The following is a 144179-nucleotide window of genomic DNA, read 5'->3' on the forward strand; positions in this document are numbered from 1 at the left end:
CTGAAAAGGGAAATCATTAAAGAGGAAATCGAGAAGATGCTAAAGGATAACATCATTGAACCATCCACTTCAGCCTGGGCATCGCCAGTGGTTTTGGTCAAGAAACCAGATGGCTCGTATCGCTTCTGCGTGGACTATCGGAGACTAAATGCTAAGACTCACCAGGACGCATATCCTATGCCTCTCATTCATGGAATCCTTGAGTCTCTACATGGAGCTGCATGCTTTAGCACTTTGGATCTCAAGTCGGGCTACTGGCAAGTGGCCATGACAGAAAGCGCCAAAGAAAAAACGGCAGTGACGACACCAGTGGGGTTATTCCAGTTCCGTAAAATGCCCTTTGGTCTGGTAAACGCAGGAGCTACTTTCCAAAGGCTGATGGAACGGGTACTGAGAGACCTCCAGGGGAAGAACTGTTTCGTCTACATCGACGATATCATTATTTACTCCCCAACCCCAGAACAACACGTCAAGGATTTAAGGGAGGTGTTTGCCAAGCTCCACTCTGCAAATCTCACCTTGAACATCAATAAGTGTCACTTCCTTAAAGACCAGCTGAAGTTCCTGGGGCACATAGTGTCTGGACAAGGCGTGGAAATTGATCCAGGCAAAACGGCAGCCATCGCCAACTACCCCACTCCGCATAACCTACAGACCCTGCAGCGGTTTCTAGGACTTACTGGCTGGTATCATAAGTTCATACCCCGTTTTGCTGACATCGCCTCACCTTTGAATCAGCTGAAGAAAAAGGGAGTCCCATGGGAATGGACTGAGGCCTGTCAGAGCAGTATGGAGCTACTGAAAGAGGCGTTACAACGGTTTCCCATTCTTAACCAACCAGACCCGTCTCTACCTTTTCAAGTCCATACTGATGCCAGCAACGTGGGCCTGGGGGCCGTTTTGATACAAAGCGCCTCAGAGGGTGACCAGGTGATTGCCTATGCATCCCGTGCCCTCAGGGGGGCAGAACTGAACTATTCGACATCGGAGAAAGAGTGCCTAGCGGTGGTCTGGGCGGTCGAGAAATGGAAACATTACTTGGAAGGGGTGGAATTTGAGGTCTACACCGATCATGCCGCCCTTACCTGGGTTTTTAATTGTCCGAAGACCTCATCCAGATTGACCCGCTGGACTATCCGACTCCAGGAGTTCAGGTTCAGGGTCAAGTACCGCAAGGGCTGTGTGAACTTGGTGCCTGACGCACTCTCTCGAGCCGTCTCTCCTGCTCAGGCGGTGGTGGCAACCTATGTGGCTGCAAAAGCATCAGATGGTCCGCCCTGTCTTCCTTCATCCCTTGATGAAATTGCTCTGGCCCAACACCACGATGCTGGTGTGAGTGACATACTCAAGGAAATGAAAACCTCCGTCACAAGGCCAGACAGAATTTCGTTTGAAGAAATCAATGGCGTGGTGTACCGCATAGTTCCACTCAAGGACCAAGGAACTAAGGTACAGTTGGTAGTCCCAAACAAGACCACAGAGAGCTTTCTACAATACTACCACGACAATCCACTGGGAGGACACATGGGACGTCTCAAAACCCTCCTCCGTATCCTGGAGGTGGCATGGTGGCCATCCATCCGCCAAGATGTCTGGAGTCACGTCAAGGCATGTCTCGTGTGTCAAAAGTATAAGCCGGAGAATACAAAGCCTGCAGGCTTACTTCAGTCCACCCAAGTGGACCGTCCGGGAGAGATGCTAGGAGTGGATTTCATGGGCCCACTGCCCAGGAGCAAGAAAGGGAACATCTTTCTGCTGGTGGTGGTGGACTACTACACTAAGTGGGTTGAACTTTTCCCTCTAAGAGACAGCAAAACCAACCGGCTGTGTAAAGTCTTGACAGAGGAGATCTTCACCAGATGGGGGGTCCCAAAATATCTAGTATCTGATAGAGGCCCCCAATTCACCAGCCAGCTGGTTAAAGATCTTTGCAAAAGGTGGGGGGTCATTCAGAAACTCACTACAAGCTATCACCCACAGACTAATCTCACTGAAAGGGTGAACCGAACCCTCAAAACGATGATGGCCTCATTCGTTGGAGAGAACCACAAGGACTGGGACAGGTGGCTGCCGGAATTCCGCTATGCAATTAACACCGCAAGGCATGAGTCCACCGGCAGAACTCCAGCAGAACTGGCAATGGGGAGGACTCTACAAGGGCCACTGGAAAGGCTCATTGAGGGAGCTCCTAAGCCCCAGGATCCAGGCTACTCTCTTTTCGAAAGACAACACAAAATGGCACAGGAAGTGGCCAGGAGAGTGGGAGTTGCAAAAGCCAGGCAAGCCAAATACTACAATGCCCACAGGAGAAGTGCACATTTCCTGGTGGGTGATTTGGTCTGGGTCAGAGCGCATCCACTTTCCAGGGCCATAGACAGCTACTCATCCAAGCTAGCACCCAAGTGGTCAGGGCCAGCAAGAGTGATGAGAAAGTTAGGTCCGATTAACTACAAGGTTAAATGGGAAGATTCAACCGACAAAGAAGATAATGTAAATGTGGTAAATCTCAAACCTTTCTTTGGCTCTCAGCCCCAGGTACCTAGGGCTGGGGGCGGGGATCTATGTGACACTGCCACATAAAATGTGAAATGTGAAACAATGTATTTCCTGGCCTGGTATGAGGATGAAAGAAAATTAAACATACTGGGGGAATAACAGGGGAATATGTTGGTTAAACCAAGGTTGAATATTTAACACTGAAATGTAGTGTACGGATATACAAGATAATGTGTTGTGTGTAATTGAACCATGGTCATCAATGTTCTGTTATGACAAGGGTTGATCACAAGGGGAGCTGTGGGGAAAGGTGTGTGAGAAATATTGCCAGGAAACTATAAAAGACCAGGAAGTGAGGCGCCGAGCCTGGGTTCCATCTTGGGCAGTAAGGAGAGAGTTTGGTGTTGCTAGTTTTCTTTGCCAAACAGACTCTTTTAAAGGCCAATACTATGCCAATTCAGAGGTAAAACGCAAGAAATGCCGGTCTGACCGAAGAACTTTGCCAAGGGAAGGAAATAAAGTTTGGTAGGCCAGCTTCTGAGGCTTGGAGCTCTGTCAAACAAACAGAGCTGGTGAACAAAGGACCCAGCGGACCACGCCCGACTTAAAGGTTGGGTGAGCAGCATATATTTTTTCATCTTTCCGGTAAGCAAGGCATTGCCTTTTTGTTTTGTACATTTTTTGGACTGTACTCTGATACTCTGATTACTTTTTTCGGGATTACTTTTGGAACACTGACTTTGGGGGCACCTTTAAAGGGACATTGCAGGGGATAATTTGAAGGGACTGGAACATTTAATTTACATTTTGAAGGGATTGATTGCCCAGTTTGTATGATTTTGGTTTGATTCGATCTGTAAATATTATAAAGACCAGCCATTTCACCTAAAGGGAAATAGTTTTGCGTTTTCCTTGTGCTCTATACTACTGTTCATTTCCAGTATCTAGATTTACTGTCGCAGGTACAGGACCTTTATTTATTTATTTTATTTTATATAACTCAGACTTATACGCCAATAGGCCTGATTGTTATAACTGGATGCAGGTATAGTGCAGGAATATACACAATGATTAGTCTTTAGGGTGGTTGTGTTCCGTTTGATATCCTTCTCCTATCACAGCAACTCACAAATCTTGCTGCTGTGTTTGCACATTGTTGTACTTCGCCCAGCAGATATGGGAGTTTTTTGTCATTGGTCATGTTTTCAAAATCTCCGTGTGTGGTTGTAATCTGTGGGAAGTATGTGTCTCTGATGTCTTGGTACAATGGACAGATGGTTAGTGTAGCTCGGTTTCCACTTCATTTTGTGTGCAGTGGGTGCATAGTCTGTCTTCTCTCGGGATACAGGTTTGCCTATGACGGCCTTTCTCGATCGCAAGACTGTGCTCACTGAGTCTGTTTAGGGCCAGTATACAAAGGGTGTGACACAGCTTGCCCCAATGCATTTCCAATGCTCTATTAGTAATCTCAGCAAGGCAAATGGCTTCTTGGTTAGAGTGGGTGACAATGTTATCACACGTAAAGATGAAATTACCTACCTAGGTTCCATCCTGGAGGCTAATCTTTCCGGTGATAAAATGGCCACCAACGTAATCAAAAAAGTCAACCATAGAACAAGATTCCTCTACAGGATCTCCTCACTGGTCAACAAAAACACCTTGAAGACCTTAACAGGAGCCCTTGTACAGGGTTTCTTTGACTATGCATGCACCTCCTGGTACCACAGCACCTCAAAGGCCCTTAAAACCAGGCTCCAGACTTCCCAAAACAAACTGGTCAGGCTCCTACTTGATCTAGCCCCCCGAACCCACCTCACCCCTGCCCACTTCGACAGGCTGGAATGGCTTAGGGTCGACGACAGAGTACAGCATCTTGCAATGGGTCTGGTCCACAAGATTCGATACACCACCAAGATACCCATGTACCTGTCTAGATACTTCCTTAATGTTAACGAAGTCCACACCCACAACACCAGAGGGAGTGCAACGAACCATGTACAACCCAGATTCGGCACAAACAAGGGACTAAATTCTTTTCGCTCCTATGCCACCAAAATGTGGAACGCCCTACCAACTGTCATTAAGACATGCGAATCCCTTGACTCCTTCAAAACCGCTCTCAAAGGGCACCTACGGATGGCTGCAATTCGAAACTGGCCCCCGTAAAATCTGAATCCCCCCCCCCCGCCCCCCCCTTTTTTCCCCTCACTGTATATATTTCTTTTCCCTTTTTACCTCCTTTTTGATGAATTCTTTTTTGATGAATTCCTGTTCTGTCTATAGAAGTGTCTATTTGTACGTCTCTAAATGTTTTGATGATTTGAACATGGTGGACCCTGTTGGAAACAAGTGTAATGCTTAATTGGGTCGTCCACTCACAGTTAACAGCCTTTGTATTGAGTTTGTGCTTGAAATGTACTGTAATTCTGCAAACTGTTAATAAATTCTTCAATCAATCAATCAAACACAACATTTGTGTTGTATGAGGGGGAGGGGCGCAGTCGAAACACAGCCGAAAGCCATACAACAGCTTGTAGTCCAAAATGTGGACTACAAACCATGTGACTTCCTTTGGAAATGCATTGGGGCGGCCATGACACTCACAACATTCATACAACAAGCATGCATCAATGTTTTAAAGGTCTGAGTGAGGCCACACACTGATTTTAAAGTAAAAGTATAGCAATACCACAATATAAATTTACTCTGTATTCAGAAATTGACTTGAGTTAAGGTATAAAAGTATTGGCATCAAATATACTTACATCGTCGTAAAGTAGCCTACAAATTAAAGTACATTTTAATTTGAGATGTAGTGTAGTAGAAGTATAAAGTATTGAAAAATAGACATAGGACTAGTCAAGAAAAGGAAAAGTACTTCAAAAGTGTATTAAAGTACTAGCTACCACTGCACGCACACAGCCACACACACACACACACACACACACACACACACACACACACACACACACACACACACACACACACACACACACACACTCTGACACTGGGAAATAAGCCGAGTGTACAGGTTTCCTCGCCTTGTACATGTTATTTTAAGTGCGGGTTACATATCATCTGATATCCATCCTAAATGGCTTTTCCAGCCTTGCCGCTCAGAGAGGTTTCAGAGGTAGTGAAGAGACCGCGGTAAAAAGAGAGGTTTCAGAGGTAGTGGTAAAAAGGGGCCAACAGGTTTACTGGCTTTGGAGGGAAAAAAAGGACAGAAGCAAACATGCAGAAAGGAAAAGAAAAGCCCTGTCTAAGTTCCACTTAGGGGTTCTTAAACTGTGGCCCGGGGCCCACTGGTGGTTCTTAAACTGTGGCCCGGGGCCCACTGGTGCGCCGCAAGGGTGGGATTATAGCATATTAGGATTAGTAATAATATCATATTTTACAACAATAGTGTCAAAAACTAATGTCATGGGTATTTCTTCTTTAACCCTGTAACCCCCATGTGTTTCATTGACCGGAGTCCCTCATGCATGGCTTTAGTGACTTTTCTGTTTTCTGTTATTGTGGGGAAAGCTTTCGCTGAAAATAGCCGATCGACAAGCCTGTTTCATTGATGCAAGCCGGAACACCATCTACTGATTGATCATAACGTGCTCGGAAAATGCTTGTTGGCCCACCCATCTGACTATGGGTGGGCCACGAACAACACAAGGGGACCGGTGCCAACTCCCCATGTCCCTGAGAATCTCAATGTGTTCTCCAGATATATATCAATAATAGTGAAAATAGCATGCACGGTACATCCGTATCAGACCTACATTTACCCTAAAATGTATTGATTATGTATTGTAGCAAATTGTAGCAATTGTAGAAATATTAGGCCTTATACAGTATGTCAAGAATCAAATATTTTACCAATTTAAAGTTCAAGTGCCTACTCTTCCAGTTACGACACACACACACACACACACACACACACGCACGCACGCACGCACGCACGCACGCACGCACACACTCCTATCCAAGTGAATGCTAGTCTTGAAACAAAACATGATGAAAGCAGTGAGCTGCAATTTGTCCACCTGTGCTCCAAGGCTGTCGCCACAGTCACCCTAATGAATCCTGGGTTTTGTGCGAGGATCGAGCTGGGGCTGAGGTGAATGGGAGTGGGCTTTGATTTGTTTTTTTACCTGAAAGCAAGACGCCACGGCTCTGAGGGCATGAAAGAGAGTTAATTATAAATACACACCATGAATGATTTCCAGTTAGGGTTAGAGAACTAAGTTCCCTTGAGCAGTGGTTCTCAAAGAGGGGTCCGGGGACCCCCAAGAGGTCCTTCAAGAGGTTCCAAGGGGTCCCAGAAAAATGTTCTGAAAGTCTATTTAACCACCGTATCTTCATAAAAGAATGTGAAGAAATGTGGATTATTATATAATGTTTTTTTTGTGGCTTTTGCCTTTATTTTATATATTTTATGGAGGGACAGACAGTAGGCTGACAGGAAATGGGGGAGAGAGGGGAAGACATGCAGTAAAGGCCGTCGGGATCGGGAGTCGAACCCGCGGCACACTGCCAGACTGGATTACCAGCCACAGTGCCTGGACCACTGAGCCATGGCCCAGGCCGAAATGTGGATTATTTATGAAACATTAGTATATGGGCGTCAAAATACATTAATTTGGGGGTCGTTGACATTAAAATGTTTGAGAACCACAGCCCTTTTTTGTGTGTGTGTGTGTGTGTGTGTGTGTGTGTGTGTGTGTGTGTGTGTGTGTGTGTGTGTGTGTGTGTGTGTGTGTGTGTGTGTGTGTGTGTGTGTGTGTGTGTGTGTGTGTGTGTGTGTGTGTGTGTGTGTGTGTGTGTGTGTGTGTGTGTGTGTGTGTGTGAGTGAGATAGAATGATGGAAGGGGAGGTGTGTTTGTTTAGGCTAACAAGCCGAAGGAAGGACCGCTAATACAATACACAAACTAAGTATCTTAAGGGAAGTTAATGGAAGTCATTAGGTTGACAAATAGACTCACCAACTTAACAAAGCTGCATGCGTTTTATAGATAGTTGATTTCTTAACCACTCGAACCCTATGGCGCCCCTATTCTTCTGGGGGTGAATATTCAGCAAAAATCGCAGATCTAGAAGCTCACATTGCGACGCATTGTGAGCAGCTATTCTCTGCAAAGAGAAGAGATTTGTATTGAATCTAATTCAATAGTTGATTCTAATAATCAACTAAGGATAGGGTTTAACCACTTAAACCTGAGCTTTGTACTTGAATCGCTTTTTTCTGTCAACATACAACAAATTACTTCTTCAAAAATTGCCAATCTACAAGTTCACAATGCCTTGCGTTTCGATGAATTGTGAGCTTGTAACATCTGCTCCCCACAGAATACCAATGCTGGGGTTCAAGTAGTTATTGGCTGACAAAATGTAACACTTAGATCCTTCTATCTTACTGACGCACACACGCACGCACGCACGCACGCACGCACACACACTCCTGATGAAAGATGAAACTACTCAAAACCTTAAAACACAGTGCAAGCAGTGAGCACACACACACACACACACAGTCACACACCCTAAATTGGATACAACGTGGCTGCCAGGAAACAAACTCTTTCTATATTCATACCCTCATATTGATTATTTCTCTGGCTTGGTGACTGCTTGAGCGTCCCTCAGAGACCCAGCATGGCGTCATAAAGACGCCGTCCAAACTTAAGTAAAAGTAAACATCTTCAGAAGAGAGGAGAGCTGGGGGGGCTCTCCTCTCCGTCTTATCTTGATGTCACATTATCTGATCTCATTATGCTCGGGCCTCTCCTCTAATACACATATGAGGTTTCAAATCAAATAAATTAACCGCCTTTTACTCCAGGAACCACAGGGACACTTTGTTTTCTTTTTGTCAGACGTAGGAAAAAGATAAGTTTAGCCTAGTCGCCAGTTTGATTGAAAACGTGTCTGGTCGGCTGTTCACACATCCTGAAGGCAAATGTGGAAGGAGGTTTTGGGTGAATTGACCATTGTTTTTATTGCATTCAGAGAAATCATGATTTCATGGAAAGTTGTGCTCTTATGTAATTAAAAGAACAAGCCAATATGGCACCAAGGGCTCTTTTTTCGTCCATGCTAAACCCCTTATCCCTAAACTTCTTTACCGTTAAAATAACCAATCTACAAGCTCACAACATGTCGATGTAGATCACTAATTGAACTATTCAAAAACATTTTTCTAAATATTTAGAAAGTTTAGGGATAAGGGGTTTAGCATGGACGAAAATAGAGCCCCAAGTCTTTGATTACGTTTTTATGATAATCAGAAACTTTGCACACATTATATAACATTACTCCCATTGAAACATTAAAACAACAAGAGAATTAAACAACAACCTTTTCATGAATAGTTTGAAACTGTATATTTTGATATTTTATAGGCCTATCTTATATCGATGTTTGTCCAGTTTGACTGTTGAATGTTTAATAGAACACAATGTAAACGCTTTTGGCTTCTTTGTGTCATCTATTTGGCGTTTTTACTGCTGTAGGCTTCTTTTAAACTGTCAATAAAACATTCAAGTCAAGCAAACAACAACATAGCAATACATTTATATTTCACAGAAGAAATCAAAACATTAAGAAGAAGCTGTGAGAGCCGTAGAGAGTCTTGGGATCCTCAGGCTATACGGTTCACATTTCTGACTAGTATAAATAAATATAAGTAATACACAGGGACACTTTCCCAGGCGTTTATAGGCTCACACAGGCTGTTACATTAGTATTAGTTTGTGTTGGTTGTTTTCATAAACTGTCCAACTGAACATAATCATTGAATGGTCTTGATTAAAACAGTTCAACCAAGAGAACCAAAAGGATGTTTATAATTTTACATTAGACATTCACAGTTCAACTGAAAATGGACGGACACTATGTGTTAAGTTAACTCTTTTTGAGCAGTGCCTCCACTCCATTACGCAGCTATGTGTGTCCCTATGTGTACGTGTCTGTCCAAGCACGGAAAGCTGCAACACGGTACTGTAACTGTCATTTCCCGACCGTTTCGGAAGCGGGAAGGCTCGCCGGAACCAGGCCGGCCCCCTGGGTGTGTTCCTGGGGGTCTGGATGTTCCGGGGACCCCCACATTTCTCGAAGATTTTTTCCAAAAATAATCAAAGTAAATACAGACTACAGAGCACAGTACACTACATGACTACAATACAGTACAGAGCACAGTACACTATAACAATAAATGTATAGTTGCACCGCTCTGTTGTGATTTTTAAATACTTTAAGAGTATAAAAATGGACCCAAATGGACCACTTAAAGGGACACTTCACCCTTTTTGCAAAAATATATATGTTAATGATGTTTAGAAGATTTAGAACACTTTCCTGGGGGTCTTTATGTGTGTAATATGTGGTTTTAGATATTTTAGATTTTAGCAGTGAGCCTAGTGTCTCTGATGTCATCGAAAGTGGGCTCACTTCCTTCCTGGACTAGAATTCCCATAATGCTTCGGTGCACTGCTCCTCCTTGTGGATAGGGGGAGGGCTGTCTTACTGAGACAACATGTAGTCCAGGAAGTAAGTGAGCCCAGTGTCCATGACATCAGAGACACTGGGTTCACTGCTAACATCTAAAATATCTAAAACCACATATTACACACAAAAAGACACCCAGGAAAGTGTTCTAAATCTTCTAAACGTCTTTAACATATATATTTTTGCAAAAAGGGTGAAGTTTCCCTTTAATAATTAATAAGACTTAATCATTACACTTAATAATTATCACCACAACAATCAATCAAACACAAACATATACAGAACGGAGAGTACAAGGACTGCCCCCGAAACTTCCCACGAGGAGCAGAATAAAAAGACAAACATCTCAGAGTTCACAGCACGCCCCAGTAACTCTGAGAAGTCCCCCCCCCCCCCCCCCCCCCCCCCAACACAACCACTTTGTCTCTCTCTCTCTCTCTCTCTCTCTCTCTGCCTGGCGTCATGAACTTTGAGAGCCCTGGGAGAATGGGTGGAGAGACGCTCAGAGAGAGAAGAATGAGGTGGTGGAGGGGGCTGCGGGGGGTTAGACCGTTAGAGAATGCTGAAATTGACTTCTAAACAGATGCAGTAATTCCATTTCCATCCCTTTTAGATTTGGTATGCGGAGGAGTAGAGTGTGTATGTACAGTATGTGTGTGTGTGTTGGGGGGTAACCCAAAACCTGGCTATCGCAGTTGCAGTGCGGAGGAGCTCGGTGATGTCCGTGTAGCAAACAGTTGGTTGCTGGCTGGAGGCTGGGGCTGTGGGGTAATGGAGGCTGGGGCTGTGGGGTAGTGGAGGCTGGGGGGGTGCATGTGGGTGGCTGTGTCTCTATCTGGCTTGTTAATCAATACGGGCTCTGCTGCGATAGACAGCCACAGTTGTAACCGATGCTGATTCTCTGAGTTCTCTGCTATTCTGCTCTGCCTCTGCCGCGCATTGAGAGAGAGCGAGACAGACGGGTGGGGTGCGGTGGGGGGCACCTGTTGCCAGAGACTTTTTTAAGCTTTATTTAATCGGGGGGAAAGTCGATTGAGCATGCCCAAGTTCACGCTAATACAGTTAGTTACACACATACACACACCTGGGAGCAATCTGGACTGGTATACAATATTCACCTGACCTCTGTTCAGGACTGCTAAACAACTCAATTTGTGACAGCTTGGGGCCTTGTTCAACTTCAAGGGCACCTCGACAATTACTTGTTGAGGCGGGATATTTACTTTTGCTTTTTATATACTTTATTGAAATATATTCAGGATTCAGGATTTACAATATATTGCCGTTATATTGACATTAACATTAAATGGTAATACAAAAAATACGGAGCATATAAATACATAAATATACTTCTCACAAGGTCAGTGAAGTGCCATGCTGGTCTCAACTTGTTTTGTTTGGAGTCCAGAGTTGTTGTTTACTATATGAATATAAGACGACTCTGATTATAAAACGACCCCCATTTTTCAAGACTCATCAATAGTCTAGTCCCTGATTATAATATGACCCCGTTTTTTTGGGAAAGAAATGTAGTCTTATATTCAGGCCAATAGGGTATTTTGTTTTTTAGTTCAGTTTGTTTATGTTTGAAGACCACCTCTCTAGTAATGAACTCCTGCAGGGGGTTGCACCACCTCACTAACTTAGCCTAGTTATAGTTTAAATGGCTTTTAGTAGGCTAATGTATAAGTCTTGACTTAAAAGCCATTTAAGCTATAACTATATGCTAAGTTTGAACTTAGTGTGAGGTTGTGCAACTGGCTCCTGGTGTATAACAAGGAGCCAGTAACCATGGCACATCTAGTGTTCCATAGTTGACTGACCCCAGTGCACACAACAGACCAAAGAAAATCCTGCCCCATTACTGACATATTTTTCCTCAAACACACCATACATTACAACAAAGTGACATTTACGTTAAAACCAATTTGTGACATCTTTCCCCCAAATATATTGAGACCTCTGACAGTCTATGGTTTCATCCTCATTGCAGGGCATTTGACTATACTTACTGCCCGGACTGCCATGTTTTTACTCCATAACATTTGTTATGCACATCTGCTTTTCAGAGTCATCCAACCGTTTAAAAGGGGAAACACCACCATACATTTCTTCACATGCTTTTAACCTGTGTGCTGTGATTCACCTTTGTGAGCAGATTGAAGCTTTCTCTGTCCGCACAATCTGCCTGCTTGGGTTTGAGATGAACGGGGGAGAGGCTGTTCAGATAGGATCTCTCAAATCAACATAATGATATTGACCACGTATATTTGAGGCATAATTTAAAATGACATGGGGAAAATTAATACTAGCAAGCATTTAAAAATTCCAAATAAGTATTATTGAAGTTATGTCTTATGTTATGAAACGTTTAAAATTAGTTCAATTGTATTAGTAGGCTATACTGTATATAAATAATAAATTACTTTGTTATGTGGTTTGTTTGAACATTATATTTGTTGAATATTAGGCCACAGGTGGATGGAGTTTGCCATGGTACATGAAAGTGAATCCTAGATTTTTTTTGTTTTTGTAAAATGCCAATTTACCTGTCCGGAATCTGGCGGAATCTGAACTAACTTGATTCGGCAAACACAAATCAGTTTTTCTTCCTAGCCCCCCCCCCCCCCCCCCCCCCCCTCTTTTTTGAGTGGTGTAAACCACTCCTACGACTGGCTTTGTTAGTTTACGTGTCTGTCTGTCTGTCTGTCTGTCTGTTCGTATCATAAAATGAGCATGGTTGCTACGGTCACCCAGTTCACCCGGGTGTGATTTCATTGCGTCAGACATTACGTCAGACCACAGCTGATCAGTCTATATAAGACCTTACACCACTCGGTTCACACGGGTGTGATTTTTTTTTTTTCCCCCTGAAAACCACAAAAACGATGGAGCTTGCACAGAAACAAATTTCCCCCACTTATGAGTGATGTGACAATAAACATTATTCTGATTCTGATTCAAGAACAATTAAGAATGTAAACAGTGACGGAGCTAAAACCAACTCTTCAATCTTTTAAAAATACTGACCAAACAAACCCCTACAAGAAGTGTGAATTGGTTTAATTTGGTGCTATCTGTGCTGTGGTATGTTTGTTAACTCAATTTTATAGGTTCGTTGGGAGTGTTGTTTGCACACATGTCATGTTTGTGAAGGCGTAGTGCTGCATTACAGTAATCACCCTCCCAGCATGAGGCCATAGTAGGCGCTAAGTGAAACATTGGCACCAGCGTTAAGACAAACAGCACTCTCTTTAGACTCAGACAACCCCCCACGGTGGGCTAACAAGACCACATTAAATCCCCATCCACTTCACATTGAGAGACACACACACGCGCACACTCACGCACACGCACGTGCGCGTGCATGCACGCGCATGCACACGCACGCCCTTAATCCCTCCTTCACACATGTCACTTTTAAATTCATATACACACACATTCTTGCAGTTTACATTAACTGAAATTATTTGCATATTGTATAGCCTACAGCCCTACATTATTTAGTTGGTATGCATTTTGAAAATGGTCTGTTCTGAGAGAATAAAGCTATCATATCTGTGGACACATTGTCGCTTGTAGTGTTGAACCAGCTATCTCTCCGATACATATACAAGACACCTGCTATAGTCCTAGTGATATTATTTTGCACAAACCAAACATCTGGATCATATTAACCTACATTTGGCACCACCTTTCTATTAGTATTATGTGGTGTACTGTTTATTGGGAATTTTCATATTTATGATCCATGTAAATAAATAATAATAACAAACTTTGAACTAAACTAATAGATTATATTGTTTTGAGCAGGGTACTTGAGGGAGTTCCAGGCAGTCCCCAGCAAAATGAGTTAATATAGCATCAACATTTTAACCACTTTAACAATATAGGCTACACATCACTGGCATTTGAAAATGACAGTATTTTTTTTTTAAACATTTTATCAACACAAATCTAGTATGGGGGAGGGTCCCTGGCAGGCTGGCACAAAATATTTTGAGATGGGGGTCAAATACATATGGGTCCTTAGCATTAAATAGTTTGAGAACCACTGATTTAGCTGGGGAATATGGGCAGTCCCGATTTGGCTAGCCTATATACAAACACACGCAGTAAACTAATCTAATACATTATATTGTTTAGATTGTGGGTGCCACTGCCTACATTGGGCGACATAGTATTAAACAAACACCTTAAAGTTGAATACAAAACAACACTTGATTAACTATTTAACTTATTCCACCTCAGCCTCCACCCGCCTGGGTCAAGCAGAAAGGGGAGTGACTTCACCATCTGCTATATAAGCCCAACGCGAACTCCAGCGCACATACACATTCATTCACTGAGTTTCACTCACACACAGCCGCTGAGCTGTTAGCACAAAGACACAGACAGAGAGGAACGCACTGATTCAATACGCGCAGCAACAACAACAACAAACTAGAGCAATAGGACGTCAATCATCCACAAGGTTGAAGTCAGAACTAAAGCACAACTTGTTTTGTTTTTCGGATACTTTTTCATTCTGCCTCGCCAGCGATTATATCTACAGAGGACCGAAGCAAGGACACTCTCATCAACGCTGTATGCGTCTACGATGAATTCACCGGCATCTCTGGATTATTAGCCGCTCCGGCGCCTGCAGCCCAAGTTTCGCTGGCACTTGGGGGGAACAGACGACACTGCACGCGGGACACGGACGATGGAAGGACGGGACTTATTAGCGGCTCGGCGAGTGCTTTTCTTCGCCCTCGTCGCGGTGCTCGCACACGGGCCAGCGTGCTGTCTGGCGGCAAAGGAGCTCCAGTGTCAGGAGATCACGGTGCCTCTGTGCCGGGGCATCGGCTACAACCACACGTACATGCCCAACCAGTTCAACCACGACACGCAGGACGAAGCCGGGCTGGAGGCGCACCAGTTCTGGCCGCTGGTGGAGATCAAGTGTTCCCCGGACCTGCGCTTCTTCCTGTGCAGCATGTACACCCCCATCTGCCTGGAGGACTACAAGAAGCCGCTGCCGCCGTGCAGGAGCGTGTGTGAGCGCGCCAAGGCGGGCTGCGCGCCGCTCATGCGGCAGTACGGCTTCCCGTGGCCGGACAGGATGCGCTGCGACCTGCTGCCGGTGCAGGGCGACCAGGACATGCTGTGCATGGACTACAACCACAGCGAGGCCACCACCCCCGCCGCCCCGGTGCTGGCAAAGCCCACCAGCCGGCCCCTGAAGCCCTACAACCCGCGGAAGAAGCCCGGCTATGGCGGCAGCCGGGTCTCCTCCGGTAAGCACAAGCCCGGCGCCGCGTCCTCGTGCGAAGCCGGCTGCCACTGCCGCGCGCCCATGGTGCAGCTGACCGGCGACGGCCACCCGCTCTACAACCGCATCAAGACGGGGCAGATCCTGAACTGCGCCATGCCGTGCCACAACCCCTACTTCTCCGCGGAGGAGAGGACCTTCACCGCCTTCTGGATAGGACTGTGGTCCGTGCTGTGCTTCATCTCCACCTTCGCCACCGTGGCCACCTTCCTCATCGACATGGAGCGCTTCAAGTACCCGGAGCGGCCCATCATCTTCCTCTCCGCCTGCTACATGTTCGTGTCGGTGGGCTACGTGGTGCGGCTGATCGCTGGCCACGAGCAGGTGGCGTGCAGCCGCGAGCACGGCGTGGAGCACGTCCACTACGAGACCACGGGCCCGGCGCTCTGCACCGTCGTCTTCCTGCTCGTGTACTTCTTCGGCATGGCGAGCTCCATCTGGTGGGTCATCCTGTCGCTCACCTGGTTCCTCGCCGCCGGCATGAAGTGGGGCAACGAGGCCATCGCAAGCTTCTCGCAGTACTTCCACCTGGCGGCGTGGCTCATCCCCAGCATGAAGTCCATCGCCGTGCTGGCGCTCAGCTCCGTGGACGGCGACCCGGTGGCCGGCATCTGCTACGTGGGCAACCAGAACCTGGACAACCTGCGGGGCTTCGTGCTGGCGCCGCTGGTCATCTACCTGTTCGTCGGCACCATGTTCCTGTTGGCCGGCTTCGTGTCGCTGTTCCGGATCCGGAGCGTCATCAAGCAGCAGGGCGGCACCAAGACGGACAAGCTGGAGAGGCTCATGGTGCGCATCGGCGTGTTCACGGTGCTCTACACGGTGCCCGCCACGGTCATCGTCGCCTGCTACTTCTACGAGCAGCACAACAGACAGACGTGGGAGGTCACCCACAGCTGCACGTGTCCGTCGTCGGGGTCGTCGCTTGACGGCGGCGACCAGCACCGCGTGGAGCAGAGCCTGAAGAGGCCGGACTTCGCCGTGTTCATGCTCAAGTACTTCATGTGCCTGCTGGCGGGCATCACGTCGGGCGCGTGGGTCTGGTCGGGCAAGACGCTGGAGTCGTGGCGGACGTTCTGCACGCGCTGCTGCTGGGGCAGCAAGGCCACGGGCGGCTCCACGTACAGCGACGTGAGCACGGGACTGACGTGGCGCTCCGGCACGGCCAGCTCCGTGTCCTGTCCCAAACAGATGCCCCTGTCGAGGGTTTGAAATACTTTGGGCAAGGTTTGGGTTCCAGGTGGTCTCTAGCATCAAAATCAGTTTTAACCACATCTACTTTTGGCTGTCTGGAAATAGCAGATCTACAAGCTCACACAATTGTGATGTGAGTTGAGCTTGTAGATCTGCTATTTTCGAAAGCAAAAATCTCACAAAAAATGTGGAATAAAATGGATCACTGGCACAAAACATTTTCAAATCCGCGGCCAAATACATTTGGGGGGCCCTTGACATGAAGAAGTTTGAGAACCAATGGAACAGGCTATAGGGAGAATGGGACTGCACTAATTGTCCATCAGCTTGTTCTAATTAGCACATTAATGAGCGTCCTAATGGGTTTCTCTTAAATAATGGAGATGCTGTCAGCCACAGAACAATGTACCTGGCAATGAGGAATGCCAAGTCTTTATCTAGGCCTAATTAAATACTATATAGCCTACAGCAGGCGAGACCCCCCTTATCCGATACAACATGGACATGGTATGGATGAGGCTATTCTTTTTCTTTAATTACTGTACTGCCGTTTTGTCTTAAACGCAAGATTCACAATGAGACTACGTTGCTTAAATGGGGCCATCACACTGGCCCTTTTTTATTCTGTGGAGATGAATTGAAGTACATTTATGAATGCCTTAACTGACGTCTCATACGGGTTGCGTAACGTGTATTTATATAATTATTGTGTACATAGCTACATATGTAAATTTGTAAATTAAATTCTACGAGATTTGTAAATATGTATAATGTCCACTTTGATAGAAGATCTTTATTTTGAGAATAAAAAAAGCTTTTTATTGAATTTTACTACTTGCATTCGAGTCATTCACACCAATTCTTGGAAAATGTACTTGCTTGAGTGATTGTTCTAATGGTTGTAGAAGTGGCATAGCTAATGGAAGGTTGTATACCCATGGAAATAAGTTCATTTGTTCTAGAGTTCATTTGTTTAGTCCTTTACACCCTTCACAATTGTATCTGGTAAATTTCCAAAACATTATATATTTTTGACAATTAAGAAGTCTGTTGCCCGGTCTATTATAATGTTATTACAGTAGCCACATAATAATTTGTGTAACTCAAATCAAGAGTGTAGCCTGTAAGTCTGTAACCAAATGGAACCTTACCGTCCAAATGGGTTACATTTGTATGTGAAATGAACAGAGGCATTACTGTGTAGATCAGTAACCTTTCTTTGGGGACTGGACCAAACTTGTCTAAATGCCGCAGATGCGACACCCAGCTGTTAGGTCTGGGCGGGTGACATTGGCATCAATGCACACTCCACAGGTGGTCTCTGTCCCTAATCCCACTCCCACTGAGTCTCATTTGTGTTATAAACTCCACTCTCCACAGCTAAATGCGCTGCTATGGAAATGTGCCTCCGTGTTGTAGGCTACATTATATCTGTTATTTTGGTCCTGATGTGTGTGACATTTAATGAGGGCTATAATTGAGGTGCTGGGGTCAAAGTTGAGGTTATATTCATTGGTGGATAATTGGATGGGTGCTCTATGCCCTACGGGGGTATCATGATGACGTCTGCCGTGCATGCACTTCCCCGTGCGTAAAGGTAGTTAATTACCCCAATGCAGGTCAACGTGCGCTCGGCTCTATATTCACCCTGAGGTAAGCAGCTGTCTGTCTCCCATGGCATACACGGTAAAGTCATCAGTGTTCGTTAAATGAACACTAACGGTTTTACTTTGCAAGGGACGGAAAGGCACGCGTCTGTGAAATAGCTTAATCAATGTCACTGCATGTCCTATAGGAGTTTATGGTCCGTGCCTAATCGCTGTTGTTATTTATAAAATTGTGTAGGCCTATATATAGCTGTCATTTTTGGAGCAGAAAATGGTGTCTGTTTATAACCCACGCATTGTTTTGCATGTTTGAAGTGTTATTCTGTGCTGTGTGCTCTGTGAACTTTGGAACGTTCTGTCAATGTATGGCAGCCAAGGGACACTATAGAAGCCACCTTTAATTTATGTTATGCTGCCACCTAGTGGTTAGCCCACATTATGGGCTCTACAGACGCCATATCTAGGCCTATTATGTATTTGACAATTCATGCAGAATATTATGCCAGTGGTTCTCAAAGTGGTTCCGTGAGGTCAGGTGGTTTAAAATGGACCCTTAGTTCCATTTATACATTCTCAGAGTTACGGGGATCCAAACAAAAGTTTGAAAACCACTGGAGTATATAAGCTATAGTTATACCACAGTTAAAGTGTCACATATGACAAATGTAGCTGGGTCCAAATAAACCATTTATCTACCCAATCACAAATTGAGACATAATATGATAAAGAGTTCCATTCATCAAGGCAAAGAAACAGATGGTTCGATTTTCAACAAATTGGTCAACAAATTGGCGTACTGCCACTAATTCAGGGTAGATGATGTTAGGTTCCTGTTTAGTTCCTCTTCGGAGAGGACCATCATGGCAGCAGGAGGGTCAACCGGCGAGGTCGCCCTCAGCAAACATCAACAGAGGAAACCGGGTTCAGAGGTCATGCGTGATCCATCTCCCGTTAACATAAACAAGAAAGGAAGCGCTCATCACCGCAGAACGGCCTGTCTATCCCCCAAATTACATCCATGAATGAGTAATTCATTATCTAACTTGATCATCTTAACCAAGAACAAATGATAAATTAACCACATGAACCCTGCATGCATCCCATGTTCTGGAGGTGAACATTCTAGCTCACAACATGTCACACAGAACGATGACATGTTGTGAGTTTACAGATTGGCTTGATAATCTAAATCTAGCCATTATTATATAAAAAAATATCGCTTTTTCCCCTTTTTATATTAATTGGCAGCTACAATGATTATGCATTTATCATCTTGATTCTCCATATTTTAAAGACAATTTGGTAACACTTTACTTAAAGGTCGGGTCTATAATGCATTATCGCATTTACAAAGTGCTTATAAGATATAACACTCGTTATAAATGTTTATAATCATGAAAGACAATATATATATGTTTTTAACGCGTTATAAGTGCTGGTCATAATGCATTGTAAGCTCAGTGGAACTGCACATTATAACTACCATAACTTACTTATTTATAAAGTGGCTTTATTTTAAGTTATGCAAAATGTGTGTTTAGCATTATAGTGCATTATAGACAATTTCAATTATATTTTTACACTAGCAGGGCAGGGCAGTGAAGTGACGGTAAAGTGAGAGAACAGAGACGCAACATTGGTCCTGAGAAAGAAAAATGAAAACAATACAAAAACAATGACATGTTTGTCATGTTATGTGGGGTGAGGGGCAAAGGTCACATTCTGTCATTTTCTTTGTGTGTGTGTGCGTGTGCGTGTGAGTGTGAGTGCGCGTGCGAGAGAGAGAGAGATATTTCAGTATTACAGCCTGGTTACTAGTGGAAGCATTGGCATTTAAGGCTATGGGATTTGCCATTTATGTCATTGGTTTAAGTTAATTATAAAACAAGGGGTCTTATTACCACATGATGAATTTAAGCCAAGGGCACCATATGGTGAGACATGTGGTTGTTTTCCCTGAGAGACCGACCTGTTGTAGAAGCTGTTCTTCAATTTACATTTTACAATTTACAATTTAGGCATTTAGCAGACGCTCTTAATCCAGAGCGACTTGCATTAAGCAAGAACAAAAAGCATGGCAATACATAAAAGTAGTTATCATGAAACATAGCGTAAGCTAAGAACGTAACAGTGGAATATCTATATAATGAAACTATACATATAAACTATACATATATACTATACTATGCTATACATTTATGTACTATGAAGTGATATGACTACATACAATGCAATTCTAGTGCTGTCTACATAACATGCTATAAGTCTGTATCAAATGCTATCTAAGTCTACAAAAAGTGCTATCTAAGGGGGTAGGGTTTTTTAATCATGCAATTTTGTATGATGTTGTATGGGTTGGATATTGATGTTATGATTTTATAAATTATAACGTCTCTCTTGTAAAATAGTTTTTTATTTTTTAATCTCAATTGGAAATCAAAAAACAAAAGAACAAAATAAAGACAATTTTTTATACAGTATATGTGTGTGTCAGCATATAGCAGGAAAACACGATTCCAGTGTGTGGGTTTTAGTTACTTCAGTAAATTCTATAGCACCACTTCATTCACTGGTGCTTCTGACCTTGAACCAATGGTTCAATACACATTACCTGACCTCAAAGCCCCAAAACAAGTCAGATAACTCATTGGATGTGTATGCCTTTACACACTGTCAGCCTTCAAGGCCTGGCTCATGTCTTTTTTCCTCCATTAACATCAAAGAATGAGAAAATGGATCCCCCCCCCCCCCCCCCCCCCCCTCTGCTGCTCACCGGAGACGGCGTAACCACAATTCCCCGCGCTCCTGTCTCGGAGGTGAAAAGGATGCAGACGGATCAATATTTTTGATGCCTCTGACATCTCTTCTGATGTGCTGTTGAGCTCAATGTTGATTCCTCGTGTCACCCTGACATTGGGTTGTGTGTGCTGTAGTGGTTTTGAATGGTGTGCTCACTGTGCTGTATTGGTGTGTTAACTTTGGACTAGAAGTGGATGGTGAGAGGTGCACAATTGTAACCAAAATTCATTGCTGGACAAAGTATAAGTGCAAATTACAAAGTACATTTTCTTTCTAATATGATATCAATGCCTTTACATTTTTTATTATATTCATCTTTTTACCTCCTGTGAGCAGCTGGTTATTCTTGTTTTTTCCAATACATTGCTTTGTATTGAAATTTAGCAAACAAACAGGAGAAGGGCGAGTATTGGTGAGGTGTTGCTGACCGTGGTAAATAATGATATAAAAGTGAAGAAAAGGCGGCACACTCGATAGTAACCACGATGCAGGATTTATTTAAATGAAAACCAACATTTCAACCTGGGAAGGTCTTCTTCAGGGAACGTATTGAAATTTAGAACATTTCCAAAAACATATTTCTTGCTCATGTAGTGAAAATAGCAGAAGTATCATGGTCAGTATCATGATCAGTATCATGTCCTTGGGAAGGTCTTCTTCAGGGAACGTATTGAAATTTAGAACATTTCCAAAAACATATTTCTTGCGCATGTAGTGAAAATAGCAGAAGTATCATGGTCAGTATCATGATCAGTATCATGTCACTATAGTATCAGGTATCATGTCAGTATCATGTCATTGATTGATTGATTGAAGTATTTATTAACAGTTTGCAGAATTACAGTACATTTCAAGCACAATCAGTCTACACAGTATCTTCTAGAAATATGGAATTATTAAATTATTATTGATGTATTCATTTGTTTATTTACTCATTTGTTTTTATTTATAGTAGACCTATAGTGGACCTCTTCAGTTGTGGTAGAATACACGTGCATATCTGGTACATATTTGCGCTTGTCCAAATATTGGACACAGCTGATTTGTGTGTTTTGTGTGGTATTCTGTGTACATGTGTAAATGTCATGTGAAGAACTGTAAAAATAAAGTTTACAAAAAAAGGAAAAAAACTTCACAGCAACTTATATCCGTTTTGGTCAAATATGTAAAGTAAAATAAGTTTTAATTACAGGTCTCTATCAGCTACACTACACACATTTCACCACCAGAGGTCAGTAAAAGCAACAGTACTTAAAAACTGTAGCCTACTACTCAATTATTGATTTGAAAAATGTATTTGTGATTGGTGTAGGGACACTTCCAATGCTTCCTTTAATCAATAGCAAAGGTCTAGTTCTAGTAAGCCTATTTACTTCCGGTTTTACTGCACTGAGCCTGTTAAATAGCATTGAAAGGATGCCATTAAAGCACAATAATGTAAGGTTTATGCACATGTCCAAGACTGCCAGAACACCATTATTCTATAAACATAACCTTACCGCAGCCTGTGATGATATGTGATTTTCATTTTATTTTATTTAAGAATTGGCTACTCTAAAGAAAGCAATAAAAAAAAAATCTATTCACCTAATGATATTGTCAGCCCTGACTGTCATTCTCTGTTCTTTACTTTAAAATAGAGAGTATGCAGATGGTCTTGATGGCTGCAATCTGAACACCGTGACCATCCTCCAGGGAGCACACTGGGAGGCAGCGTACAGCGTCCCATTAGGGGTTCTCCACGCAGCATCTTCAGCAGAGATTCCACCACCATCTCATCCTTCAAAACCATCATCATCAACGCCCACCTCTAGCCAGCTATGCGCCCAGTGCTGTTTTGACTGTGAGTGCTTTTAGAGACAATTTCTTTAAGTATTTTTGCCTATACTATAGTCTTATTTTCCCCCATGTAAAGTGACTTTGAGCATTCAGAAAGGCACTATATAAGTCTGAGGTTGTTATGATTATTGTTATTATTATCATTGTTGTTACAGCTCATAATACATTCAGATGACACTTTTATCCAAATCATGTCACAGTGCCATACGTACATTTATTTTGAGTGTCGGAATCAACCACTAGATGTCACTTCTGCTTAGTTTTCAAACCTGATTTCACTGTTAGCTGATTGCCTATGTATGGGCTCATTGGAAAACACCACTGCATTATCAAAATAGAAACATAAATACCTGATAATATTTTACATGATTTAATCTTGTAATTCAACAGGGATACATGTATGGCAAGGCTGCAGTCACATTTGTGTACTTAACAAGCTTTAAGACATTAAAAGGCATATCAAACAAAAAAAGAATACAGATGAAAAACAAAACGGGCTGCTGCTATGCAACCCTCACATCTAGACTAGAGCATCAGGGCATTTCTCATGTTGGATTTGCAAGGTCTCTTCTTCTTCTCTGGTGCCATCACCTGTGGGTGCTTGTGTCTGCGGTGGCCGCGAGGCTTTCACTCTGAACACGTCCCACTTCTCAGGAATTGCGCCTTTGTTGAAGAGCAGCGAAGACAGGTGAGAGAACAACAAGATGCTGGCCAGGGCGGAGAACATGCAGATGGTCTTGACGGGGGCAATCTGGACATGAACTCCATCCTCTAATTTGCACACTGGGAGGCAGAGCGCAGTTGGAAGCCATAACAGGGGTTCTCCGCACAGCACTCTCAGCACAAACCCGACCAGGAAGCCCATAATAGCCCCGTAACCATTGGAGATGCTGAAGAAAAGGACAGCGACCAGTTGAGGGAGCACAATGATGTAGCTCACCTCCGACCCCAGGAACCAGAACACCATGATGCTGTTGTCCAGCACTGTGAGGGAAGTGCCAGCCAAACCCACCAACACCACAGAGACACGGACTACCCACTGGAACTCCCTCTGTGAGGCCTATGGGAAGAAGTGAGTCAAATGAGGATTCACACACAGTAAATCAGAGAAGTTGCCCTTGAAGTCAGAACTTCTGCACTACACTCACTTGAGAGCAAGGAGGGCCAGTTAGTGATGCACAATTAATTGGTAGCATAATCAGAATAGGCCATATCGGCCATAAAAATGCCATATTGGTATTATTTATTTAAGCGATTATTTAATCGGTTTTCACCAGCAAAAATGTTTTCAAATGAAAAATGTAAAAAATCATCAATGAGTTCAAATGTGTCTAATACCTCTAGTCTAGAACAAAAGCCAAATCAAATATGATGTAAAATCTTAAGTAAAAATAAACATTTTTTTCTGCATTTAATTTGTGTACTCATCTCATTCAGTATAGTCATTCAGTTGGTGAAAACAGACACTTGGAAAATAGGCTATTTATTTATTGATTGATTGAATACTTTATTAACAGGCTTTGGGCCAAGCCTAGGGCCTAGGATTGTTTCCATTGTGGTCCTCTGTATAATATCGGAATCGGTCAGAATCGGTATCGGCAGATATGACCCTGCAAATAATCGAGGATCGGATATCGGTCATAATTTCATAATCGTACACCCCTAGGGCCAGTTGAAGTCTAGGTCTGGTCTTGTCTTCTAGGTCTAAGTGACTTTGAGAGTTGGCCAGGGTGTCATAGGAACAGAAGGGGCAGATGTGCATCCTTCTCACCTGGGGCCTCAGGATGACCTTATAGATATTGGAGGTGAAGATGGTGGCTGCCGACAGCATGAAGGAGTCCACAGAAGACATCACCGCAGCAGCCACCGCTCCGATTCCAATGAAGGAGATGAAGGATGGGGTGAGATGCAGAAGGATGACGGGCATGACCAAACTCGCCTCCCCACGCTCAAACGGGGATGGAGAACCATATGAGGTCAGGTTCCAGTCTGACGAACAACAGGTTCAGAGAGAACAGTTTAATCGAATGTGTATTGACTTATGATCAACAGTTATTATGCAACAAAACAGTGTAATTAAGGTCACATTCCCACCTAATACTTCGGTAGACTCGATGCAAATGGGCGGAGAAGTTGGGATTCTTGCATATTTAATTTGCTGCGGTTTGCCTTCACACTGTCATCCGCAGCAATTGGAAACGCAGCAGGGGGGGCCTTTATCAATATGTTCCATTCATAAACTAGCCTACACAGTGAAATCTATGGTGATAAAATTATACTCATAACGTGCATGTGTCTTGCCGTCTGGGACTGGGCCAACCCCCCTCCCCCTCTCTCTCACTATACGCACGCAGCCACGCACTGTTCTTTTGGGCATGCGGGGGCACAGCACTGAGCGCACTGATATAACAGACAGCAGCGCAAAATGTTTACAAGTTTATCGAGATTGAATTGGAGTCAGAGGAACTGAGCACCACTGAGGTGCTTCAGTTGCCAGGAATATGGGCACGTTGCTGCTGTGTGCAGAGGAGTTAGTAAGTGTGGGAGGTGTGGAAAGGCAGAATGCACTGAAAATAAATGTGAGGAAGAGCAAGTACCAGCTAAGTGTATTCACTGTGAAGGAAACCATCTGGCAGGAGCAGCGATCTGCCCTAGAAAAGTTAAAGAAGCTAATGTGAATAAGATCAGGAAAGAAAAGAGAATGTCCTACGCTGAGGCTGTGAAGAGGTTGGATGAGAATCATGAGAGTGAAACAGTGCAACATGCACCAGAGGAAAAAGTGGACATTTCAGATTAATCAAATATCTACAGTGACAAAAAACGATTCCTAGCGTTCATAGCAATGGTCATAAACTGTGCTGTGGAAATACCACGAAAATCTGAGAGGATAAAGATGGTGCTTGAGGCAGCCAGGAGACTAGTGGAGGATATTACTGGAGAAGAGTTGAATGAAACATTGAGGGATGAATTTGCACCACCGGCTCAGGCCCCAGGGCCTGGTCTATAGGAATGGACAGAAGATATGGAAGGGGATCACTTTGGGTGGACTTTTGTTTCATTTTTGTAAATAGTAGTAAGAGTAAGAGTATAGTAACTCCAAGAATACAGTAGGTGGCGGTAATGCACAGATATGTTTGCCAACCGCCAATAAACCCAATAAGAAGAAGAAGAAGAAGGAAGTGTGTGGCTCGCTCTGGTGGCGCAAAGCGTAGCTACTTTTGTGAATTTAATAGTTTTATGAGGTTAATATTGCTATATGTTTGTAACCGTTTTAGAAAAGCAATAAGCCACTCGAGGCCCCAGTTTACCAGGTATTTTACAATGGCTGAGAGGGTAGAAGACTAACTACGCCTCCCAGCCATTGTAAAATACCTGGTAACCTGAGACCTTGTGGCCTATTGCTTTAATTAACCTTGGTGTATTTACAAGAGCACACAACGTTTTGTTGGCACTCAGAATGCAGTGCAACATCATCTGACAACACTTGACTCTAACCCAACTATATATTTTTTTAATATAAATATATAGCCATAAACAGTGTTTGTATAAACCTGCTTGCTTATCTGTTTGCTTTGGTCTTTGAGATTTTGATATTATCTTCTCAACAAGCCTTTGATACCTGTTGATGCAGCCACTGCCCCCATCAGTATAGGAGGGATCGCAAATATGAGAATAATACCGGCTGCGGCAAGACACATGATCCGGGCGTTTGCCTTAGAAGAGGCAGCCAGGGTCCTTTGGTGGAAGTTTTGAAAAGCCAGGTTCCCAAAAGCCTTGGAAAGGGAGGAAATCACAGTAAGTAGAGCAGGTGATTATGGCAAATTGACAGTTCAACTTTTCAACAAAATATAGCATTATATTGACGACACCACATGAATGTCAGTGTTTCAAATTATTTAAGGGCCACTTATGATGGAAGATATTCTGGAAAATGCAAATTAATTCTTTCTCTGCGAAGTACGAACATATTTGTACCCCCCAGCTATGGGACGCTATCTGCTAGGTACAACATATTCATACACTAACGCCTCCATCACCCCCAGCTATGGTATCTTTGCACACGGCCCCATAGACTTCTGTTCAAAGTAGGATTTTCAATGCCTTATAACTCTTGAAATATGAGCACTGTCCATGGTGATCGCCATCCATCCTTCCGATGGTTACAGCGGTGTTCTGGGGGCTGCTCAACAGCCTGTGAACATGATGGAAAATCACTGGATAGCCTGGCAAAGGTTAGTGTCACTTTGCTGCCACCTAGCGTAGCAAATAAAAGAGCATTGATCAAGGCACTTAATTACTTCATTCACTTTCCTTGTCCAGATTGATCCCAACTGAACTGGAGGATTCGGCCCAGTAACCTTCTAGATACAATCCTGTGACTCATGGCTTGATGAGTAGGCCTATTTCTCTTGTGAGTCTAGTGATAAGGTTATATCGTACTGTATAAGAAAAGTAAAACCACCAGCTTACAAAAAGCAGAAAGTTGTCCATCCACCTCCCTGCTCTGTCTGCATCCACTGTCCCGACCCAGGAGGCACGAACGGTGTGGTTGAAGGCTGTCTTTGTCAGAATAGGAGGGACTCATCAGAGCAAAGGGGGCACACAGCCACTGTGGAAACATGCATGGTACTTTATAAACACTACAGTATGTGCTGATGTTTTTGACACTTTTGGCTGTTCATCCTGCTCATCCAGGGGAAGAACAGCCAACAGAACTGTATAGCTTACATAGACTGCCCACAGAGAAGAACCTTCTCCAGTCCATCCATACCCCTAAATGTTTCTGTTTTACTGGTGACATCAGTGCTGCTCATCATTTGCAATTAGTGTGGAGTGCCTACCAGGCTGACAAAAATGAGAGTGAGCTGGACGACATCAGTGTAGGCCACAGAGTATAAACCTCCAAGTAGAGTGTAGAGAATGGCCACCGCAGCGGAGATCCATGATACTCATAGTGTATGGCACATCCAGGACCACACTCATGGTTGCACCTATCACACAGACGGACGCACGCGCGCGCGCACACACACACACACACACACACACACACACACACACACACACACACACACACACACACACACACACACACACCATTGAAAAATACAGCATCCAATTGTACTGTGTCTTATGGCCATCTGCTTATCAGAGTATAATGTGGGGTCTGACCAGGAACATATAATCTGGGGATCGAGAAATGTGTTGATGTGTATGATATATAATTATCTATCTACAAACCCTGGGCCATATCTGAAAGCAGAGGGTGGGATACACATACTAAAATCTTAAGAAATGTATACAATTCTGCATATATATTGAATGATTTCAGTCCCTGAACTAGTATAGCAACTCCTACAGTTTGGTCAGGTTGCCTGTTCAGTGGGGTGCGGAACTGAAGGAATAGTGTGTTCATCCGCATGTGTTATGCGCCCACCCAGGGAAACTCCTCACTGTCAGTCGAAAAGAAGAAACCAGCTATAAGATATGGGGACATGATCGAAGAAATCCTTTAAGGTCTTCTTACTGTAATGTATTAGAACACAAGAACATACATTTATTAGTGTCTGCGTGCACACTGTACCTAAGCCAATCAATGTCCCAGTCAACCAGATGATTTCCGCTACAAGTGAGGCCAGGGACAGAAACACACTCAATACTTTTCCATACTTGATCTGAAATGGGTCGATCATGGTCACATATTTTCTTTCCCTCATTGGCTGGGCAAAGAACAGGCCACCTTAGCAACAAAACATAATAGAGAGTCAGATGCAGCAAACTCGGGTTGTTATAGGACCACTGCAGGAATGGTCTGTAGTACCATATATGCATAGGGTATTTTGGCACAAATAAATAACTGATAATCTGTCATTTTTGGCAAGCGTTACCATTGTAGGACTTAGTCTTACCAATTATGAAGGACGTTGAATAGGCCTATCTCACAGCCCGCTTTTCACGCCCACTTCCGGTAAATAGTGGTGTCTTTAACATTAGCATTTACACGTTTTTTTCTCTGGAGAATCTAAGTACATTTTCTAATATAAAAATGTGACAGACCAATATTATTATGAAGCAAACAAGATGGTAAATCAGCTCGAACAGATAGAACAAACCTTACCTTGAGAAAACAAAAGTTGTAGACTTCTTAAATTACCTCTGTTAACATGTAGCATCTATGGAGTGACGTCACGCTATCACCACTAACCCCAAAAGGGGGCGTATTAAGGGGGGCGGTGAAATTCTGTGAGATAGGCTTATAGCCATCAGGGATGACCAGAGCCCAGACCAGGCCCAGGTTTGGGGTGTATACTAGCTCTGTCATTCCAACAATGAAACCTCCTCCAAGCAATGTGCTATAGGGGATTAATAAACAATTGACTCATGGATAACAGTGATTATGCAATAAAAACAAAGAAGTGATGAGAAGTACACATGACTAAAAGGTTGCTGGTTTGAATCTCAACATGTCTTTTCTCTCATTCAAGATAGTCATGGGTTGAGGGTTTTCTTTCTCTTTTGTCTTTTTGTATTTTTTCTTTCCTTTTTTGTTTTGTTTTTTGTTTTCTATAAAAGAAAAAAGTATTTCATATCATAATGTTTGTGTAACGATTTATAATCTGTTATCAATAAAAACCTATTTGACAAAAAAAAGATAGTCATAACAAAAATAAAATGTCAAATAATTTGTGATACTATAGCCTAGTTTACTGTACATCCTGTACCTAACTCCAGGGTAGTCAATGTTATCTCTATTGGAGATAACCCCAATTCACAAGGCATTCACCACATTTGGACATTCTAAACCGTTCCTCTTCTACTAATTCTTACTGACTTCATTCATGCTTCCTTTCTAATCTTTTCACAACAAACTTTGAAGATGCCGTCAACTTGTTTCTCCGCTGTCATCCCAATAACACTTTATTTTTTATCATCAGTTCCTTGCGTATCTTCATCCTCATTCTAATGTCATTTTACAATTGTGTTTCCTTTGCTTGATGTTTTGTGTAAACTAAAGCACATGAATTACCATGTTGTTTTGCTACTTTTGTGTGACACTGTAGTATGACAAACTATAGAACATTAATTTATTAATATACATACAAATTAAAATGATGGAAATAAGAGATTTTGAAACTGATATTTAGAAGAATATAAGACATATAACCAAATATTGAAGATGTTTCTTTTTACGAATCAACAGAAAAAATTCAAATAGATTTTTCACAATCGACTAAATGAATTAATCTGTTATACTTTGTTCAACAATGGTGGTGTATGGAAATAGTGAAAATAGCCAATCTACAAGCTTACAACGATGTGACGTGTTGTGAGCTTGTAGATCTGTTATTTTCACCATTTAAAAAATAATAATCAAAATAATTGATTTAAATATTGATTTAAAGTCACTTCGCCCCGGCCTACATACCAGTCATGGTGAATATCCCCACTAGGAGACTGATGTTCCTGTTGGCCAGGAGGATGGTCTCTGTGCCGCTAATCCCCCCGCCTCTCTTCGCCGTCTTCCTGGCCTTGAGCGAGGCCCAGATACCTGTCCCTAGAACCAGCAGGTAGAATATCACCATGGCAACGACTCCCGGGATGTTGATGGCCATCTGAAACAGACGTGTCCAGTAGTAGACTATAATGATTGATTCAAATGTACTAAGGGTCCACTTAGACTAGAGAATAAAATCCGCACTCTCAGTAGTAGTAAGAGTCTTGTTTAATAATGTTGAAGGTCCGCAGCAGCAGTCAAACCAGACAAGCGTGTTTTGGCACGCAGGCCTTCGTCAGTGACAGAATTTGCATACCAACGGAAATGACGTGGTTATATAGAATTTCTAATCAATTAAAAGTACCATACAGCCGTGTCTCATTATTAAAAAGGCATACATAATAATAATAAACAACATACATATTATTATAAGAAATCATTATTGTCTCATTTCAACTCACGAAATCCACATTACAAAAAGATAATCATAGAAAACAGTTTAACACCAATTCTTCATTTAGACCTTTAGGAAATTCAGTATAAGAAATAGATCCAAAATGCTTCCCTTTTCAATAATAACCGGTCTCTGTCCCCAGTCCCCACCTCTCTTTAAGTAGTTAATATATTCTGTACCTTGAAACCTCAGGGTGCATATACTGTATAATGTCCAGTACTGTTAAAGTGTCTGGCTATGGGGGACTTTTCATCTTTTGTTCTGATATTACTTTTATGTTTGTTCGCACCACTCTACCCCTGAGCCACCCCACCCTCTCTCTCTTTCTCTCTCTCTCTCTCTCACACACACACACGCACACGCACAAGCACTAACTCTCTCACACACACACACACACACACACACACACACACACACACACACACACACACACACACACACAGATATCACAGAGGCTGACCACTCACAGTTTTAATAACATGAAGTAAAACGAAAATAAGATCCTTTTAAAAAAACACACCACAGTGGTATTTCAGCTCCTGTGCTATATGGCATCGCCACCACTCAACTTTAGCCAATAGTTTGCCATCCTTTACAGAGCACATTCATATTGTAGTCTGTTGCTCGGTCCCGTAGGTTTACACTATAACATACGTCGAATTAGACCGTTCCTCCCCCAGGCCAGGAGTCAGCCAAGCTCCTAATCCAGACAACAGTCTTGTCAAAACTTGACTATTGTAACTACCTCCTTACTGGCCTACCAGCATGTGCACTTAAAGGAGAATTCCATGCTAGAAGGCTTTCTTACCTTTCTTTGTAGTTGTTACGTCCCCACCAAAGAGGTACAGGTGTTATTTTGTGCAAAAACTCCTTATTTGCTATTTCCCCTGCCATAAGCCCTCAATGAATTGCATTGAATTGAATGGGAATTGAATGGGGCTATGGGGTGTTGTGCTAATTCGCTTATTTCCATCGAAATAAGTAGTAAAGTGTGCGGCTTGGGATATTATTTACATTATGAAGAGAGGATATATACAAAAAATAATAATTTTGAGTGATGGAAATAAGCGAATTAGCACAACACCCGATAGCCCCATTCAATTCCCATTCAATTCAATGCAATTCATTGAGGGCTTATGGTAGGGGAAATAGCCAATAAGGAGCTTTTGCACAAGATAACACCTGGACCTCTTTGGTGGGGACGTAACAACTACAAAGAAAGGTAAGAAAGCCTTTTAGTATGGAATTCTCTTTATGTAGACTTAGATAGCATTTTATACAGACTTATAACATTTTATGTAGACAGCACTAGAATAGCATTTTATGTAGACATAGCACTTTATAGCATGTATAGTTTCATTATATATAGATATTCCACTGTTACGTTCTTAGATTACGCATGTTTCATGATAACTACTTTTTTATGTATGTGATTTTACATGCTTTTTTGTTCTTGCTTAATGTAAATCGCTCTGGGTTAAGAGCGTCTGCTAAATGCCTAAATTGTAAGTTGTAATTGTAAATTGTTCAGGTTCATTGTCATTACCTGTCTTAGGTTAGATGCAGGGGATATTCTATCACAAAATATGCAGGCCAGAAAATCATGACTATGGCCCATCTATTTCGCTATACTTTGAGTAACTGACTGTCGCTTCCTAACACATCTAATTTGGTGCTGGTGAACATTCGTTGAATTGTGTGATACTTGACCTGGTTTCTTCTCAAAGTAGCGGGAGGTCGGAACAATGTCATGTTACCGTCCTATACTGCAGTAGCACTCATGTTGAAGAACATGATGGGTTGGTGGTGATACTACTGTAGGTCATCATTATTTTTGTCTTGGGAATTCAATAATTGGGTCTTATCAGTACAGTTTCCTTCGCACGTTACATGAGCAAAGGGTCAGGTGATAGTTGGTGACATCTTGATGGGAAATCTGAGAAAGTCTTAGACCTTGCATAGTTGTGATGTCAGGCATGACAATGGAACAAAATAATTAAAGATAAGAGTCAAAATGATCATGTACCTGCATGATACGTGATTAAATAATGTTAAAGGGCATGACAGGATTTAAAGGAATTAATGCAGTGTCACAACTAGTTTTATGCTAGGGCTTATAACTTTGATCAGAGGTGAACACACTTCTAAGTGGAGATTGTGGACCCCCAGGCTGTGGACCAATGATTTCCACAGATTATGATTGTGGAGTGTTATTACAGTTATATGTTGTTACACTTTGAAACACTTTCTCTCAACGGTGAAAACCTTTTTCAGGAAGCTTTACTTGACCACTTCTGCTCTCATTTGCTTTTGTAGCAAATGGATCCTTCTGAACAGCACCACCTTTTTGCTGCACCATTTTCCACTTTAAATAATAAATAAAATGGGCCACAGACATAGACAAGTCTTGGACTTTTGAGTGGCCGTTTTCCATAAGAGTGGCCCTTAGATTGTACTTTGTGCCAAATGTCATGCTTGCAACATAAAGTGAACGATTCTTATGAAATGTTGCCATTAATCTGCTTCGCTAGACCAGAAGAATAGGAAAGGCAGGTGACATCATGGCAGGCCAGAGCAGGACCCACAAGCTGCACCTCAGTCACTTTAAGCCAAATTCCAATACCCAAAATCTCGGCCACTTGCTCACTCACTTACACATCCACATCCCCTCATTACTTACACATGATCACAGTGGTGATGTGACATTGAAATTGGCTAGCAATATTAGTGGGAGGGGCCTATATAAGCGATGGATTATTATTACGTATATTTTTTCTTTGACGAAAGGATACGTGTCAGAGTTGAACGTAATCGACGCAGAAAGCACTAAGCAACGGAGGGTGAGAGAAATTTCTCGCCTCCAGTCCATCCCTTACATCGTCCGTCAATCTGGGAACAACCCCCAATCCAACGCAAGCAGCGTTCTTCGACGCAAGCAGAGAAATGTACCCCTGGCGACCTTTGGCAGCAGAGAGCAATGCTTTTCCTCCTCTGCTCCTAGACCCCCTCTTTCTGAAAGAGGAAGCCACTTCCGCCAGCTCCTTGAATTGTAAATGTAAACACGGAACGGCATGGATAGATCACATAAAACATGAGAAACATGACAATATCGTTCGAAGCACAGCTTTGCATCAGTGATCAGGCCCAAACGGAATCCTCAGTGTTCTGACGAGAACAGAGTGTGTACAAGCTCTGATAGTGTATAATTTTGCTTAATTCCAAACGCCGATAGGGTTGCAGCAAGACCCGCTCTGCAGAACGAGCGGGTCTTGCCGCAATCCTATCAGGGTTTGGAATGAAGCTATAAATTATCGTCTCCTATGCTTCCATTTGGTGACAATTTGGCCGTTTACAGACGCGACCTACAAACCGTGGTTTCCCCTGCAGAGATCTTTATGGTTCCTTTTCTCAGCCTCTTCAGTTGTGTATATTTACATGATCTTTAAATCCCAGGCAGTGGTTTTGTTGACAGCCTGATAACTATAGCTTCATAGTGTCACAGCTGCCATCTAGTGGATGAATAGTTGATTGCACATTATAGACCCACACAAGTCAACAATAGCAACGCAACTCTACAATAGCTACGCAGGGGACTCTGTAACGCCACTAATAAGCCCAACACAAGCCAAAACGGACTCTGTCGAGGCCTTTAAGGTAAAAAACACGGCTTGTGCAGAATTCACCTTTAAGGGAGACAGGCCACTTCCCAGAATAATTGCATAATCTCTCAACCAACAGGTGATTGTATCTTTGGGTTCATATTTCGGTTACAGCCTATAGAAACACCAACATTGTAAAGGCTATTGTTCATTGGCATCGTTGATCTGATCTCCTGGATCAGGAGGATGATTAGCTGGTCAACATTCTTGTGTCCTTGTCAACTTGTTTCTCTTGTGAGTGACATGTCCTGAGCCATCTATTTTGTGGCTGGGGGAGGTGGGATACAACTTTTCTTCCTAGTTTTCCTTAGCTTCTAGGACCAAGGGACTGTGGTTACAAACTTGTATGCAGATCGGTGCAGAAGATGCGACTGGGCCTCTTATAGCGCCACTGAGTTTGAATTCTGAACCCTGGGTCGGGTGGGTATATAGGACAAAAGTTTTGGATTGCAGCTTTAACAGCATTCTCATTTGGGTTACATTGAACTTTCAAAAAATGCTAAATACTAAATGCAAATTACTAAATTTTTGAGAAAACGGTGACTCATAGCACTCAGCATACAGCAGAAATGTATTCAGCACATACAATATGGAATATAGAAACAACAAATGAAGTACAATTTATCAGAATTATAGCCATTTCCAGTTTTTATAGTGATTAATTATGGTAATTACTCAATTTCTGACAAAACGGTGACTCATATCACTCGGCATACGGCAGAAATGGATTCAGCACATAAAAATAATATAGAAACAACACATTACATCTAGAGTTTGTGCCACTATGCGGAACCCCCCCCGCCTGTATATTAAGTGCAGTGACAATTATCTCCCTCCCTGCCCGCCTTCACTCCCCAAACACAGACCAGTTGTGTTCGTATATAGATTACACACTTGACAAAGCCGCTTGCACCACGGTGGATTCAAACCCCAGACTCCGTGGTGGTACGCAGCTTGTAGTAGCTACTTTGCCACTGCACCACTCGAGCACCTCCCTTTTGAACAATTTAGGACAATCACCCAGTCACCCTGTACCTATCTGAAAATATTTTTAAATCTGGTGTTCAACACTCTGTGTCCTTCATTGCCAGAGGAGCATCTCATGTTGGATTTGCAAGGTCTCTTCTTCTTCTCTGGTGCCATCACCTGTGGTTGCTTGTGTCTGCGGTGGCCGCGAGGCTTTCACTTTGAACACGTCCCACTTCTCAGGAATTGCGCCTTTGTTGAAGAGCAGCGAAGACAGGTGAGAGAACAACAAGATGCTGGCCAGGGCGGAGAACATGCAGATGGTCTTGACGGGGGCAATCTGGACATGAACTCCATCCTCTAATTTGCACACTGGGAGGCAGAGCGCAGTTGGAAGCCATAACAGGGGTTCTCCACACAGCACTCTCAGCACAAACCCGACCAGGAAGCCCATAATAGCCCCGTAACCATTGGAGATGCTGAAGAAAAGGACAGCGACCAGTTGAGGGAGCACAATGATGTAGCTCACCTCCGACCCCAGGAACCAGAACACCATGATGCTGTTGTCCAGCACTGTGAGGGAAGTGCCAGCCAAACCCACCAACACCACAGAGACACGGACTACCCACTGGAACTCCCTCTGTGATGCCTATGGGAAGAAATGAGTCAAATGAGGCTGGAGATATTCATGAGGTGTGTCAACAAATACCTAATGGATTGGTCAGGAACAAAAGTCTGGAGAGAGTGACTGATGGATTTCATTTTGTAATTTGTACCATTTTTGTTAGACAGTTGAACCTATTTCTTACCCTTGAGGTAACACGGTTTTGTTGTTATAAACATAAATGTCACAATAAAAGGAAACGATACAAGAGCTGGCGGCTGACGTGATGACGAGGCGTGAACCAACGCTTTGTGTATAAAAACGATGTATCTCTGTTTTATCTTCAGAAGAATATATCTGGAACCACGCTTTTCCAATGCTTGTAAGATCTCTTCTCTGGAATAAACCCAAACATTATTGTGATAAGAAGGTTCCTCCATTTATTGATGTATTAACAAATTCATATACTGTCCGATAGATATGGACCAATAGAAAAATATAAAAATCTAACAGTGACAAAGGACATCTCTCACTTCTGGAAAATCTCCACCAGCCTGCATAAAATCATGTTATTCAATGTGTTTTACGTAGACTGTTGGTGACTTACCAGTGGTGACACAGAGAGCCCTTGCCACACATCCTTAAATTAGAGAAGTTGCCCATTAAGATGAAGTCAGAACTTCTGCCTTTGTGTGTGCAGACATCATACAAAGTTGAGGCAAGTTAGCACATGTGGACTAGGAAATAATTTTTTTAAGTAGGCCTACATAGGCCTGCATCTGTGAACAAGTAAACAATATACATTTTGATAACCTAACTAGCATCTATAGGCAATTAGGCACCAAGCAACAAGCGAAATAATTATGGAATGCTATTGAATTGAGGTAGAGTCTGAGGAGCTGGGCTTTCAGAGAATGGCAGAAGATAGGAAGTGTAGCCCACCTGGGACTACACTCACTGTCACTGTCATTTCACAGCTTGAGAGCAAGGAGGGCCAGTTGAAGTCTAGGGCAGTATTATGCGTGTCTTAAGTACCAGGTCTTATTACTTAACTTAAGACCTGGAGGCGTGGTCAATGCTGTTTGGCCACTCAGTACAAGTAATAAGACCTGGTACTTAAGACACGCATAATACTGCCTAGGTCTGGTCTTGTCTTCTAGGTCTAAGGGCTGTATTTTGCGTGTCTTAAGTACCAGGTCTTATTACTTAACTTAAGACCTGGAGGCGTGGTCAATGCTCTTTGGCCACTCAGAATAGCCAAATGGCATTGATCACGCCTCCAGGTCTTAAGTTAAGTAATAAGACCTGGTACTTAAGACACGCAAAATACAGCCCTAAGTGACTTTGAGAGTTGGCCAGGGTGTCATAGGAACAGAAGGGGCAGATGTTCATCCAAAAATGCATCCGGTTCTTCTCACCTGGGGCCTCAGGATGGCCTTATAGATATTGGAGGTGAAGATGGTGGCTGCTGACAGCATGAAGGAGTCCACGGAAGACATCACCGCAGCAGCCACCGCTCCGATTCCAATGAAGGAGATGAAGGGTGGGGTGAGATGCATAAGGATGACGGGCATGACCAAACTCGCCTCCCCACGCTCAAACGGGGATGGAGAACCATATGAGGTCAGGTTCCAGTCTGACGAACATACAGTGATAGGTTCAAAGAGAACAAGTTGTGTATTAAGAGTAAGACTTATGATCAACAATGATTATGCAACAAAACAGCATAAAGTCTTATTAAATTATTACCATTGTTGTACATAGTGTTTTGTTGGCACTCAGAAGACATCAAGTGCAACATCATGTGACAACACTTGACTCTCACCCAACTATATATTTATTTTTATATAATATATATATATAACAGTGTTAACACCTGTATAATATATAGCCATAAACACCTGCTATGCCTGCCTATCTGTTTGCAATGGTCTTTGACATGTTTATTTTTTATTTTATTTTTCTCAACAAGCCTTTGATACCTGTTGATGCAGCCACTGCCCCCATCAGTATAGGAGGGATCGCAAATATGAGAATAATACCGGCTGCGGCAAGACACATGATCCGGGCGTTTGCCTTAGAAGAGGCAGCCAGGGTCCTTTGGTGGAAGTTTTGAAAAGCCAGGTTCCCAAAAGCCTTGGAAAGGGAGGAAATCACAGTAAGTAGAGCAGGTGATTATGGCAAATTGACAGTTCAACTTGTTGATGTTGCCACAAAATATAGCATTATATTGACGACACCACATGAATGTCAGTGTTTCAAATTATTGAAGGGCCACTTATGATGGAAGATATTCTGGAAAATGCAAATTAATGCATTCTTTGAAGGAATTAAATGTGACACGCCAATACAATTCCTATCTTCTACTGCCACAGATTTGGTTGTTAATTATTTCTCTGCGAAGTACGAACATATTTGTACCCCCCAGCTATGGGACGTTATCGGCTAGGTACGAACATATTCATAGTACTGAAGATTAAAAAGAAAAGTAAAACCACCAGCTTACAAAAAGCAGAAAGTTGTCCATCCACCTCCCTGCTCTGTCTGCATCCACTGTCCCGACCCAGGAGGCATGCACAGTGTGGTTGAAGGCTGTCTTTGTGATGTCAGAATAGGAGGGACTCATCAGAGCAAAGGGGGCACACAGCCACTGTGGACACATGCATGGTACTTTATAAACACTACAGTATGTGCTGAATGCTGATGTTTGAGTTTTTGACACTTTTGGCTGTTCATCCTGCTCATCCAGGGGAAGAACAGCCAACAGAACTGTATAGCTTACATAGACTGCCCACAGAGAAGAACCTTCTCCAGTCCATCCATACCCCTAAATGTTTCTGTTTTACTGGTGACATCAGTGCTGCTCATCATTTGCAATTAGTGTGGAGTGCCTACCAGGCTGACAAAAATGAGAGTGAGCTGGACGACATCAGTGTAGGCCACAGAGTATAAACCTCCAAGTAGAGTGTAGAGAATGGCCACCGCAGCGGAGATCCAGATACTCATAGTGTATGGCACATCCAGGACCACACTCATGGTTGCACCTACGTATCACACATGTAGACGCAGGCACGCACGCGTCAGTGACGACACACACACGCACGCACGCACGCACACACACACACACACACACACACACACACACACACACACACACCTATTCCAGGTCACTGAAAAATACAGCATCCAATTGTATTGTGCCTTATGGCCATCTGCTAATCAGAGTATAGTGTGGGGTCTGACCACCAGGAACATAGAATCTGGGGATCGAGAAATGTGTGTGATATAGGATTATCTATCTACAAACCCTGGGCAGAGAGGTAAACTCTTAAGAAATGTATAACATTCTTCATATATTGAATCCTTTTCCGTCCCTGAACTAGCAGCAGTTTGGTCAGGTTGCCTGTTCAGTGGGGTGCGGAACTGAAGGAATAGTGTGTTCATCCGCATGTGTTATGCGCCCACCCAGGGAAACTCCTCACTGTCAGTCGAAAAGAAGTGGACCAGCTAAAGATATGGGGAGATGGTCTAAAAAAATAATTTCATGGATTAAAGGATTTAAGGATATCTCCCCATATCTTTAGATGGTCCATTCTTTTCGACTGACAGTGAGGATGTAGTGTATTACAACACAAGAATATACATTTATTAGTGTCTGTGTGCACACTGTACCTAAGCCAATCAATGTCCCAGTCAACCAGATGATTTCCGCTACAAGTGAGGCCAGGGACAGAAACACACTCAATACTTTTCCATACTTGATCTGAAATGGGTCGATCATGGTCACATATTTTCTTTCCCTCATTGGCTGGGCAAAGAACAGGCCACCTTAGCAACAAAACATAATAGAGAGTCAGATGCAGCAAACTCGGGTTGTTATAGGACCACTGCAGGAATGGTCTGTAGTACCATATATGCATAGGGTATTTTGTCATTTTGACACAAATAAATAACTGATCTGTCATTTTTGCCCTGGGCAGTGGGCACCATATATGGGAGAAGTTTCTGCATCCCGGTTCAGTTCTGATCGGACACCACTACAGCGGGCTCTAACTTGCCTGGGGTGACCAGGGGGATGATGTCACGTGATGTCACGATGACCTGGGGGATTGCCTGGGGTGTGTGACGGGAATTGCGACTTCATGACAGAGTGACGGGAATTGTAGGTTATGTGACAAAAATGCAAGATTTCATAGTTATCGACCTTCGGTCGCAGCAAAACATGTCACTGAAGATGCCGTCAACTTGTTTCTCCGCTGTCATCCCAATAACCTTTTCTTTTTATTATCAGTTCTTTGCGTATCGTATATGGATGATCTGTCGAAATAGTTGAATGCTTGTAACACTGGTTGTATGCTGGGTAATGATCTTATCAATCATTTGATGTATGCAAATGATTTAGTCATATTGAGCCCAAGTAGTGCTGGACTACAGCAGCTGCTCGACATATGTACTGAGTATGGCATTGAAAATGATATCAAGTATAATGCCAGTAAGAGTGTTGTTCTTATTTGTAGAACAAAAGAGGACAAAAGTCAAAAGATTCCTGATTTTAAACTATCTTTTAACACTCTGTCTGTAGTAAAGTCAAATATCTTGGACATTTTATTAGAGAACAGTTGACAGATGATGATGATATATATATCATCATCATCTGTCAACTGTTCCAGACAGTTCCAGACAGAGAGCCCTTGGCTCTGTCTATATATAGACAGAGCCGTAGGATGTATGCACAGGCGAACACCCTCGCAAGTTCAGTATGTGTTCAGAAGCAGTTAAGATTACTCTATTTAGAGCTTACTGTACACCACTCTACACTGCCCACTTGTGGTCAAGCTACAGTATTCAGAAACTTCAAGTAGCATATAATGATGCCATGAGAATTTTACTCAAAAAGCCTAGATGGTGCATTACAAGTGAAATGTTTGTGGCTGCAAGAGTCAATACTTTTCAAGCTGTTCTCTGGAATGTAATGCATAGATTCAGATGAATGTGTCGCTTGGATGACCAGGATGAGTCTGTGAATAGCATCATCATCAGTATAAATAATAAGTCAAAGGTTGCACCAGATACTGCTCTAGCCTTAGAAGACATTGGCTTAAAGCCTTTATTTATAACTGTCACAAATGCCTGTCTAACATGTACATTTGGACTGTTTTTTATTGGATGTATATTGTATTTTGTGTTTTGTGTGTTTTTCTATGGACCTTGAGTCCAAGGTGCAATAAAGGCCTTCATTCATTCATTCATTCATTCATTCATTCATTCTAATGTAATTTTACAATTGTGTTTCCTTTGCTTGATGTTTTGTGTAAAGCACATGTTGAAATGTGCTATACAAATAAAATTGCCTTGCCTTGCATAGCAAAAATTTGAATTGTAGAAAAAAACATCAAAAAATCAAATGAATGGCAACTTTTCAGAGTAATCCACTATTTGACAAATTAATATATAGCCATATTGTCTGTTTTGACAACCAAAAAGTAACCAAAAATATATTGTTGCTGTCGGGTAGAAAGCGCCAAAGGTTTTACTTTTCAGGACTCAAATTAAAAAAAGCAGAAATAGCAGATATACAAGCTCAAAACACATCGTGGTTGCATTTATAGCTTGTACATCTGTTATTTTTGCTATACTTTTGTGGGACACTGTATGAACTATAGAGGATTAATTTATTAAGAGATAAGAGGTTATTGAACGACAGCAATGATATTGAAACGGATAATTAGAAGAATATAAGACATATAACAGAATAATCAAGATGGTTATTTTTTACATAATTATATCAACAAATCAACAGAAAAAAATCTAATCGATTTTTCACAATCGACTAAATTGATTAATCTGTGTTATACTTCATTCAACAATGGTGGTTTATGGAAATAGTGAAAATAGCCAAACTACAAGCTTACAACGATGTGACATGTTGTGAGCTTGCATGTAGATCTGTTATTTTCACCATTTAAAAAATAATAATCGTAGTATATTAGTAGTAGTAATAGTATAATAATAGTAATCAAGGCAAAAGTTTGAAATAATCATTTTGATTATTCACTTCGCCCCAGCCGGCCCTACATGTATATACCAGTCATGGTGAATATCCCCACTAGGAGACTGATGTTCCTGTTGGCCAGGAGGATGGTCTCTGTGCTGTTAATCCCCCCGCATCTCTTCGCCGTCTTCCTGGCCTTGAGCGAGGCCCAGATACCTGTCCCTAGAACCAGCAGGTAGCATATCACCATGGCAACGACTCCCGGGATGTTGATGGCCATCTGAAACAGACGTGTCCAGTAGTAGACTATAATGTTAAGATTGATTCAAATGTACTAAGGGTCCACTTAGACTACACACTGCAACTCAGTGACCAACTGACGCACAAGAGAATTAGAAGCCTGAGTATAATGGGGGTGGGGTGCCTCAAGGCTGTGTTTACACACTTTTAAAATATTTTGACTACACGGTACACACTCCAAGTGACCAACTGACAACCAAGGGTGTTGGGTGTGTTTAGCTGGTGTCTCAAGGCTGTGCTCACACAAGGCTCCTTATACTTTCTTTTTTCCCCCCTATCCTTCATAAAAGGCAACTAATTTGAACATATCCTAATATAAGGCAAGATCAAGATGAGGCTATGGGGGAGAGGAAGCGAGTGCGATGGGGAGTGAGGGAGAAGAAGAGAGGGAGTAGAGTGGGATACTTTTCACCTGGACAAGCTGAAAAGCATTCCAGGTGACTACCTCATGAATCGATAGAATACCAAGAGAATGCAAAGTTGTCACTCGGTTGTGACGGTGTGTTCTACATGGTCTAGTAGCAGTAGTGGCTCAGAGTTTCTGCCTGATGACTAAAAGTCTAATATCTCCCCCTGCCAAGGTTGGGAATCCTCCTTTAGGCTAGCGGTTAAGATGTTGACTTTCCACACAGGAGATCTGGGTTCATGAGCTCATGCAGTTGAAGACGATGGGATTCTTCTCATTATGCTGCATTGGTGGGGTATATGTCAGCCGGCAGACATTATTATTATTATTATTATGTCCTCCTTTAATCCTGATTCCTAACCGTTACCGTTTCGTTATAATATTTGTTATGATTTACTTTTACCTATTCTTGTTTTGCTGTGAAACCTTTCCTTCTGTTGTGATCTTTATACTTACCTGCATGTTATGTTGTTCTGAGTTGTTGTGCTGTTTGATTTGTGTTGTGTTTCCTAATGTTTTGCCACTGCGTCCACCAGTCACACACAAAACCACACAAATAGTAATCAGAAATGCATACAGCTGAGCATGAGTCTGTGACGCAAGAGAGACGTTCACCAACCAACATGCACGTACACAAGGGACAGAGCCAATCAACACGCAAGGTCATGTACGAACAAACAGAGGGAACATTCAAAACTGACAGCAGAATGAGAGAAGCACCCGAGAGAGAAGGACACCCAGAGAGCAGCGGCGAGAGGAGCCGACCGAGTAGTAATACCCAGCGGAGGGTGGGAGCAGGCAGCAAACCTAAAGAAGGAAGAAGTGACGACCCGATCAACCCTCGAACCCGTGAACCAGAAGTGGCAGTGTGTCATCACCCGCAGCGGCAGAGCCCGAACTTTGTTCGACTCTGCCTGGCATGTGAGTGTGAGTACTGAACCACACTGTTGAAGAAATCTATGCCTCGGCTAAGCCATTGAAATAGTAATCTGAGTTATTACGTATACCTCGATTCGAGTGATCTGCCAAATCCTCTCCAACCTTTCCAGGAGCGCTTGTGAAGAGGGTCAGGATCGAGCAGTGTGACGTAAGGAGAACAGATGAGTACCAGCCCCCCCGGGACATTGAAGTTGACAGTGCATCGCGCATCAACTGCAGCGGCAGAGCCCGAGCTTTGTCGACTCTGCCTGGCGTGTGAGTATTGAACCGCACTGTTGAAGAATCCCTATGGCTTTTCCATACTACTAGAAAACTAAGATATTATATATTTCGATTCGAGTGATCTGCCAGTATTCTGCCCATAGGCACTGCTGGCCAGCCTGCTGAATCCTCCCCTCCTACTGCACATCCACTTACCTTGTTCCCTCTATTCCATATGGTTATTTGTTTTATTATTCCAGTGATTGACATGATGATTATGATGATTGATGATTTTAGAAACATTGTAAAGGGATTTTGATATTAAAGTAAAAGGTACCTTTTAAACCGTTAGCCTTGCCTTGCGTCACACTAATTCATTTTATTGTCATAACGAACCTGTGTTGCATTGCATGTAGTCTAGACTCTAGTCTAGTCTATAGCTGTTTTACCCAACTAAAAAGAGGACCTTCAGAAAGGTGGCGTAGTCGGTGATTACACTGTTTTAGTATCTTTATTCATATTCCAGGCACCCACTTTGCCTGGGGTGAGCGTGCGACCCGCCACATATAAACCATGATTCCCCCTGGTCGGCCATCTCTGGAATGGACAGCTTTGAAGCATTTTGATCTTGCCTCATAGGCCGCGGCCTTATAAGGATCCTTCACTGCTTCTGGAGAAGCTTAGAAGTGAGGCACAGGTGATTCCTTCTGAGCAGGGGTGTGGCGTAACGGTAGACACCATCAACCTCGACACGTACCGTCTTGCATTCTAGGAGAGCGATGATCCTCCTTCGGCCGCGTCACCAGCTTCTCATTGTGTATAGGTGGCGTATCTACCTGCCAGAGGCGCTCAACGTTGCGGAGACGTTCTGCTGTAACAGGGTTGGTGGAAGTCAAGAGGCAGCTCTGGGGCGGGCAGTACTGTGGCAGACCCCTACCTGGGGCTACTATCGAACGACAACCTACCTCAAACCCTACCAACCCATAACCGCAAGCACGGAGCGCATCCCTCACCAACCTTAATCTGGTCGTTTTAACTGACCCCTCAACAACCTTAACCCGGTCGTTGTAACGGACCCCTCACTCCGGTCGTTTTAACGGACCCCTCACCAAACCTAATCCGGTTGCCTGTAAAACAAGCGCCCCCTCAGTGACCATCGACTCCCAGGCTCTGCGTAAAAGGTCATCCCCCCTACCTGGGCCCTGCAGGGTCCATTCTTGGTCTTGATGGCTGCAGGTGTCTGCTTCGCACTGGCTCAATAGGCACACTACTGGCTCTGATTGCTGCCGATGAGCAGTAGAGGGCTGACTCCTTCGAAGGACTCAAGGGGAAAACCCCTCAGGTGCTTGAATAGGGCAGACACTGGGTAGGAATGGAATGGTCCACAAGACCAAAGTGTTTGAATGTGAAGGCACACACAATTGTGGTATAGCTGATGAGGGTGAGCAGCTGTAGAGATCTTGAAGGAGACCGTGGCTCGGTCGACAGAGGCATCAATCAATGACACAACTTTACACGAGGATACTATCAGAACACATAATAAAAACACATAATAAACATGAAACATAACTTACTGCTGGTCAATGATGCACACAGGAACGAAAAGGAATGGTAGAAAAAGAATGATAAAATAGTGTACAGTCTGTCCCGGTAATACAAACTTCTCTCACACAGTCACTTTGATCACTGATTAATGACAGGTTAAGTGTCTGCAGGCAGAGTGCATGTCCCATAACTTCTGGGTATGATGATGGCACGCGCATACCCTCTATGGAGCGTGCATGAGGATGTCTCTTGGACTTTGTTACACAGCTGGTACCGTTTGGGAACCACTGGTCTACACAACACACTGCTCCCCAGGAAAACTGCAGACTTCATCTGCAGCATGGCGAGGCCAGCAGCAACTGCTGTTAATGTTAATCTATTTGATAAAGTATGTAATTTAGGCTATGGGTATGTGATAAAAAAAATGTATCGCAAGACTGACAGTATAGGCTACAGCTATATTCACAGTGAAAAGTGAAAAGGTATAAGTATTCACATTTAAAATATTAAAGACAGACCTGAATATTGAGTTACAGCATTTTCTATGTAGTGGTTTTCTAAAAGAAAACTTTAAAATTCAAACTACATTACAACATGGAAAAACAAACAAACATATAGCGATATCAATTTAATAAATTAATCTTAGGCATTCACACATATCAAACACCAAACAAATGTTTGGTCTTTTTTTTTTTTGGCCACCACGATGCTTTTCCAATGGGAGTCACATTTGTGTTGTGCTCTCACATCACATAGAACATGATGGTGGAGGCCCTGTGCTCTCACATCACATAGAACATGATGGTGGAGGCCCTGTGCTCTCACATCACATAGAACATGTTGGTGGAGGCCCTGTGCTCTCACATCACATAGAACATGATGGTGGAGGCCCTGTGCTCTCACATCACATAGAACATGATGGTGGAGGCCCTGTGCTCTCACATAACATAGAACATGTTGGTGGAGGCCCTGTGCTCTCACATCACATAGAACATGTTGGTGGAGGCCCTGTGCTCTCACATCACATAGAACATGGTGGAGGCCCTGTGCTCTCACATCACATAGAACATGATGGTGGAGGCCCTGTGCTCTCACATCACATAGAACATGGTGGAGGCCCTGTGCTCTCACATCACATAGAACATGGTGGAGGCCCTGTGCTCTCACATCACATAGAACATGTTTACATGTGCTATGGTGGAGGCCCTGTGCTCTCACATCACATAGAACATGATGGTGGAGGCCCTGTGCTCTCACATCACATAGAACATGATGGTGGAGGCCCTGTGCTCTCACATCACATAGAACATGATGGTGGAGGCCCTGTGCTCTCACATCACATAGAACATGGTGGAGGCCCTGTGCTCTCACATCACATAGAACATGTTGGTGGAGGCCCTGTGCTCTCACATCACATAGAACATGATGGAGGCCCTGTGCTCTCACATCACATAGAACATGATGGTGGAGGCCCTGTGCTCTCACATCACATAGAACATGATGGTGGAGGCCCTGTGCTCTCACATCACATAGAACATGTTGGTGGAGGCCCTGTGCTCTCACATCACATAGAACATGATGGAGGCCCTGTGCTCTCACATCACATAGAACATGGTGGAGGCCCTGTGCTCTCACATCACATAGAACATGGTGGAGGCCCTGTGCTCTCACATCACATAGAACATGTTGGTGGAGGCCCTGTGCTCTCACATCACATAGAACATGATGGAGGCCCTGTGCTCTCACATCACATAGAACATGATGGTGGAGGCCCTGTGCTCTCACATCACATAGAACATGATGGTGGAGGCCCTGTGCTCTCACATCACATAGAACATGTTGGTGGAGGCCCTGTGCTCTCACATCACATAGAACATGATGGAGGCCCTGTGCTCTCACATCACATAGAACATGGTGGAGGCCCTGTGCTCTCACATCACATAGAACATGGTGGAGGCCCTGTGCTCTCACATCACATAGAACATGGTGGAGGCCCTGTGCTCTCACATCACATAGAACATGGTGGAGGCCCTGTGCTCTCACATCACATAGAACATGATGGTGGAGGCCCTGTGCTCTCACATCACATAGAACATGGTGGAGGCCCTGTGCTCTCACATCACATAGAACATGTTTACATGTGATGGTGGAGGCCCTGTGCTCTCACATCACATAGAACATGATGGTGGAGGCCCTGTGCTCTCACATCACATAGAACTCACACGTCACCCCCCTTCTCCGCTCCCTCCATTGGCTCCCGGTTGCTGCCCGCACAGAATACAAAACTCTGATGCTGGCATTCAAAGCAACCAAAAGTATGGCTCCCCCATATCTTGCAAGTATGATCGAACTCTACAAACCCTCCCGCGCACTCAGTTCAGCCAATGCAGGGAAGCTGGAAGTACCTTCACTAAAAACGCCAGGACAACGCTCCACACCTCCCAAACTCTTCTCCCTTCTGGCTCCAAAACTATGAAATGCAATTCCCATCACAATCAGAACCGCAGCCTCACTCCCAATCTTCCGTCGTAGTCTGAAACCCACCTCTTCAGACTCCATCATGGCCCATATAGCACCTGCCCTAGCCCCGACAACCTTACAGGCATATGCAAAGCCTCAACCTATGTAACTTAGATAGCGCTTTATGTAGACTTAGATAGCATTTTATACAGACTTATAACATTTTATGTAGACAGCACTAGAATAGCATTTTATGTAGACATAGCACTTTATAGCATGTATAGTTTCATTATATATAGATATTCCACTGTTACGTTCTTAGCTTACGCATGTTTCATGATAACTACTTTTTTATGTATGTGATTTTACATGCTTTTTTGTTCTTGCTTAATGTAAATCACTCTGGGTTAAGAGCGTCTGCTAAATGCCTAAATTGTAAGTTGTAATTGTAAATTGTTCAGGTTCATTCATTGTCATTACCTGTCTTAGGTTAGATGCAGGGGATATTTTATCACAAAATATGCAGGCCAGAAAATCATGACTATGGCCCATCTATTTCGCTATACTTTGAGTATCTGACTGTCGCTTCCTAACACATCTAATTTGGTGCTGGTGAACATCTGTTGAATTGTGTGATACTTGACCTGGTTTCTTCTCAAAGTAGCGGGAGGTCGGAACAATGTCATGTTACCGTCCTATACTGCAGTAGCACTCATGTTGAAGAACATGATGGGTTGGTGGTGATACTACTGTAGGTCATCATTATTTTTGTCTTGGGAATTCAATTATTGGGTCTTATCAGTACAGTTTCCTTCGTATGTTACATGAGCAAAGGGTCAGGTGATAGTTGGTGACATCTTGATGGGAAATCTGAGAAAGTCTTAGACCTTGCATAGTTGTGATGTCAGGCATGACAATGGAACAAAAGAATTAAAGATAAGAGTCAAAATCATCATGTACCTGCATGATACGTGATTAAATAATGTTAAAGGGCATGACAGGATTTAAAGGAATTAATGCAGTGTCACAACTAGTTTTATGCTAGGTGTAAAATAGCTCGAACCAGTGCTGGTTATTTAGTTAGGACCCACGACAGTGGTGTTCGATACGAACTTAACCGGGATGTGGAAACCTCCAATGAAAAGCTCTATAATTTGCTTGGCCAGATATTCCATCCTATCCAACTGACTCAGGCCAAAGATATTAGAAGATATTCTGCCCCCTTAAGTCTCTGACTGTAATCCTTTTATACTTTTTAGTTATATGTGTGTCATAATGACAATGCTATCCAATCGCATATGACGATGACACACGTGTACATCCCTATATGGGGTTCCCACATCAATCCGATGTCAGCATTGGATATTTCCATTATCTCCACATATGGGCCATAAATCATCATCATATGTGGAGATCCAAGTGACAGCCTTTTATCCCCATATATGGAGATCCATTTGAGAGCCTTCGCAACAGCCACCCCCAGATTTCCCATGGAAATATGTAAAATATCAAGAAGGCTTGAACAGTTCGCCCATTGCAAGCGTACCTGGCCCTTGGGCCACCCCATCGAAAGCGTACCTGGCCCTTGGGCCACCCCATCGAAGGCGTACCTGGCTCTTCGAGCCACCGCATCAAGAGCGTACCTGGCCCTTGGGCCACCCCATCGAAGGCGTACCTGACTCTTCGAGCCACCGCATCAAGATCGTACCTGGCCCTTGGGCCACCCCATCGAAGGCGTACCTGGCTCTTCGAGCCACTGCATCAAGAGCGTACCTGGCCCTTGGGGTGCTACTACCGTACCATGCATGATGACTGTTCGTCTCCGGTTATGCTCATGGTCATTTCTGCAAGAGTGACCGTCCAGCCTCCTTGCTGGACTACTTCGGTCCCTATGAACCTGGACTTCTGGTCTGTCAGCTTGCACTTTCATCTCGATATCCTATTGGTGAACAAACCTCTGCCGTCCTCCGACTGCTCCAACATCTATGGGAAGGTTGATATAGCTCCGATGCCCTTGCATCATCATGCTGTCCAGACAATGCTCTCATGATATCCACCAGAGCGTTCCGCTTCCGTCCTCCGACTGCTCCAACATCTATGGGAGGGTTGATATCTCTCCGATGTCCTTGCATCATCATGCTGTTCAGACAATGCTCTCATGATATCGCCACATTGGATGCTGTGTCTTCCTGGTGAGCTGGACCCTCGTCGGATGCTGTGTCTTCCTGGTGAGCTGGACCCTCGTCGGATGCTGTGTCTTCCTGGTGAGCTGGACCCTCTTCGGATGTTGTGTCTTGCTGGTGAGCGGGACCCTCGTCGGCTGCTGCATCTTCCTGCTCCTCGTCGGCTGTTGCTTCTTCCTGCTCCTCGTCGGCTGCTGTATCTTCCTGCTCCTCGTCGGCTGCTGCATCTTCCTGCTCCTCGTCGGCTGCTGTATCTTCCTGCTCCTCGTCGGCTGCTGCATCTTCCTGCTCCTCGTCGGCTGCTGTATCTTCCTGCTCCTCGTCGGCTGCTGTATCTTCCTGCTCCTCGTCGGCTGCTGTATCTTCCTGCTCCTCTTCGACTGCTGTATCTTCTGCTCCTCGGTAGATTCCGCCATCGGTGGTATATCCATCGTAGTCTTGATGTCCGAGCCTGCTCTGCTGTCCCAAGAATCGATTCCCATGCCGTTTTGAAGATGAACTCTCCTGTCCTACGCCGGGTCCTTCAATCTCTGCTGGACATGGAAATCCCACAACGTCGGGTCCCTGGCATCCAACCAACTGATGCCCAGAACCTCCGGAGCCCACCTGCTCCGAAGGCGAAGTGTGTCCCACCACTTCGGATCCCTGGCATCTAACCAACTGATGTCCAGAACCTCCGGAGCCCACCTGCTCCGAAGGCGAAGTGTGTCCCACCACTTCGGGTCCCTGGCATCTAACCAACTGATGTCCAGAACCTCCGGAGCCCACCTGCTCCGAAGGCGAAGTGTGTCCCACCACTTCGGATTCCTGGCATCTAACCAACTGATGTCCAGAACCTCGAAGTGTGTCCCACCACTTCGGGTAACTGGCATCTAACCAACCGATGTCTAGAACCTCGAAGTGTGTCCCACCACTTCGGGTCCCTGGCATCTAACCAACCGATGTCCAGAACCTCGAAGTGTGTCCCACCACTTCGGGTCCCCGGCATCTCTAAAAGATATCCAAGGTATATGGGTTGTAAGGCCAGACACCTTGGCTAGCATGCCAAAGGTAATAAAAGCTATCCAAGGTATATGGGTTGTAAGGCCAGACACCTTGGCTAGCATGCCAAAGGTAATAAAAGCTATCCAAGGTATATGGGTTGTAAGGCCAGACACCTTGGCTAGCATGCCAAAGGTAATAAAAGCTATCCAAGGTATATGGGTTGTAAGGCCAGACACCTTGGCTAGCATGCCAAAGGTAATAAAAGCTATCCAAGGTATATGGGTTGTAAGGCCAGACACCTTGGCTAGCATGCGTTGACAACGTCCAGAGCCCGTAGGCCCTGGGCCCAAATGATGATTGTTGAAGCGCACCTGCTCCACAAGCTATACCACCTGGTATTGTAGCCTCCTGGCTCCTGGGGAATCCGTCCCACCACCATCCTCTAAGGCCTCCGACATCCTGTTACTGCCGTACGCCCTAATCCGTTCTCGAATGGACCATGTAAAATAGCTCGAACCAGTGCTGGTTATTTAGTTAGGACCCACGACAGTGGTGTTCGATACGAACTTAACCGGGATGTGGAAACCTCCAATGAAAAGCTCTATAATTTGCTTGGCCAGATATTCCATCCTATCCAACTGACTCAGGCCAAAGATATTAGAAGATATTCTGCCCCCTTAAGTCTCTGACTGTAATCCTTTTATACTTTTTAGTTATATGTGTGTCATAATGACAATGCTATCCAATCGCATATGACGATGACACACGTGTACATCCCTATATGGGGTTCCCACATCAATCCGATGTCAGCATTGGATAGTTCCATTATCTCCACATATGGGCCATAAATCATCATCATATGTGGAGATCCAAGTGACAGCCTTTTATCCCCATATATGGAGATCCATTTGAGAGCCTTCGCAACACTAGGGCTTCTTTTTTTTTTAAGATATTTTTTTTTGCGGCTTACGCCTTTTATTGGTTTTTGAAGGGACAGACAGTAGGCTGACAGGAAACGGGAGAGAGATGGGGGAAGACATGCAGTAAAGGCCGTGTCGGGCTCGGGAGTCGAACCCGCGGCACACTGCGACTGGATTACCAGTCGGGTGCCCAGACGGTTACGCCACCGCCTGGGCCTATGCTAGGGCTTCTAACTTTGATCAGAGGTGAACACACTTCTAAGTGGAGATTGTGGACCCCCAGGCTGTGGACCAATAATTTCCACAGATTATGATTGTGGAGTGTTATTATAGTTATATGTTGTTACACTTTGAAACACTTTCTCTCAACGGTGAAAACCTTTTTCAGGAAGCTTTACTTGACCACTTCTGCCCTCATTTGCTTTTGTAGCAAATGGATCCTTCTGAACAGCACCACCTTTTTGCTGCACCATTTTCCACTTTAAATAATTAAAAAAATGGGCCACAGACATAGACAAGTCTTGGACTTTTGAGTGGCCGTTTTCCATAAGAGTGGCCCTTAGATTGTACTTTGTGCCAAATGTCATGCTTGCAACATAAAGTGAACGATTCTTATGAAATGTTGCCATTAATCTGCTTCGCTAGACCAGAAGAATAGGAAAGGCAGGTGACATTATGACAGGCCAGAGCAGGACCCACAAGCTGCACCTCAGTCACTTTAAGCCAAATTCCAATACCCAAAATCTCGGCCACTTGCTCACTCACTTACACATCCACATCCCCTCATTACTTACACATGATCACAGTGGTGAAGTGACATTGAAATTGGCTAGCAATATTAGTGGGAGGGGCCTATATAAGCGATGGATTTTACGTATATTTTTGAGTGGTGTAAACCACTCCTACAACTGGCTTTGTTTGTGCAGAAAACATGACCATGGTTGCTATGTTCACCCTGTTCACCCGGGTGTGATTTTTGAGTGGTGTAAACCACTCCTACAACTGGCTTTGTTTGGGCAGAAAAAATGAGCATGGTTGCTATGTTCACCCTGTTCACCCGGGTGTGATTTCATTACGTCAGACATGATTTCATTACGTCAGACAGGCCTTACACCACTCAGTTCACACGGGTGTGATTTTTTATTTCTTTGACGAAAGGATACGTGTCAGAGTTGAACGTAATCGACGCAGAAAGCACTAAGCAACGGAGGGTGAGAGAAATTTCTCGCCTCCAGTCCATCCCTTACATCGTCCGTCAATCTGGGAACAACCCCCAATCCAACGCAAGCAGCGTTCCTCGACGCAAGCAGAGAAATGTACCCCTGGCGACCTTTGGCAGCAGAGAGCAATGCTTTTCCTCCTCTGCTCCTAGACCCCCTCTTTCTGAAAGAGGAAGCCACTTCCGCCAGCTCCTTGAATTGTAAATGTAAACACGGAACGGCATGGATAGATCACATAAAACATGAGAAACATGACCATATCGTTCGAAGCACAGCTTTGCATCAGTGATCAGGCCCAAACGGAATCCGCGGCCTCAGTCTTCTGACGAGAACAGAGTGTGTACAAGCTCTGATAGTTGTGTATAATTTAGCTTAATTCCAAACGCCGATAGGGTTGCAGCATGACCCGCTCTGCAGAACGAGCGGGTCTTGCCGCAATCCTATCAGGGTTTGGAATTAAGCTATAAATTATCGTCTCCTATGCTTCCATTTGGTGACAATTTGGCCGTTTACAGACGCGACCTACAAACCGTGGTTTCCCCTGCAGAGATCTTTATGGTTCCTTTTCTCAGCCTCTTCAGTTGTGTATATTTACATGATCTTTAAATCCCAGGCAGTGGTTTTGTTGACAGCCTGATAACTATAGCTTCATAGTGTCACAGCTGCCATCTAGTGGATGAATAGTTGATTGCACATTATAGACCCACACAAGTCAACAATAGCAACGCAACTCTACAATAGCTACGCAGGGGACTCTGTAACGCCACTAATAAGCCCAACACAAGCCAAAACGGACTCTGTCGAGGCCTTTAAGGTAAAAAACACGGCTTGTGCAGAATTCACCTTTAAGGGAGACAGGCCACTTCCCAGAATAATTGCATAATCTCTCAACCAACAGGTGATTGTATTGTATTTGGGTTCATATTTCGGTTACAGCCTATAGAAACACCAACATTGTAAAGGCTATTGTTCATTGGCATCGTTGATCTGATCTCCTGGATCAGGAGGATGATTAGCTGGTCAACATTCTTGTGTCCTTGTCAAACTTGTTTCTCTTGTGAGTGACATGTCCTGAGCCATCTATTTTGTGGCTGGGGGAGGTGGGATACAACTTTTCTTCCTAGTTTTCCTTAGCTTCTAGGCCCTAGGGACTGTGGTTACAAACTTGTATGCAGATCGGTGCAGAAGATGCGACTGGGCCTCTTATAGCGCCACTGAGTTTGAATTCTGAACCCTGGGTCGGGTGGGTATATAGGACAAAGGTTTTGGATTGCAGCTTTAACAGCATTCTCATTTGGGTTACATTGAACTTTAAAAAAAATGCTAAATACTAAATGCAAATTACTAAATTTTTGAGAAAACGGTGACTCATAGCACTCAGCATACAGCAGAAATTTATTCAGCACATTAAATATGGAATATAGAAACAACAAATGAAGTACAATTTATCAGAATTATAGCCATTTCCAGTTTTTATAGTGATTAATTATGGTAATTACTCAATTTCTGACAAAACGGTGACTCATATCACTCGGCATACGGCAGAAATGGATTCAGCAAATAATATAGAAACAACACATTACATCTAGAGTTTGTGCCACTATGCGGACACCCCCGCCTGTATATTAAGTGCAGTGACAATTATCTCCCTCCCTGCCCGCCTTCACTCCCCAAACACAGACCAGTTGTGTTCGTATATAGATTACACACTTGACAAAGCCGCTTGCACCACGGTGGATTCAAACCCCAGACTCCGTGGTGGTACGCAGCTTGTAGTAGCTACTTTGCCACTGCACCACTCGAGCACCTCCCTTTTGAACAATTTAGGACAATCACCCAGTCACCCTGTACCTATCTGTAAAATATTTTTAAATCTGGTGTTCAACACTCTGTGTCCTTCATTGCCAGAGGACCATCTCATGTTGGATTTGCAAGGTCTCTTCTTCTTCTTTGGTGCCATCACCTGTGGGTGCTTGTGTCTGCGGTGGCCGCGAGGCTTTCACTCTGAACACGTCCCACTTCTCAGGAATTGCGCCTTTGTTGAAGAGCAGCGAAGACAGGTGAGAGAACAACAAGATGCTGGCCAGGGCGGAGAACATGCAGATGGTCTTGACGGGGGCAATCTGGACATGAACTCCATCCTCTAATTTGCACACTGGGAGGCAGAGCACAGTTGGAAGCCATAACAGGGGTTCTCCGCACAGCACTCTCAGCACAAACCCGACCAGGAAGCCCATAATAGCCCCGTAACCATTGGAGATGCTGAAGAAAAGGACAGCGACCAGTTGAGGGAGCACAATGATGTAGCTCACCTCCGACCCCAGGAACCAGAACACCATGATGCTGTTGTCCAGCACTGTGAGGGAAGTGCCAGCCAAACCCACCAACACCACAGAGACACGGACTACCCACTGGAACTCCCTCTGTGATGCCTATGGGAAGAAATGAGTCAAATGAGGCTGGAGATATTCATGAGGTGTCAACAAATACCTAATGGTCAGGAACAAATGTCTGGAGAGAGCGACTGATGGATTTCATTTTGTAATTTGTACCATTTTTGTTAGACAGTTGAACCTATTTCTTACCATTGAGGTAACACGGTTTTGTTGTTATAAACATTGTGCATAAATGTCACAACAAAAGGAAACGATACAAGAGCTGGCGGCTGACGTGATGACGAGGCGTGAACCAACGCTTTGTGTATAAAAACGATGTATCTCTGTTTTATCTTCAGAAGAATATATCTGGAACCACGCTTTTCCAATGCTTGTAAGATCTCTTCTCTGGAATAAACCCAAACATTATTGTGATAAGAAGGTTCCTCCATTTATTGATGTATTAACAAATTCATATACTGTCCAATAGATATGGACCAATAGAAAAATATAAAAATCTAACAGTAACAAAGGACATCTCTCACTTCTGGAAAATCTCCACCAGCCTGCATAAAATCATGTTATTCAATGTGTTTTACGTAGACTGGTGGTGACTTACCAGTGGTGACACAGAGAGCCCTTGCCACACATCCTTAAATTAGAGAAGTTGCCCATTAAGATGAAGTCAGAACTTCTGCCTTTGTGTGTGCAGACATCATACAAAGTTGAGGCAAGTTAGCACATGTGGACTAGGAAATATTTTTTTTAAGTAGGCCTACATAGGCCTGCATCTGTGAACAAGTAAACAATATACATTTTGATAACCTAACTAGCATCTATAGGCAATTAGGCACCAATAAGCAACAAGCGAAATAATTATGGAATGCTATTGAATTGAGGTAGAGTCTGAGGAGCTGGGCTTTCAGAGAATGGCAGAAGATAGGAAGTGTAGCCCACCTGGGACTACACTCACTGTCACTGTCATTTCACAGCTTGAGAGCAAGGAGGGCCAGTTGAAGTCTAGGGCAGTCTTATGCGTGTCTTAAGTACCAGGTCTTATTACTTAACTTAAGACCTGGAGGCGTGGTCAATGCTGTTTGGCCACTCAGAATAGCCAAATGGCATTGATCACGCCTCCAGGTCTTAAGTTAAGTAATAAGACCTGGTACTTAAGACACGCATAATACTGCCTAGCTCTGGTCTTGTCTTCTAGGTCTAAGTGACTTTGAGAGTTGGCCAGGGTGTCATAGGAACAGAAGGGGCAGATGTTCATCCAAAAATGCATCCGGTTCTTCTCACCTGGGGCCTCAGGATGGCCTTATAGATATTGGAGGTGAAGATGGTGGCTGCCGACAGCATGAAGGAGTCCACGGAAGACATCACCGCAGCAGCCACCGCTCCGATTCCAATGAAGGAGATGAAGGGTGGGGTGAGATGCATAAGGATGACGGGCATGACCAAACTCGCCTCCCCACGCTCAAACGGGGATGGAGAACCATATGAGGTCAGGTTCCAGTCTGACGAACATACAGTGATAGGTTCAGAGAGAACAAGTTGTGTATTAAGACTAGTAAGACTTATGATCAACAATGATTATGCAACAAAACAGCATAAAGTCTTATTAAATTATTACCATTGTTGTACATAGTGTTTTGAAGACATCATGTGACAACACTTGACTCTCACCCAACTATATATTTATTTTTATATAATATATATATATAACAGTGTTAACACCTGTATAATATATAGCCATAAACACCTGCTATGCCTGCCTATCTGTTTGCAATGGTCTTTGACATGTTTATTTATTTTTTATTTTTTATCAACAAGCCTTTGATACCTGTTGATGCAGCCACTGCCCCCATCAGTATAGGAGGGATCGCAAATATGAGAATAATACCGGCTGCGGCAAGACACATGATCCGGGCGTTTGCCTTAGAAGAGGCAGCCAGGGTCCTTTGGTGGAAGTTTTGAAAAGCCAGGTTCCCAAAAGCCTTGGAAAGGGAGGAAATCACAGTAAGTAGAGCAGGTGGTGATGGCAAATTGACAGTTCAACATGTTGATGTTGCCACAAAATATAGCATTATATTGACGACACCACATGAATGTCAGTGTTTCAAATTATTGAAGGGCCACTTATGATGGAAGATATTCTGGAAAATGCAAATGAATGCATTCTTTGAAGGAATGAAATGTGACACGCCAATACAATCCCTATCTTCTACTGCCACAGATTTGGTTGTTAATTCTTTCTCTGCGAAGTACGAACATATTTGTACCCCCCAGCTATGGGACGTTATCTGCTAGGTACGAACATATTCATAGCCAACCTTGTCCAGATTGATCCCAACTGAACTGGAGGATTCGGCCCAGTAACCTTCTAGATACAATCCTGTGACTCATGGCTTGATGAGTAGGCCTATTTCTCTTGTGAGTCTAGTGATAAGGTTATACCGTACTGTATATAAAAAGAAAAGTAAAACCACCAGCTTACAAAAAGCAGAAAGTTGTCCATCCACCTCCCTGCTCTGTCTGCATCCACTGTCCCGACCCAGGAGGCATGAACGGTGTGGTTGAAGGCTGTCTTTGTGATGTCAGAATAGGAGGGACTCATCAGAGCAAAGGGGGCACACAGCCACTGTGGAAACATGCATGGTACTTTATAAACACTACAGTATGTGCTGATGTTTGAGTTTTTGACACTTTTGGCTGTTCATCCTGCTCATCCAGGGAAAGAACAGCCAACAGAACTGTATAGCTTACATAGACTGCCCACAGAGAAGAACCTTCTCCAGTCCATCCATACCCCTAAATGTTTCTGTTTTACTGGTGACATCAGTGCTGCTCATCATTTGCAATTAGTGTGGAGTGCCTACCAGGCTGACAAAAATGAGAGTGAGCTGGACGACATCAGTGTAGGCCACAGAGTATAAACCTCCAAGTAGAGTGTAGAGAATGGCCACCGCAGCGGAGATCCAGATACTCATAGTGTATGGCACATCCAGGACCACACTCATGGTTGCACCTATCACACATGTAGACGCAGGCACGCACGCGTCAGTGACGACACACACACACACACACACACACACACACACACACACACACACACACACACACACACACACACACACACACACACACACACACACACACACCTATTCCAGGTCACTGAAAAATACAGCATCCAATTGTATTGTGCCTTATGGCCATCTGCTAATCAGAGTATAGTGTGGGGTCTGACCACCAGGAACATAGAATCTGGGGATCGAGAAATGTGTGTGATATAGGATTATCTATCTACAAACCCTGGGCAGAGAGGTAAAATCTTAAGCAATGTATAAAATTCTTCATATATTGAATGCTTTCCGTCCCTGAACTAGCAGCAGTTTGGTCAGGTTGCCTGTTCAGTGGGGTGCGGAACTGAAGGAATAGTGTGTTCATCCGCATGTGTTATGCGCCCACCCAGGGAAACTCCTCACTGTCAGTCGAAAAGAAGTGGACCAGCTAAAGATATGGGGAGATCAAAAAATCATTTAATGGTAGCTGGTCCACTTATTTTCGACTGACAGTGAGGATGTAGTGTATTACAACACAAGAATATACATTTATTAGTGTCTGCGTGCACACTGTACCTAAGCCAATCAATGTCCCAGTCAACCAGATGATTTCCGCTACAAGTGAGGCCAGGGACAGAAACACACTCAATACTTTCCCATACTTGATCTGAAATGGGTCGATCATGGTCACATATTTTCTTTCCCTCATTGGCTGGGCAAAGAACAGGCCACCTTAGCAACAGAACATAATAGAGATAGTCAGATGCAGCAAACCCGGGTTGTTATAGGATACATAGGGTATTTTGTCATTTTGACACAAATAAATAACTGATTATCTGTCATTTTTGGCAAGCGCTACCATTGTATGATTTTGTCTTACCAATTATGAAGGATGTTGAATGGCCAACAGGGATGACCAGAGCCCAGACCAGGCCCAGGTTTGGGGTGTATACTAGCTCTGTCATTCCAACAATGAAACCTCCTCCAAGCAATGTGGCTATAGGGGATTAATAAACAATTGACTCAAGGATAACAGTGATTATGCAATAAAAACAAAGAAGTGATGAGAAGTAGACATGAGGGTTGGTGATGAGAAGTACACATGAGGGTTGCTGATGAGAAGTACACATGAGGGTTGCTGATGAGAAGTACACATGAGGGTTGCTGGTTGCTGGTTTGAGGCCGCGTGCGGATGTTACGAGACCTGGGCACGAGACCTGGGCAGTGGGCACCATATATGGGAGAAATTTCTGCATCCCGGTTAAGTTCTGATCGTACACCACTACAGCGGGCTCTAACTTGCCTGGGGTGACCAGGGGGATGATGTCACGTGATGTCACGATGACCTGGGGGATTGCCTGGGGTGTGTGACGGGAATTGTAGGTTATGTGACAAAAATGCAAGATTTCATAGTTATCGCCATTCGGTCGCAACAAAACATGTCACTGAAGATGCCGTCAACTTGTTTCTCCGCTGTCATCCCAATAACCTTTTCTTTTTATTATCAGTTCTTTGCGTATCTTCATGCGTATCGTATATGGATGATCTGTCGAAATCGTTGAATGCTTGTAACACTGGGTAATGGTCTTATCAATCATTTGATGTATGCAGATGATTTAGTCATATTGAGCCCAAGTAGTGCTGGACTACAGCAGCTGCTCGACATATGTACTGAGTATGGCATTGAAAATGATATCAAGTATAATGCCAGTAAGAGTGTTGTTCTTATTTGTAGAACAAAAGAGGACAAAAGTCAAAAGATTCCTGATTTTAAACTATCTTTTAACACTCTGTCTGTAGTAAAGTCAAATATCTTGGACATTTTATTAGAGAACAGTTGACAGATGATGATGATATATATATCATCATCATCTGTCAACTGTTCCAGACAGAGAGCCCTTGGCTCTGTCTATAGACAGAGCCATAGGACAGAGGACAGAGCAGGACAGAGGAGAGGACAGAGCCGTAGGATGTATGCACAGGCGAACACCCTCGCAAGTTCAGTATGTGTTCAGAAGCAGTTAAGATTACTCTATTTAGAGCTTACTGTACACCACTCTACACTGCCCACTTGTGGTCAAGCTACAGTATTCAGAAACTTCAAGTAGCATATACACCGTCTCCACACCTGAGCGCAAAAAGGTTTTAAGCTGCGCACTTCTTAAGCTGCGCGCAGCTTAAAGCTTGAGTTTTTAGACAGCTGGTGGATGGAAAAGAAGCTCCACCTCCGCTGAAGACTTGAGCGGAGGAGAGCGTTTCCGGGAATCTGGCCGTCGCGCAAGAATTCAGCGGAGGTGGAGCTTAATTTCCATCCACCAGCTGTCTAAAAACTCAAGCTTTAAGCTACGCGCAGCCGAGAACGCGCGCAGCTCTTTTGACCGTCTGGCAGCACCTATAATGATGCCATGAGAATTTTACTCAAAAAGCCTAGATGGTGCAGTACAAGTGAAATGTTTGTGGCTGCAAGAGTCAATACTTTTCAAGCTGTTCTCTGGAATGTAATGCATAGATTCAGATGAATGTGTCGCTTGGATGACCAGGATGAGTCTGTGAATAGCATCATCATCAGTATAAGTAATAAGTCAAAGGTTGCACCAGATACTGCTCTAGCCTTAGAAGACATTGGCTTAAAAGCCTTTATTTATAACTGTCACAAATGCCTGTCTAACATGTACATTTGGACTGTTTTTTATTGGATGTATATTGTATTTTGTGTTTTGTGTGTTTTTCTATGGACCTTGAGTCCAAGGTGCAATAAAGGCCTTCATTCATTCATTCATTCATTCATTCATTCATTCATTCATTCTAATGTAATTTTACAATTGTGTTTCCTTTGCTTGATGTTTTGTGTAAAGCACATGTTGAAATGTGCTATACAAATAAAATTGCCTTGCCTTGCATAGCAAAAATTTGAATTGTAGAAAAAAACATCAAAAAATCAAATGAATGGCAAAACTTTTCAGAGATATACAAGCTCAAAACACATCGTGGTTGCATTTATAGCTTGTACATCTGTTATTTTTGCTATACTTTTGTGGGACACTGTATGAACTATAGAGGATTAATTTATTAAGAGATAAGAGGTTATTGCCCGACAGCAATGATATTGAAACGGATAATTAGAAGAATATAAGACATATAACAGAATAATCAAGATGGTTATTTTTTACATAATTATATCAACAAATCAACAGAAAAAAATCAAATCGATTTTTCACAATCGACTAAATTGATTCATCTGTGTTATACTTCAACAATGGTGGTTTATGGAAATAGTGAAAATAGCCAAACTACAAGCTTACAACGATGTGACGTGTTGTGAAATTGCATGTAGATCTGTTATTTTCACCATTTAAAAAATAACAATCGTAGTATATTAGTAGTAGTAATAGTATAATAATAGTAATCAAGGCAAAAGTTTGAAATAATCATTTTGATTTACAGTCACTTCGCCCCAGCCGGCCCTACATGTATATACCAGTCATGGTGAATATCCCCACTAGGAGACTGATGTTCCTGTTGGCCAGGAGGATGGTCTCTGTGCTGTTAATCCCCCCGCATCTCTTCGCCGTCTTCCTGGCCTTGAGCGAGGCCCAGATACCTGTCCCTAGAACCAGCAGGTAGCATATCACCATGGCAACGACTCCCGGGATGTTGATGGCCATCTGAAACAGACGTGTCCAGTAGTAGACTATAATGTTAAGATTGATTCAAATGTACTAAGGGTCCACTTAGACTACACACTGCAACTCAGTGACCAACTGACGCACAAGAGAATTAGAAGCCTGAGTATAATGGGGGGGGGGGGCTCAAGGCTGTGTTTACACACTTTTAAAATGTTTTGACTACACAGTACACACTCCAAGTGACCAACTGACAACCAAGGGTGTTGGGTGTGTTTAGCTGGTGCCTCAAGGCTGTGGTCACACAAGGCTCCTTATACTTTCTTTTCCCCCCCCTATCCTTCATAAAAGGCAACTAATTTGAACATATCCTAAGGCAAGATCAAGATGAGGTTATGGGGGAGAGGAAGCGAGTGCAATGGGGAGTGAGGGAGAAGAAGAGAGGGAGTAGAGAGGGATACATAGCATTCCAGGTGACTACCTCATGAATCGATAGAATACCAAGAGAATGCAAAGTTGTCACTCGGTTGTGACGGTGTGTTCTACATGGTCTAGTAGCAGTAGTGGCTCAGAGCTTCTGCCTGATGACTAAAAGTCTAATATATCCCCCTGCCAAGGTTGGGAATCCTCCTTTAGGCTAGTGGTTAAGAGGTTAAGATGTTGACTTTCCACACAGGAGATCTGGGTTCATGAGCTCATGCAGTTGAAGACGATGGGATTCTTCTCATTATGCTGCATTGGTGGGGTATATGTCAGCTGGCAGACATTATTATTATTATTATTATTATTATTATTATTATTATTATTATTATTATTATTATTATTATTATTATTATTATTATTATGTCCTCCTTTAATTCTGATTCCTAACCGTTACCGTTTTGTTATATTTGTTATGATTTACTTTTACCTATTCTTGTTTTGCTGTGAAACCTATTATGTTTACCTTCTGTTGTGATCTTTATACTTACCTGCATGTTATGTTGTTCTGAGTTGTTGTGCTGTTTGATTTGTGTTGCGTTTCCTAATGTTTTGCCACTGCGTCCACCAGTCACACACAAAACCACATAGTAACACCACCATAGTAATCAGAAATACATACAGCTGAGCATGAGTCTGTGACGCAAGAGAGACGTTCACCAACCAACATGCACGTACACAAGGGACAGAGCCAATCAACACGCAAGGTCATGTACGAACAAACAGAGGGAACATTCAAAACTGACAGCAGAATGAGAGAAGCACCCGAGAGAGAAGGACGCCCAGAGAGCAGCGGCGAGAGGAGCCGACCGAGTAGCAGCAAACCTAAAGAAGGAAGAAGTGACGACCTGATCAACCCTCGAACCCGTGAACCAGAAGTGGCAGTGTGTCATCAACCGCAGCGGCAGAGCCCGAACTTTGTTCGACTCTGCCTGGCATGTGAGTGTGAGTATTGAACCACACTGTTGAAGAAATCTATGCCTCGGCTAAGCCATTGAAATAGTAATCTGAGTTATTACGTATACCTCGATTCGAGTGATCTGCCAAATCCTCTCCAACCTTTCCAGGAGCGCTTGTGAAGAGGGTCAGGATCGAGCAGTGTGACGTAAGGAGAACAGATGAGTACCAGCCCCCCCGGGACATTGAAGTTGACTGCAGCGGCAGAGCCCGAGCTTTGTCGACTCTGCCTGGCGTGTGAGTATTGAACCGCACTGTTGAAGAACCCCTATGGCTTTTCCATACTACTAGAAAACTAAGATATTATATATTTCGATTGGAGTGATCTGCCAGTATTCTGCCCATATAGGCACTGCTGGCCAGCCTGCTGAATCCTCCCCTCCTACTGCACATCCACTTACCTTGTTCCCTCTATTCCATATGGTTATTTGTTTTATTATTCCAGTGATGCATTGACATGATGATTATGATGATTGATGATTTTAGAAACATTGTAAAGGGATTTTGATATTAAAGTAAAAGGTACCAACCTTTTAAACCGTTAGCCTTGCCTTGCGTCACACTAATTCTTTGACACGCTCATAACGAACCTGTGTTGCATTGCATGTAGTCTAGACTCTAGTCTAGTCTATAGCTGTTTTACCCAACTAAAAAGAGGACCTTCAGAAAGGTGGCGTAGTCGGTGATTACACTGTTTTAGTATCTTTATTCATATTCCAGGCACCCACTTTGCCTGGGGTGAGCGTGCGACCCGCCACATATAAACCATGATTCCCCCTGGTCGGCCATCTCTGGAATGGACAGCTTTGAAGCTTTTTGATCTTGCCTCATAGGCCGCGCCCTTATAAGGATCCTTCACTGCTTCTGGAGAAGCTTAGAAGTGAGGCACAGGTGACTCTTCCTTCTGAGCAGGTGTGTGGCGTAACGGTAGACACCATCAACCTCGACACGTACCGTCTTGCATTCTAGGAGAGCGATGATCCTCCTTCGGCCGCGTCACCAGCTTCTCATTGCGTATAGGTGGCGTATCTACCTGCCAGAGACGCTCAACGTTGCGGAGACGTTCTGCTGTAACAGGGTTGGTGGAAGTCAAGAGGCAGCTCTGGGGCGGGCAGTACTGTGGCAGACCCCTACCTGGGGCTACTACCGAATGACAACCTACCTCAAACCCTACCTAACCATAACCGCAAGCACGGAGCGCATCCCTCACCAACCTTAATCTGGTAGTTTTAACTGACCCCTCACTAAACCTAATCCGGTTGCCTGTAAAACAAGCGCCCCCTCAGTGACCATCGACTCCCAGGCTCTACGTAAAAGGTCATCCCCCCTACCTGGGCCCTGCAGTGTCCATTCTTGGTCTTGATGGCTGCAGGTGTCTGCTTCGCACTGGCTCAATAGGCACACTACTACTACAGATACTGGGTAGGAATGGTCCACAAGGCCAAAGTGTTTGAATGTGAAGGCACACACAATTGTGGTATAGCTGATGAGGGTGAGCAGCTGTAGAGATCTTGAAGGAGACCGTGGCTCGGTCGACAGAGGCATCAATCAATGACACAACTTTACACGAGGATACTATCAGAACACATAATAAAAACACATAATAAACATGAAACATAACTTACTGCTGGTCAATGATGCACACAGGAACGAAAAGGAATGGTAGAAAAAGAATGATAAAATAGTGTACAGTCTGTCCCGGTAATACAAACTTCTCTCACACAGTCACTTTGATCACTGATTAATGACAGGTTAAGTTTCTGCAGGCAGAGTGCATGTCCCATAACTTCTGGGTATGATGATGGCACGCGCATACCCTCTATGGAGCGTGCATGAGGATGTCTCTTGGACTTTGTTACACAGCTGGTACCGTTTGGGAACCACTGGTCTACACAACACACTGCTCCCCAGGAAAACTGCAGACTTCATCTGCTGCATGGCGAGGCCAGCAGCAACTGCTGTTAATGTTAATCTATTTGATAAAGTATGTAATTTAGGCTATGGGTATGTGATTAAAAAAAGGTATTGCAAGACTGACAGTATAGGCTACAGCTATATTCACAGTGAAAAGTGAAAAGGTATTCACAAGTATTCACATTTAAAATATTAAAGACAGACCTGAGTATTGAGTTACAGCATTTTCTATGTAGTGGTTTTCTAAAAGCAAACTTTTAAATTCAAACTACATTACAACATGGAAAAACAAACAAACATATAGCGATATCAATTTAATAAATTCATCTTAGGCCTCATTCACACATATCAAACACCATCAAACAAATTCACACATATCAAACACCATCAAACAAATGTTTGGTATTTTTTTTGTTTTTTTTAGGCCACCACAATGCTTTTCCAATGGGAGTCACATTTGTGTTTGATTGCTGATTGCTGGTGGTGTTCTCCCCCCCCCCCCCCCCCCCCCCCCCCAATTATGGCCTCTCATTAGTGTTGTAGTTTTGTTCTTTACCACTAGATGGTAGTGAGAAATCGCGAAACCTATTATGTAAACAAAGCATAAACAACACTATAGTGATAGGCCTATACTTTGAAAAAGGGAGGAATGCTTTGGTTAATAAAATCTAATATATTTTACTCGGACTGGATTCACTGCCTACAGTGTAAAGACAGTAGGTGTTTTACAGTATTGACTATTGAGCATAAAAAACACAAAACAATGACAAAGAGCAGCTTCAATGCTCAGCTTCAACAGCGTGTGTGTGTGTGTGTGTGTGTGTGTGTGTGTGTGTGTGTGTGTGTGTGTGTGTGTGTGAGAGAGAGAGAGTAGCTTACAAGTTACAAGTAGCTTACCTTCTTTTCTATTGTCAAAGATGATAGCAGGAAAATGGAAATTATGGAATAGGCTACATACTTCTTTCTCTCCCTCTTCTTTTTCTTTTTTTTTTTTACATTTTTCTTTTTGTAAAAAAAAATAATCACTTGAACCGTATAAAACAAATGTCTTTCTTTATTGTCAACTTAAACCACAGTCTTGAGACAAACACATTCCAAGTATTGTAATAAAAGTTAAACACCTGTTCTCTCTATATCTTGTCTGAGAGGAAATCTAGTGCTCAACAAAACAGCAGCCTTGCAAGTTGTTTGTTTGTGTTTGTGTTTCTTTCTTTCTTTCTTTCTTTCTTTCTTTCTTTCTAATATAGTTAAAAAACAATAGACTATTCCTTGCTTGCTTGCTTGATTGATTTAAATTGATTGATTGATTGATTGATTGATTGAAAATGTTATTAACAGTTTGCAGAATTACAGTACATTTCAAGCACAAACTCAATACAAAGGCTGTTAACTGTGAGTGGACGACCCAATTAAGCATTACACTTGTTTACAACAGGGTCCACCATGTTCAATTCATCAAAACATTTAGAGACGTACAGATAGACACTTCTATATAGACAAAGAAGTCGGCTCGCTTCCTTCCTTCCTTTTCTTCCTTCCTCTCTCTTAAAAACTTACACACAGTTTAGTGTGCTCGTTACAGTTTGTGTCCCAGCCTCTGGGGACATACAATCCCCTTGTTTTGTCGTGTGCGTCGCCTTCAGTTGCGTCACAGGAGTTAAAAATACACCTTGCTCACTCAATTTGCCCCGCCCCCTCCCCTCCCGGGGGCCGGGCCGGACCAGCTTGCATTGTGCACGACCATAGTGTGCACGACCCGTTTGTAGAGAAGGAGGAGGGAGGGTTTGGGACGAGAGAAAAAAACAGAAACCCAGTCTGATGATGTCACTGTGATGTCAACGTCCCTAATTGTAATCTTGTGCCAAGTTCATGGGTGACCAGCACTTCTCCTCTCGGTGTTGAAGTTGTAGTTGTAGGCATACGAGAGGAGAGACGCAGATAAAGAGGGAAAGCGAAAGGGAGATAGGTTTATGGTTTACAGAGAAACTGGGAAAGAAGGACAGAAGTAGACTGCCTGTGGTGCCGAGGAGTGTTACTACCGTTGTTCTGGATTATTGGACAGAGGACATGGCTGTGACCGGAGATGAGACAGAGTCAGGTAGGGGGAGGTGCATGCGTTTTATTTGATTAATATCAATGTTATTATTTTTATTGTATATTATTTTATGTATGAAAAGTCAAGTTCATATGTCACTGTCTGTCTGGGAAGTAGTTATCTTCTGTTGCTGTTTTTATTCAGATAGTTAATTTGTATTATCCAGCAGGCTACTTTAATCATAACCTGGCAAAAAATATAACTTTGTGTATATGTGTTTGAATTGAATGCATACATTGCCACTTGGAATATTAGTGGGCTCCTGGAATATTAGTGGGCTGAGCTCCTAAACATTGTGGGCACTTCACTTGAAAGAAAGAAAGAAAGAAAGAAAGAAAGAAAGAAAGAAAGAAAGAAAGAAAGAAAGAAAGAAATAATTCAGTGTAGGTCTATATGCTTTGGAATAATGTAAATTAGGCCTACATGATTTGAACATGCACGGTACATCATGATTATCATCAGACCTATTGGGGCTAGCCTTAAACTATGCCTGTAGGCTAAAATGTTGGCTCTCCACAGGTGTAGCAACTGTAGAAATATTAGACTGTAAATGTCATGTATTTCATTTGGCCCCCCCATTTATACAATAAATGTAGATAAATATAACGTCAAATATATATATATATTTTTAAATGATTCCCTGAGTTTTCTATGACCCACGATTCTGATTACCTATAGTTCAAGTAACATAAAAACAACAGCTAGTAAAAATGGCTCAAGTTGAGCAGAAATGTTTCAGCATACTTTCACTGACAGGTTAACCAAACAAGGCATTGGCAATGAGTGTTTGGTTAGCTTGCTCTCTGTCCCTGACACACACACACACACACACACACACACACACACACACACACACACACACACACACACACACACACACACACACACACACATACAGTTCAAATCAAATGAGCTTTATTGGCATGACAAAAAATAGTTTGCATTGCCAAATCAAGTGTCAATGAAAAAATCACACCCGTGTGAACTGAGTGGTGTAAGGTCTTATATAGCCTGTCTGACGTAATGAAATCATGTCTGACGTAATTAAATCACACCCGGGTGAACAGGGTGACCATAGCAACCGTGCTCATTTTTTGGCACAGACAGACAGACAGACAGACAGACAGACAGACAGACAGACACGTAAACTAACAAAGCCAGTTGTAGGAGTGGTTTACACCACTCAGAAAGTGGTATGGTGTAGACAGAGCTATGTCACATTGCAAGGGAAAGATAGCTTACAAAACCACAACATTGTTCATTTGTTGTTAGAAACAGTTACAGTATGTATGTACTAGTAGCCTACATGTGTATAACACACACAGCGTTCCTCTCTCTCACAGCCACACTTCCAGGCAGGCAGCATGCAGGGAGGCGGGGTGAGAGGAAAGGAAGGGAGGGGCCAGGAGATGAGAGGGTGGGGGTTGGTGGTGCTGTGGGGGGGATAGTCAGCCGGCGGTTTGACGTCATGCCGGTTTCCTGGAACACGAGGGGGAGAGAGAGATCCGCGCAACTCAGACGCACTCGCTGACGTCAGCATATCGCCTGGCTATACTCCGCCCAGTCAGAGAGAGAGAGGGAAAGGAAGGGAGGGAGGGATGGGGGGGGGGGGGGGGGGGGTGGTAGACAACTGTGTGTCTGCCTGCTCTGAATGACTGGTTATGAATGAGTGAGAGCTTTTTCAAGAGCAAGAGTTACAGAATGGTTCCAATCCGGTCATTCATGTCACTGCCTGCCTGCTCCAGAAATAGCTCCTTAATTCAATAGGTGCGATAAATATAGGACAGGCTGTTTTGTTGAGCACTCCCACACAAAGTTGAATCAAAGAGCCTCTAATCACTCAGCGCTGTGTGTGTGTGTGTGTGTGTGTGTGTGTGTGTGTGTGTGTGTGTGTGTGTGTGTGTGTGTGTGTGTGTGTGTGTGTGTGTGTGTGTGTGTGTGTGTGTGTGCGTGCATGTGCACGCTGCTGACAAATGTGTCAGTGTCGGACTGTCGGTACTTGGAGGCCATGACGTCTATGACACCAGTATGACGTCAGCACCCTCTGCCCTGCATTGTGAAATAGGCACAACATACTTCGGAGGTCAATCAGTAGGCTACTAGTACTATCACATGAATTCTGTGATGTCAGCACTGTGATTTCCCATTTATGTCGTTGCCTAGCGTCCAGGTTATTGCACAATAGCTATGGCCAGTGACAAGGACTATGACGTCTATTTCTATCTAAATTCTGGAAGAGGGCATTGTAGCAGACTAGAATTTCTGATCGAGTTAAATCCAGTTTGAAGAGGTCTCCATATATGGGCATGTTAAGTTTGTGTCACCCACCATCCACCGCAAACAAGTCTAATATACAGTATATGGATTCATTCAGAAAAAGTCATAGCTCTAATAACTTTGCGCTCTACCCTATTTCAGCCGCCACAGGAGACATGCCAACCTACCAGCTGTGTTCGCCTAGCACAGGCCTTACTCAGAGCATCGTGATCGCTGCGTCCCCAGGCACCATGCACTGCCCCTCTGGACAGATCCCTGAGGAGGTCACTCGCAAGAGGGAGGTCCGTCTCATGAAGAACAGGTGAGAAACGGATTGATTGATTGTATACTTTATTAGTGAAAAAACTTAAACAGCACTGAGACTTTTATTGAACTGTATTATGCTCAAATATAGACATGCCCCAATTTATGGGTATGACTGACATCACAACAGTACTGACTTATGACTTCATAGTACAGAGTACAGACATCACAGTACCGCCTTCACAGTTATGAGTTATGACATCATAGTACTGACATGACATCACAGTTATGACATCATAGACTATGGGTCAATGTGTAAATGTCATCTTGTTCCCCGCTCGTCTCGTTCTCCAGGGAGGCAGCACGCGAGTGCCGCAGGAAAAAGAAGGAGTATGTCAAATGTCTAGAGAACCGCGTGGCTGTGCTGGAAAACCAAAACAAGACACTGATCGAGGAACTCAAGGCACTCAAGGACATTTATTGCCATAAAGCAGAGTAGAGACATCTCTTATTTTGTCACAAGCTCTACTACTGAAGATAAACACACTGAGCTGTTTACAGACATAGCCTATATTTTGCTTATATTGACGGAACAAAAGCTACGTCTTTGTGTTCTAGCTTGCTGTTGTATGGTCGGGGAGGGAGGTTGTGGGGCTTCCAGAACTGAATGGGCAAGTACAGCACTTGCCTAAAACCCGGCCAGACACACGTGACAGGCCAATGGACAAGGAGTATGGAGATTGGAGAAGGAAGAGGAGCAAAGTGGCATCCCACGTAAAGAGTCCTGCTTAACCACATGAACCCTAGCGTCCCTATTTTAACTGAAGAGGTTTGGTGGCGGGGGGGGGGGGGGGGGACACCGGAGGGACACCGGTCCAGAAAGTATAGCCTATATACGGTTGAAGTGGTTACGTTTGTTCGGGTTGCGGCAGATGTTCACTAGCCAGCGAGTTTCACTCAGGTCTGCATACAAATGGAGCACGCAAAGCTAAAGCTACACAGAACCAGCTAGCACCAGCAAACACAGCCCACCCAACATAGATCTATACCTACGTTTCTGAGAGTTGTTGTAAATAATTCCGTTTTACTCTCATCAGTGATTGGTTCCGTTTTTTTGTATTTCTCAAATGTATTGATGCATCATTGTTATTAGGATATTTATACTTTATATTTTTCTACCCATTAGAATGTTTAACCTAATAACCTATACAAAACAGTCTTTATTTTTCATGTTGGAGTTACTATTGAAAGCACAGAAAGTACCTGATATCTGAGTGTGGTTATTATTATTTTTTACCTTCCAAAATGTGCCATTGGTGATACTGTACCTGAAAACATTGCAGATAAGAAAGAAAGAAAGAAAGAAAGAAAGAAAGAAAGAAAGAAAGAAAGCTCAAATACATAACTTACTTGGAATTCAATATAAAGAATAACTGCCTGACAATAGGTCTCAAAAATGATGTCCCATTCATGTAGTAGACATGTTCAGGTTAAATTGTTCAATCACTGTATTTTTCAATACAAATTCCTATTTCCTATAATGAAGTGAACAAGCAATTGTTATATGACTATAATAGAAACCCCTTCCTAGAATAAATTGCTTGTACATCGTTTTTTTAACCATAGTGACATCTGTGGTGTTACAGGTCAAAATTTACAGATCTACGCTTTTTAAAGTCCATTAAAATGTCCCTTGTCCAAACAATATTTTGTTCAAATTAGCAGATGCAAATCGAACATGAATGTGAACAAGATTGTTTATTTTCTGTGTTCAAAATAACAGATTAAACACGTTAATGTTCAAGTACAATGTCTGTGTCCATATTCTGTGAAAAGATTTGAGCTCCCATTAGCAAAACGGAGCCAGTTTAAGTCCAATTGTTGCCAGGGAGGAAGGGGTGAGGTGAAAATATGAATCTCGCTTGAGCCACAGTCTGAGGCTCAACTACCCACAAGAGATTTAGAGATCTTCAGAATTGACAAAATGGTGACTTTGTTGCCTTTTCTGGTTTCTTTGAGGATATAATTTTTCAGCCCAATAAACAACTAGATGCTCTTTATTACTTATTTTAACACAATAGAAGGTTGATCAAATGGTGCATTTCTCAATTGAGTACCACAGACGAAAAACAGTCTTAAGTCCAAATTTCAGACTGACCCCTCCACGAAAAGGCCTCGTTGTCCTGAACCCTTATCTATCATTTATATATTATGGATCAATAGTGTGGACTTAGACTGTTATTCGTCTGTGGTACTCAATTCTGAATGAAAGAATTTAGAGCTCGACGTCAACTAAACACTCTGTATAAGTGTGATGCCAGTGACTGTTTTTTCTTGATGTAAAGAACGTTTTATTTATATGATTAAGCAAGTGATGTTTCCAGTAATTGGTGGACTGGAGGGTGGCTTGCTCCATTAGCCACTTAAACCCTACTTAGTTGACCGGAATCCCCCAGGGCTCTATACTAGGCCTGGTTTCGCTTCTGCTATATTTTTGCCAAATCTTCACACCAAAATAGGGATGCTAGGGGAATGCTTGGAATGCCCTTTTCCTTGTGTCTTTCTGTTTACATAGCCAAGCAGTAGTCTGTTCCACTGAATATATTGTATTATTTTTCTAAGTTTTCTGCTGAATCTGTCTTGAGAATCGTAGTAGGCTGGCATTTGAAAGACTACTCTGATACAAACCAATAATTGGTTTCCAGAGCAATTATGTCAAGGTCTCAATACGAAGGACTTTGGATTCGAACTGCAATGCAGGTTTTTGTTTTGTTTTTTGTTTCCATACAGTTAGATAGAAAGGGGGTCCTGACAGTATATCAAGTAATTTCATTCATCTAAATTATATTACAATGATACAGGACCAAGTTGACCAATACTAATTTATTTACACAATAGATTCCTCAGTTTTGATTCAACTGAAATGTAACCAAATGGACCTGTATGAGTTGGTTTCAACTATATACATTTAAATGAAAAAGGATTTGTATCAAAGTCAACATGTGTACCATTTAAATGACTAAGGAAGCCCATTCTATTCTTTCTATCAGAAGTGGTATAGGCCTAATGAGTCATTGAATCTCCCCACACATTTCTTTTCATCTGGATTTTTATAACTGATCTCCCATCTTTGTCTTAGATTTAAACACAGTTCTACAGTACATGCAGGCCAAAAAAATAATTTTGTTTATATAATAAAATATGAAAATGTTTTTGAAAGTAATTAGGTTTCATGTTTTCTTTCTCTTTTCCAGAGTTTAGCGTTGTGAGCTTGTAAATCGGGTGGTAGAGTGGTTAAACAGATTCTGATGCTATAGCAACACATGTTTCTGGGGTTCCCCAGAAAAACCCCTGGGGGTCCCCGGACCCCACTTTGAGAACTACTGATTTAGATGGTCCCAGACATTAACACATCTGCACACCTGAAGGTTCCAATGTTTGTAACTAACTAACTGACCGTAAAATATTACATGAGATATTTGTGTTATCAGTGTGCTTTGAGAAAACCCTTTACTGTTCTCGACAGACAGCTGACAGGATGCTGACAAGGGTTTTCACACGTCCCCCAGCAACAACAGACTGTTGAACTTGTCTTTTGAAAAATCACACCTGTGTGAAGTGAGTGGCGCTCTTATCATCGTACATCATCATGACGTAACATAATTAAACCATAATTAAATCTACACTAATAGCTGAATATAAGCTGAATATAGGAGGGGCTAGTGCCCCTCAAAAAGAACGATAAGAGCATCCTCCAATCTTGGACCATGAGATCACTAATAAAAAGACAAAAATATCATAACACACTCCAACTGTGTGTGTGTGTGTGTGTGTGTGTGTGTGTGTGTGTGTGTGTGTGTGTGTGTGTGTGTGTGTGTGTGTGTGTGTGTGTGTGTGTGTGTGTGTGTGTGTGTGTGTGTGTGTGTGTGTGTGTGCGCGCGCGCACACGCTTGCATGCATGTGTGTTGAATAGGATGGAGGAGGCATCCAAGGACAACCTTGAAACAACTCTTCATGTGAACAACAACAAAAACATTCCTTTCTCCTTCCACAACACTATTGCATAAACAATCATTTCCACACTCTGAATTGAAAGTGTCCCATGTAATTATTTGTTCATCTCCCTTGCATTCCTCCAAGACCACACTGGTGCCTGTAGAATGGTTATTATAACAACTGTTCAGTTGTTATAATATCAGTGTAATAAAATATAGTGTTTCCTAATCTGGGGTTCTGGCCCCTCTTGTGTAGGTGCCAAAGATCACAGGGGGGGACGTGAATCCTTGTCTGTTTGTAAGTAGTCCAACATTTTAAATATGTTGCACAAAATCATGAATTGCTTTCATCCACTTTCAAGTTTCAACCTGCATCCCTATTTGGGGCAGTGATTGCATTGTCACAACATTTTTTTCAAAGATATAGCAGAAATAGCAAGTCTACAAATTCTGTGAAAGGATGCTTGATCAATAGTAGTGACTGAAAAGATTTTGTTTGTAGATGGTCTGAACTCAAGAGAATTGTCTTGAAGAGCTTAATGTTTGAGTATTTGTCACACTTTAAGCCAAATGGAGAAGTTGTGGGTGTGTTAATAGATCACGCCTTAGCTTGCTACATCTTCCTGAGGTTTCATCCACTGCTGCTTGAGTGGAATTTTCCACTGTGACATAGAATATATGTTGGGAGATTGAAGACATATACCCCTTTCTCAAATAAGTACTTAATAAGTAATATTTGACAGGAGGTATCTACAATTTGACTCAAGTACTAGGGTTACTTCAGTCAAATTGTAGATAGCCTACTCCTGGTCAAATATTACTCAAGTACAAGTGAAAGTTGTACCAAAATTAAAAGTATTAGAGTACCTTTTTTGATTGTTTGTTATACTGTATAATTCCTACTGTAAGTGAATTGAGGTTGGAAAACAATGTGTAAACAGTTGCAAGCAATAGTCAGAGTGGGACCTCTACTGTCCCACATATGGTACTGCAGCAAAAACATCTTTTCACTGGCTTTTTTAACCGGTTTAGAGTGGGTGACAATATTATCACACGAAAAGATGAAATTACCTACCTAGGTTCCATCCTGGAGGCTAATCTTTCCGGTGATAAAATGGCCACCAACGTAATCAAAAACGTCAACCAAAGAACAAGATTCCTTTACAGGATCTCCTCACTGGTCAACAAAAACACCCTAAGAGGAGCCCTCGTACAAGGTTTCTTCGACTATGCATGCACCTCTTGGTACCACAGTACCTCAAAGGCCCTTAAAACAAGGCTCCAGACTTCCCAAAACAAACTTGTCAGGCTCCTACTTGGCCTCACCCCCCGAACCCACCTCACCCTTGCCCACTTTGACAGGCTGGAATGGCTTAGGGTCGAAGACAGAGTACAGCATCTTGCAATGGGTCTGGTCCACAAGATTGAACAGCCACATTTGGAACCAATGAAAAGTATTAAAAAGTGCTTCAGACAAAACTACCTAATGGATTTGAATACTCAAACTGCCTGCTAAAGCAGCTAACTCCACAACCTCTCCCCCTCTCATGCAAGTAATTGACATATATAAAGTCACAATACCAACTTTTTTTTGTATATATATTTGGGACTTTTTTGACAGGAAAGGGGGAGAGAGATGTGGGGTGAGACACACAGCAAAGGTCGTCAGGCTCAGGACTCTAACCCGTGACACGCTGTCAGGCTGGATTACCAGCCTAGGTGCCTGGACCGCTCAGCCGGCCCAGGCCCACAATAGCAGTATAGCAGTATAGCATTGTTTTAATATAAGGTTTTCTTCATTTCCTGAATAATTAATATTTTTCATTTCCTGAAAAATGAACATTTTGGAGTTAGGTGGTTTCTCCCCGACAACAGCAGAGATATTTTCAAAGTACATGCATGCACGTGATGCACAAACAGGGTGCAAACAGTGGTTTCCAACCTTTTTCTTTCCTTGAAGACCTCCCCACCTTATTTTTGAGTGGTGTAAACCACTCCTACAACTGGCTTTGTTAGTTTTTGAGTGGTGTAAACCACTCCTACAACTGGCTTTGTTAGTTTACGTGTCTGTCCGTACCAAAAACAATGAGCATGGTTGCTATGGTCACCCAGTTCACACGGGTGTGATTTCATTACGTCAGACATTACGTCAGACCACAGCTGATCAGTCTATATAAGACCTTACACCACTCAGTTCACACGGGTGTGATTTTTTTTTAAAGAAAAGCTGAGGCCCCCGCCCCCCACACGCACGCACGCACACACACACACACACACACACACACACACACACACACACACACACACACACGCCTGGAACAGGTCAGTAAGTCTGAGTGTACATCCTGTAGGTTATTGTACACTGGGGCCTATTGTACTGTACATCTGGAGCAGTGGTTCTCCAACGTTTACATTTCAAGGACCCGCATAACTCTGAGAGTTTACAAATGGAACCAAATGGACCCTTGGACAGTGCAGTACACAAATAACCTACACTCACAGGATCAAGTGATCATTGCAATGTGTGTGCCTTGTGAAGACAACACTGTCCAGGACCAATCCCTCCCAGGTTCTCTCCACAGTTGCAACAGAGCCTCCAGGGTGTTGTCTATGGAAAATGGAAAGATCCGGCAGGGGGCAGGAATTCTCAAGGAAGAAAAGAAGCTCAGTCTTTTTTTGTAACTTAATTTTTATTTGCAGAAAAACATAGAATTGCAGTCACACTGTAAGGGTTCTTGTTCATCATTAGCAACTTTAACAAGTAACCTAGATATTCCAGTCCATTCATGAATGTCCATTATTATTATCATCAGTGTCGACCTGTTGATTTCTATACTCAGTCCATTTCTCCCATCTTCTGTGAATATATCCTCTTGCAATCTCAATGTATGTTAATTTCTTCATTACAAATCTTTTAATTAGACTATTCAACCCATTAATATTTAACGACATCTCCCTTAAATCGTTACGTTGCATCTTGTGTTTTCTTTCCCCTCATTTGTATCCCCCTCACACTGCAAATACAACAATCACAACTTTACAAAACAAGACATACAAAAAAACAAATAAAGGAAAAAAAAGACTCCCAAAACAAAAGGGGCTCCTTCCCCTTGCCCCAAACCCCTGTTGGTGGGAGAGGGGTATAGCCTCCACTAGTTGGAGGGCCCCTCTCTAAAGAAGCTCTTGTCTGACTTTCTAACAGAGCCAATGGATCTGGTGTAGAGGAGGGGGGGGGGGGGGGGGGAATCAGGCGGTCAAGAACAGACACCTGATGCTGCCTGATGGGCCCGGTTAAAAGGGTACAGGAAATGGAAAAGCAAACATTTCCATAAAGAATCACTGTGTGTGTGTGTGTGTGTGTGTGTGTGTGTGTGTGTGTGTGTGTGTGTGTGTGTGTGTGTGTGTGTGTGTGTGTGTGTGTGTGCGCTGTTCCTCTGGTTATTCTGTGAGTAAATAAAAACGTCTGGGTTTCCAAGACTATATTCTGTGAGAGATGATTAGAAATAGAAACATCTCATTCAACATTCAAGAGTTTTGGAAAGAAAGGAAAGGAGTGATACTGGTCACACACACACACACACACACACACACACACACACACACACACACACACACACACACACACACACACACACACACACACACACACACACACACACACACACACACACACACACACACACACACACACACACACACACACACACACAGGCTTTTTTACATTAAAATAAAACAAATAATCTCTAAGGATGCTGCTGCCCCACTGCGGCCTGATGGAGATACACGCTCTAAAAATGTCTCACTATAAATTATGCAAAGAGCAGATTGTAAGATTTATGACATTATAAATATGGCTAGTCAGTTCTAGATAGACAGATGCACGCTCACACACACACACACACACACACACACACACACACACACACACACACACACACACACACACACACACACACACACACACACACACAGGTCAGGCCCCTATGTATCCTGGCCATAGGATCCTGGCTTAAAAAAGGATACATTTGAAAACAAAAAAAGGAAAAACACACAAATCTTCTCCTGTTTGAGAAATGATAACCACTGATCTCTCCTCACACAGTCTATGCCCTTAGACTAATAAAGTATATGCCCCACAGTGCTCTACTATAGTTTGTTACCTCCCACTTGAACCGGAACCTTTTCTGGTGTGGCTACAGTGACCCTGTGTGCGGCGTTGTGACAGCAGCACGCTCACAGCCAGTAGCCACAACTGTGTTGTTCATCACGTATTGACGTCAAGCGGATCACCGAAACTGTCAGCTTCAGACAGACATGCATCCTATTTCACCCATGTTGTCTCGGGTAGTCGTCGTGGACGGTGGACGAGTCGGTCCGATATTTTAGCACATAACGGATGTGAACTACACATTTTCCGCCGCTCTCCGTCTTGCATGTTATGGGCAGCAACCAGAGGATCCACGAATGACAGGAGCCGTGTACCACGGCCACGGACGCACCCACTTTTCCCAGACCGAAGCGGGCGTTTGGGTATCATACTACTAGGACTTAATTGTCGCAGCAGGGTCTGAGTTCTAGGCTACACGATGGGGAGCACGACCTCCTGCTGCGTGTCTTCGAGCCCCAAGCTCCGGAGAAATGCACACTCGAGGCTGGAGTCCTACCAGCCGGAGCCCGAGCTGAGCCGAGAGGAGACGGCATGCAACCTGCAGCACATCAGCGACAGAGAGCACGTCGACGGTAAAGTAGCCTCGGCTCTTCTGCGGTGGAGTCGTGGGCTGATCATAGACTAGAGGGGCTAATCGGCTATGGACGCTGTGTGCGTATGTGTTATGTACAGGATAATCATGGGTTGTAGTCTTGTAGAGTCAACTAGACTAGTATGCTAATAGTTGGGCGAACAGCAACACTATTTTACCATAATAACGAGGGCCTAAATGACGTCGATACGTGGGCTAGCCGCAATACATAATATAATAAGACTAGATAATCGTATAGGCCTACCGTAACCGACGTCGTACTACTGTTTTTTACAATGAGTAGTATCTATCTATCTATCTAGACTATTGTACACGCCGATGACGGATAAGGGAAAGTGTATTTTATTATGATCAACACAGCTGCAACTCTGAGCTATTAAACTAATTATCAATTACCTGAACTTTACTGGTCTAGATAGATGCTGTTAAATGACTGAATTCATGCCTATTTCTTGTGATATTAAGCATTGCTGTAGCTGTAGTATTCGGTCTATAGTAGCCTACATGAAAAACTGCATTTTAGTCTCATGTACTGTACCTAATGTCAAATAGTCTGGTGGTGGTGTGGTGAAATGGTTAACATACTAACCCTGCATATAGGATAGCTTTTGAGTGACTGACTGTAGGACTAGTAATCAGTCATGTGTGACATACTGTATACAAGACCTTGCTGTGGCCTAGTCTAGCCTAAGTAAGAGGTAGATAAACATTTTAGTGCCATCTCCAGGCTCCCCTCTGTGGCTTATAGAAACATATTTTGCTGGGTGATATGACTTCAAAGTTCAAATCACTATCACGATCATTACCAACTTTTATTAAAACAAGGAAAAGTAGTGAATATAACAGATCTACAAGCTCACAATGCGCAGCAATGTGACAGTTGTAGACTTGTAGCCTATTTGTGCTATTTTTGTATGCCACCATTGTACAATGAAGTACAGGGTGAAGTGGTTAATCATACTAATCGATTTGGGTGCTTATAAAAAAATGATATGAATTATTTTGTGTAAATTTGTTGATATATAAGAAAATAATAATAATGAAAAACCCAAAGTCATTTGTAGAATCGGCCTCAGGTCTTGTTAACCCACATGAAGAGAAAGATGAGGTCGGTTATTGGTTCTAAATAATTCTGAGTTTTGATTTACTGTATATATAGCCTACAGCCCTACTGCAGACATCATCCTGCTCATGAAGGCAGATTCCTTTGTGTTATGTCTTTGTTTTCAGGGCTGAGCATGAAAGCAACTGTGGACAGCAGCCCCCTCCATTGACACATGCAAATGTGCATTACAATTGACCCATTCACGCTGGAAAGTGTCTGCTAAATGGCTATACATACTAGTCTTTTTCAGGCAACAGACAACTATTATTATAACATTAGGCTTAAATTAAACATTGTACACAAACCCTAGTTTTTATTTTTAAGAACCTACACGGGGTATTAAAAGTAAAACCACACCACTGCATGTACTCAAAGAGCCTACACTAGAAGGCTGATCATTACTGTATCATACTAGAAGCTTGCACGCTCACGAAGGCAGACAGCAATGTGTCTTTGGCCACTGGTCGTGTTTTGTCCGAGATGTGCAAGTTTTGTGGGCGCTCTGTAATCGGTCCATCGCATCACAGAAAGGGAAACTGTGAACACCCACAAAGCTGGGTTGAAGACGCAGAGGTAAAGTCAGTGACGTATCACGGCCACAAAGCACAGGCGTAAACGGCACTTCCGCATACTCCGCTTACGTCACACGGTCTGAGCACACTTTTGCGCGTACAAAGTGTGCTCATCTCAATTGTGTATATATAGATTCCAAATACCGGTAAGGATTTGATTTGTATTTAACTTGGAAGGCCTTGCAGGTGTTTTACACATATAGCCTACTGCCACAGTAAGCCACAGTAAGTATTGGGTTTCTGTGTCGAGATATTTAACTGATCTCTGGGCTTGTCATTCAGTGCCTGAACAAATAATCCAGCGTTGATTTTTTTTGGGGATACAATCTTACATCCCTCTGGGGTGTGTACAGTGTCAATTGGGGCACTTCTCAACAAGACAGTGTAGTTTGGTATATTTTAGTGATCTAAGTGGTGATCTCTGAAGGTGAGACACTTGATTATAAATATTGTAACAGACCTTTACACCTTAGTGTATAAGTCTCTCTGTCCCCTGTGCGATTTCAAGCTAAAATGAGCTCCTTCCATCGATTCCTGTTGTGTTGTGCATGGCCCACAAAGAGGTTCATCCTGACAGCTCATCAGTCACAGTACTGTTCTGTACCAGCTACCGGCCTTCTTTTGTTTGGTCGAGGGCTTGTGATCCTGCTCCGACCAGAAGATTATGTTTAGAATTTTCTTCTAGTTATATTTAGTCTCCCTATTCCCATTTGTACAACTCTGACTCCCAAATAGTTAAACATTTAAACTAGCCATTGTAATTGTGAAACAAATCTATTATGAGCAACCGCATGGCCTCAATTCTTGGCTAAAAAATCCTAAAATGTTATCAGAAACTGTTTTTGTTGGACTATAGAGGTGAAACAGACAAGCCATGACTGTAATACTGGAGCCTTCTGTCTCATGTCTCTCACCTCATGCCTCTCGCCTGGTACGCAGGAGTACAATGGCAACTGCACAGGGTCAAATGAACCAACAGGCTCCAGTCCTATGTGTTTTTAATTAGCAGTGATATAGCAGTGGTTCTCAAACGTTTTAATTTCAACAAGGACCGGACCCCACCTGAAAAGGTTTTGTAAAGACACTACAAGAGAAGAGTTATAGAAGTGTATGAAGGGCAGACTTCATAGTATGGTGGTATGTATCGTTATAAATCCACACCTATTAGCCAATCATTGCATGATTTTTACTGAGCTTGTAAGATTGCTTTTATTTTTTGCTAATTGACATACAACAAAGTGTGTTACACTACGTGTTTTCACTGTCAGACAGATTCTCATGCCGGGATGAAATCATGAGAGTTTTGCTCGAGGAGTTGTGTGCTCCCAATAGGTGTAACATGGCGTAAAGTGTACATTCTGTTTTCTGTTGCAGTATTTTGACAAACTTAATATCAAAGCAGATCTACATGTTAAATTACTCCCTTACATAAGGTACGGTAATCATAAAACTCTGTCCGAGCTTCGATGACAGGACTTATTGCTTCAGCATGGAGCAGACATATACTGTACATCAGGGGTCTGCAACAAAGTTTGGCCCCGGGCCAATTTCTTTCCAGGACTGGGTGGATGGGGGGCCGGACTTTTTGGGCGATGAAACATTTTAGCCTTTTTTAACGTCAATTTTACATGAATGCAGTGACCATGCAGACAGTCTGCAGACTTTTGCCTTTCGTAGTCCAGGGGAATAGCACAATGCTCACCCCGGGTCATATTCGGAGTCCAAATCCCAAGAACAGCTGGGGACGAACGGTCAACGGAAAAAACGGGGCGAGTGTTCCAGTTAACCGTCCAGGGTACTGGAAATACAGTAGGCCAGTGCCATTATATAAACATTTGTCATGGACTGGTACACATGGCACAAATATTGCTGTGTGTATGTCCGTGACTCTGTGTGGACATCTGCTCAAGACTAACCTCGGTACCCAGGCTTTTGTTTTTTGTTGAAAAACTAAAAGCGAAACAGCCTACTCTACATATGCACGGATCTCATTCTCAAGTGGGCCACGTATGTCTAGGTTTAGGAGGTCTGCAGTCTACTCTGCACAGCCAGCAGTCATTCTCTGTGCATGATTGTCCGCATTGTGTATAAAGGTATAGAAGATGTAAGCTGTTAGAGTTTCCCTGCCTAGTCCAGGCCCCCACGCTGTTGCCACTTGCCAGTATACTCTATACTCTATAGAAGGCAGAGAGCAGTTGCTCCCGGGAAGAAACAATAGAGCTACTGTACAATAATTGTGCTCGCAATATTAAGTGAAAAACATTACATACAACCTACTAACCACCCCACCAAATTAACCCACAATAACACAGTAGAAAGTAGTAGTAGTATTAAAAATCACACCCGTGTGAACTGAGTGGTGTAAGGTATTATATAGCCTCATCAGCTGTGGTCTGATGTAATGTCTGACGTAATGAAATCACACCCGTGTGAACTGGGTGACCGTAGCAACCGTGCTCATTTTTTGAGCATAGACAGACAGACAGACACGTAAACTAACAAAGCCAGTCGTAGGAGTGGTTTACACCACTCAAAAATTACTTTCAACTTACTGTAATTGATAGTTGTAAGTGTAATCCGGCATGAATGCCTTTGCCATGCTTCTACCTACTTTCAATATGTATGGTTTCTAAACAATGGTGCAATCTGTGTCTGACAAGTGGTGCTTTGCTTTGATGTAACTATGGTATGGTTACCGTGTAAGAGAAGAGGAGGGCAGGGTGACGTCACGTGAAAAGGTCCATGCCCATTGAGCTACATGGGGAATGGAACCCCAACCCTCCTGGCAGTGCCAGCCATAGCATCATAACAGTTTTAATAGCGTTGCTGTCGGACAGAAACCTCTTATCTCCATATTCTAACAGTTTTTTGGGGTAAATTAACGCCTTACGTGATCATACTACAGCGTTACACAAAAGCGTAAAAAACAGCAGATAGACAAGCTCGAAATGAGGAGTAAAGGTCCCTACACACCGGGCGCGATTTTCGGATTTTTAGCGGCGTTTCTCCATCGGTTTTCCGAAAAACGCGTCCAGTGTGCAACCTCCTTAAATGGCGCGCTTTGACTTTGTAGATCTGCTACTTTTGCTATTTTTGAATTTGAATCCTGTTAAAGTAACAGTTTTGCGCATATGAAGTTTCCACCGGACAGAGATGAGATTTCTTTTTTTTTCTCCTAATATGCACAAATAATGGATAATATGCTGTGAGTAGGGTATCGTCGTTCTACTCGTATAGTGCAGAGACAATCGGAATTCAGAAGCACAATAGCACATTCCTCTACGTCTACCAGATCAGTCCATTCTGTAGATGCTTGGATTCCTTATTATTCAGTGCTAAACATGCACAGGGTATGAAAGGATATTGTGTGCACTGCAGTATGAATGACATAATGGGCCCCATCTTGCTCGCCGCCCTACCCCTTGTGTCTAAACCTTTAGGCATTTTTTACTATTTTGGAAAATATTTTAAAAATAGTGAAAATGGAGTTGTGAGCTGGTAGATAAGTGATTTGAACTATTTTTGAACATTTTAGATGGAATAAATAAATAAGAATGGCACAACAATGTTAATGGTATTACAATGCTAATTTACACACCAGTACACCACCTGGATCTACACATTGTCTAAATTGTGGTATTTCCCCCCCCACCCATTTATTTTAATCCTGCTCTCTATCCTTTCTTTTCTCCAAAATGCAATGTGACAAACTGACAAAAGCGGTTGCTACAGCAGCTTCTAGCCATACCACTAAATATATTCTGACGTCAAACTGGACAGGATGCATATTGCACCCAGGCAGACGTCCCGCGGCGCGTGGCTGGAAAAATGCAGGCGGTTGAGATTCAACTTGTGTCGTCTCTCTTTACAATGGCTGCATGAAGACGAGCTCTGAGGGGACCCCTTTTCCCTTCCCCCCCTGTGATTGAAAACAGAGCGTGTCTAATGCATGGTGCGTGTATTAGAAGTTCATAGACAGTATAAGGATGCAGATGAATGGGTTCACAGCACACACACACACACACACACGGACACACACACATAGTGTATACACACACACACACACACACACACACACACACACACACACACACACCAACCACATGTTTGTATTACTATTCTTCAACATCAACATTTTAGGATGTTAATTTTATAATTGGTATTTTTTGTTTTTTGCCATTTAACCGCTGTCATGCACCCAAAATAGCCAATCTGCAGGCAATGTTTTGTGAGCTTGTAGATCGGCTATTTTGAGACTGAGACAGCATTGCCGAGCTAAGTCAACCAATACAAATCTACCATTTTTATAACCATAAAAATCTCACCCGTGTGAAATGAGGGGCGCTCTTGTCAATTTATGTTAGTAGACATTTGACATTGCTACATAAGGTAGCAATGGTCCCTTATTGGTGATTTGTTAGCCGTTTTGCTCGTTTACATATGACGTAAGTTTTCCCTTCAATGTCAATGGCGTTTAATGTTTTGATTTTTAATTTACGTCATATTTAGCGGAATGATCAGCTCTTATCATCATACATCATCATGCATCATCTCATTCTGGCCAATCAGAATGCCTGTTGCCTGTGATTGGTTGGCTGATTTGCTCGTTTACATATGACGTACATTTTCCCTTCAATGTCAATGGCGTTTAATGTTTTGATGTTTAATCTAGGTCATATTTAGCGGAATTCTGACGTAATTTCTCCGTCCATTGTCAATGGCAAATATTGAGACGGGCGGGGACAAGATTTAGCGGACATTTGACCGGAAATCCCATTTCATTGTCAATGGCAAATCTTGAGACGTGTGGGGACAAAAGCTGTTTATAGAAGGGGCTAGCAAAAGAACGATTTGTCTTGTTAGGATCAGAACATTTGGTCCTCTCAAGTATAGTAATAGAAGACGTACAAACACACACACAGCTCCATCTGTGTCAGAGCAGATAGCAGATACTCACTGATGACAGCCAAGAACTGACACCTCAGTTTAGACCTTGATGCGCTTTTGAAAGGGCTTCCTTGTCCTTGATTGGATGGGCTGTTGGTTTAAATGAGCAGTTATGGCGTTTATTCCTATTGGTCATGGAGAGCAGGCCTGCTCCTGCGAAAGATAGATTAGATTTCCAAAAGTGTCACGTTTTGGATCATGTTCTGACTTCTGAGATGGCTGATTTTAAGAAGACATCATCGCTGAATTATATAACGCGATTAACGCCTTAGTGTCCCTATTCCTGGCATGTCGTAATAGCAGGTTAACATTTGGAAAAATGTGATGAGCATTCGGCAGATGCTACTCATTGTGAGCTTGTAGGTCTGCTATTTTCGGCGAGGTGATTTGGTGCAGAGGGGAAAAAGGAGAGGAGGATCCCGTAAGGACCCTGGGCAGACCTCGGTTAACAAAGTGTAGGGTCTAAAGCCTCCCATAACTTACACTACAAGATTTTTGACAAGATTTGGATTACTAAAGGACTACATTAGACCAGAATGTAGTCTTATAAAAATCTTTCCAAAATCCTCTTCCATCTGGAGGTGGTAAAATAAATCACAGCCCAGTGTGTGCAGCAGTTTTCTTCTCTATAAGCATTTAACTGGGCCAGTTTCACAGATCTGAATTTCAGTGGTCTAGTCGCCCTAACCTATAAGATCAGACGACAATGGTCCTTTATGCAGAGAAGACATGGGCACATCTTATCCACTTAAGCTTGTAAATCTGCTATCTTTGGAACTTCATTTCCACCTAGGCATGTCCAAAACAGGGACACCAACTTGAAAGTGGTTAGACATATTTTTAAGACAACGTAGAGAAGGAGAGATCTGACGGTTAGTGGGTCGACAGAGGGAAGACATGTGACACGGGTCAGTAATCAGATTCAAACTTAGGATGCTGTTAATAGTATTTATAGCACAACATCAGGTTCAGCCATTTGGTTGCCCCAACATGAACGTATAATTTTCCATAAAATCACTGACAAATTGTTGATAATATTTTGCAATAACTTAAAATGTTCTGAAATGTCTGATACAATATTCCTGCAGTGTGTTAACGTTACGTATAACTTATCCTGTGGAATATAATGCAAATAAATACACAATTGTAACTTGTCTAATACCTTATTACTTAATCACATGAACCCTAGCATCCCTATTCTGTGGCAAAATGTTTTGGCACATTTGGCAAAAATAGCTTTTGGCACATAGCTGAACTACAAGTACAAACTCACAATGTGTTGTCAGCTTGTAGATGTGTAGAGGGTGGGAAGGAGGGGGCTTCATATGTGGGACGGTCAATAAATAATGAAAATAATAATTATCTATCTATTTCATGCCACAGGGAAATTCTGTTTTCTAACTTTTAGTACACCTGTAATAGTCTCCCTCCCTTTTCCCTCTACACCAAATCGCTTTGCGGAAAATAGTCATCTACAAGCACACAATGTGTAGCAAATTAGCAATCTGCTATTTTGGTTATTATTTAGGCTACATTGAAAATGAGGGCCTGCCCCTCAATTGTACTCCGAGCTTAAATAAAGGTTATGATGATTAATGATGATTTAAGGCGAACTAGTGGTTGAAAACATACGTAGGCCTATTAGTATTTATGAAAATGTTTACTACGTGAAAATCAAGTGTGTAAAGTCCGGGTCAAGTCCCCTATTGTAATCAACTAGAGCGGTGCCCGTTGGGCACTGGCCTACTTGGAACGATGCAAGTTGGAAATTAATTCCCCACCCAGTTATTATGTCTGTGTCCCTTTTATGCCCATATGTGGAGTTCTTTGTCAGGCATGCCAAAATATGGAGTCTATGCATGCAGATGTCAGAACCTCATTGTGATGTCAGAACAGGTCAGCTCCATGGAGGCTGGGCAGGGGCCCTGTCCAGAGCCTGGGCAGGGGCCCTGTCCAGAGCCTGGGCAGAGGCCTTTTGTGGCGGTTCTCGACACCGGGCACTGTACTCCCTGTGGTGTTGTGGAACACATGTGTCGAATTTGAAGTCGGTGGGGCGGTTTCCGAGTTACGTGGATTACAGACGTATGTACACACGTACGCATAAGACACTTAGTGCATTTATAGATAGATGTTCATCTAATTTAGCAGAATGTTTGGCAATTTTAACATGCCAAGAATAGGGGCACTAGGGAGAGTGGATAGACGAGAAGAGAAAGCCAGAGATGGAGGGAGAGAGAGAGAGACACACAGACAAAGCAGTCCTATGATCTCCCTCTCACTTACAAAGCTTACTGTGTATCTCTGTTAAGATGACTGTTCATTCTGCGAGGCGCCAGGCATCAGCTGATGAGCTTATATATTTAGGTGTGGCCTACGGAAGCCTGGAGGCGGTTGACTCTCTCTTCCCCATGTTTCAGGGCAACCATTCAGGAAATGTGCGTTGTGGGTACTTTGAACATGGATTATTGTTTTGAGGTTTTTACTTTTGTCAAAGTGTGGTCAATAGATGGGCTATTTTGTGTGGGGTTGTTGTGCTATCGTTGTAACTTGTTATTACGTAATAAACTGCTGTCTGGAACATAGTAAAAACTGTAAACAAAAACAAACATTTGAAGACTTTAAACCTTTCTGTATGTTTGGGGTTTGTTAGCGTCAGTTCCATTTTGGAAGCAGAGTGGACCTAGAGTAGTAAAGTATTCAGATTTGATTTATTTTAAGTCTCTTTAATATGATCTTCATCTTATTGCATTGTTTCACCCCAAATCTGAAGGTCGCGCCACATGTATAAAGATTTAGAGAGCATTGTCTCCAAATACCTTAAAAGGTGGATAGTTTTGTCTTTCTTTTTTGCACAGCGAAATGGTTTTCCTCACTCTTACAATTTAGTTGAGATTCAAAAGGATTTAGATTGCAGTGAGTAAGCGGATTCACATTTAGATTGAGATTTGATAACTTGCTCTGCAAGCCTTCTCTCAGCCTGCATACCGGTATATCTCTGTCTGCATATCTCTCTCTGTCTCTGACTCTCTCTCTCTCTCTCTCTCTCTCTCTCTCTCTCTCTCTCTCTCTCTCTCTCTCTCTCTCTCTCTCTCTCTGTATTGTGTTCTTGATCTCCCTTCAAAACCGCTCTTTCTGCGTCGACACATATCAAAATATGCTAATCCAGAGGTGCACTGTCCTACTTTAAAGGGTTGCCTGCTTACTAGGAGACAAAACGGTCCCATTCACTTGTACCTGTAAATGTAGATTGTAGGGCTTCTGGTCAGAGCCAGTGGGTTTAGATAATGGTCTACCTACACTTGAGGCTTTTTTTTAAATGTTTTTTTTGTGGCTTTCGCCTTTATTTTATATTTTTTATGGAGGGATAGAAAGTAGGCTGACAGGAAATGGGGAGAGAGATGGGGGGGGTGACATGCAGTAAATTATTATATGCCATATTCTGCATATACTTTCCATATATTGGCATAATATGTTAATATATTTCAAATAAAACCATAGCACCACTATTAGCCTTTTCATGTCACGCGCCCCCTAGAAGGTGCTCGCGGCCGCGCACCACAAGGGGTGCACACACCACAGTTTGGGAACTACTGTGGTAGAGCAATGTGCTTCTGATAGTGAACCAGACACAATAAATTGTCTGCTCGGCACTATACGAGTAGACTGACTTAAATGTAACTTAATGACAATATCCTGTATACCTTTTGAGTTCTTCAGCAAGAATCACATCATATTATCCTTGTTGTGATTTTGTGCATATTGGCACCTCATGTCTAAAACTGTTTCTTTTATAGGATTCAAAACCATCAAAAGCAGCAGATCTACAAGCTCAAAAAGCATCGGTTCGCACCGCGTTTCGAGCTTGTAGGTCTGCTGCTGTTGATGCTTTTGTGTAGGACATTAATTTACGAAAAAGCAGAAAAGGTTAAAATATGGAGATAAGAGGTTTCTGCCCGACTGTAGCGTTATTCCTGGTAAATGACTCTGTGGTGAAACCAAACGGACAACTCCCGCGGGCGCTGCAGTGTATATTCCTTCATTTCTAAAGACGTATTCCTCCCACCCAGGTCAGAGTGTTCACGGGAGAGAGAGAGGTCCCCGATTGATTTATTGACGAGTAATGAGAAAGTAATTCACTGCCTTCCAGAGCCCCTCTCTTCATCACTTCAGAGCGCTGCCTGGTTGAACTGGCAACCAGTTGCCATGGCAGTTAAACACTCAGGCTATTACATTAGCATTTTATTCACAGATTTATGCGTCTGGTGTCACCAAAAGAAAAAGAAAAAATATATATGCCAGTGCCACATCCCACAGTGCTTTAATCACTCTGGTCCCAACAATAATCAAGTGAAGAAAAAGGGAATGTGCTACTCTTTTATTTATTTAACGTTTCACCCATGTTCACGTTCACCCGATGAAGCCCTACAATGGTGTTATTTTGTATTAATTATTTTTGGTTAAATAAAAAACAAACACCGGAGAGCAGTTTGTAATGTGCGGACATGAATCTCTTTTTCTTCATCTGGTGTCACCAAACCTGCCCCTTCCTGAATAGCCCATGTGACCCCTAGGTTGTCCTCAGAGTTACTACAGGGGCTCTGCCAAATGTTTGTCATGGGAACGTTTTAATTTGTTTTCTACATTAACCACTTGAGCCCTAGTATCCCTATTCTGAGGGGAGCATTAGCCGAAAATAGCAGATCTACAAGCTCAATACATTAGCAGCATCCGAAGTTTGAATCAGATTTGTGTCTTGTTGTTGGCTTGAAGATCTGCTTTTTTGGCCAAATGGTAGAATAGGGAGGGACGCCATGTCATGTGGTTAACATTAACAACACAGACTGAACAGTGGAGTGACATGAGAGGGTAGAGGTGCACGGTGGGGTGACACATACACACAGTATATAAACTGGATTGAAACCCACAAAATTACATTGTGCAGTACATATATCTCTAAATGTTGTGCGCGGACACTAACTGCCGCTGCAATTTAACGATGTCCCACTCCCCACAACATCTCCTAATGTAGAGATAACAGAACTTTCATTGACCAACTATAATGAAGACATTCCCAGCAGGGAATGAGGCAGATTGATTGCTGCAGCCTTGCTGGTCAATAACTCGATCAGGCTGCCCGATGCAGAGGTCGAGAAGATTTGCACTCGGCTCTTTGAGGTCCAACTGTAGCGTTTCCCAAGTTTGTTATGCAATAGCATTAGTAAATACTAGGAGCAGTATTCATGTTTGAGTTCCACCTTCTTTGAAATGAAATGAAATGAAATTAAATTAAATGAAATTAAATCTATATTTACCCAGGGTATCTGGGCTAAGCTCAAGAACTTGTTTCCAGCCAGGCCCTGCTCATAGAACACATTTCATCGTAGTGGTTCAATGCCTTGTTCAAGGGCACTTCAGCGGTGGTAATTTTAACGTGTCGGACGGCTGATTCGAACTGGGAACCTTCCGGTATCAACTCAAGACCGCGCCGCTATCCGTTCGGCCACCGCTGCCACCCAGATTTAATTTCCTGAATTTCATAATCCATTGGTGCCTATAAAGAAGGCACTAATTGGCATGCTCAGCTGAACCCTGTGCTTGTTTGTATTTTTGGGTGGATGGCCAGAATGGACTGGCCCTACTATCTGCTGTGGATTCAATAGAATGGACTGGCCCTACTATCTGCTGTGGATTCAATAGAATGGACTGGCCCTACCTGTGGATTCAATAGAATGGACTGGCCCTACTATCTGCTGTGGATTCAATAGAATGGACTGGCCCTACTATCTGCTGTGGATTCAATAGAATGGACTGGCCCTACTATCTGCTGTGGATTCAATAGAATAGAATGGACTGGCCCTACTATCTGCTGTGGATTCAATAGAATAGAATGGACTGGCCCTACTATCTGCTGTGGATTCAATAGAATGGACTGGCCCTACCTGTGGATTCAATAGAATGGACTGGCCCTACTATCTGCTGTGGATTCAATAGAATAGAATGGACTGTCCCTACTATCTGCTGTGGATTCAATAGAATGGACTGGCCCTACTATCTGCTGTGGATTCAATAGAATGGACTGGCCCTACTATCTGCTGTGGATTCAATAGAATGGACTGGCCCTACTATCTGCTGTGGATTCAATAGAATAGAATGGACTGGCCCTACTATCTGCTGTGGATTCAATAGAATAGAATGGACTGGCCATACTATCTGCTGTGGATTCAATAGAATGGACTGGCCCTACTATCTGCTGTGGATTCAATAGAATGGACTGGCCCTACTATCTGCTGTGGATTCAATAGAATGTATACTATAAAACCAAAAAAAATGTGAAATGTTTTTTGTGGGAGATTATTATTTTTGTTTTTGAAGACATGCAGTAAAGGCTGTCGGGATCGGGAGTCGAACCCGCGGCACACTGCCAGACTGGATTACCAGCCAAGGTGCCTGGACCACTGAGCCATGGCCCAGGCCTGGTAGTCACTTTCTAAACTGTCCACAGCCCTCCTCTGAGACTCGGACCAAGTAGACCAAAATGGTACTACTGTGGTGGAATTTATAGATTGCCAAATCTATGTTTTATTGTGTACTTGCCTTCCATTCAATTTCATTGAATGTCTAGTCAGCAGCGTTTCACATGAACAGGTCTGGTCAATCGTTACATGGTTGATTTACTAACTCACTAAACATGCAGTGGACATTTGGAAATGGGTTGCGTGTCTCTGTAAGGCCCAAACCACACCAATGCAACTCCTTTCAACTGCCATTTGAGATAATGGTTTCATGCAACTACTCGCAACCGTTTGGTTGCGAGTAGTTGCATGGTAACCCCCACAAGGAAACATGCTGAGCTCATAGGTTACCAACAGGTGTAGGTCAGAGCTGTAAATAAACAACCCACCACGGGGGCAGTGGTGGCACAGTTGAAAATGAGTGCATTTGCACCTGGCAGTGGCAGTGTGCGCGGGATATTTGGCACTGCTCAGTACAGAGCTTTGTGGGATTGGCTCAGTCAGGACTAACAGACACCCAGACTACTAGTACCCACAGACAGACCCTCTTATTGACTGCTAGCCATTTGCAGAGTCATGCCATTAAAATATACAGAAGTTGCAGCCATGTGACTAATGTTTTAGTGCTTGGTTCTTGGCAGCTGGAGGATGTTTCAACTGATGCAGGTCAATCCTCTCTCCCACGCAGGCAGGCAGGGATGACTCTGCACTGTTTGGTTAAAGTCAGCTTTTACAAGCCAACAATGGTGCGTGCGTGCGTGCGTGCGTGCGTGCGTGCGTGCGTGCGTGTGTGTACATTATTAGGGGGGATAGAATGGCATGCTCTCATCACTGTCCATCTCCATTAGTCTGCAGAGTGTCAGGCTAATGGAGATGTAGAGGAAGTGATGGGAAAGGTCTTCTCTGGTGCTTTTCAATGTTTTGCACGTTCGGTTTTGTCCCTGCTAGCTGCACAGCTTTCATGCGGGCCTGTCACAGTTATTGCATAAACGCTTAATCGCAATTATTTGAGATGACTCGTCAATCTTTCCATGTCGAAAAATGGCCATACATTTTCAAGCATTTTCCGAAAATAGCAGAAATAGTTTATCTACGTTCTACAACACGTCACAATCAACTAGTTCCACTGTTTAAATTCTTACACATTTTTACAAGTATACAATTATTACATTTGTCATTAATGTTTTTGTATATTCAAGTAATTTGTCATATCTGCCTTGTGCTAGTTGTGATTACGAAGCCTAACGGCCAAGAAGCCTACACATAGAAATTCACAATGTTCGATGCCGAGAAACACTAAATCGTTAATTGCAATTATTTGTGTGAAAAGTAATCGTCTACTTAAATTTGTAATCGTTCAGTTCATCAGATTCACACAAATGGACATGAAACAAAGAAAACGTCCTCATAATAATAATAATAATAATAATAATAATAGGTGCAATACGATTTTAACTGGACATTGTTTGTTCAATATCAGAATTTGCACTGTATCAAGTTTGCAGCTAATTGTGTTTTGCAGCTGGTCATACTTTTGTTTATACTATGCAAATGTACATACTTATATCTGGTACTGCACAGTAGTGAACAGCGGCTGGTTTTATGCCCAATTGTGAGATGATGTAGTTTTTGAAGTTCTCTAATTCTTAATTTTTCTTTTGCGTTCTGCCACTAAATTCCCCTCCTCTAGCCTATTTCCTATTACTGGATACTGTAGCAATCCAGTTGATCCACAGCGATCAATAAAGTTTTATCTTCTCTTATAACATTGTATAATGGCACGAACCATGGATGAGATCATTTGATCCTATAGGTCGGCAGAGGTAAAAAATGTTGCCAGACAGAGCAGCCTCAGCAACTGCACCGTCTCACAGTATTAGGTTCCAGGATTAAGAGCGTCTGCTCATATTTTTGCTATAAAATAATGCTTAACTTAAGTATTTAATAGATTTGATAAATTGATATACACCACGAAAATAAATCTATAAAATATGCTAAGAAGTTAATCAATGGCGCAGTCCTACACTCCACACACATGGAGTGGCCACAAAATCAGGCGTCTGAATGCACTTGCTAGAGAAAACAAGCCAATGTTCAGTGACTGCATGGGAATGGAGTTGACACGACCCATCTCCCATGAGCAAGTCAATTTTTGCATCCTAAATTAACCTTTTGTAAGTGCTTTTCTGTTCATTCTAGATTTTTACGCTGGCCTTTTGCAGTTGCACCTGGCATTATCGTTTGTAAGCCTTGAGTCAACAGCGCAAACTGTTCCACATGATTGCTACTGTAACACCCAAATTCCAAGTTTTAATAGTGTCCAAATAACTTCAGTTTTTCTAACTCAGACTATGTTACGCAGTCTAAAGTGAGGTATTGCTCATAACTAATTCACTTGTACTTTACTTATTAACATACACAGGTTCCCAATTCTAAAGTTGCCTCCTCTTCACACTCCTTTCCTTTCCATCGGGGTTGAGCCGGTTCTGTTCCTTTTTTTCCAAATTGATCCCTAAATCCCTAAAAGTTGGTTCTGAACTGGAACCAAAAAATACTACTTCTTGCCCTGAAGTGGGTGGGAACCAAAGTGGGCGTGTCACTTTTCAGGTTGAAAGATGCAGATGTGATAAAATAAAGAACAGAACCAGTTCTAGAACCAAAGTTCTTTTGGTGGAAAAGGAACCTTAATTATGGCCCACAAATCTGCTATTAACGGACCCTTTTCATAACCACTTAAGCCCTGTGTACTAAGTTGTACAACATAAAAGCAACAATGTCACGTTGTGTGCTTGTAGATACTGTATATTTCACTGTTTCTGAAAAATCAATAATAATTAAACAACATTTTAAGTAAAGTGATATGCCCAAAAGAGGGATGTCAGGGTTAACCTAGGCAAGTAATGTGTTACACCTTGAAACAACACAGGCATTAATTTAAAAAAATAAGTATTTACAGTGTTTGGCTGGTGTGGAGGCTGGGAATGAGATGCAAGCCTCCACTGACTCCTACATGTGACCCTGTGGGCCCGACATCAAGTCCCACTGTTCCCACCTCTACTATTCCCTGGCCTACACCATATCCCTCACTGCTTTCCTCTTGCACGTGTTGTTGAAAAGGGGAATGCTTTGAAAGGCATAACAAAATATGATGGAAAAATAGTTCATGAACGACAGGCAATAAATCAGTTGGAGAAGAAGCTTGTGAAATCCATTAAATCACTATATAAACAAAGGCAGTAGTGTGAGCGCACCATCACGCTACAACTGTTTGGCCGTGTCTGCAACAGGCTTGTTCATTGTTAATTCATTAGCAGAGCGGTAGGTTTTGCTAGCTGACCGGGCTAGCTGGGCCGTGTCAGCTTACAACGCGCAGGTGCCGAGCGCGAGCCTTCGTTAAAGTTTAGCTGAGGTGCTGGTTGGTTTTGGGTGATATCACATATCTGCATTTGACACCGGCACACTGAGAGAACTCTGGGAAATTCAAGGAGGAGAACAGTGTTTTCCCTTCAGGCCGGGCTGTTTTTGTTGTTGCACTTGGTTTGCTGTTTGTTGGCGATATTTGTTTCTGTCACGTCTGTTTTGCTTTGTTTTGTTGGATGTGGAACATACAGGGAGGTTAACTCTAAATTAAGTATTTTTCCTCTTATTTTATTTATTCATTTATTTATTTAAATTATTTTTACATCAACCCTATCTCTAAATCTGGTAACTTTGCATGCAGTTACGCAGACCTACCTCTCACATAGCAGTAATGGAGTACTTGGCACCTGACTTGGGCCATGCAAGTCAATACTATGACATAAGATTTGGCAGAGCTGACGACGTCAAAGTCACACACCCAATTAACATCACATAAATTATTAACTAAGTACAATAAATACCAGAGCAGCGCATTAGCATCACTACGCTATCTATATACAACAATAAATGACTGTGTGTGTGTGTGTGTGTGTGTGTGTGTGTGTGTGTGTGTGTGTGTGTGTGTGTGTGTGTCCCGTCCCACCCCCCCCTTGGAGAGACGAGGAGACTCCTGTTACTGAACATACGCTAGTCTATAGCTATGGGTACACTCACAATATAGTGCTTTCACCTTTTAAAAAAAAGGTGTTTTGTTTTAACCAAAAAATATCACCTTCCCCATAGCTTGTGACTTACTTTTACTTAGATCTGATGATTTGATGAATACGGAGATGACATGAAGTTTAATTATGTTGTGACTTGTGATTATCTGGTGGACAAACTGACTAAACGTTGTAATGTTAAGCTGTACTGTATCTTTATGACCTGTCATTGTGCCATTGTCTCATCTGACAGGCTGAGTGATGTGCTTCCCATGGTGGAATATGGAGAATAGCTTGAGAACACTGCTTGCATCAGCTCTTCTATTGTTGCAGCCAAGATAAACGAGGCAGGCCAGATGTGCGTGCGCTAAATTGTGCCTCAGCCTTGGATTGACAGACTTGTTGTTTGACACATGTGTGACATATCTGACATGTCTATGATACATGTCAGGAGCAGCATTCCACTGTGTGTGTGTGTGTGTGTGTGTGTGTGTGTGTGTGTGTGTGTGTGTGTGTGTGTGTGTGTGTGTGTGTGTGTGTGTGTGTGTGTGTGTGTGTGCGTGTGTGCGTGTGCGCGTGTGCGTGCGTGCGTGCGTGCGTGTGCGCTCTTTATCATGTGTGCCTGAAAAAGCATCTCTTGTAATTGAGTCTCTGCTGACCTTGAGGGGGAGTGTTCGCCGATAATAACGTTGTGGGCTTGTAGATCGGCTGTTTTCAGCTAAATACATCTGGTGTAGACTAGAGGGGAAACAACAAGCAACAAGTACAGTAACAACTCTGATCCATTTTTACAAAGTAATAGGTTCATAAAACTCCTGCTCAGTGTTTGTAGATGTGCACAAGGTTTACTTGCCAAAGCCCACGACAATAGAGATAAGATAAGATTGGATAGGATGAGCCTATGACCTCATGGTGCTCACAATCTTTCCATGTGAAATACAAGGCAACCTAAAGGTTTGTGTAGTTGAACTGCGATATGCCAAACCGCTACGTCAGCTTGCATCATTAAGTTGCATCATCTATTCTAGGAAACCTAATATAAGGAAGTGAAATGATTGGGACAAGCATTCAAATGGGATCAGTCTCATCCTACTTTGATGAATAATTCAGAAGACATGCAAAACAATGTGTTAATCAATTATTGACCTTCTTAACCATTGACATTGACCCGACAAATTCCACCATATGACGAAATATTGACATTGAGATCTATATTATATGAAGTTTCATGGCCTCGTGTTTGTGATTTGAATACGGCGTATATCTAGTCTGTCGGGGAGAAACTTCAAATCTCTCTGTATTTCAACTTTAATTAAATGAATGCCCGGCCTACTTCATTGTACAGAAGTGAACTAAATAATAACTACATTGGATCCATGTTTGGACATATATACCGACATTGTCAGTATATGTGTGTGTGTGTGTGTGTGTGTGTATATATATATATATATATATATATATATATATATATACACACACACACACACACACACATATACTGACAACCTCATTACAATAGCTTTGCATTGCTTCTCTCTCGGCTCAACTAATAAAGAGAACCGTAATCTGTAATCAAATGGCTGCAGAATTCTTTATCTGCTGCCCTGCATCTAATACAGTAGGAGTATATGTGGCTGCATCCACTGCATACCAGGCATTTTTAAACGCTGATTTCACCAAATAACAAAGGCTCTTTTACAGGGAATGGGGGCTTGTGTCAGGGTTACAGGGCTGCGTCGCTTCTGCATTTCTGCTATGAAAAATTCCCTGAATGCAGAAAATATTATGACCCCATTTCACACGCACATAGCCACGCACGCACAAGTGCACAGACATTTTGCATACAGTACATACACAAATATATCTGGCCTCATATCCCAAGGCTCAACGATGCAGCACAGGACAGCATGACTCGCATGCGGATGTAGCTTTGTGAGTGCAGGTGTTGGTTTAGTTCTGTGATTCTCAACCTGTGCTGGTGGGCCGTGAGGATACTGCAAGTGGGGAAATAATTGGCGAAAAATTCTAACTGTAATAATATATCACATTCTAAACAAAATCTTTTTCATTAGAATGCCAATAAATAGGAACAAAGTATACTACATTAGTTCCTTTGATCCAAGTCGGAACACGATGGATTCATTGAATGATCATTAAGATGATCATGTTCTGAAAATGCACGCGGCCGACCATTTTAACACTTCTACCGGGTTTAGTGGTCAGATTGGTGGGCCGTGAAAGCTGTTGAAAAGTTAATTGAGAACCACTGGTTTAAGTCCCAACATGTTCCTCAACATAATGGAATGATGTTTTCACATTATGCCTCTGCTGCCTCAGTTATGCTTATTTGTGTGCCGGTGTCGCGCTCAGTAAATAGCAGATCTACAAGCTCACAACGCATCACATTCGTGACCCGTTGTGAGCTTGTATATCTGCTGTTACTAACATGCAACAGCAGTATGCAACGAACATTCTACAGGCCACAGCATCCAACTCATGCATTTACACTGACTGGCATAATATTGACTCGGAGAGGTCAGAGTGCAGGGGCACGACACGTACTGCAGGCTTGCTCAACAGCACTTTAATTTTTACCAGCTGCTTCGTAGAGTGTCGCCAAGTCTGCATATTTCCAGCCTAACGTGGATTCATTCACAGTTGCTTGCCTGGTTTGGTTTTTGGAGGCTGCTTAGCTTATTTCTGTCACGACGCATAACATCCCATCGACTTGGGACTTGGGCGGCTGTGGCTCAGGAGGTAGAGCAGGTCGTCCAATGATCCCTGGGTCGGCGGTTCGATTCCCGGCTCCTCCTGTCCACATGTCGAAGTGTCCTTGGGCAAGACACTGAACCCTACATTGCCTCCAATGAGTTGGTCGGTGTGAGCTTGCCACCATTGGTGTGTGAATGTGGGAAGTGAGGACGCTGGCGTCGACTGTTCGCCGCTTCACCTCCCAATGTATGAATGAATGAACCATTGTAAAGCGATTTGAGCACTTGGAAAAGCGCTATAAAAATGCAATTCATTATCGTCTGCACGGCATGGCTAGTCGAGCAGTTCTGATTGGCTGCCTCGTCTCCAGCCATGTTGCCTCAGAATTCTTTAGGGTCACTAATTTGAGCATAACAGCGGAGCGCAGCTAAAAAGTGGCATAACGTCAGCAGCAGACCCACAGATAATAATAATGCAGCTGGTAATTAATTGATTTAATCAATTTGGGCTTGTTTAGATATTTTTGGGGCTTTTCTGTCTTTATTTTTATAGTCCATCTCCAAAGTGGAGATGGACATGAAACGGGGAGAGAGATGAGACATGCAGTAGAGATCGCCGGGAACGGGACTCGAACCTGTGATGCACTGTCAGGCTGCTTATGTGCCCATGTGTCTGGACCGCTGGACCACGGCCCATGCCGCTCAACAGCACTTTAGAAGAGTTGTTTAGCCATATATAAATAATTAGCCACCATATTAATAATTAGCCACCATAAATAATACCGGCTGCCTCCTACCATACGATTTCAGCGGAACCATCGGTTGATCTTTTACAATGGCCAACATTAGTTATACACATTTTCTTTAAGGTGACGAACCTCTGAACCTCAGCCCTTGGACGGCTTGGAGGTGTTGGACTTGAATTGTACAACAAAACCTGTAACCTGTAAATACTGTCATTGAAACCTGTGGTCTTTGTGTTTTGGTTTTTTTCAGAGTTGAACATGGATTTCAACCCTTCAGACCACCCTAGGGCCAGCACCATCTTCCTCAGCAAGTCCCAGACAGACGGTGAGTGAATGGGTCCTCTCTCTAGTCTGTACTCTCCTGGTTCTGTCTATCGCTCTCTGTGTACTGGTCTCTCTCTGAAATAGAGAAATAGCCAGCACTCGACTCCAGTCCAAAGTCTTTCTGGTACATTTATTGCATAATGCTGCACGGACAAACAAAACACGGACGCGTTTCGGCGTCAAGCCTTCCTCAGCGTGTATATCTGGTCTCTCTCTCTCTCTCTCTCTCTCTCTCTCTCTCTCTCTCTCTCTCTCTCTCTCTCTCTCTCTATCTATCTCTACTAGTGCTCTATTGGCCCTGTTTCCACCGGGGTTAATTCATTTTTAATTTATTGGTTCTGATCCCTAAAAGTTGGTTTGGAACTGGAACCAAAAAATACGACCAAAGTGGCTGTGTCACTATTCAGGTTGGAAGATGCAGATGTGATATAAACCATCATAAAAGAAAACGGAACAGAACCAGTTCTAGAACCAAGTTATTTTGGTGGAAAAGGAGCCTCTGTGTACTGGTTCTGTTTCTACTGGTTCTTCTGTCTCTCTTGCCCCTTTTCCACTGGTGTTGAACCAGTTTGGTTCTTATTTCCTGCCTAAATATTGAACCAGTTCAGAGTGTTTCCACTGAAATTGAATTGGTTCAGAACCCTAAAAATTGGTTCGGAATTGGAACCAAAAAATGTCTGCCGGTTCCGTAAAAGCACCATGGTTCCAACTTCCAAGAATCTAGAACGGAAACTAAGTCTTTGGTAGAAAAGGGGCCTTTCTGTACTGGTTCTGTCATTTCTTGTACTGGTCCCGTGCAGTCTACAGTACACACACACACACACACACACACCCTATGATCATCTACACAGCATATTGAAGTTGTAGATTACAGTGTTGTGTGTAGAGGGTTAAAATGTGGTAATTTATGCAGCTTCCTTGAGGCGTGGAGCCTGGAGTATTAGCTCCCTGTGGGGATTTGTGTGCGTGCGCGTGCGTGTTTCAAATCAATATCACCAACATTTCAAACTTTTGCCTCAAATTTACGATGAACAATTATTTAAAAAATAATAATGTAGTAAAAATAGAATATCTGCTATTTTCACTATTTGCATGCCAGATTTGTTTAGATTTGTTTTTTGTGTTGATTTTTTGATATATAACGTAAATATATTGATTATTGGTTATTCATCGGACTGGTTCTAAATATGGGTTTTGATGTGTATGGGTTAATTGCCCAGCCTTGATATAAATAAATAAATGGAGTAACTGGAATGTTTTTGTTGGTTTTCGCTTTTTTCCCCACAGAGCCAAGCAGAGCTGGTGAGTTGTGAAATCAATGTCTCCCCCTACTGGACTATCTATATATTCACCTCTGGTCTGTTAAAATGGGGTTCTTCTGTCTTTGTCTAACATTGTGATTTCTCACCACTTACAACAGAAGCTTTTCTGTCCAATGATGCCAGTAACGGGTGGTGTGAAGTGTGCTGATGCTATGCTGCTGTCTGCTGTGTCATTCTTATTACCTAGTTGTTGTTTATGGAAGTGGTTCTCAAAGTTTGGTCTAGGGACCCTCTGAGTTCCTTGGGGGTTGGTGGTGGGGTACCCTTACAGGTCTGTAACTCTGAGAGTGCATACATGGAACCAAATTAGCCCCTTGGTTCATTTGGTTCCATTTATGCACTCACTATGATTTATGGGGGTCCTTGAAAGAACATTTGAGAACCACTACTTTAGGGTAGGGTAACAGCTTGGGCTTCATGCTGAAACTAAAACTCAAATCTAACTACTGAGGTTCCTATTCTGCAATTGTACCCTTGCAATGTTTGTGTTGCCATGTTTAACCCCCAGAATGCGATTCAAGCCGATGAGACTCCTAATAAGCATTAACACCAATCACGCGCGTGCGTGCGTGTGTGTGATGTACTGTATGTTACAGTCGGATTGAAAAACCAGTCGGATTGAAAAAGGAGTGCTTGTTTTTTTGGAGTTCACCTCCTGCGCTCCCCCACGGCGTGGCCCTCCCGTCCAACTAAGAAATTACATCTCCAAGGTTCTGAGAATAGAGACTGTAGAGCGACGGTTTTGTTCGCCAAAAATACTTTTTCTTTTAGTTTTTGTTACTTTGTAGTTGGTTGTACTTTTTTTTAATATATATATATTTTGTTTTTTATTTTCAATTTTTCACAAAATAGTGAAAATACACATACACCACCCGTCCACAACCCTCCCCCCTCTAGGTGGTTGTACTTAAAAAATAACCATAAAAACCAACATGAAAAAGAATCGTGATATTATATTTTTCCATATCGCCCACCCTTAACAGTTCTACTGCGTACTACGCGTTATAATGAAAATATTCTACGCTGCCGGGATTGTTTTATTACCTTTAGATCATACGCTGAAGTATCTGGGCTTTTGATCGTCGAAATTCCGCTGAAGATAGCTTGCGCCGTGTGTTTACATTCCATCGCACCAATCGCCATCTTGCTACGGTACATGGAGGGGGGTGTGAGGCTGTTGTAGTCAGACAAAACCCCGTTCACTTGCATTGGACTCAATTTCCCAGAAGCCCTAGCAGCCCAGCGAATGTGTCGATTTCCGGTTTCAACATCATAAGAGTTAGCTCCTTCCACCAGCTCCGCGGCAATGACGGACTTTCTTTTTAATTATTAAAATAGGGCGATTTAGACACATAAAACAAATAGCGGGGATGTCGTATTAAGCAGGGCATATCGTTTGATCAATCAATTTAACGCCCTCAAAGTGTTAATTGTGTCCCTATCGGGACATAACTCGGGGTGGTGCCGAGTCGGCTGAAGGTGACTTCACGATGCTCGGCACGGCGACACAGTGCCTCTCGTGGCTCAAGTCACATTCAGACGGCATGCCTTCGTCGTCGGTGCACCTTTTTCAATCTGACTAGTTTGTGGTTTTCCAATCAAATGGTGACATAATGTATATACACACACACACACACACTGACACACACACCTACTTCACAATTAACATCTTTACCCTCAGCTGTGTTTACCTGTCGAATTGGCTTCTGCATATCACTGCATATTGCTATGATCATTCGATTTTGTCATTATGATGCAGCCCAAGTGAGGTGTGCTACTGTGGTCTCTTTCCACAAACTGTTGTTTTCCCCCTGCATAATTTAACAAAACAAACGTTTTATGTCTGTCTTCTATTTGTAGTGCGGGAAAAACGAAAGAGCATGTTCATCAATCATGTAAGTGTCTTACATAAGTATTTAATTAGTCACTTTACTTACCCAATTTACACTGCTCCTGATTTATGTGACATAAGCTTATTGACAATGTATCATATTGTTTTACAAGTTAACACATATTGTGGAATCAAAGGTAACATATTTATCTACCGTATGTCATGAATACTCCATTTAACCCATTTAGCTCTATTTCATTACATTTCATATCGTTTCACCCTGTGAACCTGTTTACTATTATTTTATATCATTTGCAATTCTCTATCATATTGTGGCATGTTGGCATGTTATGTGGAAAAATTAAGCTTTAATATATAGCAGCCATTCAGTTTAGTTTATTATTTAGTTTATTCGCACAATAAAACAGTACAAAGGTAACATCAATAAAAGAGAAGTGTGTGTGCAGGTGAGAAAAGAAACCCATGGACGGCTTATATGTGGTTCTCACCAAAGATAATATACAAATAGTAATATACAAATAGTAAGGAGACAAAGTAATCAAACATAGGAATGGAAAATAACAAAAACAACAACAAATACATTATTTACACTTGTGAAGTGTGTGTGTGTGTGTGAGAGAGAGAGAGAGAGAGAGTGCACGCATGCACGCACGCGCAAGCCTGAGTGTGCCTAGTGTACATGCATGTCTATCTGTGTCTGAGTATGCACAATAAAGCTACATTACGTTAGAATCAAGTGGAGAGGGTTGCTTCAAGAGGCTGGCCCTCAATCTATGTTTAAAGTTACAATGGCTGCTATATATTAAAGTTAAACTCACAATAAAAAACATAGCCAGCTAGTATTGTAGCATAGTACCAGCTGATCAAGGCAATTGTTCATGAACAGTAGGGAAACTCAACTCACAAGCTTTTTTTTTAAAGTTTAGTTTAAAGCTTTAATGGTTTTGATGTTACACACCATGGCTTGAAACAGTAGTTTTCCGCTATTAAAATATCGACTGCATGACCTTTCCCCATTATATGCCCAGGTTTACTAGCTGTGTAATCTGAGAATAACCTTCATTTTAGACCTAGTTTAAAGTGAATGCAGAGAACTACCTACAGTAGAAGTAAACTAAAGTTGTCAGTACTCGGTATCACTAGCATTTCAGAGCCACTGTTTTAGCATGTTTCATTAACAGCGTGTTTAGTGTGCAACGATACACAACAGATTTGTGCAAAATGTTGAATAGCTGTACTTCAATTAATTAATTAATTAATTAATTATGAAATTAATTAAATTAATCAATCATATGGGTGAAAAAAACAAGATCTCTGATCTTCTTATTTTAATTAAATCTTTCATCAGCATAAGGGAAAATTAATTCAACCGCTCCCTTGATAATATCAAAATGAACTGTATGTGGACGTACACCGTATTTTAAATCCCAAAACCCAATTATTTTAAGCTTTGTTGCACAGCAGCTAAAACAGAGAATAAAATCATCTTCTGCATGGCTTGCAAGTGAGATTACCTTTCCCACACACAGTGCACGCTTCATTTGGCGCCAACAAAGACATGTACACTAATAACTGTGTGTGTGTGTGTGTGTGTGTGTGTGTGTGTGTGTGTGTGTGTGTGTGTGTGTGTGTGTGTGTGTGTGTGTGTGTGTGTGTGTGTGTGTGTGTGTGTGTGTGTGTGTGTGTGTGTGTGTGTGTGTGTGTGTGTGTGTGTGTGTCACGGTGACTGTGTCACGGTGACTGTGTGTGTGTGTGTCACGGTGACTGTGTCACGGTGACTGTCACGGTGACTGTGTCACGGTGACTGTGTCACGGTGACTGTCACGGTGACTGTGTGTGTGTCACGGTGACTGTCACGGTGACTGTGTGTGTGTCACGGTGACTGTCACGGTGACTGTGTGTGTGTCACGGTGACTGTCACGGTGACTGTGTGTGTGTCACGGTGACTGTCACGGTGACTGTGTGTGTGTCACGGTGACTGTCACGGTGACTGTGTGTGTGTCACGGTGACTGTCATGGTGACTGTGTGTGTCACGGTGACTGTGTCACGGTGACTGTGTGTCACGGTGACTGTGTGTGTCTCTTTGCAGCATGGGACGATAAGGCGGAAACACAGCTCCTGTTCCACTATCTACTTGGATGACAACACGGTCAGTCAGCCCAACCTCAAGTACACCATCAAATGGTGAGCATGACTGGAATGCAAATACTGTAATAAAATAATGAATAAATACAATGAAATGGTGACATGAGAGATGAGACTAGATATTTTGGATGTCATAATAGCGTGAAAATGCGTGGTTTTAACCACTTAAGGCCGCGTTTTTCGCAAACCGATGGAGAAACGCCGCTAAAAATCCGAATTCGCATCCGGTGTGTGGAGACCTTTAGTCTTATTTTATACTTACTGCAAAATGATTCCTAATATATCCAGTCTAAATCTGCTCAATGCGTCACAAGTTTCACCATCTTCCTCTTTTCTGTCTGTCTGTACAGTGTATCACTGGCCATCTACTATCACATCAAAAACAGGTGAGCATGAGCAAACCTTTCATTTTCTACTCCACGTAGTTTATATTGTGTAACAGTTGCTGTCCAATAGTTAAATTAATACATTTATAAGAAACCTCTTATCTTCATCTTTAACATTTTGTGTTTAATTGTAAATTAACAGCCTATTGATTGTCCTACCTACAGCATCACTCAAAAGCATCAAAAGTAGCAGAACCACAAGCTCAAAACGCTGCGTGGGTTTGAGCTTGTAGATCTGCTACTTTTGCTTTTTTATTTTATTTGAATACTGAAAAGTAACATCTAAGTATCTAACTACAATATTTAAAAACAGACATAAGTGTCAGTAGATTAATCTGAGGTGCTTTGTGCTTCCAGGGACACAGATGGACACATACTGCAAGAGATCTTTGATGAGAAGCTACACCCGCTCTCGGTAAATCACCTAATCTCATTTGTGGTTATCATATGAATATAATAACTCTCGGTCTGAACTGGTCTGAACTAGGGAGGTTAATAGTTGATCATTAATCGCTGTTAAGAAATTTGTAAAGTTGCCCGAACGGCCAAGGCTCCAAGAACAGTCAGCAAATGTAGGTTAAGGGTTTTTATTCTTCCCAAAACTCCTCCCCCAACCTCCAGACCGTTTTCTTCAGTGCAACGACAATAATTCACATATCAAAAGTTCAAAGCTACAGACTGGCCAAAATTAGACCAATGAAATAAATACTTAGGCATACACAACTGAACAAGACCAAACAGGATGAGAACTCTCTTCAGGTTAAACCTTGGTCACACAAGGCCCTGTAGCTCTACCTCAGGACTGTTACCTGTGTTAAGCCCACCACCAACTCACTCACCTGTCCCTGCATCCTCCCTTAAATAGAAGTGGATCCTACCACAGGACACAGAATCAATTAGCAACATTTCTCAATAAATACTTAATATAAATACTTCCATAAACACCTTGAATAAAAGTAACCTAAACATTCCTAAATAATGCGTTACAATTAAACAAATATAACTTGGGTTGAAAACTCAATGACAATTAACCTCAAAGCATAGACAACACCCCTCCCCTAGCCTGGCTAATAAGCCAGACTCAAATCACACTGTCGTGTGGTATTTGAGTCTGGAGATGCTGTGTATGGATCTTGTTTCCCGGGGGGCGGGTTCAAACATTTTCTCTTTGACGCAATTGGTTAGAGCTACTGTCAGTCAAAGGTCTCAAGCGTTGAACGTCACTGTACCAAAGCCCGCCCATATTGCATACCGTGTCCCGATTGGCCACACCAGTTCTCTGGTGTAGGAAATGGGCGTACAATTGAGCCTCTCCAGACCGTAATCCGCCGGCAGGCAATTTTTTTTTTGCCAACGGCTGATTCGGTCTGGCTTATTAGCACTTGGCCCCTTCCTAAATCAAGGGAATGCCACCAGCAGTGCAGGAGAGACAATTAGCAAACAATCAGTGAACACACAGTTTTCAATAAACCAGTTTAAAACAGTCCTTGCATAGAAAGCAGTTTCATGTATCTTTGTATATAGGGCACGGGTTGCCCCGTGACAAAATTCTTCAATTAAACTTAACATATAACAATTAATCGAAAATGCTGCGGTTCTCTCATTGGGCGGTTAATGCTGTCTGTGAGTGCGTGGCCGAGGACCGCACACATGTGGGCTGGTTAATCACGATAATTCCCAACCCTAGTCTGAACTAGACTCTCCTTCCTCTTCCAGAAATCAATAGTTCCTCCAGACTACAACCAGTCGGACCCAGAACAGAAACAGATCTACCGTTTTGTCAGGACGCTGTTCAGTGCTGCACAACTCACGGCTGAGTGTGCCATCGTCACACTGGTAAACTGACACACACACACACACACACACACACACACACACACACACACACACACACACACACACTGCTGCCTTGCGCTACTCAGGCCGTGTTAATGAATAAACATTATACTGTAGGCATGTGCGTGCTCTGTGACCTCCTGGAGATAAGTGGCAAAAATAGTACACCCAGTACAACAATTATGAATTATTCCATTTATTGTTTTTGTATGTGTCATGATCATGCCAGTATGAACATACTAAGAAATAAAACAATGTTATTTAAAAAGAAACAAGAAATACAATATTTCAGATTCTAGTCCAAAACTGTTACTTTTCAAGAGGAAAATGATTTGTGCCAAGCTTCAAGCTTGTAGATTTGCTAGTTTTGATGCTTTTGTGTGATGCTCGGCTGTAGTGTGATCAAGTAGGGCGTTTATTTACGAAAATACCCCCAAAAGTTAAAATATGGAGTTAAGAGGTTTCGGCCCGACAGGGACAATTATATCTAGTTATGTATGTACCATATAGTGTATTGGGGTGAGGAGCATGCATGCCACTGTGTGGGGGACGGATTGTGTGCCAGCACCCGCACAGGCGCACACCCTTATTATTGACCCCACTCCCCCTGGGGCTTTTCATGTGTCCAGGTGTAGGCACATGCACAGTTTGCACACACAGACATCAAAGTGGGCTTGAGCCCCTGCCCTTTTTACTGGTCTGTAAAACAACTGCCCTCTCTCTAGACCATGAAAGCAGCATGTAAAGTACTATGGTGAAAAAAATGCAAATGCTTTCCTTTCCTTTCCATGCCACACCCGAAGGAAGGCAGCATCCAGGAGAATTCTCCAGGAGAACTCTCCTGAACTTGAAGGCAGCATTTTACTTTGAAAGAATGTGTCCTCTGTTTAGAAATCCATGTCGCATGCTACATCTCCAGCAGCTAAAGAGTGTGGGGTCCCCGCGCCCCGAGAAAAGCTGATCAACTAGCTGATACAAGCTCTCAAGGCTTGCAACAAGTTGTGAGCTTGTAGATCTTGTAGATTTAAAGCCCCTGCCTCTCTAACATTCACTGCACGTCCCTGTCCAGGTGTATCTGGAGAGGCTACTGACCTACGCAGAGATGGACATCAGCCCAGGGAACTGGAAACGCATCGTCCTGGGCGCCATCCTGCTGGCCTCCAAGGTGTGGGACGACCAGGCCGTGTGGAACGTGGACTACTGCCAGATCCTCAAAGAAATAACAGTGGAGGACATGTGAGTGATGGATGGATGGATGATGTGTTTGTCGGTTTGACGCTTGACTACTTGACAAATAATTAGGGGTGCATGATTATGAAATTATGACCGATATCCAATCTCCGATAATTTGCAGGGTCATATCTGCCGATACCGATTCTGACCGATTGCGATATTATATGGATTATACTGCCTTCAAACATTAGAAATACACAAAACAAAAGTGACAGAGCCATTAACGGTCACATTTATTATTGTGTCATCAATATCTGTAAAAAATAATCTGGATTATTACACAGAACTCCTAGCAGTTCTGTGGGTTTTATACCGGTAAATACTGAACCAATGAAAAGTTATTAACACGATCAATTGGCCAATGGCACAGGACTCAGGCAATCATTGTATACATTTGCAACCACTATATTAATGGCAAGTATTTCCTACAGCTTTAAGTCCAAAAATCTGAACTAAGCCTTAAGATGCAGTTCATAAGCCACTATGTGGCGGCAAATGCCGCCACATTTGAATCTAAAGCTCAGCTGAGATTTTCCCTTCCCAGGAATGAGCTGGAGCGACAGTTTCTGGAGCTGCTTCAGTTCAACATCAACGTGCCGTCCAGCGTCTATGCCAAGTACTACTTTGACCTGCGCTCCCTGTCTGAGACCAACAACCTCAGCTTCCCCCTGGAGCCCCTCAGTAGGGATAAGGCCCAAAAACTAGAGGTGTGTGTGTGTGTTTATTGTTTTTGTTTGTTCCTCATGAATAAAACCCTCAAACAATTTTAAATTTGGTTTCATCGGCCAATCAACTAATAGCAGATCTACAAGCTCGTCGTGCAGCACTCTGTGCCGTGCTCCAAGCTTGTAGATCTGCTATTTTTCAACCGCTAAAGTTTAAAATAATGGTTAAAGTGGTTAAAAGCTAACGTGACAGATGCGTCCTCGGGTCTAATTGTGTTGGTAAAAGTGTGTTTAAGGCCGTTTGTCTCTGCTCTCCCTCAGGCCATCTCCAGGCTCTGCGATGACAAGTACAAAGATGTGCGAAAGCTGGCCAAGAAACGCTCGGCCAGCATGGACAACCTCTGCGGGATTAAATGGGTCCCTGCCATCCTGTCCTAACCACTACAAATCCACTGCCATACCCATTCCCCCGGACCCCTGGGCAGGACAGCCATACCCATTCCCCCGGACCCCTGGGCAGGACAAAAAAAAACCAAAGTACTGGACTGGACTGTACTTGGCTCGGACGTGTCTCCCTGGGAGGACATGGACATGTTCCTAACAATGGAGCTGTGTCCAGGTGAACACAAATGATCCTGCTAAAGGGTCCGGATGCCAAACTAACTACGAAGTGGCACCGGTGATAATAACCCTGAAATGACCCATCCTGAATTCAGAACTTGGGAACGGAGTTCTAGGAGGGTGTCACCTTTAAAAGCTTTCCCAGACTTGATCAGATGCCTTCACTGTGCCTCCTCTCTTTCATTCCAGAAGAGAGAGAGAGAGAGAGAGAGAAAATGGATTTGTGTGAAAAATCACTGGTTGCTGCGATAATTGTGGGGGGAACAGACTTTTGGATCAATGTTAAAGTCACGGCGTGGATCTCCAAACTAAAGTCATAGCCTCAAAACTATTTAGGTCATGTCCACTTCAGCATCATTTCTGAGGAGGACTTTTCGTTGAACATTCTGTGTTATAATTCCTGTCAGGTTGTCCAGATCTACATGAAAGACTTGATGTAACATTGCCTTTATAAGGGGCTCTGTAGCTTTCGGTTTTTAAGTATTCTATTTATTTTAATCAGTGATTTGACTCGGATTTGTTGTCGAGCCAAACCCTGACTAACTTCAGTATTTTTTGTGAAATTGAAGAGCAGTGTAGCACTGGGACCTTTGTCTGGGTTTTTCCAAACAAGTTCGTTGAATAGCCTGAGTCATACTTTGTCGCGTGATGGTGTCTCATGCAGAGAATAGCAGATCTACAAGCTCACACAACAACGCATTGCGGATGTGTCGTGAGCTTATAGATCAGCTATGCTCCGCCGTTTTCAGCATGCGATGGAGCATTAATTAGGCTTTGGCGCGATGGCCTCTTTAAGCTTCATATCCAAGGTTTACAATATTTCTAGCGTACCTCCCAATAACTCAGGTAGTCCGTTTTAAGAGTTTGGTGTTGTCAGGCGTTGTGCATAGTTTGGCTTATGCTGGGGTTTGAAAGGAGAAAGACAAAACAAAAAAAATACTAATTCCTCCAGACGGTTAGTGTGACACACATTCCTGTACAGTTTGTAAGGATATGCACAATCAGACATTCAGCTGACCCCATTTTGTCCTCATATCATAATCTATGAACCATATACCCCAGATTAACAAAATATTTTAGACATAAACTGTGTGTCTGTATATTCATTACAGTTGATTTCAAAATATACGAAGCTCATGTGAGAATGGGGCATAGGAAATCCCAATGAAGCCTACAGTTGAAACTGGTGAATCGCCACTCTCTGGTGACATCTGCTGGTTTTGTTAGGAATTGCACTGTGTTCTAGTCTTAATGGGCCTGATGCGTGTGTATCAGTTAAGTACCTGGTCCTGCACACATCAGACGTTTGAAGGGAGAGACTTGATCAAAATGAATCACTATATTAGGGGTATTTCTCTTTAAAACACTGGTCGTTTTAACGTCTATTTTGTGTGCACCCAAGTTTTTAACTTGCCTGATTCAATATTTAGAGATTGTGTTCTTTCAATTACTTTTACATTCATTTTATTTAATTGTTACATTTTATAAAAATTGTTGTCATAAAAGAAACAAAAATAAACAATACGGCCCCCTCGTGCATTCGGACAATAGTCAACAAGCAAGGATGTGTTGTCAATGGTTTTTAATGGAGCTTGAAGTTACAATGGGGTTGTTGGAATTTAAATAGTAAGGGGGTTTGATTGATTGAATACTTTATTGGCAGAAATGTAAACGGTACAGAGTATACGGTCAAACACATGTCCAAAGGGATCACTGAAAAAAGTCTATAGGTTGTGTCTGATAAAATGAGTACGATCTAAACATTGAATCAAGAAACTGTCTGGGGTGTGCAGTCTGTTAAAATTACCCCAGAAGTGTGTTAAAGTGAAATACCCATTTAGATTTAAGATATATAGCCTTAAATGAAAAACGGCTCAATTTTTCCCCAGGGTGTAGACATTACAAACTCCCTTTAGCTTAAAAATCCAGTTCAAACATGTACTTGAACTGCTGTATACTGTTCTTATTATTACAACCATGAGCTCAGTCAACCAATTTCATAATGAAATGGCGTAATCTGCAATTACAGCTTCAAATGCATTCATAGAAATGGCTGTCTCATACTGTAACATTGAATCAGTCCAGTACTTGGACTGCTGTGATGACTACAGTACTCCAAATCTTAGCTTGGCCTTAAAGTTTTGCTGGCGCATGTGCACATCCAAAATTGTAAACCACGTGCTTGACACTAAAGGCCAGGCAATGAAAAAGAATAACGGATACACACCAACTGGACTGATGCCCACTTTAAGTAATTCATTCAGAAATATTTCATGCTCTGTTGCTTCCGCTGCAGCCAGTTATAGCGTAGTAACTAAGACCACTGAACCCTGGCAGTGCACATACCCCAGGTGGCCCAAGGAATTACCTTAACCTTAACCTCGCACTCTGTTGACTCTGCCTTGGGCAGAGTGACATTCATTCTTTACGGACAGTGATGGCTATTGTTGGTGGTGTTTGAAAGATCACAGTGTCAAGCCCCCTAGACACCTGAACGCGTGTACGACGGCAGGCTTGTGTCGTGTTCTTTAAGTGTCCTTGAGCAAGACACCCAAAGGCCATGCATGCTCGATCACTGCCTGAGTGGAAGCATCAGCTAGTTGCCTTAAAAAATGTAATATGGCCGCTGTGGAAGCATTAATAAAGCACAAGGCAGAGTGTCAGTCCAGTACGCAGCTGTGTTTTGCGATGCCTTTTTAAAACTTCTGAAACATTCTACTGTCTGATGGGATGAGTTGAAAGGTTGGGAACCATTAAGAGTGATTGACAATGACTGAGAAAACATTTTATAGATACAACAAAGTTTAATAAAGGGTTTTAATACACTTGCTTTAAGAGTATGTTGGCCTTCTCGAGGGAAAATAAAACCTGACTGAGCCAAGTTCTTAATATTAAAAAACTGTACTTAAATTGAGTTTGTTTTACCATTCCACTGAAACGTATGGCCCTACGTCCACCAATGCGTTTTCCTTTCGTCTCTGTCGGGTGGAAACCTCATATGCCCAAAACGGTTACCTTTTCACGATTCAAATAAAAGAAATAGCAAAAGCAGCAGATCGTCAAGCTGAAAACGCATCGCTTTGAGTCGCGTTTCGTGCTACTTTTGATGCTTTTGTGTGATGCTGTGGTATGATCAAGGCATTCATTTAAGAAAAAACTAAGTTTAAATATGGAGATATTCTGCCCGACAGCAACGTTTTCTTTCTTTTTCTCTGCTGAAAACAATGTTCTCGCCCCAAACACCCAGAGCTGAAAACAATGTTCTCGCCCCAAACACCCAGAGCTGAAAACAATGTTCTCGCCCCAAACACCCAGAGCTGAAAACATTTAAATTCTGGGCGACCCGATTAAAAACAGCAGGCGTGAAGTCGTGAACGTGCAGCACAGAACAGATGCTCAGTCATTATCAGTGTTGCCAGATTGTGCAAGAGAAACAAGCCCAGAAGAAAGGACTTCATGTTGCTGGGTCCCCACCCAGCAACATGAGACAACATCTGTGTCATTTTAGGTTTTAGCATTGGCTATTCAAAAATAGCAGATATACTACATTTTTAACCCAAATAAGCAATTACACTTTACAAACGAGCTTATATAAGTAGATATGGCAACACTGATCATTGTGCTGCTGTCGTTTCCAATATAGCGTAAATTCTCCCACACTGTGCTCAGGAAAAGCCCATCAGCGGATCATACAGCTGAATACTGATTCACATTTTATTGCTGTTGAGCAAAAACCTTATGTCCATATTATAACTTTGTGTGGTTTTATCCTGCTACACACAAAAGCATCAAAAATAGCAGATCTACAAGCTCAAAACACTGCGAAGCGTCCTGTTTTGAGCTTGTCGATCTGCTGCTTTTGAATTTGAATCCTGGAAAGTCAAGTTTATGGTTTTATTATTTGTCAGACAGCCGAAGCACTAAAATATAATTATTTAGCAAATCGACTTTGTACAGTATATAAACAAATATTAAAATCTGAGAGCGAGAGAGATCATTAAGTTAATTGTTAATTATTTATACAGAAGTGTTGATGTGATGTTTATAATAAAAATAGTCTACACTTTCCCTGGTCTGTCATCTTGGTTTATTTTTTATAATAGGTGTGTACCAAAAAGATACTGTCAACTCAGTTAATCATCTGTTGAAGTTGTACATTTTTGCAAAAGTTCCACACAGATTTAAAGTGGTACCGTTTACAAATTGTCACTCACATGGATATTGACTATCACCAATGGCCATAACCCATAAGATAATGCATTTACAGTAAAACACTTCAATTGTTTTACTTATTCAGCCGAGAGAGTAGATTATTGTGAAAGCATACAAATATTTTGTGTTCCTTTCAGCACACATGTTTAACTTGTGTTTGGTACTTCTAAACACAATGGCAACACAGTCAGAGTGATATGACCTTGCTGTAGCATTCTGGATTGTAACACGATTGTGCTGTAATTTGCCACTTACAGATTCAGCTTTATTTAAAATAAACAATGTTGCAGGTTTCCCTGCGACCCATCACGTATGATGCTTTACAATTACAATTCTCCTTCATCCCACTGCACAAAGGCTCACTGGTGCTTAGCTATTTCAACAATGCTTTGCTGGCAGCCTTGCTTGAGGGCTGATAAGAATAGCCCACAAGACAGGTCCTGGGTTTCTGGTGACAAAAGTGAGGTAGGAGCACACTTAGGAGGTGTCTGGATATGACAGTAGGCTCAAGGCTGTCACAAATCATGTACTTTTGACAGCGGGTGGGCAGTCAGGGGTTAAACCTCTCTACTCGCTTTGGAATCAAGTCTGTTTAGATTTGTGACATTGGAAAAGGGATTCGTGGAGACGGTTCAGAGCTGTTTTCTTTATGGGATTGCCGTTCACTTTAAACAATGACAAAGATGGGAGCAGTGGAAGTACTAGTTGTCACCATGAGTCACAATGTGTCCTTCATGGGTAGGTACATGCAGTGTTTGACTATATACCAAAAATATATTGTTTTTGTGTTAGTGAATCTGTATAGGAAAATGTTTGTCTTGGTTCTGATGTAAAGCTCAGTGGAAATATGCACTCATCTACACAGTAAAATACTGATCATTCAACTGTGTTAAATGAGTGTTGAACGTATTTTACAAAACCAAAAATGCAATCTCTATGATTCCAGGTAAAATGTGGTGGATGGTAATGGTAGTCATTCGACTCTTCGTGGTGCTGCTGGCCGGCTTCACTCTCTTTGGTGACGAGCAGGAGCGTTTTGTGTGCAACACCATCCAGCCGGGCTGCTCCAGTGTCTGCTTCAACGGCTTCGCTCCCGTCTCCCTCCTCCGCCTCTGGCTGTTCCACCTCGTCCTTCTCTGCCTCCCTCACGTGACGTTCGCCACGTACATCACGCACAAAGCTCTGCAGAGGCACCGTGCTGGAGGAGCCTACAATGGCTGTGATGGCGGTCAGTTGTGCAGCTCGCGTCGCACGTCAACCGAGAACTCGAGCTCCTCGAGAGAGGCTTCCCTCAGCAAAACGCCTCTTCAGGCAGCGTGCCCGTCGTGTGACTGCTTTCATAGTGCTTACTGCCTGGTTGTGGTCCTCCGCCTTCTCCTGGAAGCTGCGTTTGGCGGGTGCCAGCTCTTCCTCTTTGGTTTCTCCATTCCCGAGAGCTTCCTGTGTTACGAAGCGCCCTGCACCTCCGGAGTCCACTGCTACGTTTCGAGACCCACCGAGAAGACTCTGATGCTCAACTTCATGCTGGGCGCTGTGGCCGTGTCTGTCCTGCTGAGTCTGCTCGACCTGGTGACCTCCATGAAGACGGCGATGGAGAGACAGAGGATGCAGGGGGAGCGGCTGATGGAGGAGATGAGCAGAGGAGAGCAGAGTAGCGTCTTCACCAGCACGAGCGGGGCCGAAGACACCGACGTTCTTCTAGTTAAAAGAACCGTCCGCAGCGGGAGCTTAAAGAGCGACGGCAAGAACGGAGAGGTCGAGGCCGCAGGTGGCATGCCGATTGGAGTGGTTCCCGGTACTCGGTTCAACACTGGAACCAACCTTAAGACTGGTGTATCTATCAATGGAAAAGCCGCAATGTGGAGGGATGACAAATTGGAGGCACCACATCCTCCCAAACCCACGGAAACACCGTCTCTTGGACACTTCATAAATCACAACCATCTGAGGCCACCTCTGTCCTCTCAGGCTAGAGGACATCCACAAAGCTCTGCACATCACATATCAGGCGACAGAAAGGTGGGACAGTACGCCTCAGCGACCATAGATTCAGACCAGCAGTCTGACTACAGCGATGTCAGTGATGCTAAAGACATCAGGGCCTGGGTGTAATGTGCTCTGGGTAAATATAAGAGCATGGGAGAGTGGCCGAGGATGATCGTTTATTGAAAAGCATGCATGGTTTCAGTCAGTGAGATTATTCTTATTAATGTCAACATCTCTCTTCTCAAAATTAGGGTTAGCTGTTATTTTCATGTGAAACTCGAGCCGATCGAAGAAATGCAAGGCCGAGCTGGTTGGGACTGTAGTTACAGTGCTCAGCTGCTGTCTGGCTTTATGTGACTTCAGACACACTGACCTAAGCTCTGACCCCAGAGTGACTGACCTGACCTGACTGAAGGCAAACCTTCTCAGATGGCATAAAGAAGTGAGTGACACTGTTAGCTCAAATATTTTGACATCCCGACATCCTGTTAGTCTGACATACGTGGCCGGTTAAGACTCCCCCGTGGCTCCAACATACAGTACGTGGCCATGGCGTGGTAGGGTTAGTAGTGTCGGACTGTCAGGATGTCGGACCAAAGATACGCACCCTGTTAGGCCGGTGGTTCTCAACCTTTTCTGGATCAGGGCCCACTTGAAAATCTTCGAAAACGTTTGTGGTCAGATGTGGCCGTGAATGCTTTCAAGGTTTTGGCTGTATTTTCAAAGCATGTTTATGTTAAAGATTCATCGATTGTGTGGTGCTTGGATCAATTAAACTAATGTAGTATATTATCTGATAAAACTGATGTTTCAAGGTTTTAAAGAACAATACCATGATTTTATCACTTTTATATTATGGTATTTATTTTATTTTGTACATTAATTATATCATTAAAAATATGATTGTTTTTCCAATTATTTGGGGTCCCACTTGCAATCCTCACATCTGAGAATCGCTGTGTTAGGCTATGACTAACATTGTATGAATGAAGGAATTTTGGTCTCAAACTTTCATAGAATACCACATGAAAAGCTCAAGCTAAATAAATAAAGCCATTGTAGAGGCTCACTGACCAAATACCCAGGTACTATATGGCATTGATATCAGAAGATTTCATTTCATTTTATTCTGTTTTGACTTTTATTTTATAGAGGGATTTTATAGAGGGATAGGCATACAGTACACTGACAGGAATTGGGGGGGGGGGGGGGGGGGGGGGGTGACACGCAGTCCGTCGGCCGGCATCGGGAGTCGAACCCACAGCATACTGCCAGACTGGATTACCTGCCAAGGTGCCCAGACGGCTACGCCAGCCACCCGGGCCTATTTTTACTTTTATATTTTCTGTATTTCAGTTGTTTATCTCTTAGTTGATTGTGAAATTTGAAAACTTAATAAACATTGACTCCTAAATGAACAGTGCCATGAGACATCTGTAAACAGTCTTCTTGTTTTACATTTTACACAAGTAGGGTGACAGTCAGACTAGAAAGACAATGTTGTCAATTGACTATATTCACACATTCACACATGGTGACGTGTGTGTGTGTGTGTGTGTGTGTGTGTGTGTGTGTGTGTGTGTGTGTGTGTGTGTGTGTGTGTGTGTGTGTGTGTGTGTGTGTGTGTGTGTGTGTGTGTGTGTGTACACTGTATTTTATAACCGTAGGCCTACAAGTAATCCAAACATACACACGTATATCTGGTGTGTTGTGTGTGTGACACTGGATTGGACTGGAGCTGCAGTGGAGATGACTTGACCATAAGTCACATCCAGTGTGCCACAAATTAATGTTCCTGTCTGTTGTACATGTTCTGTACTATCAAAGCCAGATTACAGATACGATGCAATACCAACCAAGTACAACCTGCTCTATGTACGACTGCTTTATTTATACTCCCTGTTTTATTATGTCACCATCTATCTACAATCTGTTGCACATGATGATAATGGCTGTGTTGCAGTATATACAGGCCTTGTCCTGTATAATGCTAGACTGAACTGGTTATTATAGCTGACATTTACCAGCTCATGTATCATTCAAGCACCAAATGGTTTAACTCTATGATCAATTCCAATAGCAATAACACCACTGATATTGTTTTTGTAAATCATGATCAAAGATGCTGATCCTTGAGATAGACCTACTGTGGGATGATCAGTTGAACTTTAACTATTATGGAACAACTCCTGTGTTCCGTATAAGCCCAGGTTTAGAGTCACATCATCACAGGCTGCGGTAAGGTTATGTTTATAGAATAATGGTGTTGATATCTGGCAGTCTAGGACATGTGCATAAATCTTACAACATTATTGTCCTTTCTAAGTAAAAGGCCAAACTACTACAATATTCTGGTAGCCAGGATGTGCGGACAAATTGCCATGTTTGCCCCCAAGTGTTCATGTAGTATCTGAATGTTTTCTCATTGTACAATACAAATAAAGACTATAACAATGCATGGAGGCAAACACACACACACACACACACACACACACGGAGCACAGCACACACACACATACACACGCACAGCGCGCGCGCACACACACACACACACACACACACACACACACAGTTGTCCATGGCAAAATTCCAGACAGCGTGTCAGTTTATACAGTGGTAAAGACCCAATCCAAGCTGTTTTCCTGTTTGGCTTTCAATGCTATATTTAACAGGCCCCCATGCAGTAGGCTAAGCCTGAAGTAGTATGCTTACTAGACCTTTGCTTCTGATAAAGGAAGCATTAGAAGTGTTGCTACACAGCCTGGCTACCAGCCTTTTACTTAGAAAGGACAATAATAATGTAAGGTTTATGCACATGTCCAAGACTGCCAGATATCAACACCATTATTCTATAAACATAACCTTACCGCAGCCTGTGATGATATGTGAGTCTAAGCTGGGCTTATACAGCCCCATTATGAAGTGTTTGTGACCAATCACAAATATATTTTTCAAAGAAGTAGTCAACACACTACAGTTTTTGATGTACTGTTGCCTTTACTGACCTCTGGTGGTGAAATGTATGTAGTGTAGCTGATAGAGACCTTGTAGAGACTTAACTTATTTTGACCAAAACGGATATAAGTTCATCAGCTGAAAGGTTATGAGTTATGACTAACATGATACTAACTGACATGATACTAACCATGATACTATGATACTGACATGATACTGACATGATACTATGATACTGATGTTGTAATGTATTTTGAATTTTAAAGTTTGCTTTAAAGAAACACTCCAAGATTTTGTAACTCAATACTATATAGCAGTTGAGCTGCTATATACTGTCAGTGCCTTGTTTTCATACTTTATCAAATACAGAAAAAAAGAAAATGGTTGGTTGTTTGCTTATCATATTGCTTATCATATTGAACTTGTAATAACACCAGTAAGACAGGACGGCAAAAAGGCACCCCAGGTTCAGCGCTTTGTTTGATTGATTGATTGAAAATGTTATTAACAGTTTGCAGAATTACAGTACATTTCAAGCACAAACTCAATACAAAGGCTGTTAACTGTGAGTGGACGACCCAATTAAGCATTACACTTGTTTCAGATTCAGATTTTACGGGGGCCAGTTTCGAATTGCAGCCATCCGTAGGTGCCCTTTGAGAGCGGTTTTGAAGGAGTCAAGGGATTCGCATGTCTTAATGACTGTTGGTAGGGCGTTCCACATTTTGGTGGCATAGGAGCGAAAAGAATTTAGTCCCTTGTTTGTGCCGAATCTCGGTTGAACATGGTTCGTTGCACTCCCTCTGGGAGTGTGCAGCCTGAGTGCCTGGTCAGGGTGCTGCTGAAAATGCTGCGCGGAGGACCCCTGCTGTGTGTTTTAAATCCAAGGCCATCTGCTTAAACTCTAGTCAGTAAAGAACAGTGAAACACAGACAGGGCTGGGGGTGAGCATTCTGGGCAATATCATGATCTGGTTTACATGGTGGATGAATAAGGTACGGCTGAGGTTGAGGATTCCTTTATAGTATCCGGAGAACTCGCCAGTTTACCAACTCGCCGCGATTTAGTGCATTTTAGTTTTACAAATTGCATTGAATTGAGAGAGAGAGGATAGTCATTTATCATCAAGGATGATTTCAAGGTTGTGGAAGTGGGTGCATGGTGGGGAGTTGAGTGAGAAATACTGGCACCTTCTATGTATATTGTATGTTTGGTTTGTATGTATTGTGCTAGTCTTTTCTTTTTCATGTAGCCTGTTTGTTTAAAATAAAATAAAAAGAGAAAGAGAAATTAATTCTGGCACCTTCATGCATGTATTTTTGTATTTGTCTACATTGTGCGTGCCACCAATAATGTCCATGTGATCACTTACTAGAGTCAGAAATAGGCATGAAAGGTTCCGTGCTGTGACATGCAGCTCACAGGGTTATTAGGCTATATTTGAACTTTGAGGAGCAGACTTTTGATAGATACACATAATAGTCTACACATTACATAGACCACAATGCTGTACATTTGCATATCATCTCTCTTCCGGAGAGAAAAATAGAATAGGCGACTTGTCCTCCTACCAGTCATAGTTCGAGAGATGCATCACATACCACAACTTCACTAGTTTACGGGTATAGTGTCTTTGGAAAGTTGAGCCACCTTTATCAAGAAGTCACCATCTGTTTTCCTGTGTGGCAGGTGAGGTCATATGGTTTAAATACTGTCCGTGCAGAGCTAAGCCTAACCGTGTGTGTGTGCGTGTGCGTGTGTGTGTGTGTGTGTGTGCGTGTGCGTGTGCGCGTGCTTGTGCGTGTGTACATGTGTGTACATGTGTGTGTGGGTGTACACGTGTATGAGAGAAAAACCAAGCAAGAGAGAGAATGAGAGAGAGTGACATATTTTTGTCCAAGCATGTGTGCCTGCACAGTACTGTACTTGCGTGCATTGTGTATATGTGCAAATACATACATGTAAATGCAGGCATGTATGTGCCTGCATGTGAGTATGTGCCTTTGTTTTAAAGTATGTTGATGATCTGTACATGCATAGGCCAACTATACAGTATGTTCATGCGTTTGGGAGGGTTGGTTGTAAGGTTAGTTGCAATCCATTTTTATAATTGGTATTCTTATAACAGTTAGATGTGGTCTAGAATTTGTATGCCTATTAGTGCATAGAGGTTAAACTGTATTATTCAATGTCATACTTTACTGTAATTTATGTGTATTTAATTGGCCAGTGCCGTCAATGTGGAGCTTGTAGAGCAATAGTTTTGTGACCGCAATCACAGTTTGCAATTTAATTGCTAAAGTTTGAAGCTGAATAGGTCAACTAACATGTATAGACAAGACATGTTAGCCAATGTTCAACTTGTTGCTTCCTGTAATTCATTGTTGTTTTAAGAAAGAAATGACAAGGTTTGTTTTGATCGTGCCATTACTCTATGCCTGTCTTCTGCATCCTATATTCACCTCACCTCTGCATCTCCTTGGCCCGGCCTGTCCTGTTGGCATGGCTGCAGATGGTCAGCAACATAAGAGAGAGGTGTGTGTGTGTGTGTGTGTGTGTGTGTGTGTGTGTGTGTGTGTGTGTGTGTGTGTGTGTGTGTGTGTGTGTGTGTGTGTGTGTGTGTGTGTGTGTGTGTGTGTGTGTGTGTGTGTGTGTGTGTGTGTGTGTGTGTGCACGCGTGTGCGTGTACGTGTGTGCGTGTGGGATGAATGCGTAACACAATCGCATGCTGTTAAGTGACGATGCAATAAAAGATGCTTTTATGTGTCTGCTGGTGGTCTTCAACTTTAGCCCAGCTGCTGCTTCAGTTCCTTGGGTCACTCTCATTATGTGAATGAGGCCATTATTCCAGTCTGACCCAATTTCATGGCTTCTTGAGATGTCCTCCCCATACACACACTTAAACTAGACATTGGAGTTCACTTAACAGCCCTGAACGGTTGAACCCATGATGGGTAAATCATGCCCTAGTGGACCTATGGATGCTTTTTGCTTCTCCCTGTTTCACTGTTTCTGTCCGTCTGCCTGTCTTTCAACCAGGAAGAAGCCATCATGGAATTAAATGATGATGGCCGCGTTAGGTGAACATCAAACCCTGGCTGAGTTGAGTGTTTTTCTTGTTATGGCTGGAGCTGCCATGTCCTAACCACTGCCAGCTGCAGCTAAAACTAGTATTTAGGTAATCTTAACCGTTTTACTCCTTATTCTCATTAAAACGGACTAGAGTTTCAACTGTACTTGGACCACTTTTTTTTTTAATCTCGTTCTCCCAAGAATATGGATGCTGGGGTTCTAGTAGTTGAGTCATAGTACTCTACTGTATGTTGATTATTAATTTGAGGATGTTTGTAGTGTACTGAAAGAGGCATATAGATCATGTTCTTTCTCTTATCTATAACATAAGAAAGACATTACTGGTCCAAATGTGACACATTGCTAATTTGCTAGACATTTCTTCAACTGCACTGAACCATGTGCCACAACAGCTGAAACATAATGAAGCAAATAAACTTAGTATCTATTGACTTGGATCAATAGATACTTAAATCTATTGATCCAAGCCAGAACACAATAAATCGATTGATCATTAAAAAAAACATGCTCTGAAAATGCATACAGCCCACCCATCCCACCACATGTAGTGAGCCACAAACATTTTGTGGATTTTCAAATGGACCTTAATCCAGAAAAGGTTTGGAACCGCTCCTATAGTGGCATCCTATAGTATTGACTTAAGCACTGGAAATGTTGCATTTATTGCAGAGGACTCGATGGTACACATTTCCTTTTTAGTGTTTCTTGTTTCACGTCTCCATGACACCATTGTGTTCAGAGCTCAAAGCTCTGTTTTGTCCATTATGACAGCTGGCCTGCATGGCTGCTGAGGTTGTGGTTGGTGGTCGCAGAGCGCTGCAGCTGTGTTAATGGCTAAAATAGCCTGCCAGCTGTATGGTGGCAGGCTGGCAGTGCATGGCGTAGCAAACTCCATCTAACCCACACAGCCACGCTAACCACATACACACTCTTTCAATCATATCCTTGGAATTCGAGTGTTCCTCATCTCACTCCCATTGTTCACTACTGGAAAATGGACAGAGTTGAAGCTACAATCAGTAACGTTTATGTCCCACTCACACGCTCCCACACGCACCCACGCACGCACCCACGCACGCACACATGCCCACGCACGCACGCACGCACGCACGCACGCACACACACACACACACACACACACACACACACACACACACACACACACACACACACACACACACACACACACACACACACACACACACACGTACATCTGTCAATGGGTTAAAATATTCTTACTTATAACACTTATTTGAATACATTTTAGGACAGATATAGCCAGTATTGGGGGTGGGCCAGAAGAAAGGCCTTTAAATTAATTTGAGCAGGTCTGGTGCAATTGTACACCCAAGGCTTTTCAGCAGCTAATGTGTATAGGCCTACAACTGACAGAATCATAAAAGTAGCATAGCACCATGGATGCCTTTGTTTAAAGAAAGAACCCCATGCATTAACTGTGTCTGAGTCAATCATTACACAGTTATCTAACATGCAGACATGCATGCATAGGCCACACATACACTCACACAGGTATGGTGGTGAGCAGAGAGAGACACACACATAGCATTGGTCCGACACGGTTCTCTAAATCCACGCAACTATGGGGGTCTACAACTACGGTACATGGCACTTTAACTGAGAACTCTGGACAATGGGCACCATTTTTATATTTATGTTTTATATTTAATTTCATATTTACATTTATTTCATAAATGGGGAGGGCAAAATATAATATATATATATTTTTACAAATGCTAATTGATAGCCAAAGAACTTGAAAGAAGGGACAAACAATAAGTTGTAAGCTACAAGTATTTATGGACATTTTCCACAGCATACATGTATTCTTTATTTTTGGGGGAAAATAGCCAATTTAACATTGAGGTGCCCACAATGTTTACTCAACTTGTCCGCGGGGGGGAGACAGCTCCCGCTCTCCGTGGCCGTGTATTCATGAGCTCAGCAGCACAGCCACAACTAGTAGGGATTTGTGAAGCGACGCGACGCGACTGAAGAAGAAGAGAAGGGACGGGACTCGGGAGAGAGAGGAAAACAGGTGGTCTGAAAACACACACATAACAATGTCGTCCCGCCGGGAAAGGCGGAAAGGTCTTTAGGTCTGCCTCTCTCTTTCTAAAGGACACAAAGGAATACGAGAGGATAACCAAAGTGAAGACAAATTCATGCTCCCGCCGCGGTTGTCTTTCCAGCGGAGCGCTTTTTCTCGGCTTTTTACTCCGGACCTGGGAAGCGTATATATCGGATAGTAACAGCATGAAAGTGACGGTGTGCTTCGGCAGGACGCGGGTGGTCGTGCCGTGCGGGGATGGAAACATTAAAGTCCACTCGCTCATACAGCAGGCTGTCATGAGGTACAAGAAAGCCATCGCCAAGGTGAGTGTTGTCACTTTAGTGTCCAAGAGAACAGCGGCGGCTTTTGTTCCCGTCGTTTCTCCACCGACGGCTGCAGGCTGAGTGGGAACAATGTTGCAATGCAATATGGCGCAAACTTGAAACAAACGCAAAGAAGATAGAGGATAGAGAGAGATGCATTTCTCTGTTCAACATTTAGCCACTCTGAAAGCAAAAGAGCAGACTAGTTGCTGACTGTGCTGTGTTGCTTTTTTTAAAGCAAGCCCGCACCGCCATTGTGGTTGTTGTGTTTTGTAAACCCCGCAAAACTTCCTCTGGGACTTCAAAGTAGGTTAGACTGCAGCAGCCAGTTTGGAGGAAATGTGAGCTTCTCCTAAAATGAATGTTTTTTTTAAAGAACCAGGCGCATGTCTGCATGTGTAAACAGTAACACAGTGACCTGGGTGGAATATTAGTTCAAGTGATGATGGCCCTATGGCTGGAAGTTGCAATCTGCGATTAGCCTATTAGGCTAGCCTCCGATAGCCATCATGCTTGCCAAAGTAGATCTGCAGGACATCTAGGAGTTTTAAAAGTGTGGGTCGGATTCTGTCCTTCTGCCAAGAGTGTGTTCGCAATAGGAATACCATTCTGATCGTTACGGCCATACTCTTCGTGACACATTCTGCAAGGGCTTTCCTTTAAGCAACAACAAAGTTTGTCTTTGTTGTAGTTATAATTAGGTTATTATCATTGCTAAGGGAGTTGGCTAAGAGGTTGTAGCACGAGAGGCTATATAATGTTATCAAGCAATCGATAAGAACCTGTCTTAACAGTGGCTTGTTCAGATGAATCGGCGAAGGAAATGTATTTGCAGTGTGTCGGTCATTTGGGACAGTTATTCCTGACGCTTTGGTACACAGCGGTTAATGTAGTTAGTAGATGAAGCTAGTAGCTACTACATTCATTACCACTCCTCCTTGGGTCTGCAAGAGGCCCTGGAGGATACAGAGGGAAACTGCAACAGCACGCTCCAGCTGATCGCTGGGCTGCAGCCAGTCAGCGAGGAGAGGAGAGCTGTCATTCCACTATTGAAACTAAACAGGCGTCGCTTAAAATAGCTAAAAGATGATGTCAAGGAAATAAAAGTTCTCATATGCGTAACTTGATGGCAACTGTATCATCGGTATCTAGGGATATGGGGATGGAGTCATGGGACTGTGTGTGACTGGGTGCACTTAAGGACAAACGGTTTGTGTGGTGGTGTTAGTGGTGGGGTCAGGTGTACACAATAGAAAGTTCAAAGGTGATGTTAACCTTTTTTAATTCCCCAAAACCCATTTTAAAATTCCAAACTGTAGGCTATATCGCATTCGCAGCAGATATCACTGGACAATAATCTACATGGCATCAATATAATATATTTGGTAGTATTAAGCCTAACTTTGGTTTTGCAATTTGGTCGTAAACTCAACATTCTTGCTATTATTGCTAAATAAAGACATGAATTTTAAGCTTATGACCATTAGAATTGTACCCGATAAATCAGACCGACCTCACAAAAATGCAACTCATAAAGAAACCGATTTGTCGTCCACACCACAGTAAATAAACCATACATGTTTGCATAGTTTCCTTCTTGTTCCCAGATAATATTCCACCACACATATGACTATTGAATATTGATCCATTATCGACCACACTGTTGCGTTTTGGGCTGTAGATGAATAAATGAATGCACTGCTGCTCTGCAATGTCAACTTCCAGGTAGCCCATTTTGCTTTAAACATTGTCATTTATTGTAGTGTAGAACAGTGCTTCCCAATCTTTACACAGGTCGAGACCCAAAAGAGAGATTATTAGACCTTTGCCCCGGGACCCAAAATGGCAGATCTACAAGTGCACAACGCGTCATAGATCAACTATTTATAGTACTTATTATATTTGTTTTTTATTCATGGAATGTCTTAGATTTGTTTTTATTTATTTATGAAATTACTTTACATTTGTCTATTAAATATCTGCCTGTGCAAGGTTCCTTGCACAGGCAGATATGACTGACATATTTAATAATAAACCAACCGGTTTACAAGGCCTAAAAGGCAAACGTCAATGTAATTTTTATTCATATGTTCCAAATTATTTGTTTATTGCATTAATTGTAGAGTAATATCTCATAATCGTGACATGGCTAGTTGAGCCATCAGGAGGAAGGAAGCATAGTGGCACTGGTAATATCTTTTTCACCTGTGTCCCATCTTACATGGTCACGCTCAGTCCACCAGACCACCATCCATGCTTACTTTAATGCAAATGGTTATTCTAGGAGAGAGGGAGGGAGGGACAGAACAAGAAAACAGCGTTGTTGACGTTCTTCCTTCAGATATTATTTATGTCTGTGGTAAGTTAAACTATTCTTAGGAAAACGTCAGTGACGCAATCTCTGCAGTAGCATGCTGCAGTTTCATCTTGGGTCAGGAATGTGCTGGGTGGAATTTATTCTGTAAAATCGGTCTCCTTTAACCGCCTTTTTAAGATTGTGTGTTGGTCTACTCTAGGACAGGTCATGCCTATTGAACCTACCTACTACTAGATAGTCTATCTGATAGAGGAACAAAGCTTCTCTCTCCCTACCATTCTGTTTTCATACAGACAGAGCAACGATGCTGCTGAGCAGAGGAACAAGCCTTGCTGAATGTTGTGTGGTTTTTAAATAATATATATTCCTCTGTGTTGTGTGTGCACTGTTGGTGCATTGAATGCACCCTGACTGACCTGTCAGTGTCATGCTTGTATTTCATGTACCGTATTGTGCCGAATATTAGACGACTTTCTCTGATTTATAAGACTCATTTGTGGGGGAAAAAACATTGAATGTCAAATAGTTTAGTCCCCGATTATAATACCCTGTATTTTAGGATACTAGAGCGGTGCCCGTGGGGCCTCTACAGTTGTACCCGTTGGGCACTGGCCTACTTGGAAGATGCATGTTGGAAATGCTTGCCCCACCCAGATATTATGCGTTGGAGCCTCTACAGCGATGCCCGTTGGGCACTGGCCTACTTGGAACGATGCAAGTTGCAAAAGCATGCCCCACCCAGATATTATGTCTGTGTCCCTTTTATGCCTATAACCCATATATGGAGTTCTTTGTCAGTTATGCCCAAATATGGAGTATATGCAGACGTCAGAATGATGTCGGAACAGGCCAGCTCCATTTATGGACCCTGGGCAGGGGCCCTGTCCAGAGCCCGGACAGAAGCCTTTTTGGGCCGGTTCTGGACAACCGTGGGTCCGACCGACTCGACACCGGGCACTGTGGCACGCGTGTGTCAAATTTGAATTTGGTGGGGGCGGCGACGGTTCTTGTGTTACGTGGATTACACACAGACAGACGTACAGACAAACAGATACTTGGTGCATTTATAGATAGATTTCCATTGGAAAAAATGTATTCAGGACAATAGGGTATTTACTAGCGCTACTGCGCTAGGCTATAGAGGCGAACTCCACTCTAAGATTGAGAATATAGGGAGAAGAAAATTTGTGCTGGCTGTAAATGTTGTCTATGGAATAAGCATGTATGTATCAGGCATGAAAAATAAAGAAAACAAAGCTTCCAATGAACAGTTTCCAACTGAAAGGCCCACTTGCTATTCCATTCTTATCACCCAGTGAGTGTCGGGCCTGGGTGTTGTTCATGTCAAGCGAGTGTGTCAGGAAGTTGTTGGTCCTGGATGTTGTGTTGAAAGAATACAACTAGTTGTTTTTTTTGGGACACCCCTTAATAGTGGTCTGAATTTAGTTTGGGTGTTGGTCCTGTGTGGGTCCCTTCTTTGGGACCCTTTGGGAACCTCCCCTGTCATTAGAGAGGAATGCATCCTGTTGAGAGTCACAAGCCGAAGGAAAAATAAAACCCGCCTCAGCATGGACTTGAATGGACTCCTATAACTCTGGAATTAGAATGACGACGGGGACAGTGGGAGGGACAGCTCTCATGTCTGTTTATGAGCATTCACTCACACACTACAGTGAGCAAACAAAGACGCTGTTCTCTTGTTTCATGCTCGTTGTCCCTCTGTGAATCACAGGTGTAATTGGATATGGGAATATACAGCGATATCAATATTGTGATAGGATGTTGGATATCATCTGGCTTTTGGGATATTTGTAATATAGTGATATGGCATAAATGTTGTCTTTGTGGTTTTACTTGCTTAAGTTCTATTTTATAGTTTCCAAAATGCTATACAAAGTTCATAAAATGGCCATCTACAAGCTCACAATGCACATTTTGAGATTGTAGATCTGCCAGTTTCTCAATCTTTTAAACATTTTGAAAAACATAAATAACATGTCAATATTGCCCGGCCCTTATAAATTATTTCTTAAATTAAATTGATTTGATGCGTGAGATAGAACAGCGAAGATGGGATGGAGTTGAAATAGCTCAAGAGTGCCGGTGCATCACATTCTTTTGGTCTTTTGCTTTCAAACAACTCTGGGGGTTTTGCTCATTTTTACTTGCGGTTGACTTAAGTATGACCATTCTTAAAAATGACACCTGTGACTGGGAAAATCGTTGGGTAATTGTACATAACAAAACACCAAAATGACACATGAACAATTCCACTGTCGAGCTGTAAGTATGTCTTTTTGAGTGTTCCTTCTGCTACGGAAGCCCCTGTGGAACACAGGTGTTCATGCTGTCCTCTCTTGACTTGGGCAGTGATAAGAGCTCCACATCGCACTGTTTTCTCTGGAGGGCCTTAAGCTATTGTGTGGATAGTTGACCGTTGGAGCAGACAGATGTAGCACGGCACTTGGACCAGTTCACAAACAATAGGAGCAGGTGTCTTGGACACCGGTCATGTGACATCACTGCAAGTGTTTTTGTTGTAAGAGACGCATGGGTGAAAATGGCTTATTGTTATACTTGCAGTACAGGGCTTGGCAATGAATAGTATTGAAAGTCAATTTGGCCTCACATTCGGTGTAGTTTACTACATGTTGCATACGCTTCCATGCAACAAAGAAACAGCATTTTAATCAAAGTATGATCATAGGACCAGTATTGAAGTGAAATAATTGTGACGGATATTAGTATTATAATACCTACAACATACTAAAGCAGTAAGTTAAAGTGGATGGAGATTGGGGGAGAAAGGAGAAAAGTTTTGAATCTGCGTGACACTTAATTTCTTGTCTAATGATTAATATGTGAACTCCAATCTGACTCTTTTTAATCTTGTACCACTAATGCCATTTTTATGTGCACCAGCCCTCAAGATAGAATTCATTACACAAACGACCGTCTTAATTAGCATGCAGCAGCCTTTGATCGTCTACAGGGCCTCAGGACATACAGGCCTACATGCTATGAGCGCAGACTGCCGCTGTTATGTGGTCATGGAGGCTACCATGTACTGCCAGCAAAAAAGAAAAACGCATCGCAGCTTCAAAGGAAGCCCCTCACTCCCACCCACCTATTGAAGTTGGGAACAACGTTTTCAAACGTAGGACCTGCCAGAGAGCGACAAACGACCACTGAACAGTTTCAAATGATGATTCAAAGTCTGAAATAGAACTAGTATTGTATGTAATGAATAAAATAGAGGAATATATTCAATAAAAAGCGTGTGAACTTACTTAGGCAGGGACATAAAAAGAGCCATAGTCATGGAGAGTCATGACTTTGGTAGGAATGTGGGGAATCCAGACAATGTAATGATCACACTGTGTATTTAGGGACAGCAGATCTTCCTTGTGATTAGCTGTGGACTCGAAAAGAATTTGACACCTCATGGGTTTGATCCCCAATGTCACTGAGCTGTACCAGCCAGGGGGTCGCTGAGCTGTACCAGCCAGGGGGTCGCTGCTTCCAAATCGGGTGTTGCTGGATTAAAAGCTTGGCTGACGAACACTGGGCCACCGGCTGTGACCTTGGCCCCACCACTGCAGTGAGTAGGGCCAGAACATGACCTGGGCCACCGGCTGTGACCTTGGCCCCACCACTGCAGTGAGTAGGGCCAGAACACTGGGCCACCGGCTGTGACCTTGGCCCCACCACTGCAGTGAGTAGGGCCAGAACACTGGGCCACCGGCTGTGACCTTGGCCCCACCACTGCAGTGAGTAGGGCCAGAACATGACCTGGTGTGATATTCACCAAGTTGGGAAGTTAACCTACTTACTGCTGAGGAGAGTCTAAAATAGACTACATGATCCTATATTGTTTTGAACTTGAAATTAGTGCTGACGCATAACATTTGACGTGTCAACAGACTCAACACTTGTTAAATATATCTTTATGACAAACATGTATTAATTAGGCCCTGTTTGGGCCTCTCTAGTGGGGGCTTAAGCTAAATCCTGATTGGCAGGCCAGGGGCTTTTTGCATTGGAATATGAGAATCAATCAAAATATGCGTAATGTGGATATAAAACGGATATTGAATAATGGAGGGTACCGACACCTACTTACAGTAGTGGTACAGCTCGCTGATGCTGTTCCACATGGTTGTGTTGTTAGCCAGACAAGCCATACTGTATTTAGGGTGTGTGTGTGAAATGGCAAAGTTGATGTGATAATCAAAATGCCAATTTAGCTGGTCAGCAGCATGCTTTAGTTTCTTCCCAGGACCAGCGTGAACTCTGAGCAGAGGCATTAGCAGCCCTACAGCAGGTGTTTGGGCTGATGTGATCTATCTATGCTCCACTGAAGTGGGAGGCTAGCAGTTTGATTTATACTTTGTCACATGCTGGTGTCGCGCACCATAAATAGCAGATCTGCAAGCTCAAACGCGTTGCACTGCGGCATGTTGTGAGCTTGTAGCTATTTTTGGAGTGTGACACAGAAGCATAAACGGAGCATAAATCAGGATTTAGAGTGACTGACTGCAAAAGTTGTCACATGATGGGAATGCCCCTCGCCTCCCAAAAGAAAGTATGTGTGAGGCAGCCAGCCGTTGCAGAGGGCTTCCTTCCTGCATTTGTTTTGCATTGATCCTGAATTAGCATTACTGACACTCTCAGACACTGTACAGTAGCTCTCAGACACTGTACAGTAGCTCTCAGACATTGTACAGTAGAATCATGATGTTCTGAAACTTGCATTTGCATATTTTTTTCCATTTATATACATTTAGTTGCGTTATCTTTTCTAACTTCGCTGCCTTTTATTGATAATACAGTGAAGAATAAAGATGGACAAGAAACGAGGGGAGAGAGAGTCGGGTATTGAGTGACATGCAGCAAATGTTTTAGCCAGCCCCATTTATACATATCAAGACTTTATTCTACATCCTCCTTCCATCCCTCAAGAGGTGTGATCATTAGCCCCCGCCTCCTTGAGATCATCTGGAAATCTCACGTGTGGGCTGCTTTTACGATGATGACCATATTCTGCCATCATACCTCTCTTGCCAGAGTGGACCAGAATACGCCCTGGTTTTCCACAAACACACCTCAGGCAGTCTCTTTCATAAATAAACTGTGTCTAGGAGAAAGTCCTGGACAAACACAAGAGAGAGACGGACAGACAGACAGACAGAGAGAGTGAGGTGACATGGAGTGCAAAAAAATCTCCCTCATTCTCCTTCTCCACGTCAGTTTACATTCAGTCGCTTCCTCTGTTTATGGAAGAAGCCCTGAAGCTAAACGGAAGGGAAGAGTGCTTTGACCTCCAAACAGCATCCTTTGACTCAGATGCACATCAAAGGAAGAACTCCAAGACTTCTTGTGGTCCTTTTTGAAGTGTCCATCATCCAGAAAATCCAGTGTGTGATTGTGTCAAATGGCAGCCTATTTTACTACACATTGAGGGCTTTCTGAGCTACAAGTCACATGTGGCCGGATTCGGGTGTGTGTGGTTGGGACATTCAGCTGACTGGACCCATGCCAGTGGTTCAAGTAATCTGTTTGCACAGCACTCTGTAAACCACTTTAAGCACTCTGTGTCACTAAGTATTATGATTTAGATTCTTATTAACAGCGTTTCAGTGGGGGGACCCAGCGGCTAACGTGCAAATGGCATCCCCTGGGCTCCGGCTCGCATGGTTAAGCTGGACATGCCTTAACTGGCTCATGGCTGGGACGTGTCTCTTCCAAAAAAGGAAAGCAACACTGACTGTCATCAGTCACACTAGGCTTGCATCAAGCCAACATTATGGCATTGACGACACATTGGAATGAAGCACAAATGTGTTGATTTCTGAATACACACACATCCAAAGTCCAACTTCCGCTAGAGGAAAAATGCCGAATGTAATTTATTATCGACACATCAATAGATATGTGGTGATAACTGTAATGGTTGTAAAGAAAGATGGTGTCTATTTATTTTCAGCCATGACTATCTTTCTAGTGTGATGAAACACAAGCTACAAATCTTCATCCTTTGAAGTTAAATCCGCTACGCGCAAGGATTGAGTCTTAGAATAGCTCTTTGTGGGTTATCAGACTAGTTAAGGTTTCTGCTCAGAACTGCTCAAGTTTCTGATATTTTTTTCTCCCCAATTTAGTCGTTGTGCCAATGTATTCCTCCCCACCCACGTTCCTATCTGTTGTTACTGCTGGGTCCTACAGGCTCACCTGCCAGTGAGGAGCCCCCACCGGGAGGACATCCTGCTTTACCACTGCGCTACCCGAGCGCCCCCGTGGCTTTCTGTCTAAATCTGGCATTGGTTGCATTTACACATGAGCCCACAATTACACTCTGTAACAGACTCTCTGTCTCTGTTAGTTAAACTGTCATTTGTTTGTTAGCAAGTTGGCCGAGCATAACTGAGTAGTCATCAACTTTCTTCAACAATAAGCATGACTGGTTGCAATGGACAGACGGTGACGTAGCGAGGCGTTGTTATATTTTGTTCCGTCTACTCTGTTGATTTTGTGGTTGTGAGAAGTGATCATTTTTCCCCAAATTGCTGCATAATTATACTGCAAGTCAAGAATGACACAGGCTGACATGTGCATGGCATGCATGCCCAGACAGACATGCACATGGGTACACACAGAAGGACACATGGATGGACACACAGTTGTTTGCACACACAGGCTTACACTTCGGCAGCCACAGAAACGGCACACAATCAGACAAGACTCATAAATTCACACTCGCAGAAAGAAACACTGGGTCTGAAATGTCAAGGACTGCTGTAGAGCTCTGAGTACAGGAGGAGGATTGTCTGTGAGGAATGTGTTGTGTTCACACTGTGAACTCTTATACAGTACTGTACCACTCACACTGCGTGCATCCTTTGTGCTGCTTTATCTTATTATTTTTATTCAACCTATTTCATCGTGTTTCAGAACGTCTCTGGTTTTCTATGTTTTCTTTTTCTCACAGGGCAGCCAGGGGCATCAAATGGCAAATTGAGGTCAGGTGGTCATTCTGTCAGGCAGGCAGGCAGTCAGTCTTTCATCTGATGCCTCTATGCTTGCAATTGTGAAACGCTATTGTAATGCTAGTGTCTAAATGTATATATTTAATTACGCTGGCCTTGGCTTGTTTATATAGCCAGATTTGTGTGTATAATAATCAACTATGTCACCCATGGCTTGCCTCTGTTATTAACGTTGGCAGTTTTGTTTTGTTTTCATTGTGGGGAATTAAACTTTAAAAAGGCACGCACGCACGCACGCACGCGCGCGCGCGCGCGCGTGTGCGTGTGTGTGTGTGTGTGGATATAGATAGGTAGGTAGGTTAGTGTAGAGAGAAGATCATATGGTATGAACTAACTGTCTGAGGCACCAGGCACCCCTAAATATAGCTATGTTGCTCTCTAGCTATTCAACAGATCTTTGGATAATATGCTATTATGAGGGGTGGTTGGGCCTTTCATTATGCTACTCGTTGGCCATCATAAACATGTACATCTTTTGGCTACACAAACAAATACGCGTATGTGGTCTACGTAACTGAAACCACTGATAACGTACAGTATATTTACACGTTATGTCGGCCAAGGATGCTTATGTAGACTATATTAAGTTCCCATTACCGAGGAAGTTGTATGAAAGTCATGTTTATGTATACTGTAGTCCATGTCTATTGAAATCAGTCCACAACATAAGGAATGCTCGCACCAGTCAAATTAAAATCATGACATGGTGGCATTTGCATGGTCTAATGCTTTCAGTGAGCTCACCTGTGCCTAATATGTGCCACAATTACCTACACCACCTAGACTTTGACAATGCAAGTGCACACAAGGCAAATCATAACACATAACACACACACACACACACACACACACACACATTTATGACTCAGCAAGACTTGAAAAATGATCTTCCTGGGATGCTGCGATTACTCAGCCAGATAGACCCATCGGCCTATACCAAGTTAGTTACCAAACCCACATCCATTCCTGACTGCTGGGAGTGGGGACCTGTGTTTTTCCTGCTCTGTCCTTACACTCCTCTCACTCTTTCACTGCCCGGTTTGAATAAAACCAATAATAATACTAAGCTAAAGAAAACGATGAACATTTTCATGTATTTAGTTTTTGCTCCTTAGCCACTCCCATCATTCCCATCCAGTTGATAATTGTCATCGTCCAAGTGTGAGAGCTAGGATGAGATGGTGATGTAGACACAAACAAGACGTTGAATGTGCGAAAAACCACATACATAATAGAAGAATGGAGATCTAACAGAGTATTGTGATACGAAAGGAGGGGGAAAAAAGCACATGGTACTTTGGGCTGCTTTTATAGAATTACCTTATATAACACATAGGAGCAGAGAGTCTACCACTCTACCCCACCGAGTGTTGTGATAGAAAAGGAACCAGTGGCAGGTTCGGGTCGAACACTGCAAGACCAAAGAGGACTAACACATCTGAGAGGAGAAGAGCTCCCGCATTGTCATCGGCACAAATGATTTATGAGTGTAGATTAATGATGTCCCTTGAAATTGAATTCAGTACTTAGACTGATGAGGCTTTGTCTGCTAAATATAGGCCAGCCCGGGCTGCAGCTTTGTCTCTGACAGATAGATGATGATTGGCCTTTGGGCAGGGCAAGAGGCATGCATGGGGTGGGCAGGGTGCTTGCTCAGACGCTGGCTCCAGAGATGGAATGTGGAATCTGGATCATTCAGCTGTGGCTGCTGGTCCAAGGATCAAGTCAAACTATTTATCGACGTTGTACATTTCAGGCGTACGGCGAGAGAACAAGGGCTCCCTAAAGACCAACTATACATCAAAGTGTGAATCCACTTGGGTGCACAAGTAACAAGTACAATGATTAAATGCTCACGGTAGTGCACGGCATAGATAAAAAGCACATTGTCGCTGTAGGGCGGAAACCTTGTATGTCCATTGATTCCAGTTACTATTCAGGAAATGGGGGAAAAAGCACCTTTGACCACTGAATCTAATGTAGTTCTTATTTAGTTATTGTTATTATTCATTTTTCACAAGCTCTTGTTGTTTTCATTGGTTAAATATTTAAACAACCCACAAATAGACTTTCATATAGACCAATTTCAACCTGCCATGTTAGGCAGACATGTGATTATGTAAGTTCGCTGAGTAGATCTACAATAGTAACACCAGGCTGGGCCACATCCTGAGACATTCCTAGCTTGTAGTTGTAGATCTATTGTTTTTGACACTTGATGCCCTACGTAGTAGGTGGCAAGAGTTTAGAAGCCAATAGACACATAGCTCTTGTCTTATGCTTTGACAAAATGAAAAATGGCAAACCCACGGGTGAGGAAATTTAAATTCTTTTACCGGTGGTTGCTAAGCAATTTTCCTGCTCAATTCAACTTTTCGGCTCATGCTTAAAAACATCCACACAGACATTGTTGTTGCTGTGTGCTTTCATCTAAAAACGACTGGTACAAAATCAGATTTAAGGCCTGGCCAAGCACCGTCACCGATCAGCTGAAAACAATTGTTTGCCGAATCGGTGTCCAAAATGTTGTTCTATTGTTATGATTACGGTCAACATTTATTGATTCCTGGTGGGAAATAGAAAATATCACTATTCCCAGGCAGGGAATTCAGGAAGTAATAAGTGTATAATTGTATAATTAAGCATTCACTTTTTGTGGATTCACAATGCCTTCACAGAAGAAAGCACAACGCCTTCACACGTAGAGTTTCTTTTTGTCTCTTTGTTTTCATTATGTCTGGGACATTATATCTGTGCTGTAGGCCTCGACCACATGTGTGATCTATGTATTTGACAGGTTGATATCTGCTCAGTGGTGTTTTAATGACAGTCAGATTTCCCCTAGTTTATGCTTGATCAAAGAGAAGCTTTGAGTTATGACTGCCATGGTGATGCCAACCTCTTGTTTGGCTGCGTTTTAGACGGCATTTGTCAGAATGCAAGCCTACACATGGATAAAATCTCCTCTACAGTACACTAGTGAGAATTCAGTTCCTAGCTCAACAGTGGGGATCTGTAAGATCACAGGTTCGACTCCGTTTGAAGCTTTTGCTCTCTCCTGGTTTGACAGCGGGCCTGGGAATTACGTCTGGGCTGTTCTAGTTACCATAACCACTACCAAGTGGTTAGGAAACCCTGCTCCTGACCTAAATAACCCAGCGAAGCTTCCCAACACATCTCCCAGTTCCTCTTCGGTTGGAACCCGCTATGCAAGGCGTCCGCACAGCGGCACATGAAAAGCTGTTCTCTGGCCACTCCGGCAGATGACGTAAGACTTTGTGTATCTGCCCAACATGCTTTGTGCAACCGCCAGTAGTAACTGCAACATGGTGCGCATTTTCTCCACTCCCTCCGCCAGCTCCAGAGTTCCTTGTGTAAGCTGTTGGCTCTGATGCTGTTTACGATAAAAATTTGACTTTGTAAACTTCCCCGCATACACTCACACCACTAATAAGAGATGGTGGTGTTGATATGTAAATCCACAGAGTAGGAGTAGGAGCCCAGGATTCAAGATTATGTTTATCTTGCTGCTCTGTTTGCTCGTGACTCTTTTTGCACGTCGCCAAACTGCTCCCTGCCAGACATGTTTGGATAAACGTAGTGCAGCATACATCACACAGAGTTGGCCAGTCTGCCGTTTTCACTGCAGCTTACGTGGTGAGTGCAGTTGGAGTCTCAACAGAGAGGTTTAACTCCAAACACATGGCTGTACAACATGAATGAGAAGTGCATGTAAAGAAATACAGCTTAGGTTTCACAAATAAGTGAGAAAAGGATACAAGATAATAATAACAAACAAAAGTAGGAAGATTGCACTCGGTAGACTTCATTACACTATAATACATACCTTTGATAATACCATTAGTCAGAGGATATTAATAAAATCTGGGAATACATTTCTTACCAAGAATTTTCTTCACCAATGTGTTTGTAAAGGTGTCTACTAACATATCCCACATTGGTTTCTATTCAACCACCCTAGGGGAATCTTTGACAGCTGCTGAAAGTTGGGGTACATCAACAACCATTATAAGGCAAAATGTTTTAAATTTCATTATGCTTTAAGTAGCATGTGACATGTCAAACTAGGGGGTTTTCATGATTCTGAATCCATTCCAAGCATTAGTTTAGCACGAAAAACACTCCTTGGGCTAAAAACGGCCATAGCCGTCATCACAAATGTGATGAGGTCAGCACATTTAGGCACATTTGGGCAAGTGGCTATGGCCAAACTATGTTGTCTATGGCCAAACTAGTGGTCAAACTAGAGGGTTTTCATGATTCTGAACCCATTCCAAGAATTAGTTAAAAAAACAAAAAACAATCCTTGGGCTGAAAACGGCCATAGATGTCATCACAAATGTGATGAGGTCACTGGTCAGCACAGTCTGTGGCTATGGCCGAATTTATTTTTTGTGTTTTTGTGCGAAACTAATGCTTGGAATGGGTTCAGAATCATGAAAACCCTCTAGTTTGACCACTAGTTTGGCCATAGATACCCTAGTTTGGCCATAGCCACTTGCCCAAATGTGCCTAAATGTGCTGACCTTATAACATTTGTGATGACTGACGGCTATGGCCGTTTTTAGTGTTTATCGTGCAAAACTAATGCTTGGAATGGATTCAGAATCATGAAAACCCCCTAGTTTGACATGTCACATGCTACTTAAAGCATAATGAAATTTAGAACACTAGACCTGTACGTGCTCACCGGCCTACAGTACTTGGGAACGATGCAACTTGTAACCTAATAATACCTGTTGTCATAGCACCCTGTGTGTGTGTGTGTGTGTGTGTGTGTGTGTGTGTGTGTGTGTGTGTGTGTGTGTGTGTGTGTGTGTGTGTGTGTGTGTGTGTGTGTGTGTGTGTGTGTGTGTGTGTGTGTGTGTGTGTGTGTGTGTGTGTGTGTGTGTGTGTGTGTGTGTGTGTGTGTGTGTGTGTGTGTGTGTGTGTGTGTGTGTGTGTGTGTGTGTGTGTGTGTGTGTGTGTGTGTGTGTGTGTGTGTGTGTGTGTTGCAAACTGATTGTGAAAAGTAGACTGGTTAAGTAATCAATAGGTGTGGGGTTGCCATGGCAATCAATTGGCTGAGGCAGAGGCTGGAAATTGCACAGGTGAGGGGATTTAGGCTGATTAGGCCCACTGGCAGAGCCTGACCAGAGCCTTTTGTGGTGGTTCTGGTGAACCGTGGGACCGACCGACTCGATACCGGGCACTGCACTCCCTGCGGGGGTGTGGAACGCGTGTGTCGAAGTCGGTGGGGCAAACAGTTCTCGAGTTACATGCATTACAACCATACGCACGCGCACACACACACACACACACACAGAGACGTGGCGCATTTATAGTAGGATTTTGACTTATAATGGTTGTTGATGTACCCCAACTGTCAGCAGCTGTCAATAATTCCCCTAGGGTGGTTGAATAGAAACCAATGTGGGATATGTTAGTAGACACCTTTACAAACACATTGGTGAAGAAAAGTCTTGGTAAGAAATGTATTCCCAGATTTGATATATTCTGATAATAATACATGCAATTGTGAAGATATGTAATTTCCACCTGTGGTATGAGTGACCTTGTACTCTATTGTCACCCAAAAGTTAATCATCTTCTGATCTCTTCAGGGCAGCCTACTAATCATCCCAAAAGGGTTCATGATCCACCCATCCGCTCTCCATTTATTATGGCCTTAAAGGTACTTTCAGGCGGGCATTGATTAACGCAGGCGTTGTCGCCCCGGATCAACGACAGGTCTGTTCCAGGTCTGCTCATGAGGGACGCAACAACGCAAGCTTAAAAAACAGTATCCAGGTCTGGTCAGTCGCGGGTGTCTGTGTGCACGAAACGACGGGACCGCACCCACGGAAATACGCTTGCGTTGTCGCCCCTCGACTTCGAAAAACGCAAGTCTCATTGAAAATGTACTATTAGGCACGTTAATGGCTGCCCGTTTGAAAGGACCTTAACCTTGATCATGACTTTGTCGTTGTTGCGTTGTACACCTAAACATTAATCATCAGCCTACTGATTAATCAGGTTTAATGAAAATCTGGCCAAGTTGTTTTGCTAACGGACAAACAAGCGGTGCGGGTAATAAACACAGTAAAAAGGAAAGGAGGGGGATAAAGTTAACTCACAACAAAGTACGGGGCACGGTGGCACAGTCGGTAGTGCTGTCGCCTCACAGCTAGAAGGTCCTGGGTTCGATTCCCGCTCGGGACGCTGTGGGCGCTGGCGGCGTGTCCTCTCCTCCACGTCATCAGTGCCCATACCCGAGGTGGGGTTGGCGAAAAGAGTGTGGAGTTTGCATGTTCTCCCCATGTCCCCTAGGGTAGATACCCTCACAAAAAAACATGCAGTAATACTGGTCACTAAACTGCCTCCCCCTGGCCAGCCGGGGCGCCTGATGGAGGGGAAAGGAGCTGGTTGGAATAACGTATTCCTTCCAACCAGGGAAACTCCCCCCTGTCAGGTGTAAAGGAGCAACCTGTACACTCATGTATGAAGGAAGCATGAGTTCAAGTCCGTTGCTCTCCCCAGGTTGGCGGAGGGTGTGTAGAGCCCAGGATCACAATAGATAATTGACACAGGGGTGAAAAATGGGTTACAAAATCATGGGATAAAAATTATAGAAAAAAAAAAAACTCACAACAAAGTAATGAGCAGAGTCTCAGTGAAGTGCACCTAGACAAAAAACAAGGTGTACCTGTTAACCGTTTGATCCCTTGTGTCCCTTTTCTGCTCATGTCATAATAGGCGGCGATCATTTGGAGAAAATAGGCAAACATTTTTACTACAATATTGCCGAACATCAGCTGTTGATGCTCAATTTTCAGCAAAGAGAATTGGTGTAGAGCAAAAAAGGAGGTGGCCAAGGATAGACTCCTGGGGACGGCAGTCAAGGAAGTCAAGTTTAAGTGGTTAAATGAAGTAAAAATTCTTAATACATTTATATTTTAGTGTCAGCACAAGGACCCTTTGTGGGGACCTGTTGCTGCCTGATTGGAATTCAAACTCGCAGGTCTTGAGACGAGCTGGAGCTTGGCTCCGGGTTGGATTGAGTAGTGTGTGACAGAGGAGAAGAAGAACTCTTCCTTTTCCTCTCCTCCTGTCATTAGTATGCATTGAGTCACCACGGTGGAAATGAAGCAGACAGACCAGCTGGCTCGTCTGAGAGGTACCAGCGGGGCTGAAAGATAAGAGATTGAGCCGTCCCCCAAGTGTTTGGTGTGTTGCTATGACATTCACCTGAGTGGTAAAGATAAGGTTTGCGTTGCGTTGCCTTATTGTTCTTTTTGTTTAGTGCCGTCTTGACGCCTGTACTGTCACTCAACCTTAATCCTGCACAGCGACATGTCGAAGGCATGGCGGTCGTACGCTGTTCACTTCTTCTGTGGATCACGTTCTAATCCCTTTGATGTGCTAGTTGTAGTGCAAGAGATGACAGGATTTGTGAAAGCAACATTCCGCACAGATGAAATGTCAAGCTTCATGTATTCATTAAAAACAAAAAGAAATGTGACAAGAGATGGATTTTGCAGTTTGTGTTTTCAAGTATGGAACAATACATAGAACATAAGGTCGGGTCTTCTTTCTTTTTGGATAGTACATATTGATAGTCCATATAGTACAGATTTGACAGGAAGTCAGGGAGTGGCTCACAGCAAAAGGCCAGTGGGACAACCCGCGACTCACTGTCAGGCTGCATCAGAGCCTATATGGTACGTGCTTTAACCACTAGGCCATCGGCTCCCTACACCAAAGAATAAACAGTTTGCAAGATGCAACTGCAACCACTTGCAATCCCAAAACGACACAATTAATTCAAACCGCTACAAATGGTTGCAAGTTGCAACTTGTTCGACCGGTGTGGATCACTAGGGTGGACTGGGCTGACCTGTAATATTTACATATTCCATAGTATTTGAAAGGTTATAGGCCCACGCATTGCATCATGTGACCCACATCCTCCCTTGTTTTTGTTTGAGCATGGGTTTTACGCTTTATTTCTGTTTGCCTTGCTTTGTATGAATATAAGTACAACAGTACATCTATAAGCTCCTTTTAGAATAAATAATACGTTTAAGCCTTCAATTTAACTGTTCACAATGGTGACACCTGTCAGAACAGGATCCTTGCTGCTTTTAAAAAGAACTTGATTGAGAAAGATGAGAAAATCTTTCTTTGCTCTTAACGTGTGTGTGTGTGTGTGTGTGTGTGTGTGTGTGTGTGTGTGTGTGTGTGTGTGTGTGTGTGTGTGTGTGTGTGTGTGTGTGTGTGTGTGTGTGTGTGTGTGTGTGTGTGTGTGTGTGTGTGTGTGTGTGTGTGTGTGTGTGTGTGTGTGTGTGTGTGTGTGTGTGTGTGTGTGTGTGTGTGTGTGTGTGTGTACGTACTTTGGCAAGCATGATGGCTATCTGAGGCTAGCCTAATAGGCTAATCGCACACGGCCACCCGTATACCACTTCAAACCATGCTAAGTACTGGTATTTTAAAGAGGTGACTTTTTTCATGTAAACCTTATTTGTGAACCAAATCACTCACAGAAGACGAAAGATTTGAAAACATAAACCAATGATCATGTCTTGAACCAGGCATCGAACTACGCATGCAACCTGATTCTTTTTCCATTCACTCAGGGTGCAAGAGTTAAACGAACAAATTGAGTTAATCGATTATTTAAAAACAAAACAATCAATCATTTATAATCCTACTAACTATAAATGCATGAGATCTGTACATGCTTTTGAGTTGTATCACCAGCGTATCTCCACCACCTGATCTCATGAATCCCCAAGTGGGAATTCAGTCTGATCAGCGGATGTACAAAAAAATATATAAATCCTCCATATACGTATAGCATCTTCATGTCAACAACATGGTAGATGACATGAGGTAATTTAAAATAGAGCTCAAGTGGTGAATCGATTTTTGATATGTACTTATTTTATTATTTTTATTTTTATTTTTTGTGGATTTCGCCTTTATTTTATACTTTTTTTTATGGAGGGACAGACAGTAGGCTGACAGGACATGGGGGGAGAGAGATGGGGGGGATGACATGCAGTAAAGGCCGTCGGGATCGGGAGTCGAACCCGCGGCACACTGCCAGACTGGATTACCAGCCACTCTCTCTTTCGCACATGGTTTGATGTAAGTAAGAATTGTCTTTGAGACTTGAGGCCTGACTAGCAGACAGACCGAGGTGAGAACAGATGGTGCTGAATAAGGCTTTGTTTAACTATAGTGGTGTTCAACAAGCATAGTAAATGTTGTGTAAAAAGAGGTTTAACTTTGCAATGATTCAAAATCAAAGGAGGGCATATGTTGTGTTTCTTTGTCTGGTCTATTAACAACATCAGTCTGCCTTAAATATGAGTTCCTCCTCCCTTTTTTGTACAATTTATTGTCTCACTTAAAAAATCATTGAGTCTCCCCCTCTTTGAATGGATCTGTCACATCAATAATAGGATCATAGCTTTCACCTTGTCTCTGTAAGTCGGACTATTATGTGGGGAAGACCCAGGTGTTCTGTAATTTATTCTATTCATCTTTAGAAAGATGCTACATACGAAATACAAAAGCTACCCCAGACCCTTGCACATCACTTGATTTACAGTAAAAGCGACCCCCGCATTCAAAGTCACACGCCCCATTTACTTCCTTATTGCATGTCCTCTATAGCAGCCTAGACCAGGGCGCTACACAAGGGAAGGGCCTGGAGGCTCTCTCATGGTTGCTAGTCTTGCTGCCCAGTCTCTGTATGCACCCCCATCCAACAAATGGTTGATGAACCACACTCCCAAGTTCACAGATGACTGCTGAATACTTGGTTCTCATAACAGAGATGATGAGGCTTGTGCTTTTCAAGTTGTCTGCCAAGTGTCCGTTGCATTGAATCGGGTTAGTTGAACTTTGCTTTGCATTAGTCATGCTATGCATGTACTGTAACTAGCACATCAGGCCTGTACTCTTCAACAAAGTGCTTGCAATGCAATGGCATGATTGCTTTTTATGTCGCAACTTCAAGCTTTTAACACTGTTCTACATCTCAGCTATTGGTTTGCTTGCCAACTATTTAACATATTGGCAGATTTTCAGATTTTTCACTTGAGTAAGTGTAGTATGCCAGTGTCTTCCAAGCCGTGCATGTTCTTCAGACCATTAGCTCCACTGTATAAAGATCCAGCTCAGAAAAGGCCTCCATTTAAGTCTTTTTAAAAAAAATAGATAGACCTAAATGGATAGACCTATCCTTTCTACCTTGAGAAAAGCTACAGTCAGGATT

At 42.9% G+C, this 144179-nt stretch overlaps 7 protein-coding genes and 1 long non-coding RNA gene across 13 annotated transcripts in view; 5 read left to right on the forward strand and 3 right to left on the reverse strand.

The window, feature by feature from the left end:
- Positions 1 to 14354: 14354 nt before the first annotated feature.
- LOC306912593 (frizzled-8-like) lies at positions 14355 to 17332 on the forward strand. The gene has a single exon (XM_079488932.1). It carries the CDS (start codon positions 14699 to 14701, stop codon positions 16517 to 16519), a length of 1821 nt encoding a protein of 606 aa, XP_079345058.1. The 5' UTR covers positions 14355 to 14698; the 3' UTR covers positions 16520 to 17332.
- A 5934-nt stretch (positions 17333 to 23266) lies between these two features.
- Positions 23267 to 30356, reverse strand: LOC306943114 (high-affinity choline transporter 1-like; the record flags this gene model as incomplete). The annotated part of the gene is made up of 6 exons (XM_079529316.1): positions 23267 to 23806; positions 24518 to 24735; positions 26366 to 26519; positions 27217 to 27306; positions 27588 to 27694; positions 30170 to 30356. The coding sequence occupies 6 exons, from the start codon at positions 30354 to 30356 to the stop codon at positions 23267 to 23269; spliced, it is 1296 nt and encodes a 431-aa protein (XP_079385442.1).
- A 4874-nt stretch (positions 30357 to 35230) lies between these two features.
- On the reverse strand, positions 35231 to 43186 carry LOC306943115 (high-affinity choline transporter 1-like). Its single transcript, XM_079529317.1, has 8 exons — positions 43076 to 43186; positions 42007 to 42193; positions 39594 to 39749; positions 38817 to 38965; positions 38428 to 38571; positions 37904 to 38057; positions 37340 to 37557; positions 35231 to 35966 (listed from the first exon to the last, which is right to left on the reverse strand). The coding sequence occupies exons 1-8, from the start codon at positions 43079 to 43081 to the stop codon at positions 35433 to 35435; spliced, it is 1548 nt and encodes a 515-aa protein (XP_079385443.1). The 5' UTR covers positions 43082 to 43186; the 3' UTR covers positions 35231 to 35432.
- An 11562-nt stretch (positions 43187 to 54748) lies between these two features.
- Positions 54749 to 63173, reverse strand: LOC306943427 (high-affinity choline transporter 1-like). 2 transcript variants are annotated; one of them, XM_079529741.1, is made up of 9 exons: positions 63103 to 63173; positions 61987 to 62173; positions 59389 to 59505; positions 59085 to 59240; positions 58326 to 58474; positions 57944 to 58087; positions 57350 to 57443; positions 56746 to 56963; positions 54749 to 55503 (listed from the first exon to the last, which is right to left on the reverse strand). In XM_079529741.1, exons 1-9 carry the CDS (start codon positions 63106 to 63108, stop codon positions 54970 to 54972), a joined length of 1605 nt encoding a protein of 534 aa, XP_079385867.1. In that variant the 5' UTR covers positions 63109 to 63173; the 3' UTR covers positions 54749 to 54969. The 2 variants fall into 2 exon arrangements, with proteins under 2 accessions (XP_079385867.1, XP_079385866.1); XM_079529740.1 differs by having other exon boundaries at positions 57290 to 57443.
- A 209-nt stretch (positions 63174 to 63382) lies between these two features.
- On the forward strand, positions 63383 to 64112 carry LOC306943278. Its single transcript, XR_013792378.1, has 2 exons — positions 63383 to 63556; positions 63679 to 64112. It is a non-coding gene; the product is annotated as an uncharacterized lncRNA (long non-coding RNA).
- A 3087-nt stretch (positions 64113 to 67199) lies between these two features.
- Positions 67200 to 71489, forward strand: LOC306943578 (cAMP-responsive element modulator-like). Its single transcript, XM_079529996.1, has 3 exons — positions 67200 to 67580; positions 69996 to 70155; positions 70452 to 71489. Exons 1-3 carry the CDS (start codon positions 67550 to 67552, stop codon positions 70594 to 70596), a joined length of 336 nt encoding a protein of 111 aa, XP_079386122.1. The 5' UTR covers positions 67200 to 67549; the 3' UTR covers positions 70597 to 71489.
- Positions 71490 to 78259: 6770 nt separating this feature from the next.
- On the forward strand, positions 78260 to 113959 carry LOC306943554 (cyclin-Y-like). Its single transcript, XM_079529951.1, has 11 exons — positions 78260 to 78832; positions 99757 to 99831; positions 101118 to 101132; positions 103013 to 103047; positions 105095 to 105189; positions 105501 to 105536; positions 105894 to 105951; positions 107253 to 107372; positions 108442 to 108608; positions 109150 to 109312; positions 109592 to 113959. The coding sequence occupies exons 1-11, from the start codon at positions 78679 to 78681 to the stop codon at positions 109706 to 109708; spliced, it is 1035 nt and encodes a 344-aa protein (XP_079386077.1). The 5' UTR covers positions 78260 to 78678; the 3' UTR covers positions 109709 to 113959.
- Positions 113960 to 124137: 10178 nt separating this feature from the next.
- Positions 124138 to 144179, forward strand: part of LOC306943325 (partitioning defective 3 homolog) — a 276695-nt gene continuing 256653 nt past the window's right edge. For all 5 annotated transcript variants that reach the window (XM_079529577.1, XM_079529579.1, XM_079529578.1 and 2 more), the window contains exon 1: positions 124138 to 124531. In XM_079529577.1, coding sequence (XP_079385703.1) covers positions 124412 to 124531 — 120 coding nt within the window. In that variant the 5' untranslated portion in view covers positions 124138 to 124411. The remainder of the gene's footprint in view (positions 124532 to 144179) is intronic.

Source organism: Electrona antarctica (genome assembly GCF_951216825.1).
Source record: "Electrona antarctica genome assembly, chromosome: 19".
In the NCBI taxonomy this organism is placed as follows: Eukaryota; Metazoa; Chordata; class Actinopteri; order Myctophiformes; family Myctophidae; genus Electrona; species Electrona antarctica.

What these genes read in the sequence shown, in the direction of transcription:
- LOC306943427 (XM_079529740.1), bottom strand. An exon ending in GGGGATATTCACCATGACTG is followed by an intron (nt 59,506 to 61,986) that starts GTATATACATGT and finishes AATCCCCTATAG; the next exon opens with CCACATTGCTTGGAGGAGGT. An exon ending in AGGCCATCCTGAGGCCCCAG is followed by an intron (nt 55,504 to 56,745) that starts GTGAGAAGAACC and finishes TTCTTCCCATAG; the next exon opens with GCATCACAGAGGGAGTTCCA.
- LOC306943578 (XM_079529996.1), top strand. Translation starts at nt 67,550, where the DNA reads ATGGCTGTGACCGGAGATGAGACAGAGTCAG. An exon ending in CGGAGATGAGACAGAGTCAG is followed by an intron (nt 67,581 to 69,995) that starts GTAGGGGGAGGT and finishes ACCCTATTTCAG; the next exon opens with CCGCCACAGGAGACATGCCA. An exon ending in GTCCGTCTCATGAAGAACAG is followed by an intron (nt 70,156 to 70,451) that starts GTGAGAAACGGA and finishes CTCGTTCTCCAG; the next exon opens with GGAGGCAGCACGCGAGTGCC.
- LOC306912593 (XM_079488932.1), top strand. Translation starts at nt 14,699, where the DNA reads ATGGAAGGACGGGACTTATTAGCGGCTCGGCGAGTGCTTTTCTTCGCC.
- LOC306943554 (XM_079529951.1), top strand. Translation starts at nt 78,679, where the DNA reads ATGGGGAGCACGACCTCCTGCTGCGTGTCTTCGAGCCCCAAGCTCCGG. An exon ending in AGTGTGCCATCGTCACACTG is followed by an intron (nt 107,373 to 108,441) that starts GTAAACTGACAC and finishes GTCCCTGTCCAG; the next exon opens with GTGTATCTGGAGAGGCTACT. An exon ending in GAAATAACAGTGGAGGACAT is followed by an intron (nt 108,609 to 109,149) that starts GTGAGTGATGGA and finishes TTCCCTTCCCAG; the next exon opens with GAATGAGCTGGAGCGACAGT.
- LOC306943115 (XM_079529317.1), bottom strand. An exon ending in CTCTCATTTTTGTCAGCCTG is followed by an intron (nt 38,572 to 38,816) that starts GTAGGCACTCCA and finishes ATGTGTCCACAG; the next exon opens with TGGCTGTGTGCCCCCTTTGC. An exon ending in AGGCCATCCTGAGGCCCCAG is followed by an intron (nt 35,967 to 37,339) that starts GTGAGAAGAACC and finishes TTCTTCCCATAG; the next exon opens with GCATCACAGAGGGAGTTCCA.